Here is a 144,179-nt window from a genome sequence, read left to right as displayed (position 1 = left end):
TACATCTGTCCACACAATAGTGTCTCAATATGTCAGCTTGTCACCTCCCCCTTCACATTAGACTATTGTAAATAATAAAAAAAGAAATCGCTATAACATTTTGTGAAAAAATACTTATTTAGCCCCATGTCCCCCTTATTTAGCCCCATGTCCCCTGTAAAATAATTGCTAAAATCACTAAAACGAAAGAAAGCAGCATATGAAAAGAAATTAACACTTATATTTTACTTTCTCTAATAACAAGCTAAAATGAACCTTGGTTGAAAAAAAAAAAGTTTTTCTTTAAGTTTATTACTGTATCTATGACTATATGTCTTACTAAAGTATTACATAGGGCTACCTTTTTTATTATTAGGCATAGGGTGGTAGGCCTACACAGCGCACATGTTATTGAAGATTAAAATAGATGCTACTGTACCACAGAAAATAAATATAACCCTAATCAGTAGCCTACTAATTCAAAGTCTTTCATGTTAAGATGTATTGGGACCGGTGTGAGTCACATTCCCAGAAAACGAGTGTAGACAACCTAAGACAAGGTAGTGGTAGAAAGTGATGAAAGATTGCTCAATTTACATCGAAATAAACCTTTGAACATACATTTTTTAAATAAAGAAATCAGTAATCATTTGGTATCATAAGTAACAGGGGGAGGGGTTATGTGTATGTATTGCATGATTTGCATCACTTCTTACCCTTGAGTACATTCAGTTCAGTACAATGTATGTGAAATATGTGAAATATGCATATTGCAGGTATTTCATCACTGGGCTTGAAGTACAGTACAGTACCCATTTAGGCCTGAGGTCGATTCTAAAAACACCTCTAAATCCTGACCTAAGTTTGCTGAAAAACTTCAAATATTTATATAGCAGCATCAAAAATGTTACATTTTTGAATACTGTACATACTGTACAAGTGTACAGAACCCCAAAATGGGTTCCCGGCCTGAGGGGGTAAAACACCAAAAGGGGTTCAGTGTTTTTTTATGTTGATACTGTAAAAAGCAAGGCTTTTGCACACCTACAGGCGACAGGTGCGTAGGAGAGGGTACGGTGACCAAAAATGAAAAAGGAACAAACACCCGCACACTGTCTTCAAATGCAGTGGCCAACTTTTATTTAGGGAAACAGCAACGTTTCCGCCTATGCGGCCTTCATCAGGCTATCTTTATGAACACAAATGGGAAAGCATCCTTTTTGTAGGCTGTATGGCCCAAAGGTAAGCCTATCGGGACAAACCAAGAAATGACATCACTCACTTAAGGTGACAGGTATTCTCATGTGGTTAAATTAGAACAAACAGTCATATAAAAGCTCAATATACATACACCAGTGCAAAGCAAAAAGAAAAAAGCATAATAATCCATATTAATAATCATGACAGTATACAATTGGTAATATTATTAAATAATAGAGTATACAAAAATCAAGATCATGATGATAAATCAAAAATTTTGCAGGTTGAAGCTTCATGAAAAACTTTCCCTGTGAAAGAAAAAAGGGAATAGTTTACAAGAGGTAAAAACAGGTACAAAAGAAAATAACCAACATTACAAAAAGTTAAAAACTATATGGAGCAAGCTGAAGGATAAACAAAGGATCACAGCATGACATTTAATAGCAATTCGTCATTAAGGCCTCTAGGTGCCAATGTTTGTAGTGTGAAGATCCAGAATGCTTCACGTCTCTTTAACAGCAAATCATGATCACCACCTCTATGTGGCAGATCAACTTTTTCAATGCTGCAGAAACGCAATGAAGAAATGTCATGCTTGTGATCATTAAAATGTACCGCCACTGGGTAGTCTCTATCATTTCTCCGTATAGAGCTTTTATGCTCGCTTATCCTTAGTTTTAGTTTCCTAGTGGTTTTGCCCACATAAGCTAAACCACAAGGACAGCGCAGCATATAAACGACATGAGTGGAAGCGCACGTTAATGGGAAACACTTTGCTTGAATGCGGGTGGCAAAAATGATCAGTTTTATAAGTGTTACAATTTACAATTTAGGCATTTAGCAGACGCTCTTAATCCAGAGCGACTTACATTAAGCAAGAACAAAAAGCATGGGAATACATCACATATATAAACAGCATTTATCAAGAAACATGCGTAAGCTAAGAACGTAACTAGAACATATCTATATATAATGACACTATACATATAAGCTAAACATATATATTATACTATGCTGTACTGTTATTGTGCTGTCTACATGACATGCTATAAGTCTATTTCAAATGCTATCTAAGTCTAAAAAGTGCTGTCTAAGGGGATAGGGTAAGTGCTATGGGCCATGGTAGAGTCTGAAAAGGTGGGTTTTCAAACTACGGCGGAAGATCGGGAGTGATGCTGCAGTTCTGATTGCAACGGGAAGTGCGTTCCACAGTTTTGGGGCCAGAAGGGAGAAGAGTTTGGGACGTGTGGAGCGTTGTCCCGGCGTTTTTAGTGAGGGTACTTCCAGCTTCCCTGCATTGGCTGATCTGAGTGCTCGGGAGGGTTTGTAGGGTTCAATCATGCTTGCAAGATATGGGGGAGCCATACCTTTGGTTGCTTTAAATGCCAGCATCAGAGTTTTGTATTCTGTGCGGGCAGCGACCGGGAGCCAGTGCAGGGAGCGGAGCAGGGGGGAGACATGTGAGAATTTTGGCTGGTTGAAGACCAAGCGAGCTGCGGCATTTTGGATCAGTTGGAGAGGCTTAAGTGCACATGCCGGTAGGCCAGTGAGGAGGGAGTTACAATAGTCAAGTTTTGACAAGACTGTTGTCTGGATTAGGAGCTGGGCTGATTCCTGGGTGAGGAACGGTCTAATTCGTCGTATGTTATAGAGTGTGAACCTACAGGATCGAGTGACAGCTGTGATGTGAGTTTTGAACGAGAGCTGACTGTCCAGGACTACACCAAGGTTCCTGGCTGTTGGGACAGACGTTACCAGGGCGTTGTCTACGGAAATAGTTAGCTCCCGCATAGGGCAGGACTTAGCTGGGAAGAAGAGAAGCTCAGTCTTGTCTGGGTTCAGCTTGAGGTGGTTGGAGGACATCCACTGTGAGATGTCAGCCAGGCATGCAGTGATGCGCTCTGCCACAGAGCGCATCACTGTTGTTGCATTGAGCGCAACTGCCACAGCGGTAATTCCCGTAGGGTAGCGGAGCTAGCAGTGTCTGGCTGGCCTGTAGAGGTGCATGCCTTTGGTCTGCATGAACAAGCATATCTTTAATATTGCGCCATCGCTTATTTACAAAAAGGGGTTTGTGTTTAAAGATAGGCGCTAGAGCAGGGTCGGACGTCAGGACATGCCAATGTTTATTAAAAAACGGCTTTATGACGCCCGAGTGGGGAGAGAATGTGGTAATACATGTGACTGAAAACTTTTTCTCTTGTCTCTCACTCTTTTTGAGGAGGTCTGCCCGAGGTTGTTTCAGTGCCGTGTCACAAATTTTGTGCAAATGTGCATTTCGTTCTGAGTTCAAAACATAATTTTCTTCAAATAACCCAACATATAAATTAGCATAGTTAGGCGCACAAATGGAACCCATGCTAGTCCCAGACACCTGTAAATAAAAATCGCCATTGAACTTAAAGTAATAATTTTTCATTACCCATTTAGTAAGTTAAATTATGAAGTTATTAGGTGGATTAACAGTAGCGTCACGGTTATTAAGATAATAGCCTAACGCCTCAACACCACCGTCATGGGGTATGTTTGTGTAGAGCCTGGCAACATCAAAAGTAACCAAAATCACATCATCCGGCAAATCAGTGATACCAGAAATATTGTTTATAAAATCAGTAGAGTCTCGAATGTATGCTGGTAAAGAATGTACATAGGGTTTGATTAAGTAGTCAACAAATTCAGATAGAGCTGGAGCCAACAAAGAATTTGTTTGGGCAACAATAGGCCGACCCGGGGGATCAATTAGTGATTTATGTATTTTAGGCAGTGTAGGCATTCTTTTTGGCATCCTCTAAAAAAAGTTCTTGTTCATTTTCTTGTAGTCGTGTTTGACAATTGAGAAATAATCTCAGCTTCATATTTGTCTTTATCCTGAATGCAAATGCCACCTCCCTTATCTGCAGGTTTAATCACTATGTTTTTGTCATTAATGAGTTCATTCAATGCCGTCTTTTCATTGTCCGTTAGGTTTCTTTCAACATGAAAAGGCTGATTAATCTTTTTCATAATATCTTGTTCAACCAATCTACAAAACGTGTTAATAGAGGCATTGGGTGTGTTTGGACAAAACGTGCTTTTTTTGTCTGAAAGAGGTGGACCCTGCTCTAGCGCCTATCTTTAAACACAAACCCCTTTTTGTAAATAAGGGGCGCAATATTAAAGATATGCTTGTTCATGCAGACCAAAGGCATGCACCTCTACAGGCCAGCCAGACACTGCTAGCTCCGCTACCCTACGGGAATTACCGCTGTGGCAGTTGCGCTCAATGCAACAACACTTATAAAACTGATCATTTTTGCCACCCGCATTCAAGCAAAGTGTTTCCCATTAACTGTGTCATAACGTGCGCTTCCACTCATGTCGTTTATATGCTGCGCTGTCCTTGTGGTTTAGCTTATGTGGGCAAAACCACTAGGAAACTAAAACTAAGGATAAGCGAGCATAAAAGCTCTATACGGAGAAATGATAGAGACTACCTGCAGTGGCGGTACATTTTAATGATCACAAGCATTGAAGCATGACATTTCTTCATTGCGTTTCTGCGGCATTGAAAAAGTTGATCCGCCACATAGAGGTGGTGATCATGATTTGCTGTTAAAGAGACGTGAAGCATTCTGGATCTTCACACAACATTGGCACCAGAGGCCTTAATGACGAATTGCTATTACATGTCATGCTGTGATCCTTTGTTTATCCTTCAGCTTGCTCCATATAGTTTTTAACTTTTTGTAATGTTGGTTATTTTCTTTTGTACCTGTTTTTACCTCTTGTAAACTATTCCCTTTTTTCTTTCACAGGGAAAGTTTTGCATGAAGCTTCAACCTGCAAAATGTTTGATTTATCATCATGATCTTGATTTTTGTATACTCTATTATTTAATAATATTACCAATTGTATACTGTCATGATTATTAATATGGATTATTATGTTTTTTTCTTTTTGCTTTGCACTGGTGTATATTGAGCTTTTATATGACTGTTTGTTCTCATTTAACCACATGAGAGTACCTGTCACCTTAAGTGAGTGATGTCATTTCTTGGTTTGTCCCGATAGGCTTACCTTTAGGCCATACAGCCTACAAAAAGGATGCTTTCCCATTTGTTCATAAAGATAGCCTGATGGGCCACATAGGCCGAAACGTTGCTGTTTCCCTAAATAAAAGTTGGTCACTGCATTTGAAGAGAGTGTGCAGGTGTTTGTTCCTTTTTCATGTTGATACTGTAAAAAGAACAGGAAACTAGCTATTTGTTGTTAAAGAAAATAAATAATATATTTTTTGTTTTAATCAAAAAGATATCACTTACAGCACCTCTAAAAGTGATAGACTCATTGGGCCCTATTTTCGTCACTGGCCCTTATCTACTATGCCTACTAATTGCCTACTATTTTGAAAAACACTTTTGAATAGTTCAAATAGCCGATCCACAAGCTCACAGCGTGTTGATGTATAGATCGGCTATTTGAACAATTTTAATATATTTTTCAAAATAGTAAAAAAAAAAAAAAAAAGGCAAAGAAGTTTGGGGATAAGGGTTTAACACTGACGAAAATAGGGCCCATTGCCTTCAAAATGTACTGAACCTTTATATGGTGTCTCATCATTGAGATTTGTGTTTTTGTTAGACTCTGACTATCTAGCACAGTCAATTATTATATTAGCATATTTGCATTATATTAGATCCTAGCTTACTTGAATGAACCTTTGCTTCCACCCAGACATGGACAGACTGGTTCCCTATGTGATGTTTGTTGCATTTGCCTCAATGCTCATCGGCACCAACACTCAGAACACCACACCGTTAGTTATGAGTTCGTCCGACAGTGCCACAACAGCAGCAGAGTCTACTGTGCCCAGTGCCACAACAGCAGCAGAGTCTACTGTGCCCAGTGCCACAACAACAGCAGCAGGGACGAATGCACCCAGTAACACAACGGCAGCAGGGACGAATGCACCCAGTAACACAACGGCAGCAGGGACAAATGCACCCAGTAACACAACGGCAGCAGGGACGAATGCACCCAGTAACACAACGGCAGCAGGGACGAATGCACCCAGTAACACAACGGCAGCAGGGACGAATGCACCAGGGACACAACAGCAGCAGGGACGAATTTACCCAGTGACACAACGGCAGCAGCAGGGACGAATGCACCCAGTGACACAACGGCAGCAGCAGGGACGAATGCACCCAGTGACACAACGGCAGCAGCAGGGACGAATGCACCCAGTGACACAACAGCAGCAGGGACGAATTTACCCAGTGACACAACGGCAGCAGCAGGGACGAATGCACCCAGTGACACAACGGCAGCAGCAGGGACGAATGCACCCAGTGACACAACGGCAGCAGCAGGGACGAATGCACCCAGTGACACAACGGCAGCAGGGACGAATGCACCCAGTGACACAACGGCAGCAGCAGGGACGAATGCACCCAGTGACACAACGGCAGCAGCAGGGACGAATGCACCCAGTGACACAACGGCAGCAGGGACGAATGCACCCAGTGACACAACGGCAGCAGCAGGGACGAATGCACCCAGTGACACAACGGCAGCAGCAGGGACGAATGCACCCAGTGACACAACGGCAGCAGGGACGAATGCACCCAGTGACACAACGGCAGCAGCAGGGACGAATGCACCCAGTGACACAACGGCAGCAGCAGGGACGAATGCACCCAGTGACACAACGGCAGCAGGGACGAATGCACCCAGTAACACAACGGCAGCAGGGACGAATGCACCCAGTAACACAACGGCAGCAGGGACAAATGCACCCAGTAACACAACGGCAGCAGGGACGAATGCACCCAGTAACACAACGGCAGCAGGGACGAATGCACCCAGTAACACAACGGCAGCAGGGACGAATGCACCAGGGACAAATGCACCCAGTGACACAACAGCAGCACCAGGAACGAATACACCCAGTGCCACAACGGCAGCAGGGACAAATGCACCCAGTGACACAACAGCAGCAGGGACGAATGCACCCAGTGACACAACAGCAGCAGCAGGGACGAATGCACCCAGTGACACAACAGCAGCAGGGACGAATTTACCCAGTGACACAACGGCAGCAGCAGGGACGAATGCACCCAGTGACACAACGGCAGCAGCAGGGACGAATGCACCCAGTGACACAACGGCAGCAGCAGGGACGAATGCACCCAGTGACACAACGGCAGCAGGGACGAATGCACCCAGTGACACAACGGCAGCAGCAGGGACGAATGCACCCAGTGACACAACGGCAGCAGCAGGGACGAATGCACCCAGTGACACAACGGCAGCAGGGACGAATGCACCCAGTGACACAACGGCAGCAGCAGGGACGAATGCACCCAGTGACACAACGGCAGCAGCAGGGACGAATGCACCCAGTGACACAACGGCAGCAGGGACGAATGCACCCAGTGACACAACGGCAGCAGCAGGGACGAATGCACCCAGTGACACAACGGCAGCAGGGACGAATGCACCCAGTGACACAACGGCAGCAGCAGGGACGAATGCACCCAGTGACACAACGGCAGCAGCAGGGACGAATGCACCCAGTGACACAACAGCTGCAGGGACAAATGCACCCAGTGACACAACGGCAGCAGGGACAAATGCACCCAGTGACACAACGGCAGCAGCAGGGACAAATGCACCTATTGACACAACGGCAGCAGCAGGGACGAATGCACCCAGTGACACAACAGCATCAGGGACGAATGCACCCAGTGACACAACAGCAGCAGGGACAAATGCACCAGTGACAAATGCACCCAGTGACACAACAGCAGCAGAGACTACTGTGCCAAGTGCCACAACAGCAGCAGAGACCAGTGCAACGGTCGCTGCTACTGTAGCTGCGCTGGTACCCAACACCACAGTGGAGGCTCTCTCGGTAGGTGATTGTAGAATGTAGAATAGACTGACAAAGCTGGCAGTCATAGCAGCCATAGTTTGATTCACACACCTTGTACTTGCCACACCTCTAAATGATTATTCTCCCTCTCCTCCCCACACATACAGACAAACCTCAGTACCTCAGGTTGTGGTACCAGCCGGCTCCGCGTGGCATATCCATCCACCTGTGGCCCATCCGTGTCTACTTCCTGCCTCTTCATCTCCACGAAGCAATCCGCCGGACAGAACTTTGAGTTCCAGTTGGCTGGAGAGTCAACTGGATATATTGCTGCCAGTCTGTCCACAGACACCACCGTGGTATGGAAAACCTACTGAAAATGTAATAAAATAGCTATGTATGTATGTATGTATGTATGTATGTATGTATGTATGTATGTATGTATGTATGTATTTGGTTAAAATGGGTAAGGTTTAAAAAAATGTATGTATGTTGTATGTATACGTATGGATGTATGGATGGATGGATGGATGGATGTATTATTATCCACACACCTGTGTGTTTTATGATAAGGCCAAAGGAATCCATCTAGCTATCTGTCTGTCTGCTCTACCTTCAATGCATCATAGGCTTATACTGTATCTTGTGGGTGTTAATTGTTCAATTCTCCCCTACAGGGTGGTAATGATGTAACCTACATCTGTGCCAACAACAACAGTGTGATTCAGTTCTTCAGTGCCTTTCTCAACAACGGAGCTCTGACTTTGACATCTGTAAGTTTCCCCCATGTGTAGGCTATGTGTAAATGTACATACTGTATCATTTAGAATTTTGTATAGGCGTATACCTCAAGTCACTAACTGTAACAACTGTTGTCTTCTTTGAGCCATATTATGCGGAAACTTTGTTTTCTTTTTTCTTTTCAGTTGAATGTCAACTCTGTTAAGGGAAGATTGGTTGGAAGTCAGATCCAGTGTACCTTTGCAGCCACCATACCAGATTCAACTGCCGCCAGACGCAAGAGATGGGCCACCACCAAAGCCAGCAGCTTCTCCGTGATTGTGTCCAATGGCACTCTCAACGGCGGTAAGCAAACCTACTTATCACTTCATGGTCTAACTCTAATTAGAATCAGAAACTTTGTCAAAACACTTTGTTTCCCAAATAATGTTTGCGAAAAGACTTCTAATCTGCATGTGCAGTATTTTAGTTCACTATAGTCACTATAATGTTGAAATGTTGTGTTTTCAAGTTGTGCGACACGCACGCACGCACGCACGCACGCACGCACGCACACACGCACACACGCACACACGCACACACGCACACACGCACACACGCACACACGCACACACACACACACACACACACACACACACACACACACACACACACACACACACACACACACACACACACACACACACACACACACACACACACACACACACACACACACACACACACACACACACACAGGAATTCCTGAAGAAGATCCCAGTGATCGAAACGTTCAATTAATAAACCAGTGGAGCTGAGTTTTTCCTTACCAGTGTTGCAGACTCCATTTATTTCTGCCATTTGTCCAGCACCTGGGCTAGAGTGGATGTGCATGCTCTATTACCTTTCTTATTAGAATTAGAAACAGTTTGTTTCCCAAAGAAATAACTGAAAAGGGTAATTATTTGCAACCACTTAACTATGATGTTAAAGTAGTTTTAGTAGGCCCTATGAAACATTTTGTGACATGCCAGTGTGGTAGATTAATTCACTACCAAAGAGAAAACAAAGACTTTCAACAAGAGGCAAACGGCAGTTACGGCACTTATTGTAGGCTGTCACTCCCAGTGCTGTCTTAAAAACTAGTCAGTTCTGTGGTACTGGTGCTGCAGGCTTTATTTCTTGCCTTCTTTCAATAAGCCAACACACCAGTAGGCTACCACAGAACTGACTCAGAGTGACAGTCAAAATTCACTAGCTGCACGTAGTATCAAAGGGAATGAAGTTGTTGGAACCCACATGAACAGACGGAAGCTGCAATAACTTGTGTGCACTGTGCGCCTGAGCTTACTCAGCACCATATAAGGCAATTCTACCGGAAATGACGGCAACACACTTTGGGGAACATTTTACCTACATAAATAAATAGTAAAACAAAAATCATAACATTACGGCAGTCACATAGGCTATATATTTAATATATAAATCATGTTGAAAGACTGAGCACTTTGAAAAGTGTGCCACTCAGGTCAGAAACATGAATGTGATGTGATTTAATGTGGCATTGAAGTCAATGTGGTACAGTGATTCTAATTCTCCCCCCAGCCCTGTAATGTACTGAACAATTGTGTGCTAAGGTGCAAAGGCCAGACCGCACCAATGCAACTACTCGCAACTCCTCGCAACAAAACCGTATTAAGGACGGTCCACACCAATGCAACTCCTTGCAGCTGCCATTGGTGACGTGTGACTAGTTACATTGGTGCGGTCTGGGACGTGTACATCAATTACTCATCTATCTTTGCTCCTTCCCTATTTTTCTCCCTCCCTCCCTCCCTCCCTCTTTCTTTCTCTTTCTTTCTTTCTTTCTTTCTTTCTTTCTTTCTTTCTTTCTTTGTCTCGCTCCCATTCTGTGGCTTTTATGTGCACCTGTTTAAACACAGTTCCTCTGATAATTTTGGCTGTGGTTGGTGTGTCCATGCTTTGAGGAGGTCGGCTCAGAAGAACAGCACAGCTCCGTTGAGGAAGCTCCACTCTGGATGATCATGACTTTCCCATCACTTTTTTCTGATTTACAATGCACACACTTCTCATATATCCAGCTAACTACCTCTGGAACAAGTGGTCAGTTAATCAAACACAAACACACTTACACCTCCGTTTTTATAATTTATAAGCTTAAGAGATGCAATGGCTGACACCAGTAATGTTTACTGTACAACCAATACCTCTGCTTTGATTTACAATTGTGCCGGTATCCAAGTCACATTTTGTCTTCAGGTGCCAGAAGTTACAAAGAATGAGTGACAGAATGATGTATTAATTACGTGTTGTAACGTGCCATGTGTGCTCTCATAGCTCAGATTTTGTCTTATTAACTCATCTGAAAGCATCAACCTATTTATTAGGGACCAAGAAGTCACGCAGTGACTTTGGTCACTTATTGTTTTTGTGTTTATTTTTCTTCTTCTCCTTCTTCTTCTCCTTCTTCTCCTTCCGCCAAAAATAGCTGTTCTGACTGAATGGTGAAGTCGGTTTTCGCGAAACGCGGTAATCTGGTAGAGGGCCATGCCAAACGGTGAATATGCGAAGCCCAAGACGATTGGCCAAATGGTGGCGCTATAGCGCTCAATTGAAAATGCTAACTTTCAACGATCACCCGCCATTTTGAATTACATGATCAGTACTTCTTCTCCTTCTCCTTCCGCCAAAAATAGCTGTTCTGACTGAACCGTGCAGTCGGTTTTCGCAAAACTTGTCAACATGATAGAGGACCATGCCAAACGGTGCGAAGCCCATCATGATTGGCCAAATGGTGGCGCTATAGCACTCAATTGATGCAAAACTTGCAAACTTTGAACGTGCATATCTCATGAACCGTTTGACCGTTGGCAATGACACTTTGATACACATATGTGTCTCCTCATGCCGAACAACTTTCGTGTTCTGACTTTTGACCTCTGACCTTTAGATCACCCGCCATTTTGAATTATATGAAAAACAGTTCAAATGTAACTCCTCCCAGAATCTTTGCTCAAAATGCACGAAAACTTCTACACGTGAACTTTGGACCTATACGGACAAATAATCGTAGCACATTTTTGTTAAGTGAAAAAATTAAGTTTTTATGAGCCAATGAAAATTGCTGGTTTGTGAAAATTATTCTTCTGCCTCTAATACACACATATGCTTATGTCACTTTACTATGCAAAGCCCATCACGATTGACCAAATGGTGGCGCTATAGCACTCAATTGATGCAAAACCTTCAAACTTGCAAACTTTGAACGTGCATATCTCATGAACCGTTTGCCCGTTGGCAATGACACTTTGATACACATATGTGTCTCCTCATGCCGAACAACTTTCGTGTTCTGACTTTTGACCTCTGACCTTTAAATCACCCGCCATTTTGAATTATATGAAAAACAGTTTAAATGTAACTCCTCCCAGAATCTTTGCTCAAAATGCACGAAAACTTCTACACGTGAACTTTGGACCTATACGGACAAATAATCGTAGCACATTTTTTCTAAGTGAAAAAATGAAGTTTTTATGAGCCAATGAAAATTGCGCGCGCACACACACACACACACACACACACACACACACACACACACACACACACACACACACACACACACACACACACACACACACACACACACACACACACACACACACACACACACACACACACACACACACACACACACACACACACACACACACACACACACACACACACACACACACACACACTAAAGTTTGAGTACTTATGCTGAACTAACACTGAATGATTTTTCTGTTAACAATGGAGTAACTGATTGTCTCTGTGTAGCTCAGTCAGTTGAGCTCTTGCCCTTGGACCGCAAGGTTGTGTGTTCAAATCCAGCTACTGACAACTCAGCTTGTCAGTCTTATTTGTACATATTGTTGAACGCCCTGTGGGCTATATCAGTGAGATCAATAACTTTAAAGACTGGTGTGATAATAGCCACCTTATGTTAAACACCACAAAAACTAAAGAGATGATCTTCAATCCAAATCCATGGTTATGAACGATTGTCTGCCTAACACACACACGCATGCAGCCACGCACACACGCACGCACGCACGCACGCACACGCGCACGCGCGCGCACACACGCACACACACACACACACACATGCAGCCACGCATGCCACGCACACGCGCACACACACACACGCATGCAGCCACGCATGCCACACGCATGCCACGCACGCGCGCACACACACACACACACACACGCACGCAGGCAGGCAGGCAGGCAGGCAGGCAGGCAGGCAGGCAGGCAGGCAGGCAGGCGGCAGGCAGGCAGGCAGGCAGGCATGCACACGCACACGCACTTTAACTGTGCGTGAAAACACACTGTAGTAATGGATAAAGACATGCCCAAAATGAGGACACACCTTCTTGTTACCAAATCACTGAATGGTTTTACTGTTTACAATGTAGTCACTGATTGTTTCTGTGTAGGTCAGTCAGTAGAGCTCCCGCCTTTGGTCCACAACGTTGTGAGTTCAAATCCCGGTACCGACAACTCAGCTCGTCAGTCTCATTTGTGCGTGTTGTCCTTATTGCGCATTGTTCTTCTTCTATCTTGGTCCCGCTTTATCGCTGCTTGCAGCTATATTTGTTATTATTTTTTACATCATAGTGTCTGAGCAAACACTAAACAGGCATAGAGTCTATTTTACGTCATGATGATCATGGCTGAGGGAATAGGGGGCTGGAGCACCCCCTCCCCCCAGGCACAGCCCCTCCCCCCACCCCCTCCTCCTCGGACAGGAGGAGGAAAATAATAATAATTTTAATCAAAACTGATTTCTGTTACTAGTCCTAATAAATATGCTGTATCACAGTAGGCCCATCCTGGTTAATTGCCTGTGTCAGTTTGTTCATGTGAGATCGAGGGAAAGGCCCCCCTAGAGGTCCGCGGACCTGCATGCCGTCGGACTCACAGAGGTGTTATTTTCTCTCTCTCTCTCTCTCTCTCTCTGCGCACGCACGCACGCACATACACACACACAAACACACTCACACACACGCGCACGCACGCAAAACTGTGACCTGTTGAAAGTAGTTACTTCTTCCCAGCATGCATTGCACTGTTTTAGACAGACAAAGAGCGGCGGCCATTAGCTTAGCTATGTTACAGAATAGGACTGCGGCAAGACCACAACATGTCAGCGAGTAAAGTCACATCCCAGACGGTAAAAGCGGACCTCAAACGTGAACCATCAGAGTGGACCGAAGGAGACGAACTATTTGGGGCTTTTTAAGAGAGAGATGTCGGAGGAACAGATATACCAGGCAGCCATGCTGAAGCAGCCTGTGATAAAGTTACACAGAATAAGTATGTGCATGTTTTCATGTCACTGTACACTTTGATTTCATCTTCAACAGAAAGCACATGTACACAAATGTTGTCGCTACTCGGTTGAGTAACGGAGTAATGCTTCCTCCTAGGAGTCCTAGCACTAAACTCAAACTGCAGTTAATTGTCTCCACCAGGCCGAAGGCATGGGGAGAGTGTTTTGTACTCTGTCTGTCTGTGTGTGTCCGTCTGTGAACAGCTAATCTCTGGCTTGATCGCAGCCAAACTCTGCACACACACTCCCTGGATGCCAGAGCTGAACCTCTGCCCTGAAGTTTTCACATGGCCCTGTTATAGCGCCACCAGTGTTTCATTCTTGCCTCGTACTTCAAGAACGGACGGTTAAAGCATTACTCAAGCTGCTTACACTTTATTCACAACGTAGCACGTTTACAGTCTGGCTTTCTGTCACTCGAGCACGTTCAATCCGCTGCCCTGGTGTTGCACTCTAACATGTCCGTGCGGAAACCCGTAGCCAACTAACAATCATATTGTTACAACCAGGATGCAGAGTTTTGCAAAACACTTTTTTAAATGACTCCTTCATATTGTATCAAAATGTCACGCTAATCGGTACACATGATCTCTGTAGTCATGTGATCAACAAGGATCTGTTTGATTTCTCATACTCCATCCTGATTGGCTAAGATTGGCTTCCAACGTGCTCCGTTTTGAGCAAAATGCTGCAAATCATGAACATTGTGTGATTTCCATGACATTTTGCACGCACATTCCTGCTAGGCAGAGGAAGCAATGCAACTTGAAACTTCTCAAATGCAACTTGAAACTTCTCAAATCAGCCTCATGGTGGCGCTATAACTGGTCTATTTGTGTTTTTAACTATAACTGCACCGATCAGTGTAAAACTTTGTATGCACACTCCCTAGAGGCCAAGGAAAAACCTTTGCCCTGTATTTTTCACATCTGCTCTTTATAGCCCCACCAGAAGGCCAACTTATGTAAAACACATTACTCCTTTTAGATGTTGATTACATGATTTCTGTAGTCATGTAATCAACAAGGATCTGTTTGATTTCTCATATTCCATCCTCATTGGCTAAGATTGTCTTTCAAAGTTTTCAGGAGTGGCCGCCCATTTTGTACAAAATGCCACAAATCATTAACGCAGCGTCCGATTGTGGTGAAACTGCACGCCGCATATTCCCACTATAGGCTGAGGAAGAAATGCCACTTGACTGAAAAAACAAAAAATCCTAACCTGGTGGAGACCTGTGCCCGAGGGGCACTTTTTCTGGTTTAAATTAAAGTGTGTGTGTGTGTGTGTGTGTGTGTGTGTGTGTGTGTGTGTGTGTGTGTGTGTGTGTGTGTGTGTGTGTGTGTGTGTGTGTGTGTGTGTGTGTGTGTGTGTGTGTGGCTAATACAATTATTTCTATGGGTACGCGGTACTTAACATTTATTTTTTGCTTCCTACTTGGAACTAGGGATGGTTATCGTTAGGATTTGTATGAGTCCAATACCAGATCCGGTTCTGCGTATCGATTACTGTTCCTAACGGTTCCCTATTTCAGTTCCAAAATGGTAGAAAATAACGTAACACATTTGATCCCGTTGACAGGTGTACTCGTCCTGATTAATTAATTAAGTTTTTGTAATGCTTGGGTCGCTTTTGACGAGTAGGCTCATCTTGAGGCGTTTGATATCGCTATAACATTGCCTTGCTATTTTACATTTTTGCTTTACCGGAGTTTGCTGTTAAATAAATAGCACTTGACTGCGCATTTGTCAGGAACCGATAGGCAGAACCGAAATTGAATTATTTGTATGGGTACCCGGTACCAATCATGCGTTAATTCGGTTCCTACTTGGAACTGAATTGCGGTACCCAATAACATCCCTAAATACCAACACAGCTTGCATGTTATTTTAAAACATTTTATTTAGCCTATGTTTCTCTCCTCATTCTCCCTCCCAGATGTCTTTCCTGCCCAACTCAAACATGTCTACAGCAGAAAGAGACATCTCAACCAACACCAGAGAACTCATAAAGAAGAGAAGGCCTACCACTGTGACCAGTGTGGGACTAGCTTCAGCCAGAGCAGTCATCTCAAACGTCACCAGAGAATTCATACAGGAGAGAAGCCCTATGCCTGTGACCAGTGTGGGACTAGGTTCATCATGAAAAGTACTCTCAAACGTCACCAGAGAATTCATACAGGAGAGAAGCCCTATGCCTGTGACCAGTGTGAGACTAGGTTCAGCATGAAAAGTACTCTCAAAGATCACCAGAGAATTCATACAGGAGAGAAGCCCTATGCCTGTGACCAGTGTGGGACTAGGTTCATCATGAAAAGTACTCTCAAACGTCACCAGAGAATTCATACAGGAGAGAAGCCCTATGCCTGTGACCAGTGTGAGACTAGGTTCAGCATGAAAAGTACTCTCAAAGATCACCAGAGAATTCATACAGGAGAGAAGCCCTATGCCTGTGACCAGTGTGAGACTAGGTTCCGCCTGGAAAGTACTCTCAAAGATCACCAGAGAATTCATACAGGAGAGAAGCCCTATGCCTGTGACCAGTGTGGGACTAGGTTCAGCATGAAAAGTACTCTCAAACGTCACCAGATAATTCATACAGGACAGAAGCCCTACCACTGTGACGAGTGTGGGAAACGGTTTGGCAGACACAGTGTGCTCAAAAATCATGAGAGAATTCATAGTGGAGAGAAGCCCTACCACTGTCACCAGTGTGGTAAACGATTCAGCCAGGGCAATACTCTCAAACGTCATGAGAGAACTCATAGACAGAAGACCAGCTGCCACTGACACACAGCCATGCACATATGCACACGACACACACACTCTCTCCCCTCAATACATCTTCCCCCTGAAGAACGAAGATCTCTTGGAATTCCTTGTAAATTCTAGGCTACCACCCAAAGTACTTGATTACCTTTTTTCTTTATTACATCATCACTTCCAGCGACAGCAGTGGATTAAAGTTACCATGGAAACCATGATGTAATGATGATGAAACTTTGCTTGTTAAGGTCAGGTGTAGTTGTGGAAAAGCAGTGGTTGTAAAGTAATTAAGTACATGTACTCAAGGACTCTACTTGAATACAACTTTGAGGTTTTTATAATTTTTACTGGAATATTTTCACGTTTCAATATTTTTTTCTCCACTATATCTCAGAGACAATTATTGTACCTTTTATACCACTCCAATTATCTAGGGTCTAGGGTGCACTTGTTGATTTAGTGAGGAGTATGTCATTATTTGTAATTACCAATGGTAATTATACTGACACTTGTGGGTGCAATCTGCATAACCACTAGAGGGTGATGCAAGCCAATGCATCTCAGTGATGTCACAGACCAGCAGTTGTAACCATAAAGCTATAAAAGATAGAGACCGAACCGGAGCGATATCCCTTCAGAGAGCATTTAAATAAATCATTCCCTTTGGTTTATGCAGCAGTGCCAGTGATTTGTCGTCATTTATTGTTTATTTCGGTTATATGTTAATGCTTCTGTATATGTTTATTCTATAATCTGAATGTTTGTGTTTTTATGCTTTATTTTGTTATATAGTTTGACGTTGTGGGATTATCTGTGAGAGCCAATAAATCCACCAGTGAGAAAGAACAACCTTGCCTCGTTCTTAGCTGAAGGAGAGACAGTAAATACAGCTCTGGTTTTGTGTCTATAGAGCGTCACAGTCCCGACGACAAGCGGCCCAGAAGATAATCTCCCATTCATTTTCCCCCATTGACGTTCATTTTCCCCCATTGACGTTTCATAAAGTATTTATTTAAAGACCTGTAAGCCTCAGACAAAGACGACTCGGATGGTGACAAATCATGACAATAAACACACTTCTTTTGGGGCCGAACAAATAATTAGAAGAAAAACTATTTTTTCTTCTTTCTAATTATTTATTCGGACCCAACTTTTTTTTAATTGTCTTTATTTGTCAGAATTATCTTGTCTTTGTCCGAGGCTTACAGGTCTTTAACGTCAACGGGAAAAATGTATATGAAATTCTCTATTGGGTCAGTCACTCCCACAGTCGGCTTTCTTGTGTGTGTGTGTGTGTGTGTGTGTGTGTGTGTGTGTGTGAGTGACAGCTAACCTCTGGCCAGGACCTTAGTGTCATGATGCGTTCAGCAAAAACGCCAAAAGATTTGGCCATTTTAATGTCGATTTGGCCTTTTTTAACATCGATTTAGAGGAATACAGACATTCCAGACATTTGTGTTTTTAACTATAACTGCACCGATCAGTGTAAAACTTTGTATGCACACTCCCTAGTGGCCAAGGAAAAACCTTTGCCCTGTATTTTTCACATCTGCTCTTATAGCCCCACCAGGAGGCCAACTTATGTAAAACACATTACTCCTTTAGATGTTGATTACATGATTTCTGTAGTCATGTAATCAACAAGGATCTGTTTGATTTCTCATATTCCATCCTCATTGGCTAAGATTGTCTTTCAAAGTTTTGAGGAGTGGCCCATTTTGTACAAAATGCCGCAAATCATTAACGCAGCGTCCGATTGCAGTGAAACCACTATATGCTGAGGAAGAAATGCCACTTGACTGAAAAAACAAAAAATCCTAACCTGGTGGAGACCTGTGCCCGAGGGGCACTTTTTCTGGTTTAAATTAAACTGTGTGTGTGTGTGTGTGTGTGTGTGTGTGTGTGTGTGTGTGTGTGTGTGTGTGTGTGTGTGTGTGTGTGTGTGTGTGTGTGTGTGTGTGTGTGTGTGTGTGTGTGTGTGTGTGTGTGTGTGACAGCTGACCTCTGGCCAGGGCTGCCAGGTTTCAGCAAATGGCAAGAGTGAGACCTTAGTGTCATGATGCGTTCAGCAAAAACGGCAAAAGATTTGGCCATTTTAATGTCGATTTGGCCTTTTTTTAACATCGATTTAGAGGAATACAGACATTCCAACCTAGAAAATAAATCCTACAATATATGAACATGTATGTATGATTATATGAGCTTTATATGACAAATGCTTTTATAAATCCACATACTGTATATGCACATATTATTAACCTGGATATGGCATAGCCTATATGCAGGATATATTCTGCATAGGCTATATTCGTATATTGTCATGTATATGTTCATATATATTTCCTTTCCATGTGGGGAAACACCCCTGTTTTAAATGCATTAGACCAGTGGTTCTCAAACCTTTACCATAATTTGCTTTAAACTGCAAGAGAAATTCTGATGCTGAATGATAGACCTGCAATAGATTTGCACCATGCAGGTCAATAAGAGATGTGACTATACAGTTCACACAAAAGGCAAATTCATTCCTAATCATTATATTAATAACCCCTAATATTATAATACATATACAAATATAAAGAATATGTATGTATAGTTTGTATACAGCCAAAGGTATGCTGTACAAATTGGTAGGCCTCTTCTTCACGTTCTCACATGACAGAGTGCGGAGACAGACAGACAGACAGACAGACTGACAGAGGCACACACATGAGCTTGCTAGCGCAATTGTTATATGCGCGATTGAGCGGACGAGTTTGACTTTGCAATGCGCGATGCGATCCACAGCTGTAATTAATCACGGACTGAATCCGTTTGCATTTAGAAATCAACGCTTTGGTTGTATGTTGTTTGAAATGATCTTGATACCACGACCACACTGGTCAACTCAGAAGCCGTTGGGAGTTGATTTTACCCCGCTGCGTGTTAATTATATCCGTAGAGTTATGGTTATGGCCGCATCATATAGCGAGCAATGCATAGCCTACTGGTGTGCCATTTGAACGGTATCTATCGTATCATTCCACTCCCCGTCAGACTCTCACTACCCACGGCCACCCGTGTCCCCGCGTCTGAGCGCTCCACACCACCCCATTCGACCTGTATCTCTGTATTAAATCGGCAAAATCATCCGTTATCAGCACCTTCGGTTGGAAATTACACGTTCAGCAGGGGGAGTCCTTGACCAGGCTATGTTCAGCCAAGGGTGAGTATGCCAGTATGGCCATACTGGCCCTATTCAAAGGATGATTTCGCCGATTCAATGCAGAGAGAACGGTCGATAACTGTCAGGTAAGGCTGTCCCCAAACATTCAAGGTTCGAATGTTCGCTCGTTAGGGTTGGCACTCGAATCTTAATTAATGGGCTTGAACCATTCGTTTTTTTTTTTTACATGTAATCCGTTACTTCCGAACCCTGTCTATTACTTGACATGTTTTTTTTGCATGCAAAGGTATTGCTTTCCTGCATCATTGCATTCGACTTTAATCTAAACCTTGACTGAGTCTGTCATGTTAGTGTAAATATTGTCTTTTATTAAACTGCCATTTGAACGATATCTATCGTATCATTCCACTCCCCGTCAGACAGTGCACCACCCCAACTATGAATGTCCTCCCTAGTGAGAATATCTATATAAATTATATGCCTATCTATGAGATGAGAGTGAATGATCTTTTGCTAATTAAATAAATTAAATGGTGCTGCTGCTTAAAACTTAAAACTCACACAAAACTACCCCCCCCACACACACACACACACACACACCACAAATCAGACTGCACACAGACAGTCACAGACACTACAGCGAGCCATCATAAGAGAGAGATCAGATTATAGACTGCAGTAGCACCACGCACAACAACTGGACCAACAGTCACTGCAACAAGTCTACATGTTTATTTACCAGGTTGCAGTGTAGTTCACACTGACGCATTTTCTTTTTCTTGTATCCAGAAATAAACTCTTCATGACTGATTATTTGAAAACTTTCATTTAATAGTTATTATTACGGCTGTTTAGCTGTTTAGAAGCCCTACCACTGTGACCAGTGTGGAACCAGGTTCAGCCTGAAAAGTGCTCTCGAACGTCACCAGATAATTCATACAGGAGAGAAGCCCTACCACTGTGACCAGTGTGGAACTAGGTTCAGCCGCAGCAGTCATCTCAAAGATCACAAGAAAATTCATACTGGAACGAAGCCATACGCCTGTGACCAGTGTGAGACTAGGTTCAGCACGAGCAGTAATCTCAAAGTTCACCAGATAATTAATACAGGAGAGAAGCCCTACGCCTGTGACCAATGTGGGAAACGGTTCAGCCAGGACAGTAGTCTCAACAAACACCAGATAATTCATACAGGAGAGAAGCCCTACGCCTGTGACCAATGTGGGAAACGGTTCAGCCAGGACAGTAGTCTCACCAAACACCAGAGAATGCATTCAGGAGAGAAGCCCTACACCTGTGACCAATGTGGGACTAGGTTCAGCCAGAGCAGTCATCTCAAACGTCACCAGAGAATTCATACAGGAGAGAAGCCCTACCACTGTGAATAGTGTGGGAAACGGTTCAGCACCAACAGTAATCTCAAACGTCATGAGAGAACTCAGAGAGAAGACCAGCTACCACTGACAGTTGGAGACTTTGAGTAAAACTCTTCTCTGTAAAGTCTCACCTCAAACAACATCCCATCCTCTGTAAAGTCTCACCTCAAACAACATCCCATCCTCTGTAAAGTCTCACCTCAAACAACATCCCATCCTCTGTAAAGTCTCACCTCAAACAACATCCCATCGTAAGATACAGTATATATAATTATAACTGTGTATTTTTGCCTCCCTAAAATCTCATAGCCCTGTCACTGACCAACAGGTTACCATATATGGGCATAGCCCTTTATTTCGGTTATATGTTAATGCTTCTGTATATGTTTATTCTACAATATGAATGTTTGTGTTTTTATGCTTTATTTTGTTATATAGTTTGACGTTGTGGGATTAGTTGTGAGAGCCAATAAATCCACCAGTGAGAAAGAGCTCTGGTTTCATTCTTAGCTGAATAGAGACAGTAAATACAGCTCTGGTTTAATTCTTAGCTGAATAGAGACAGTAAATACAGCTCTGGTTTCATTCTTAGCTGAATAGAGACAGTAAATACAGCTCTGGTTTCATTCTTAGCTGAAGAGAGACAGTAAATACAGCTCTGGTTTTATTCTTAGCTGAATAGAGACAGTAAATACAGCTCTGGTTTCATTCTTAGCTGAAGAGAGACAGTAAATACAGCTCCTTGGGTAGCTTCAGGATGCTCAGTGACATCATAGAAGGTAGTTTTGTTGCCCCGCCCACATCCATGTTGTTTCTACAGGCAGGTGTTCAGGTGAATTTCACCAGGCTTTAGTGATAGAGTGATAGTGATAAATCCCACACTCCCACAATGGGCTTTCTGGTTTTATTGTTATTATTTTTTATATCATAGTGTCTGAGCAAACAGGCATAGAGTCTATTTTACGTCATGATGATCATGGCTGAGGGAATAGGGGGCTGGAGCACCCCCTCCCCCCAGGCACAGCCCCCCCCCCCCCCCCCCTCCTCGGACAGGAGGGGAAAAATAATAATAATTTTAATCAAAAAAGATTTCTGTTACTAGTCCTAATAAATATGCTGTATCACAGTATCGGTGCCTTATCCTGGCTAGTAGCATGTGTCAGTTTGCTCATGTGTGTGAAAGTAAAAGCCACTTTTCCACGTGAAAATGTGCAGAAGTGCGTGTGCTGTACAGTGGCGTGCACAGACATTTAGAGGGGCAGGTGCTCAAGTGAAAAAAAAGGGCACCTTGTGCAGCGTGTGGAACCGGCCGGTTGCCTTAATAGTGTGAGATTTATAGATTTTTGGGCCTAAATAATATATTAGAAGCTTTTTTATCAAGAATTGATTTTTATTTATTTTTTCAAAAGGGCACATTGCCAAAAGGGTCACTAGGGGGTGCTCTAGCACCCCCTAGTGTCTATCTGTGCACTCCACTGGTGCTGAAAACTCCTACTGTAAATATCGTCCCGTGGCCATGATGATGATGTATGATGATAAGAGCGCCGCTCACTTCACACGGGTGTGATTTAAAAAATAATAATAATACCCACATTTTCCAGTTCGGTCTCTATCCTTTATAGCTCTGGATATACGCCTTGCACACGTTAAACAGGAAGTAGTAGTATTCAGATCAGATCAGTGCAGTACAGACTGAATGAGACACTGAATGTAAACTGATGTGTGACCTAAATCTGTTTCACAGGTAAGAGCTGCTATAATGACCAAAGAGTACATTTCCAAGTGGTATGTGCATGAATGGGGATCTGAATGGGCAGATGGGGCAGAGATGAGTTCAGTATGAGATGAGTGTTTTATGATGAGTGGGTTGTGATTATCTTGGTGTTTAGCATTGCAGTGGCACTAACTGGCAGGCTAACACTGCAACACAACAGTTGATTAAGTTTGGACTGTGATATTTCTAGTCAGTCAACCAAAGTAAGAAGTGCAATTTACTAAGATTGCTGCTGAAGCTGTGTTAAGTAGCCTACTGTATGTTAAACTGAAGGTTTTGGCACTTAAGGTAATTAGGGACCAAGAAGTCACGCAGTGACTTTGGTCACTTATTGTTTTTGTGTTTATTTTTCTTCTTCTCCTTCTTATTCTCCTTCTTCTCCTTCCGCCAAAAATAGCTGTTCTGACTGAATGGTGCAGTCGGTTTTCGCGAAACGCGGTAATCTGGTAGAGGGCCATGCCAAAGGTGAATATGCAAAGCCAAAGACGATTGGCCAAATGGTGGCGCTATAGCGCTCAATTGAAAATGCTAACTTTGAACGTGCATAGCTCATGAACCGTTTGACCGTTGGCAATGAAACTTTGATAACCATATGCGTCTCCTCATGCTGAACAACTTTCGTGTTCTGACTTTTGACCTCTGACCTTGAGATCACCCGCCATTTTGAATTATATGATCAGTACTTCTTCTCCTTCTCCTTCCGCCAAAAATAGCTGTTCTGACTGAACCGTGCAGTCGGTTTTCGCAAAACTTGTCAACATGATAGAGGACCATGCCAAACGGTGACTATGCGAAGCCCATCACGATTGGCCAAATGGTGGCGCTATAGCACTCAATTGATGCAAAACTTGCAAACTTGCAAACTTTTAACGTGCATATCTCATGAACCGTTTGACCGTTGGCAATGACACTTTGATACACATATGTGTCTCCTCATGCCGAACAACTTTCGTGTTCTGACTTTTGACCTCTGACCTTTAGATCACCCGCCATTTTGAATTATATGAAAAACAGTTCAAATGTAACTCCTCCCAGAATCTTTGCTCAAAATGCAAGAAAACTTCTACACGTGAACTTTGGACCTATACGGACAAATAATCGTAGCACATTTTTTCTAAGTGAAAAAATGAAGTTTTTATGAGCCAATGAAAATTGCGCGCGCACGCACACACACACACACACACACACACACACACACACACACACACACACACACACACACACACACACACACACTAAAGTTTGAGTACTTATGCTGAACTAACACTGAATGATTTTCCTGTTAACAATGGAGTAACTGATTGTCTCCGTGTAGCTCAGTCAGTCGAGCTCTTGCCCTTGGACCGCAAGGTTGTGTGTTCAAATCCAGCTACTGACAACTCAGCTTGTCAGTCTTATTTGTACATATTGTTGAACGCCCTGTGGGCTATATCAGTCAGATGAATAACTTTAAAGACTGGTGTGATAATAGCCACCTTATGTTAAACACCACAAAAACTAAAGAGATGATCTTCAATCCAAATCCATGGTTATGAACGATTGTCTGCCTAACACACACACGCATGCAGCCACGCACACACGCACGCACGCACACACACACACACACACACACACACACACACACACACACACACACGCACACACACACACACACATGCAGCCACGCATGCCACGCACACGCGCACACACACACATGCATGCAGCCACGCATGCCACACGCATGCCACGCACGCGCACACACACACACACACACACGCACGCACGCACGCAGGCAGGCAGGCAGGCAGGCAGGCAGGCAGGCAGGCAGGCAGGCAGGCAGGCAGGCAGGCATGCACACGCACACGCACACGCACTTTAACTGTGCGTGAAAACACACTGTAGTAATGGATAAAGACATGCCCAAAATGAGGACACACCTTCTTGTTACCAAATCACTGAATGGTTTTACTGTTTACAATGTAGTCACTGATTGTCTCTGTGTAGGTCAGTCAGTAGAGCTCCTGCCTTCGGTCCACAAGGTTGTGAGTTCAAATCCCGGTACCGACAACTCAGCTCGTCAGTCTCATTTGTGCGTGTTGTTCTTATTGCGCATTGTTCTTCTTCTATCTTGGTCCCGCTTTATCGCTGCTTGCAGCTATATTTACTATTGTTATTTTGTCTTTTGTAAAATAGATGCTCTCAGATGGACTGTTCATGTTGTGTCTGTTTTTTGTCGGGGGTCATCCCTGTGTTCATAGAGAAATGACAGAGTTACCATTTGGGGGTCCCCGGGGGGTCCCCGGAACTTCCAAACCCCCAGGAACGTGGCCAGGGGGCCGGGCCGGTTCCAGCGTGCCGCCCCGCGTCCGAAACGGTTGAGAAATGATAGAGTTAACGTGTGGGGGTCCTTCTACTGTACTGTACTGTACTGTACTGTACTGTACTGTACTGTACTGTACTGTACTGTACTGTACTGTACTGTACTGTACTGTACTGTACTGTACTGGCACACCCGAAATCATCATATATACAGTTAATATGTGCATGTGTGTTTGTGTGTGTGTTAGGTTGCGCACAGGTGGTGAAAAAAAAACATGCTGTTTTCGTGCTCAGACCCAGCCAGCTACCCACCTGCAGCCAGCCACCCACCCACACACATAGCTCCTTACAGAGAGAATTTGAAGGTTTTCAGAAACCTTAGGTCAGGCCCTATGAAGGCGTTCCCAGATTCAGCCTCAGGCATCAATGAACATGAACCCTGAACATGAACATGAACCCTGTATACAAGGCAAGATTTTAACATTTTCATTATGCTTTATGTAGCATGTGACATGTCAAACTAAGTTGTTTTCATGATTCTGAATCCATTCCAAGCATTAGTTTTGCACAAAAAACACTCCTTGGGCTAAAAACGGCCATAGCTTGCCCAAAATGTGTCTTTTATAAAACAAATTGCTCAATGCTGACAGCCAGTCAGCAAGTGGATTCATGATGATAATTCTTATAAATCTATCGGTTAAACTATGGTTGAATATTTATGTAGAATATATTGTGTTATGTGAAATGGATGACCAAGATTTAACTAACCTTGGTCATCCATGGGTTAGTTAGACCATAAAGCTCTTAATGGTCTCGCACCTTCTTACCTACATGACTGCCTGCCTAAATATGTCCCAAACTGCCCCCTAAGGTCTTCCACTGCGGGCCTGCTCGCTTTGTCTAAAAAAATGGCAACTAAAAAATACGGGGAAGCAGCGTTTTGCTTCTACGGGCCGACGGCGTGGAACAAACTCCCACTGTACCTTCGACAGGCAGCCTCTGTAGACATTTTTAAAGCTCAGCTCAAGACTCACTTCTACACTCTTGCTTTTAATTGATCTTTTAATTTTTTTGTTATTCATGTCCTCACTGTATTTCATTACTGCTCTTGTTTTTTTTTTTAATGTTTATGCCTTGCTTATATTTTCTTTTTCTCCATTGCTCTGTAAAGCACTTTGAGCTGCATTTCATGTCATGAAAGGTGCTATACAAATAAAGTTGTATTATTATGTATTATTATCCATTTTCTGTTGACAAAATGACAAGGTTTGATGGAGGTGCTGTGGGGAAAAAGCATGTGAGCAATAGTTCCAGGAATAGTTCCAATTCCAGGAAGTGAGGTGCCAGGAAGCTATAAAGGTACAGGAAGTAAAAGTGAGGCATGTTTGGGTGTGTGGTTGTTTGGCAAACAAACTCTTTAAAAGCCAATACTAAGCAATAAATCAGAACTTAAACCAATAATAAACCTTTGACAAAAGTTTATGAAGGAGAAGAAAGAAAGTTTGGTCAGACATTTCTGATGCTTTGAGCTCTGAACAAACTAATCAGAGCTTTCGAACAATTAGGGAACCAGCCGGGGACTCCTGACATGAAGGTTGGGTGAGGAGGATACTTATTTTTCCTTTTTTTGTCAAGCAAGCAATGCATTGACTTTTCGTTTTATAACTTTGGGGACTACTTTATTCGAGAAAAGAGAAGATCTACAACGTTTGGTACGGATTACTTTTTTGTATTACTTTTTGAATACCTGACTCCTGGGACACATTTAAATTGACATTGCGGAGAAAAACTGAAGTGAATTGAACATTTTCATTTACATTTATAATTGTATCGTTTGTTTGATCTACTTACTGATATTGCAATTTAATTTCAAAATAAAGTTTTGTGTTTTCCTTTTGCTCTGCAAGACAGTTCTTTTCCAGTACAAAGATTTACTGTCGCAGGTACAGGACCTTTATTTCTTTATTATAACTCGGACATGTAATTTTATGGTTCTGATTGTTATAAAATACCAACACAAATTTCAGCAGAATCTGATACCATGGTGATACATTCAATTTAATCAGGTGTAAGAAGGTCCTATAGGCTATTCCAAAAATATATAAATGCCTTCTTACCTAACTCATTCTGAAGTAGTTTTGGATAATCATAAGCAGTGACCTGAGATCCTAATACATAAGTACTCCCTATGAATGTAGACAAATTGTACAGCTCAATTCACCCAAAAGGGTCGACAATTTATGTATGTTGTCTTTCAACAATGTATTTGGAGAAGTTGAAAGGGTCAGTAGTAGTAGTAGTAGTAGTACTACAGTATGTCTATAAGATGCGATGAGCAAAGGCAGCATTTCCCCAATTTCTTCAGAGGTAGTTGAAGAGATAGTTGAGGAGATATGAGAACAGTATTAACAAAGGACCTGTTTCAGATGCACATCAACATATCAACACTTATATTCATGTCCACAGAGGCACCTCTCTGAACAACATTATTATATTTATAATTATTGTTATAAATTGATATAAATTGTTATAAATTGAGTTGATTATTGTTCAACTCTTTGCACTGCAAAGAGTTGAACAATAATCATGAAAAAATACAAGGTATAAAAAATCAATTAAATACTTTTTTCTGTCATTTCTAATGATTGAGTAATTTTCTATTTCAATCTCTGGGTGCTTGGTAGACTCATCAAGTTTTGTTTCAGAGAAACTCAGGACGTTTGCCTTACCGCTTTGAAACATTCAGCCAGTTTGGGTCCAAGGCTGTTGATGTTCAGGTGAAAAACATGAAGTCTGTTGGCGCTGACTATAGTGTTTATCCATTTAGATAATTAATTCATTATTGTTAATGTTATATAAATGATATAAATGTTAATACAAATACACAGCAAACAAAATGGTAGGAGCGCACACCAAGAGTAGGGAGGTGCTGACCACGGGAGGTAAACTTTAAAACAGAAAGGAGAGGTTGCACTACTCGTACTCCCGATGCCAATAATACTTTTTATTTACCAACGTTTTGACAAACAAGTTGCCTTCTTCAATACAAATACACAGAAACATAATTTGTGTTGTATATTTTCGTTTAAAGGCTTAAATTATTGTTTTAATGTGCAATTAATCGTTTTTTTTACTCTAAAGGGTAGGTCTACTATTATTCTGAAGAGATCGGCCGGTTAGCCCAGAGTGCTGGCCGAGGGGAGACATGGTGCGCAAGAAGAAGGCGAGTACGACACTTCCGCATGAGGAGTCCGATATGGAGTCGGAGACGGAGCGCGAGATACAAATGGGAATGGAAGAAGACAAGAGAGGAGTTGACAAGAACAAAAGGAGGAGAAGAGATACATCTAGCTCGGGAAGTGAAAAGCAACAGAAAGAGAATGTTGTCGGCATGGTAGCGGTAGCTAAGAGAGAAGTGGGGAAGTGGGGAAGAAGATTGTGGCAACAGTTGGGGAATTCGAGTCACTGAGGGTGACACGGAGTGGAATGGTCATAATTGAGTGCAAAACGAAGAGCCAAATGAGCAAACTACTGAGAATGGAGGAGTGGGGTGACGAAGCAAGGGTGAAGTGTTTCCAACTGGGAACCAAACCAAGGAAGAAGGGGGTAATCAGCGGTGTGCCACTGACAGTCTTCCCAGGAGACTTTGAGAAGAGTGAAGGAGTATGTGAGGCCTGGAGGATGACGCGGCGGGGAGAACTCAGCGAGTCATTTTGTTTGATTTGTGAAGGCGAATTACCAGACAGGGTCTTCCTCGAACATGTGTGTTACAGAGTCAGGCCGTATGTAGTAGCACCACTCAGGTGCTACCGCTGTCAAGGATATGGGCACGCTGCTGCTGTGTGCAGAGCAGAACGCAGATGTGGGAGATGTGGAGAGGAAGACTGTGTGGAGAGGAAGTGCGAAGAAGAGGGAACTAAACCAAAGTGTGTACACTGTGAAGGAGAACACCATGCAGGCTCGGCAAAATGTGAAAAAGGAATGAAGGAAGTGAAGGTGATGCAGATGAGGAGGCAGGGAGGATCAATGTCTTATGCGGACGCAGTCAAGAGTCTGGAGATGGAGAAGAAAGAAAGCGTGACAAGGCAAGAGGAGGTGATAGAGAAAAGGGGGCACAATATTATCTGTCTGGACAAGAAACGATTTTTGGCATTCGTAGCGATGGTCATAAACTGTGGAGTGGAAATACAGCGAAAGTCGGAGCGTATCAAAATGATTCTGGACGCTGCCAGGAGGTTCTTCGACGTTGAAGAAGTGCGAGGTCCCTTTTCGTTCGGTTTCGTTCCCGCGTCTTTGGCACTACGATTTCAATGCATATTTCCATAGACAATACCCTTCTGGACTCTGGGTTAAAAGTTCTCCGCATAATATCCTGCAGTATTTTGTCACAAGCCAGAAATGTATACAAGTGTATAACCAAAAAACGAAAATCTTGTGCTGCTGTTTTTGCTTGTAAAATGTGTTATATTTATTTTGGCAACACCAAATCTTTCTCAAATGTCATACATACATATACCTAACATCTGAAACAAGTATTGGTGCCTTAGTTTACTCATATGTGAATCTAGATCATGAAATGTAGCAAATTTGTTAAAGAAAACGCTAGCACAATGAAACATACACATAGAAAATGTAGCCAAAAGCTTATGTTTCATACATAAAAAATGTCACAACCTACTGGGTAATGAAAGGTAGAAAAGAAAAGCAGCCCACCTTGGCCCAAAATGGCGGAAAATCTATCAAAATGTTACCACGCCCCCTAAATTGGAATAATGAAATAAATGGACAAGACAAAAATAAATGCACTAAAGGTCAGAATTATTACAACATATGGTATGAAACATTTATACAAGTACCACAAAGTGTCACAACATCTGACATTTGCACATCACCCCCCCCCCCCCCCCCCCCCCAGCTCAAGTGCAGTTAGTCAGTCTATTTGCGTACACCAAAGTTTTATAGTACAAATGTTGAGTATGTATGGGTCCCTAGCATGTAGAAACCGCCGGATGCTAACTTGCATATGTTGAACAATTATAATTAGCTTTAATGACCATAATCACCTACTGTATATGGACAAGATTTCAGCAATAGTCACAGGCCTTATGGATTTTTCTGCGCCAATCAATATTATTAAAAGGACTAAATTTGGGCCAGATGTAGTCCTGCTCTAATGATTTATCTAGGGAACCCGAGCCAGTTACCTTCGGGGTCGCCATGGCGGCCAAATCCAATATGGCCGCCACATAAAACGCCTTCCTCACCAGCCATTTGCAGCATCCTGTTGCACACACTAAAAGATCTGAGCCTTTTTGAGAAGAACAGAAGACCAGAGTAGTCAGACCAGTCCAACGACCTGTTCAGGTGCACTCCTAGAAACTTGTAGTTGTCTACATTCTCCACTACCTTAATATGTTGCTGGGAACCGGAGGTACACTCTTGGTCGTGCCATAGTCCACCACCATCTTCTTGGTCTTGCTAGCATTGAGCCAGAGGATATTTGCCTTGCTCCAGTGCACAACCTCCGTAACCATGCGTGCTCAACAGTGTTGTTACCTGAGATGCAGGTGACAACTGACATGTCTTGTAGTTGAAGTGGAAGTCAGATGTTTATAGGGTGCCCTGGGGAGCGCCCGTGATGTTCACCAGCACCTCCGAACAGACAACCCTGCAGTCTCACATACTGCGGTCTGCCCGAGAGATAGTCTGAGATCCATGCCACCAAACCATGGTCCACCCCCAACAACGCAAGCTTCTGTAAGCAGTTGTGACTGGATAGTTCTGAAGACTCTGGAGAAGTCAAAAAGCATGATTCTAACTGCGTTGCCCATGGTGCCAAGGTGTGTGAATGCCCTGTTTAGCATGTAGATGATGACATCATCAAACCCAATGTCCACCTGGTATGTAAAAACTGAAGGGGGCCGACGAAGTCACTCACCATCGGTCACAATGCAGCAAGATTTCCACAGTTCCTCCCTGTCATCAGGGAGGGGCATATCGTTTGGATCAGCAGTTCTGGACAACCTGATCTCCATATATGCCTATACTATATTATTGCGACCACAGGTCGCATTTACTATGAAATTGCGCATTTTCCGTCAGTCAGTCAGTGTATCACTCAAAATCCCCATACATGGGGAAAGCCCCCATATATGGTGCCCAGGTCTTGTGAGTGACATCACGTGACATCATCAGGGATGGAGATCCCTGATGTCATCAATATTGGCCAGCAACTCTACAACTGACCCCAACCCTTAGATCTCCATATGGATATACTGTATGTCAGAACCTGTTCTGACATTCCATATGTTGATCCTTCCCCATCCATCCTTCCTCTTCGATGTCTCCCTTTTGACTGATACCTGTCCGTGTAAACTCTAGATGGGCCTGCCCCAAAGTTATTAATGCAGCCCGTTAGGGTGAGGTCGCTTCTCGCCCTCAGACTTACTGGTACTATGCTATAGCCTATATGCTATACTATATACACTATACTATACTATACTATACTATACTATACTATACTAATATGCCAATATCTATGTATGGGTGTACATACTGTAGGTAGTTTGAATCAGCGGTTCTGGACAACCGGATCTCCATATATGACTACACTAACACTACACTACACTACACTACACACTACACTACACAATACTGATACGCCCATACCCATGCATGGGCATATATACTGTAAGTAGTTCTGGACAACCACCTATCCAATCAACTCGACACCGGACATATAAATGTCCCTGTGCTGGGGTCAGCAGCAACGTGCATGCCGAGTGTGAAGTTAGTTGGTCATGCTCCTACTCATACTCTATCAATAGGAATGTACTGAACTCCATTACTTTCATTTTGTATTGTTTTAAATAAATTAAATGTGTAACATACAAAGGTTGCTTTTTTTAGGCTGTTCCTAAAGGTGTTCTGGGTGAAAATGTTGAATACGTTTTTTGGGTATAGTGGCCATATATATAAAAATCACACCCGTGTGAACTGAGTGGTGTAAGGTTTTATATAGCATGATCAGCTGTGGTCTGACGTAATGTCTGACGTAATGAAATCACAAGGTAAGGTATTATATAGCCTGATCAGCTCTGATCTGACGTAATGAAATCACACCCGGATGTGATTTCACAACTGGCTTTTTTTGTGCAGAAAAAATGAGCATGGTTGCTACGGTCATCCAGTTCACCCGGGTGTGATTTAATTACGTCAGAAATTATTTTGAACATAGCAACCATGCTCATTTTTTCTGCACACAAAAGCCAGTTGTAGGAGTGGTTTACACCACTCAAAAACATACTGTATATATTAGAGTTTTCTGGATAGATGTACTCATAAATCGGAGCATTTCAATGTGTTCTAATGCTTTTTAAGTTTGTCAAAAATGTCAAAAGTTCACTCGTTTTCACTTAGTGCCATCTTGTAAATATGCAAATTAAGGTTCCAGACACACTCAATCATAATTATAAGCATTCCAATGTGTTTGTAATGGTCAAAAAACATGACATAGACACAATGTTTTCATTTGTAGCTCATCTGGTTCAAATATTACAGCCAAAACCATTTTAGGTATAGCAGCCATGGATTTGGCCGCTATGGCGACCCCAAAGGTTGCCAGCTTGGGCGCCCTAGCTAAATCCAGATTCTGTGACACTTTGTGATACTTGAATAAATGTTTCATACCATATGTTGTAATAATTCTGACCTTTAGTGCATTTATTTTTAGTCTTGTCCATTTTTTGCATTATTCCAATTTAGGGGGCGTGGTAACATTTTGATAGATTTTCAGCCATTTTGGGCCAAGGTGGGCTGCTTTTCTTTTCTACCTTTCATTACACAGTAGATTGTGAAATTCTTTATGTATGAAACATAAGCTTTTGGCTAAATTAACTATTGTGTATGTTTCATTGAGCTAGGTGCCATCACTTAAGTTGAAGAGTTTTCTTTAACAAATTTGCTACATTTCATGATCTAAATTCACATGATTAAACTAAGGCACCAATACTTGTTTCAGAAGTTAGGTATATGTAATTATGACATTTGAGAAATAGTTTGTGTTGCCACAACACATTTTACAAGCAAAAACAGCAGCACAAGATTTTCGTTTTTTGGTTATACACTTGTATATACATTTCTGGCTTGTGACAAAATACTGCAGGATATTATGCGGAGAACTTTTAACCCAAAGTCCAGAAGGGTATTGTCTATGGAAATATGCATTGAAATCGTAGTGCCAAAGACGCGGGAACGAAAATCATTTTCTAGGCACTTTTTCTTGGGTCGCAGCACGGCCTAAAGAACTGGATATCATGTTGAGAGAGGGCGGTGCAGTGGCTGCACCGACTCAGACCTAGAACGGACAGTCAAAGAAAAGCTGAGCACGGGTGGAGTCTATTTTAAACTCGTATTGTGGTGTAAGAAAGAGAGATATACTCTCGAACTGTGGAGGGCAGTAATACGCCTCGCGGCGTCCACACTGCCGGAAATCAACAAGAAGAAGAAGAAGAAGAGATCGGCCACCGGAAGTCTTATCTGTGCTCCTTATCCGTGTTCACTAGACGGGGCCATAGATGGACGGGGCTACCAAACGAACAGAGCAGAGAGAGAAAGTGATACACAGCATGTCTGTGAGATGAATCATGATGATATACATTTTGCAGTGTACAACCCTTTGTGCAACTTGTGTCTGAAATTATCGTTGCACGACAGTCTGTAAAAAGTGACAGTAGGCTATAGCTAGCCTAGTTGTGAAAACGGGAGGAATTTGCACACAAAGTTCAAAGACTGTTTGTTTTGTATGCTAATGCTAATTCTAAGATATAGCTTCAAGTGGCCTACAGCTGAGAGATTCTGGCCTAGAATAGAACTTTCCCCACTTTCGATTTGTTAAAGTGTGTTTCTACCAGAACAAGTCATCCGAGAAGGTATGTTTTCTTGATTTATTTTATACAATAATAATGTAAATTAGAGTCTCAACCTGAAAGAAAAGAGCTTTTCAGTGTTTTGGTAGTGAACCTGAACAGTGACAATAGAAAATGTTAGACCCTATTTTAACCCCTTTATGGCCACTGACGTAATTTACTTAGTAATGAAATCAATAAATCCCTTATGGCCAGTGACGTAATGGACGTAATCGATTGATTCCCAATAATCGGGAGCTTATTGTCGCAAAATTTAGCATTTTTTAGCTAATTTGGCTAACGGCCGATGTAATCTTCCTAAAACTGGCCGAAAATCCGCGCGTGCACGGTCGCTCACACACGCGCGTGATCGCGCATGCATCGCTGCGTAAAATGCTTTGTTTTGGGCTTGATTAGAGCTTAATTTGACTTAGTTATGAAAAATACGATGATAGCTTAGCATTCCGGACATCTGAGAGTGTAACACAGTAGCAAAGCTACTGCCGGATATTTTGATCCAAACCGGAAGTGGTCATCGTTCACTCGCTCTCTTTGGTCAGAATCGGCAAAATGGTGACGTTACCGCCACCATCAGGACTGATTGTCCCAATACTATAGTCTTGCCCCGTCAAAATGAGATATAGTGTGTATATCGCGGATTTTTCTATTGGCATTAAAATGACAAATTAAACATTTGAAAAATGCTGGCTGAAGGCACATTAATTAGTTAATTAGGTATAGCAATAAGAGGGTTTTAAGCAAGTGTAATGCTTTATGGTGTCGTCCACAGTTAACAGTTGTTGTATTGAGTTGTGCTTGAAATTACTGTAATTCTGCAAACAGTAATCAATCAATCAAAACACTTTATTGAGGGGCCAAGCCCGAAGCCAAGGGCCTATGGTCCCTCATTCTATTTGTATGTTTTCTTCTTCTTTAAGGGACCAAGCCCGGAATTATTACTTGCGCAAGCAGAGCGTGGTTTATCCTGCGCTTTGATTTGAATGCCGTGGTAGATATACTGATTGCGAGAGTGACGTAATGAAGATATGTATCAATGCCGGGGTATAACTGGCTCTCGATGGTGACGTAATAAAGATATGTTTCAGTGTCGGGTGGATTAAAGGTAATGCCTCTATGTACGTAATCTGAAACCTACCTTTATTACGTCCCCATCGAAAGCCAGTTATATCCCGTCATTGATACATATCTTCATTATGTCACACTCAAAATCGGTATATATACCACGGCATACGCATAAAACAACCCAAATTACCACAATATACTACTTTTCAACTTACAACATATATACAACTTACATATACTATATAATAATAATAACTAGAACTGCACTCTGTCGAGTGCCTACTTGCTTGTTGCAAGTGCGCAAGCAGAGAGCGCAAGTACTGTCGACCGCTACAAACTGTCAAATCTCAGCTTCTCTGAAAGAACGTTTGAAATATTGAATTATTAGGTTTAGCTATTTGCTACGTACCTAGTTTTTGGAGGTAAAAAAGTAGTATTGTGAAGTATGGTAAAAGCGACGGCTTTCGATGGTGACATATATGTCGATCAGTGTCGGGTGGATTAAAGGAAATGCCTTATATGTATATGTAATTTGTAAGTTGATTAGCGGTATATATTTGGTTACTTTGTCCCGTTTGATGCGTATAGGCACTCAACAGTGTGCAGTTCTAGTTACTTGCACAAGCAGAGCGCGCAAGTAAAGTTGTTTGTCCGGTGCTCCGATGCGTATGCCGTAGCTGCATGATTTGCTTTACAGAGCAATGGAGAAAACTCCAATTTGAGAGTGATGTAACGTAATTTGAGAGTGACGTAATGAAGATATGTACCAATGCCAGGGTATAACTGGCTCTCGATGGTGACGTAATAATGGTAGGTTTCAGATTACATACATGTAAGGCATTACCTAGGTATAGTTTTACTGAGGTTAGGTTAGGGTCAGCTATATAAAATAAGTAACCACAGTATGCCACTAATCAACTTACAAATTACATATACATATATACATAGAGGCATTTCCTTTAATCGACCCGACACCGAAACATATCTTTTATTACGTCGTTTTATTACTTTCACAGAGAGGCTGAGATTTGAAAGTTTGTAGCGGTCGACAGTACTTGCGCTCTCTGCTTGCGCACTAGTAGGCCATTTATGGCCTACTTGGGTGCAACAATCAAGTAGGCACTCGACAGAGTGCAGTTCTAGTTATTATTATTATTAGTAGTAGTAGTAGTAGTAGTATTTCATTTGCATAAATCATGTCTAAATAATGGATTTCTTTAAGAAAAGTAAGAAAAAAACTACTTGACTTAAAGAGGGTACATCTAATAGAGAATTGCATTACGAAATGTAGCTGCAAGCAGCGATAAGATGGGACAAAGCAATAAGCCCTTTTAGGTTGCTTAACAGTGCCACTTTAGGTCAACCAGTGGTATTGCATTGCCACTGTTCGTACCCCAAACATACAGACCGACAAGCCGACAAGGCATGAGTTATGCCTGTTCAAAGTGCCTGTTATCGCTGCTTGCAGCTATATTTTTTGTACAAATGTTCATGTACAAACTGTACAGATTTCAGATAATGGTCCATTGTGTGTAGAACATTTCACGCAAATTGCTCAAGAATCTCGGCAGAAAATCGGGTTTAAGCGTTTTTCAAACTGCTCAAAATGGTGGAAGATCTGAGGGCAGAGCTTACTGGTCAAAGTGACAGATGTGTTCTTTATCTTGAACTTTTATTTTTACGTTTATTTTTATTTTTTCATTCCAGAGGAGAGGAGTCCAGACAGCAGGTGCAGATGAACTCTCCATACCCAGCCAGACCCGTTTCAATGAAACAGGAGGAACCTGAAGACCAGCCAGACCTCAGTAAGTCTCTCTCTTTTCCAGCTTCAAGGTGTTCATTGAGTATACAACACTTACCCTTAAAACTAAGATAGTCGCCAAAAATCATAATCTTTTAATGACATATGAAGCCACTACGACCATAGATATATATAAACACTAGATAGCTCACCCGCGCTGTTGGCCAATGGAGAGCGACGTCGTTACGTGGCGGCCATCTTACCTCGGGACACATAACATTGGGTCTATGGGGCATGTACTCTTAAATGACCATAACTTGCTCAATTTTCAACCGATTTTCAAACGGTTTGGTTTGTTATAAACGTCAGAGACGTCCGCATACTTATATGCTTTTATACGACGTTCATATAAAATAAATAAATTAAGCAGATAAGTCCTGAATCATAGCCACGTTGACAACGTTTGTAATAAACCAACCCGTTTGTAAATCCGTCAAGATTTGAGCGAGTTATGACTGTTTCTGTTTGAGCTGCCATTGAACATACTGTACTGTATCCCCGATGTAAGATGGCTGCCGGGTGAACGACGTCAGAAACTCCGCCTTGAGCCATCTAGTGTTTATATATATCTATGACTACGACCACAAATGTCCCAAGAAACCAGCTAGCCTATCCACCGAGTCTGCTGCACTCTGGGAGAACAACACGACTGAATTATATATTTTAATTAGGTAGGCCTATTCCATGATGCTGGTTTGAAGCACGGCTAGAAGGCTGTTTCAACTAATCAGGTTGCTTCCTCAAAACGACCTGTTGTGTAATTGTACTTCAACAGTGTGGAACAAGTTAAGTGTGTGTGTGTGTGTGTGTGTGTGTGTGTGTGTGTGTGTGTGTGTGTGTGTGTGTGTGTGTGTGTGTGTGTGTGTGTGTGTGTGTGTGTGTGTGTCACGCTGCGCACACCTGTGTGCGCGCGAGCGTGTCGCTGCGCGCACCTGTGAATGCACGTGCAACGACGCAGCGTTCTGCTCTCGTGCTGCATGATAAAACCAAACCCACAATAAGTCAAGAACATTTTCTGCACTGTCCAAAAAAACTTCTCGTCTGCCCAGCCTGTGTAGTGTGCATTTAAGATTGACCAAACGGATCATTCGATTTTTACACAATCAGAGTTTTAGCAGATGTATGTGCCTGTTTTAGCTGAATAGAACATATAACAGCTGAGCTCCTACTTTGCTCTCTTCTTCATCCACGATTTGCACGAAGTGGGGCCATGCACGAGACTTGCCATGGTTGCTTTATTATTTTAGTTTGCTTTGAGCTTTGGTTTGACCTCGTTGAAGTCAACACTGCTGACTGTTGTCAGGATCCATGATATATAGTAAAATTGCACGCCGGTGTTTTCAAATCAGCCTGTCGAAAACCTGAACTTTTAACATTCAGTAGATTTTCTGTGGTCTGGGGTTTTCTGGCTCAAACAAGTGCTCTGATTTTCATGCTTAATGTGATGTCAGTCAGCAAATCCCATATATGACATAGGAATCTGCCAGCAGATGTCACTGTTTTGCCTGTTTTCATTGCAGCTGAAAAGGTGCATTTTCTTGGGTGTAATTGAGGTCATAAAACCTAAAATGAATGTCATGAAACCTTTAACACAATCTTTGCCAAACCCGGGATTTCTCGGGGTTTATTGCTATAATATTAGGAGCTTAATCAAACTTTAATCCGACCTCGAGATAGATCGGCAGATCAACGTCCCGCGTGAAACTATGACATGGACAATTAGTACTTCTGTTTCAAGCAGCTAGTTCACGGCTCTCTTCTTCTCTGCATTTTCGTGCGATTAACGATTTAATTGTGTTTTTGGCATTGATAATTGGAACATTATGAATTGAAATTACATTTTTGTTTGGCTTTTTTTTAAATAGCAGAAATAACTGATCTACAAGCTGACAGTAAACTTCAATGTCAACGTCCTTATTCTTTTCCTTCTTTCCAGAGACTCCAGACCGGTCTATGGAGTCCAGCCTGCAGGTGAAGATGAGTTCTCCAGAAGCAGCCAGAACCATTTCTCCAGAGCTCCCAGCAGCAGGACGGGGGAAGAGACGGAGACGATTACCCCAGCACTTCCACAACTTTGACTTGGGTGTGTGGGCTTTTACTGGGGACGCTGGATCCCCTCATGGGGGTCAGAGTGGCATTCTGATGCACCGCCATTCCAACTACATAGCTTCTGCGTGCGGTTAGGGATACGGTTAAAGTGGCGAGTCGGAATGGCAATGCTTCGGAATAGCGGGTTTTGGAACCGGTGTGTAACCGCCTCATGGTTGGGCTGTATAGCGTCATATTCAGTCAATTGGCAATAAAATAAAATAGTGTTTGGTTTCATTCATCCAGTTGACTCAGAAATATGAGCGGATCCCAGCATGAATTGAGCCGTCTGTTTTTGTAACCCCAGGGTTAGCGGGGTAGCCTACAAAAAACGTCATGCAGCTCAGGAGGGACGAGGCGAATTTCCTTATTTTATTATCACCACCTTACATCTGCTATAAAGATGGCAAAACCAACCATCGTCCCTGTATAGTGCAGCATAGCCTACATTTTATATCTATTGAGCAATGTGCTTGGTGGACTGTCACTTGGTGGACTCACTTGCAACCTCTTAACTTATATGCAAGGTGCATAATGGTTTAAATAACTACTGAAGGCTACATGTGTATAAGTGTCTTCAACTTGAACGGACTGCTGCTATGCACCATGTTGCTGTAAAGTCGAGCCCTATACAGTAATCATTTTAAGATGAATATTTGGATTGGCCAAACTATAATTAAATTCTATAAAATGAAGCATGAATTGCAAACACGCTCACAGTGAAGGCAGTTAGAACTTAGGGGAACACCATTTGGCCATCCCAATTATTTTGCGTTTATTATCCCTGTCTAGGACATGACCAATGCAACGTTGGGGGGTTCCCTATCACAACATTTCACAAATCACATATTGGGATTTTCTTTTTTCTTTAATCCCTGAGTACAGCAATACCTGTACATGGTAACTTGAGGTACAAATAAAATAAAAATAACAGAGCTGGGAACTTCTCCTTTGGTCCACTTATTCCTGGGACATGTGAGAATGGTCCAATGCATAATAATAATAATACAGTTCCCATTGTCCTCACTCTTATCACTAAACATGGATTTCACCAAAAGAAAACTGTAACTGAGCATCATGAAGGTACTGAAAGAATTCAAGTATTATTATTATTTCAAATAGCTGACATTGTCCTCTGCTAGATACTAGAGGGCAGTGCCATTCTGTTGAATCTGAATAAAGTTGAATGGTTGCACACCGGATCGTTGGTAATAAGAGAGCCGTCCGTTGTGCTTTCGTGAAAGAAATTAGCTTGAAAAAAAGTGGAACAATACAATTCCCCCCTTTCAACAGACTTACCGTCTGTTGAATACAAATGTATATAGTCCATATATTCATCTGTTGCATACCCCCCTTTGACCCCATCATGGCCTATTCACACATTAGGAAAAACATCAGAATAGCCTATCTACAAAAAGTTCCCAAAATAGTACAACTGGTATCAGATCAAAGGTTTCATGACATTAATATTGATTTATTTTTTGTTTTATGTTTTATGACCTCAATTACACCCACACAACCTGAACTTTGAACATTAAGTGGATTTTCTGTCTTCTGGGGTTTTCTCTGTGTTCTGAAGCCTTTTGAGCTGCAATGAAAACAGGCAAAATCCCTCAACAGTGACATCTTCTGGCAAGTTATTATGTCCTATATGGCATTTGTGGACTCTTACATCACAGTCCACAGGAAAATCAGAGCACTTGTTTGAGCCAGAAAACCCCAGACCACAGAAAAGGTTTTTTCTCAGAAAACCTAAAAAAATAAATTACAAAAACGTTTTATGTCACGATCCCTTTCAACTATTTATTAATATGTACAAAACTGAAACATGGCCATGACTTGCGGCACATTCTATTACAGGTAGAAAGCACTTGCTTGGCCTACAGGCAGCAAGTGAATGTTGCGATGATCGATAGTGGTTTCTGAAATTTGCACCAGTCACGCAGATTCACAGAATTATTTCTAGACATATAGAGCCACATCATCATAAACATCAGTTTACATAGATTTTAAACTATGTCAAGCTTTCATGCCTGGAGGTGTCTTGCATAACGTCATGCACTTGAAGGCATGAGCTATGAATGGTCTACTTTGGATGTCGACCTAGCCTCGGTCCCAGGCTTATCTGCGAAAAGAAAAGCCTGGTCACAACATAAGGCAGAGAAGCTATCGGCGGATGTATCCTACGGAACATCCATCAGATGTGTTTCCCCCGGATACAATATTTTCCCGACCAATCACAACGCGGAGAATGAAAAACTAATTTGTAAAGCATCAACGTCATTTCCTTGGGCGATACTTCTGCTAAAACCCTGCAACTTCCGCCCAAAAAAATTATAGTCTTTACAGCGTAGGTCTTGCCCAGGGTGAGGTCGACCTACCTACAGAAAGAGTCCTGTTTGATTGGCCTACAGCCTAATTTACTCCCAAATCAGAGCTCACATATGAACTATTGTTTTAATACTTTTTTTTAATGTCATTCAAATTAAACATTTGCTCTAAAAAAATGTAGTACTAAATACATCAATTCAAATTACCCTATAAATATAAGACATTTTTAAGTTTTATTTTTCTCCAATGGAAATATCCTAAAAAAATGTATTATAATCGTGGACTAGACTATTTGACATTCAATGTTCTTTTTCCACAGATGAGTCTTGAAAAATGGGGGTCGTCTTATAATCAGAGTTGTCTTAATATATTCGGCACAATACGGTACTTTAGAAAATATGTATTTAGCTTTAATCGTACTAATTAACTTGTTTTTTCAGAAGTTAAGTTTCCAGAACCACCTTTTTTAATGTCTGCTTCATAACTCGTATTAGCTAATTTTGTACATGGAAAAGACAGAAAACGGAATCCAGTGTTGACTATCATGTTGTTTTTCTGCCCCTAGACATCCAAGAGGAGTTTTCTCCTAAACGGGAGAGGGGCCCCAGTCTGCTTCAGGAGGAACCAGAGCCTCCAGAGATTAACCAGAAACAGCCTGATGGGTCAATGTTGACATTACTAGCAGTGAAAAGTGAAGATGAGGATGAAGACATCTCTTCGCACGTTGAAGTTAAACTTGAAGCTGACACTAAAGACAGTGATTATCGGGAGAAGTCCAGTGAATCTGACACTGAAGACAGTGATTATCGGGAGGAGTCCAGTGAATCTGACACTGAAGACAGTGATTATCGGGAGGAGTCCAGTGGAGGTCAGTCAGTCAGTGTTAAACACAGGGATATTTGTGGGGAAAACTGAGAGTTATCACGGTTACTAAATTAGGAGAACAAAAGTGAAATATGAAAAAAACAAGCAAGTTTTAAGGGACCAGTCGAAATTTATGAAAAGGGGGCCTGGAGCAAAATAGGGGAGGGTGATGCCTTTCTAATTTTAGTCAGAGGGAGGATGAGTTAATTTTACTTTGAGTCCAAGGGAGGGTGATCCAATTTTGATAATACAATATTATTTTCTTTCCTACAGCTTTTCTGAATCCAAGTAGAACTTTGGTCAATGATACCCCTCGTTGCTTTGAATGACGTGTCATGGTGATTCTCAGTCACGCACTCACATTGCGGAGAGCACACATACAGTGCTATGGGCTCGCTCAGTTCACTTTGTAGTTTGAGATCCGGTTTAGACTGGATACGGAAACAGCCTTTCTCCGTGCCTATGGTGTGTGCAAAATATTACCGGATATAGTAGGCGGGCTACGACGGGAATTACATTTAAAACATGTTTCTGGTTGGTTGTCAGACTGTCAGTTATCATAATTAGTTCTGATGGATTCAAATCACAGGCACGTGTCTTTTCTGGCAGAGAAAAAGAAAACGTGCAAGGTGAAATTAATACTATTCAGTGGGCAACTTTTGTTGGAGAATGAAACTTAAAAAATAAATGAAGCACTTATTACTTATAAATGAAGCAACAATTACTCTGATGTTTAAGAGAAAAGAGAGTTGAAGGAGCTGATAATGTGGTTAAAGACGTTTTGAGAGACACATGGGGGCTATGAGAGAAGTGACAGCAGGACAACAGCAAACACAGGTAATTAATAATAATAACTGTGCCAAAGGTGCTGAGGTAAATGTCATGTTATTGTTCAGGGGAAAGTGATTTTATATCAGGGCGCATACATTTCCTCCAGGGGTACCCCTACTTAAATTTCGACAAGTCCCTAAAGGAGAATTCCGGACAAGCCGTTTTTTATGGAAATAATAATTAAAAGAAGAAGAATAATCCATGCCAAGCATTCCATAACAATTACCAGATTTACCCTCTGTGCGTGTCAAACGCCAGATCTCTTCTGAAATTGTGCAACTTGTTTTGTTGTTCACATCTAGATGATGTGGAAAATTCGCATGCTGCAAGCCGCTGTGGAAAATTCGCATGCTGCAAGCGGCTTGCAGCATGCGGCATATAAGCCGCATGCTGCGGTTAGCAGCCTCCTCCTGAAAACCTTCGTCATCGTCAAAATACATTTTTTATATGATCGTTTTATCGTGCATGCTACATAATCCAAATCATTTATTTCTAGCGATCATCTTATGATTTTGCCTATAAGCCACGGTACAATACATTATTTTGATTATCATGCAAGCGCAATACTATATAGATTTAGTAGTATAATGAATTAGCTTAGCTTTGCGGCCTGCATTACACCACCCTTCCCCCAGCGGCGCGGAAAAGTAAAAAAAACAATGACGGGCATTTTGTTGTGATAATAAAATGATCAACATTTCTCATAATATATAGCATATAAACCACGGTACAATACGTTCATTTGATCATCATGCAAGCTCAATACAGATCTATTTGAAAGCCCCATTGGTTCGCTTAGGACTCCACCGCTGTAGCAGTGGGGGGGGGATACAACGATGGACACTTTGCTTTGCTTTGATGTGTGTTGGCTACAATGTGTTGGCTGAAATGGATCAAAACTGAATAGATGGATGTGTTGGCCACAATTCGTATGTGATTGGCTACATTTTTGTATGAAGGAATGTAATTGTAGCGTGCACTCCAGCTAAATGATTATTTATTTGTACATATTTAGAACCGGGTGATGAGGAGTGGTTAGTAACTAGAGAGCTAAATAACTTGTGGATGTGGCTAAAGTCTGTCTGCATTTGGCACTATGGAGAACGCTACACCATGCCTCTAATTGATTGAAATTGTTGTTGTTGTTTTACAGATGATGAACAGCCCGTCATCTCGACAGCTGCAGATGCTGCCCCTGTGCCCATGGAAGCAGGTATAAATACAATGCACAGAACAAAATCATGTATATCATTTTATAGTCTCATCACATGTTACAGCTCCACCAGATGTATTCTACATGAATAACAAAAATGTTTTTTATGCTAATAATTGTGTATTCCTGTAATTTAGGTGATGCCAACTCAACGGCTTCGCCAGGGTGGTCTGCTGGTGGGTGGGAGCCACAGGACATCCCGTTTACTGGAGAGCCGGGTGTTCACTGTAACCTCAGTGCAGAGAGTGATCCAGTGGACTTTTTTGAGCTGTTGCTGACAGATGAGCTGCTCCAGTACATCTGCGATGAGACCAACAGATATGCAGCGCAGTCCATCGCAATGGTGTGTATTGTGTATATTCCACATTGATGTTTTCCCAAATTGATGACTTTGTTGTAATTTCTGCAAATAAATCTAACTTATATATCTATCTAGATCCAGGACCCACTCCCACACTCCAGAGTGAAGAAATGGACGGATGTCTCTGTGATAGAGCTGAAGAACTTCTTCGGGCTCTATTTCCTGACGGGCCTTGTGAGGAAGCCAACCATCGTGTCATACTGGTCCCGGCGTAAGGCTAATGAGACACAGCAGTTCAGGCGCACCATGAGACTGGCCCGGTTTCTGCTGCTCAAGCGGTTCCTTCACTTCAGTGACCAGGAGACTCCAGACACAGCGGACCGCATGTACAAAGTCAGATATCTTCTGAGCTACCTTCTGGCCCGGTTTCAGTCTCTGTACACCCCAGAGAAGAACATATCGATCGATGAAGGTTTTATGCTATGGAAGGGAAGATTGGCTTGGAGGTGCTATAATCCGCTGAAGCCGGTTAAATGGGGTAAAAAATCCTACTGTCTAGCAGATTCAGCGACGGGCTACCTCTGGAACATGAAGCCATATACAGGAGTAGGCTGTACTAGGCTTGACACGACCGTGATGGAGCTTCTCGGACCGTTGTCCAACAAAGGCTACCATTTATACATGGACAATCTGTACAACTCAGTGAACAGGTGTAGTATGCTACTGTCTTTGGGAACCCATGTATGTGGGACGATGAGGAAAAACAGGGGGGAACCACCGGAGATGAAGCGGCTTAGGAAACCTGGCGACATGAAGCTGGGCGAGACTCTGATGCGCCACAACAACGACGGGGTGATGCTGTTGGCTTGGCGGGACAAGAAGGTTGTCAAAATGTGCAGCACCATCCACCCACACACGATGGTCACAGTCACTGAGAGGCGTAAGAAAGGCAAAGTGACGCCGGGCCAGCCAGTCAGTGATAAAAAAATTAAGCCACATTGTGTTAACGAGTACAACAAGTACATGAATGGTGTGGACAAACTAGATCAACATATCTCCTATTACCCGTTTGCCCGTAAGTCCTACAAGTGGCCTGTGAAGTTTGTCTTCTACATGTTTCAGATGGCGATGTACAATGCGTTCGTGTTGCACAGACTCAAACAGGGCAGGACAAAAACTCTCCTGGACTATCTAATGTTGGTGGTGGAGAGGTGGACATCACTGAGACCAGGGAGGCCGGAGGAGGAGGAGGAGGAGGAGGAGGAGAAGGAGAAGGAGAAGGAGAAGGAGAAGGAGAGGGCAGTGGGCGGTGATCGTCCACTCAGGGCAAGAGCAGGTGACGACAATAGGAGACTTGAGGTGCATTGGCGTGGCCATGTGCCAGTGAGAATTGATAAGAGAACCTGCAGGCTCCACCTGCTCAGTAACGGTCCCAATGGTAGACCAATCCGGCATATGACCCTGTATTACTGCCCTGATTGTGAGGTGCCCTTGTGTTTGTTCCCATGCTTCTTCATTTACCACAAGGACAAGAATATCAAGCACCACTTTGAATAACTGTTCTTTTTTTTTTCTTTTTCTGTCTTATTTTGAAAGTCTAATCTCCGGTGGTTCAGGGGGGAGGGGGGGGGGGGGGGGGTGGGTGTCCTACACACACACACTGTCAACGTCAAATATAACTGTACCCTGTATAGCCTACACATACAATGTCAACGTCAAAATAGTGTAACAGTGCGGCTAAGCTGCTTCATCTCCGGTGGTTCAGGGGGGGAGGAGGGGGGGCGGTGGGTGGGTGTCCTACACACACACAATGTCAACGTCAATAGGAAGTGTACTATAATGTTTATGTTATGAAGAAATAAAAGTGCACTTTTCCAATTTGAGATACCTGTCTGGCTATTTTTACACTATTCTGAGGTTTATGGTTTGACTAAGCGAGTTTCAACTGTGATTTACTCTGTAATTGTAGATGGTAAGAACCCAATTTTTTTTAATAATACAGTATACATTCAGGTCTATATTTTGATACATATCATGGGCACCAAGTCATATCAAAACAATGTCCTTGGATGTGTTTTTTATCAAAACTGTGTTTCTTCATAACAGGTTTTTGAGATTCATGCATGAATAGACAAGGTACTGGTAAGACTAAGTAAACATGGTATATATCAAAATGTGCGTTAGAATGTCTAAATTTACCCAAAAAAGAACTTGAGTTTCTATCACGTTCCAAATAGAGCTATGGGAACTTTTAGCTGGATAGGTCAGATTGGTCATGACTGACCATGCTATTTATAGATGGCAAAATATCTACAGTGGTACATGTGAGAAACCTTTTTCTTTTTTTAACTATCTACAAACTCAAAAAAACTACATTCCCGGGTTGCGCCTGCGCTCATCCAGTTGGATGCATTTTATTTCATGACACAAAAAACAGCTGACACGAAGAATATCGTGTCCAGCATAAGGGCTATGCACTCAGCACTCCAGTGAACAGCATTTATCCATTTAGCTGATTTGTTAATGTTATTAACTGTTATAAATGTTAATAAAAATACAAACATAATTTGTGTTCTATATTTTCGTTTACATACTTAATTTATTGTTTTAATGTGCAAATTAATCGTTTGTTTACCTATACTCTAGAGGGTACTTTTATTCTTAAGAGCTCGGCCACCGGAAGTCTTATCCGTGCTCCCTTATCAGTGTTCACTAGACACTGGTGATGAACAGCAGAGCAGAGATTGAAGGTGATACAAATGTCTGTGTGATGATATAGCCTACGGTTTGCAGCGTACAACGGTTTGTGCAACTTGTGTCTGACTGATATTCTCTTTGCACGACAGTCTGTAAAGAGAGACATACTGGCTAGTTGTGAAAACGGTAGGAATTTGCACACGAAGTTCAAAGACGTTTGTTTTGTATGCCAACGCTGCTAATGCTAAGATAGCTTCAAGTACAGTCAAGAAAGAGACTCGAGACTAGAATTGTTCCGCACTTTGGATGTGTTCAAGTGTGTTTTCTACCATACGTCATCCGGGAAGGTATGTTTTTATTTTATTTATATACAATAATGTAAATTCGAGTGTTGACCTGAAAGAAAAGGGCATTTCAGTGTTTTGATAGTGAACCTGAACAGTGTTTAACCTGAAAATAGAAAACATTTTATTGAGGGGCCAAGCCAAGGGCCTATGGTCCCTCATTGTATTTGTATGTGTTCTTCTTTATGGGACCAAGCCGGAAGGGACTTTGGTACCTTTATAGCTCTGGTCCATAGCTCTAATGCCGTTTAGGCATTTGAACATATACAAAACTGCTCGCCCCAATTCCAAACCGCGAAGAACGGTCGCCCCGACCGCGAAGGACGGTCGCCCCAAAGCCCTGCGAAGTCGCCCTAAAATCTCTGGCGAAGTCGCCCCCAAAGGTCCGGACAAGTCACCCTGTAAAACCGTTGTATTTTCGAGGTAACCGCAGAGAGAGATTTGTACCTGTGCTTTTAAACAGAGAGAGAGAGAGATTTGTACATGTACTTTTATACAAAGAGAGAGAGAGATTTTTACCTGTACTTTGAGATTTGTCCCTGTACTTTGAGATTTGTCCTGTACTTTTAAACAGAGAGAGAGAGAGAGATTTTTACCTGTATTTTTGGGGGCTAGACAGAGAGGAGGAGGTAAAGTGTCTAGCTATAGTGAGAGTGGAGGGGGCCCAAGGGGGGGGGTCATCAGCCCCTTTTGTTTGAGTGTGCTGGGTCGTTACTACAACAACAACAGATCAACTGTAGGAATGTAACCATTTATTTGAGTGAAAAAATGAACAGGTCAAGTTAATATATACAGACACCACTTTAAAAAAAAGTTGAACAAAAAATATATATACAACGCTAATTCAATAGCCTACTAGAATAATTTTTTTTTAACAAAAAATATATTTATATATATTATATTATACGCTATTTCAATACTAGCAGAAAAAAAGTTCAGTGTCCCATAGGGTTAGTTTCAAAGTCCAGCAAAATGGAAATGGTCTTCAGTGTCACGTAGTACAGTGACAGTGGTCACTGGGACATGCACTTTAGTTGCCTTCCTCAGCAACTGTGGAACGGTTAAGTTGCAAGTTGGATTCGGTACAGTACAGTATGGTACAGTATATGGTGCAGTACAGTATATTACAGTACAGTACAGTATGGTACAGTATAGTCTGACTGAACACCTGGACAAGTGGTCACCTGGACAACTGGCCACATGGACCAGTGGCCACCAACTGGCCACCTGGATGAGTGGGCACCCGGACAACTGGCCACCTGGATGCAGGGACGGCTCCGGGGGGGGGCAAGGGACGGCTTTAGCTCCCTCTGGTGGAGGCTTAGTCCCCCCTAAGCCCCCCTCAAAACAAGCTCATTTGACTGACTTCTATGTAAACCAAGATTCATTAGCCCCCCTCTAAATAGCCAACCCCCCCCCCCCCCCCATAGCACCCCCAGTCACAAATTTCTGGAGCCATCGCCGCCTGGATGGCGTGGCGCTAGAGCTCGACCGGCCAAAGGCTGGTCGAGTTCTAGTTATTATTAGTAGCAGTAGTATTTCATTTGCATAAATCATGTCTAAATTGATTTCTTTAAGAAAATAACTTCTTCTAATAGATTTACATTAAGAAATATAGCTGCAAGCAGCGATAAGACGGGACCAAGCAATAAGCTTTAGGCTGCTTAACAGTGCCAGCAGTAATGTTCATACCCCAAACATACAGACAGACAAACCGATGAGGCATGAGTTATGCCTGTTCAAAGTGCCTGTTGTCGCTGCTTGCAGCTATATTTGTTGTACAAAGGTTCATGTACAAATTTCTCTTCAACTGGGATTTCAGATAATGGTCCATATATTGTGTGTAGAACATTTCACGCAAATTGCTAAAAAATCCCGGCAGAAAATCTGGTTTAAGCATTTTTAAACTGCTCAAAATGGCGGAAAATCTGAGGGCAGATCTTACTTGTCAAAGTGACAGATGTGTTCTTCATGAATCTTTATTTTTTTATTATATTTTTTATTTGAGTTGTTTCATTCCAGACTCTGAGGAGTCCAGACAGCAGGTGCAGATGAACTCTCCATACCCAGCCAGACCCGTTTCAATAAAACAGGAGGAACCTAAAGACCAGCCAGACCTCGGTACGTATATCTTTTCCAGCTTCAAGGCGTTCATTGTCACATACAACAGTTGCTAGCTGCAGTGAAACAATTGTACTTCAACAGTGTGGAACAACACAAACTACTACTATGGCTATTTATGAGCAGTGGTGTAATGGTGACGCATGTGGTAACGCTTATGTGCACTTGCATGTGCACTCACACGCATGCGCCTACATGTGTGCATGCACACAGAACAGCTGATAACCTAAGCCTATATTGTTTATAGTGTATGGCCCTCATTTATCAACGCGGCGTACGCCAAAATATTGGTGCACACCGGAATTACAGCAATTGTCAGCATTTATCATTTCCGCAAAACCTTGAACTTGAACGTGCGCCAGGACAAAAATCCCGTCAGGTCGGGAGCTGTCGTAGGCTTTGTCCTCAGCTGTGTTTCTGTCTAGAAAAGCGGAGCAGCATTGACTGACCAGCATGCATGCATCTAAACATATGTATTCACTCCTAAAATGTTTATATAAAACTGTATGTATATGGGCTACATGTAAAAAGAAAAAAGTAAAGGAATACATCAACGATGTGTCTTTGTGTCATATGAAATTGGTAGGAGATTTCCAACTCTACAAGCAATTAAAATCGCGCAATTAAAAACAATGTTGCAAGTTAGATGTTTAAGCCATTTAAACAGTGTTTTGCGCATATACATGTGAAGATTTGGGCTGCTTGTGCTGGAATATTTCCATGATGGGACGTTGGAGAGAGTATAGTGCAGAGTGAACTGCTGCAGCTGCAGAGAGTCCCAACATGGGTAGCCTACTGTAGCCTAATCTAAAGCAGGCCGATGTCTTTCTGGAGTTACGGTATGTGCAATCTCCTCCTCGTTTAATAAACCCGACGCGTCGCTCGAATGCCAAATGTGCCGTGCCAGCGCAAGTGGGGACTGTCACCAGGTTGGTCTTAGGAACCTCTAGCAGGGCTATATTAGAATACCTTAATTGGCGAACAGGCACATGGGGTTCAAGTAGTTCAGCTAGGTACTGCTGTGCCAGGCCATTTCGAGCTTTAAAAGTCAGTATTAAAATCTTAAAATCAATTCTAAAATAATGTACAGGCAGCTAGTGCAGTTAGGCCAGTACCGGGGTGAGATGTTCAAATATTCTAGTTCCAGTGATGAGTCTTGCAGCTGCTTTCTGTACTAACTGTATGTGGTGTATGGATCCTTTGCTGAGTGTTGAATACAGGGCATTACAGTTGTCCAAACGGGATGAAATGAGTGCATTAACAACTTTATGAAGGTTAGGGGTGGAAAGGACTGGTCGGATCCTGTAAATGTTGTGTTATAACGGTTGCAACAATGACAATTAAAGAACCAATTATAGCAAAAATGAGGGAGGTGGTGGGTCAGTTCAGAATAAGAATTAAATAAATCAGTAAATAAGTTTAACGGTAATTTATTAAATCAAAACAAAATAATGTTTTCAATAACAAAATGTTCACTTAATCAAATGAAAATAAAACAAAACTGCCTCAAAAGGTATGGGTGCAAAGTCCAAGGGTCCTGGCACTGTCCAAAACTAAACTAAATGTCCAAAAAAGAAATCAAAATGGCACCCAGTCAATGTTGTGTAGTGGTAAGTCTCCTCTTACCACCCTGTACACTGTTCGGCAAAGTCCGTCCTTAATCAAATCCGCACTCCAGGGAAATAATCCAAAATGGAGAGAAAGTTCTCCTTCTCCTTGGTATGAAATCCAACACGATCCGAATACACTATAGCAAGCCTTGGGAAATATTCCTCTTGCTTCTCTCCCTGTTCCCCTCCACTCTCGACTGACAGAGTCCCCTCTCCAGGTGGCCCAAACATTGTGATTGCTCCATCAGCCAGGTGAGCTGTGGGCGGGGCCTCTCAATCATTGTCTGTTGCCATAGCAACACCTATATCTCACTGGCTTCTTGTGGCATATAGTCCAGCAGATAACCAGGAAAATCTCACAGAGTAGCAGATAGTAGAAAATAATAAAGTACATGAAAATTAAGCATAGTAAACAAAAAATACACAGAAACAATGTGACTCTGGGCACAGAGGTTACAGTGTAAATGAAAAAAGCAAGTGCGAACCACCGATTTTACCTTGGCCTCAAGACAGAGAATATAGTCCAGTAGTGGACTATACAAAAAACACTTTTGGCATGGAGTCGAGACAGTTTTGTAGGTGGGTTCTAGAGGTGAGAGGGCCAGACAGGAGAATTTCGGACTTATTAGTGTTAATTTGCAGGAAATTTGTAGACATCCAGCTTGGCTAGGCAGGCATTAAGGGACGATAGACAGTTGGGGGGGGGGGGGGGGGGGGGGGGGGGGGTTGGAGGGTTTGAGTGGCAGGTAAATTTGAGTATGATCTGCGTTTGGTTGCGGTTTTAAAACCAGTTGTGGTGAGTAAATGTCTGGAGATCTTGTGCCTCCTCATAGTTAATTGAGTGGGAATAAGTATGGGACCGGCTCGTCGTGTGTCATACACATGGATCCAATCTTTGTGATTAGCGGTAGCATAGCACTGTGGTTTCACGTGCAGGTTTCAAACGCGTCATCGCTTTGAACTAATGGGCGATATCAAAATCTCGGCTCTCTCCGCTTCATTCTTTCTCACCCAAATGTATCATACTGTACTAAAACATAATAATAATAATTTGGCGACCCCCCCCCCCCCCCCCCGAGGGGTCGCGACCCACGGGTTGAGAACCCCTGTTCTATAAAGTCTACTTCATAACTAGTAATAGCTAATTTTGTATATCGAAAAGACAGAAAACGGACTCCAGTGTTGATGACTATCATGTTGTTTTTTTGCTCCTAGACATCCAAGATGAGTTTTCTCCTAAACGGGAGAGGAGCCCCAGTCTGCTTCAGGAGGAACCAGAGCCTCCAGAGATTAACCAGGAACAGGAGGAGCTACTTCAAAGACCAGAGGAGCCTAATGGGTCAATGTTGACATTACTAGCAGTGAAAAGTGAAGATGAGGATGAAGACATCTCTTCGCACATTAAAGTTGAATCTGAATCTGAATCTGAAACTGAATCTGAAACTGACACTGAAGACAGTGATTATTGGGAGGAGTCCAGTCGAGGTCAGTCAATGTTAAACACAGGGACAGGAACTACATTTGTGGGGAAAACAGAGTTGGCACAGTTACTAAACTAGAACTGCACTCGGTCGAGTGCCTACTTGCTTGTTGCACACAAGTAGGCCATAAATGGCCTACTAGTGTGCAAGCAGAGCGTGCAATTACTGTAGACCGCTACAAACTTTTGAAGTATGGTAATGATTACTTATGCCTGTTATGGCAGTGGTGTCAGATTACATACATGTATACATAGGGGCATTACCTTTAGTCCACCCGACACTGAAACATGTCATCGTTACGTCACCATCGATAACCAATTATACCCTGGCATTGGTACATATATTCATCACGTCATATGCTCATATGTCTATATACATGTATATGTAATTTCTGAGTTGATTAGTGGTATAATGTGGTTACTCAGGTGGTTTGATGCGTATGTCCCTTTAATCCACCGACACTGAAACATATCATCATTACGTCACCATCGTAAACCAATTATACCCTGGCATTGGTACATATCTTCATCACGTCATGGGACATACGCTTCGTAGCATGACGGAAAACATACCTGCACGGTCTGCTTCCATATGTCCCGTGCCAGCATATGACGTCATATCATATGCTGCTAAGGGACATACGCATCGTAGCTCCTGACTGATAACATTACTTGCACGCTCTGCTTGCGCAAGTAATTAGAAGAACAAAAGTGAAATGTGAAGAAAGGAAAGTGTTAACAGGGAAGCCTTAAGGCTCATTCATAGTCTGGATTTTCGGTGGTGAGGTGACCACCGAACTACAACATGACGTCACGAGCCTCGGTGAAGAGCAAACCACCACCACCGCCCCAGCCCTTCTCTCTGTTTTTACTCACCATCGCTCAACGTTATTTCAGCTCCGGTGGTCAACTCACCACCGGAGCGGTTGTCACCTCACCACCGAAAATCCAGACTATGAATGAGCCTTTAGTGCTCCCAAACAAGAAACTTGTTCGATGATGGAAGCTTTTCAAGCTGTACCTGTATTTTTAACCTCCCTATTCTTTCTCTCTCTCTCTCTCTCTCTCTCTCTCTCTCACTCAGGAGTGAGATTCCAGTCTTCAGAGAGACACATCTGTACACATTGTAACAGGAGATTCACCCGGGCACATTCCCTGAAGACACACCTGAGTATCCACACTGGAGAAAAACCTTTCCAGTGTGAACATTGTGGCAAGAGTTTCCGTGCGTTACACCTACTGCAGTCACACCAGGTTACCCACACAGGAGAAAAACCTTTCCAGTGTAAACAATGTGACAAGAGTTTTAGTCGATTAAATTACCTGAAGTTCCACCAACGTTACCACACTAAAGAAAGACCTTTCCACTGTACATATTGTGACAAATGTTTCATTCAGAAAAGGGAGCTGAAGATACACCAGCGTATCCACACTGGAGAAAAACCCTTCCAGTGTAAACTTTGTGACAAGAATTTCTGTCAGTTAACTTCTCTAAAGTACCACCAGCGTTCCCACACTGGAGATAATCCTTCGCCACTGTAAACGGTGTGATTAGAGTTTCAGTGAGTCATCTAGTCTGAAGGCTCACCAACATATCCACACACTGGAGAAAAACCTTTTCCGCTGTAAAAGTCATGTCAGCTGAAGGGACTCCAGCAACGAAACTTTAACCCATTTAGACCTGATGCCGATTTTAAGTTTTCTGTTAGATTGTCTGAAAAACTTTCTATATCAGTGGTGCTCAACCTTTTTCATGTCAAGGACCCCCAGAATTATCTGTATGTGGCCGCGGACCCCAATATGAAAATATCTTGTTCCGGGGACCTCCCGGAAGCAAAGCTATGAGTTAAAAACTTTCACTGTGAAATGATATATATTCAAAAATAGCAGATCTACTTCCTTGTAGTGTGGCACTTGGTGCCGCACTATGAGTTTGTAGATCTGCTATTTTCAACAGATGATGGTTAAAATCAACACTCAATGCAAGGCCCGTGTCGTGTCTTTCAACATATTTTAGACCAACATGTCTGCCTGGGTGACAGCAGACTGCTGGACGAGCGCTGGCGCTTTGGCATAAGATCTTAATTTCCAGGCCTGTTAACAACTAGTTTTCGCCGGCTGCCGGGCACGGCTGCACTAATAACTTTTGGGGCAAGCCCGTCTAGAGTTTAAATGGACAGGTATCAGTCAAAAGGGAGACATCGAAGAGGAAGGATGGATGGGGAAGGATCAATGGAATGGAATGTCAGAACAGGTCAGCTCCATATATGGAGATCTAAGGGTATGAGGTCAGACGTAGAGTTGCTGGCCAGTATTGATGACATCAGGGATCTCCATATATGGGCTTAATAATGATGTCATCAGGGATCTCCATCCCTGATGATGTCACATGCTCCATCCCTGATGATGTCATGTGCTCCATCGCTGTGACCAACCAACACACACACTCACTGATGGGAAATCGTGACGGGAACTTGTGGGTCACGTGGTGGGGTTGGAGCCAATGGAAGAGGGCATGTTAGTGTTGCCAGCGTATTGTAAGCGAGTGGTAGTGTGTGTAAGTAGGCTGTAGGAAGTAGGCTTGTTTTCTTAGATGCGAGTTGTAAGCGAGTTGTAGTGTGTGTAAGTAGCGTGTTGAATGGCATTTTTTCTGGGCTTGTTTTCATAGACCTGGCGACAGTGTTCCGTGGCCTGTGTGTGTGAGTGTGTGCGTGCAGGGGTGTGGGTGCTTGTGGCGATAGTGTTTGTAGTAAAGAAATGCATTGCCGGCGTGAGTGTGGAAGGGAGGCGACTTTGGTGGCAGTGCAATGAGCATTGTTCCGCGGGTGGTGTTGAGGCTCGGCGTTCGGCGCGACATGAGGAGATAGATTTGGAACGACGCGGAGGGTAAGTCTGTGACGTCACTGCCGTGTGAGTGTAGTGTGTAGGACGACGTTGCAGTAGTGAGTAGGGCGGTCTCTGCATGACGTAGCTGTTGACTTTGGGTCCCTTGTCCGTGTTTTGCGCACAACATTACCTATAGATAGGAAATATATAGCTTATGCCATTTTTCTTCCATGTAGGGGGGTGCGTCAGCTAGGTCAGGAGGTAACAGGGGGTGCATGGTCAAAAAGGTTTGGAGACCGCTGCTCTAGATGTTACTTTTATAATGAAGAACTCGGCCACCAGAAGTCTCATCCGTGCTTCTTTATCAGTGTTCACTAGACACTGGTGAACAACAGAGCAGAGAGTGAACGTGATACAATGTCTGATATACAGTTTGCCGTGTACAACCCTTTGTGCAACTTGTGTCTGAGATTATCTCATTGCACGACAGTCTTTAAAGAGTTTTAATAGTACAAGTAAACTGAAGGTACATCAGCGTAGCCACATTGGAGAAAAGCCTTTCCATTGTAAACATTGTGACAAGAGTTTCCATCATTCATCTGACGTGAAGACACATGCACACAGGAGGCATACTTTGGTTAGACATAGCATTGGTTAACATTGCAACAAGGGATTCACCCAGGAAAGTTCTCTGAAGACACACCAGCTTACCCACACAGGAGAAAAAGCTTTCCAGTGTAAACAATGTGACAAGAGTTTTACTACATCAAGTTACCTGAAGGTACAGCAGCATTACCACGCTGAAGAAAGACCGTTCCACTGTACAGATTGTGACAAGAGCTTCATTCAGTCAAGAGACCTGAAGACACACCAGTGTATCCACACTGGAGAAAAACCTTTCCCACTGTAAACGGTGGGATTAGAGTTTCAGTGAGTCATCTAGTCTGAAACCGATTTCTGTGAAATTATACACGCACATTCCCACTAGCCCAAGGACGAAATACCACTTAACATTTTTCAAATCGTCCTCACTGTGGAGCTATAACAGGCCAATTCATGTTACTGCACTGATCCGTGTACAACTTTGAATGCACACTCCCTAGAGGCCTTTGCCCTGCATTTTTCACATCTACCTGCTATTTGTTATTTTTAACGTTTCAGTTAAAGGACCACTTCACCGCTTTTTAACTTATCTTCATATAATTGGGCCTCACTAATGTTCATGATAAAATACCACCATTCTTTTCACACGTAAGGCCACCTTACACTAGCCGATAATCGGGCATTTTTGACGCTCGGGGGGTGCCCGACCGCTCAAAGCGCGTTCGGGATCGGCCCGATCAACATCAAGAATGTTTGATATTTGCTTTGCCCCGCTCCGATTATCCTGTAGTGTGTGGTGCTATCAGATTTCAGATTGAAAAAAATCGGCTAGTGTAAGGCCACCTTCAGTCTGTGTCTCATAGGAGGGCTGTGGGCAGTTCAGCAATCCGTTCACCAGTGACGTCATCGTTAGGCAGATTTAAAAAAAAATATATAGATTTAGATTTTTATTAAAACGATGGCTTTCATTATCGTATTGCAACTTTTCAGGAATAGAAAGCCTGCTGTTTCTATTAGCCTCGATTCCCCATCGATCATGTCACTGGTGGACGGGTGTCTGAACTGCCCACAGCCCTCCCATGAGACACAGACCGAGTAGCAAAGAATTGTGGCATTTTCTCATGAACATTATAGGGGACCAATTATATGAAGGGAGGTTGAAAAGTGGCTAAGTGGTCCTTTAAACATTAATGCAAGCAATTACATTTAACATGCTGTATGAACAATACTATGCAAAGGCTCAACTTATGTAACTTAGACAGTTTATGTAGACTAATATAATTTTATATATATATATTTCATTTTATAGATATTCCACTGTTACGTTCTTAGCTTACGTATTATTCATGATAACTAAAGGCTCATTCTTAGTCTGGATTTTCGGTGGTGAGGTGAAAATCCAGACTATGAATGAGCCTTAACTACTTTGTATGTATATGATGTATTGCCATGCTTTTGTTCTTGCTTGGTCCACAGACAACGTTTCGAGACTGATTAACTCATTTACCGCCAACACCACCATCTCATGGCTGAATTGTGTACTCCAGGACTGCCACTCGTTCATTTCAATGTAAAAAACATTTAAAGGCGTTTCACCCGGAAACTAAGCTATGTAACATGTCCCACGAATGTTATTTAATTCACCCAAAACATACATTTCGGAACCGGGATCATTATGTTTAAAGAAATGAGCCGCAAATCAAGCTTGTTTTGATCCAAAAAGAAGAATATGAGATATCACGATTATAAAAAACTGCGTTACCATATAGACGGCATTTCACTTTCAATCAGAACAGGTGACACCAAATTGTAAGGGCTATGCACTCCAGTGAACAGCTTATCAAAATAAACTGTTAATTGTATTTACTGTAAATGTAAATAAAAATACACAAACATAATTTGTGTCATTTTCGTTTAAATAGCCTACTTAATTTATTGTTTTAACGTGCAAATTGTTTTTGTTTACTCTGAAGAGACTATTATTCTGAAGAGCTCGACCAGCGGACGTCTTATCCGTACTCCCTTATCCGTGTTCACTAGACACTGGTGAACAAAGAACAGGGCTGCCAAAGCTGTGTCCAGTCAGCTAGGATAAGACTTCCGGGTTACTTCCGCGTTGGAGCTAGCTAGGCTAAGGCCTTCAGAATAAGAGGTTGAGACCTCGTAATTATTGTGTTCTTTTAAAAGTCATACATTTATTTGAAAAATGCATTTATGATATGTCTTTTTAAATGGCGTATACGGTATACTAGAGTACTTATATGTGCCCTAAAAGTTTTATTTAAAATGGCTATAGTATTAGTATCCCATTAATGGACACATTTGAGCTTGTAGATCAGCTATTATTTGGTACATTTGAATTGAAATCCTGATTTTTTTTTTAATTGGAATGCTGAAAAGTAACATTTGTAATTTCAAATGCTTATTCAAATTATAGTTGTGGTATTTTTTATTAACATTTTTAACGGTCAATAGCCTTAACACATTATCTAATTGGATAAATGCTGTTCACTGGAGTGCATGTCCCTTGCAAATTGGACACTGGACAAAAATCCCTACAATATTTGTTTTTAAACGTCATCATTTGTCTTAATAACAGCAAACATTATTCAAACGAAATCTCACCTATTGGAATAGTTGGGAGCATCTTGAACAGCTTTCTTAAAATACTGTCTCCATGGCATTTATTTTCACCTGTGTCATTAAGTGGTTTTAATTGCTTCATTGGCTTTAATAGTACTTTGGTTTTCAAAATGTACTTTGAAGGGAGATTTACTTTCACTAACATCATCAGAGTCAGCAAATAAGTTATCATCTGGATAACTGGAAACGGCACTTTTTTTTACCTTTGACACCAGTAGAAGGCCTGGCGCTCGGAATTTTACACCTCCCGCTTAGCGGAGAGTTGGGTGTTGTAGAGGGGTCACCCCGGCCCGAACGCGTGCGTATGTCACAACAGCTGCCCCGAAGACCCGTTTGTTGTCCAGTATCCTATTTGTAATGGAATAAGCACTCCAATTAATAATTTGTTAATGTTAATAACTGTAAATGTTAATACAAATACACTGAAACATAATTTGTGTTGTATATTTTCGTTTAAATACTTAATTGTTTTAATGTGCAAATTAATCGTTTTTGTTTACTTTAGCGGGTACTTTTATTTTGAAGAGCTCGGCCACTGAAGTCTTATCCTAGCTGACTGGACACTGGTGGCTGCCAAACAACCGGAGCAGAATCTGAACGTGATACACAGAATAGCCTATCTGTGTGATGATATTATACGTTTGCAGTGTACAACCCTTTGTGCAACTTGTGTCTGAGATTCTCGTTGCACGACAGCCTGTAAAGAGTGACAGTTGTGAAAACGGGAGTAATTTGCACACGAAGTTCAAAGACGGTTTGTTTTGTATGCTAAACCGTAACGCTAATGCTAAGATAGCTTCAAGTGCAGTCGATATACTATAATAGTTCCCCACTTTGGATGTGTTAAAATTGTGTTTTCTACCAGAATAAGTCATCCGGGAACGGGAAAGGTATGTTTGTTACCAATAATAATGTAAATGTGAGTGTTGACCTGAAATGATATAGGAGCATTTCACTGTTTTAGTGAACCAATAGAAAACACTTTATCGAGGGGCCAAGCCCGAAGCCAAGGGCCTATTGTCCCTCATTGTATAATTTGTATTTGTATATTGTTTCGTTCTGCCAAATATTGCAATTCTGTCATAACCATTGCAGTGCAGTCAGTTTTTGCGAAACCCTGCCAATTGCAATATGGTAGAGGGCTATGCCAACTCGGGACGAGTGGCACCCACCTTTTGGGGGGCTTTTTGGGTTAAGGTTAGATAGTTTTATACAGTCCTTCCTTATAAATAGGCCTACAATTTGAGTTGAATTGAGTTTTACTGAGGTTAGGTTAGGGTCAGCTATTTATTGTCTCCACCAGGCCGAAGGCATGGGGAGAGAGTATGTTTTGCACTCCGTCCGTGTGTCCGTCCGTCCGTCTGTGAACAGCTAATCTCTGGCACCGTTGGCTTGATCGCAGCCATACGCACACAAACACACTCCCTGAATGCCAGAGCTGAACCTCTGCTCCAAAGTTTTCACATTGGCCTGTTATAGCGCCACCAGGAGGCCGCTTTGTGCAAAACAAATGTTTTGACAGTACACCTACAGATTTTGTCCAAACATCACGCAAATTGGTACACAGTCTTTCTAGAGCCATTCAACGAAACGGGTCTTTCAAATTTTTCAGACTCCATCCTGATTGGCTACGATTGGCTTCCAAAGTTCGCAGGAGTGCTCCGTTTCAAACAAAATGCTGCAAATCATGAACACATCGTGTGATTTCCGTGAAATTTTGCACGCACATTCCCACTAGGCAGAGGAAGAAATGCCACTTGAATATTTTCAACTCAGCCTCATGGTGGCGCTATAACTGGCCGATTTGTGTTTTTACCTATAACTGCACCGATCTGTGTAAAACCATGTATGTACACTCCCTAGAGGCCAAGGAAAAACCTTTGCCTGGAATTTTTCACATCTGCTCTTTATAGCGCCACCAGGAGGCCGACATATGTAAAACACATTTTCTAATATTACTCCTTCAGATTTTATCCAAATTTCACGCAAATCGGTACACATTGCTCTCCATAGTCATGTGATTTGTTTGATTTCTCATAATTATCCATCCTGATCGGCTACGATTGGCTTCTAAAGTTTTCAGGAGTAGCCCGTTTTGTACCCGTTTTGTACAAATCACCACAACTCCTCAACGCAGAGTCCGATTGCGGTGAAACTGCTACAGGCCAAGTCGTGACACACACACACACACGCACACACACACAAACCCCAAATAAACATGTTTATATTACTCCTAAACATTTTTCCAAACATCACACACACTCCTATCCACCTGGTGGAGACCTGTGCCCAGAAGGGCACTTTTTCTAGTTTAAAATGTTATGGTCTTCTTTCTCTCAAGTGTTCTATGTTTTTATGGCTTATTGTGCTTATTGCATTTTTTTCAGCCGTGCCTGACCTAATCTATAATGACTGGCCAAGTGTGTACCGGTATGTATGTGCATGCCAAAAATGGTGGTAGATCTAAATGTCAGAGTCACGAAAGTTGTTTGGCATGAGGAAACGGATATGTGTATCGAAGTTTTATTACCGACAGTCAAATGGTTAATGAGCTATGCCTGTTCAAAGTTTGCATTTTCAATTGAGTATTATAGTGCCACCCTTTGGTCAATAGTCGTGGGCAGCCCTCTACCATATTGCCAAGTTTTGCGAAAACCGACTGCACCGTTAAGCCGAACTGCTATTTTTGGCAGAAGAAGAAAAATAACAAACACCCCGCACACTGTCTTCAAATGCAGCCTTCATCAGGCTATGTTTATATAAAGATAGCCTGATGATCGAAGGCCGCATAGGCCGAAACGTTGCTGTCTCCTTATTCAAGTGTTTTCACTGCATTTGAAGACAGTGTGTGGGTGTTTTCTTTTTCATTGTTGGGCACCTTAAGACTCATCACCCCTCGTGTGTTTCTCCAAAACAGTCTGGATTTTCGGTGGTGAGGTGACCCTGATCCGGTGGTGATCTGACCACCGGAGCTGAAATAACATTGAGCGGTGGTGAGTAAAAACAGAGAAGGGCTGGGGCGGTGGTTTGCTCTTCACCGCGGCTCGTGACGTCATGTTGTAGTTCGGTGGTCACCTCACCACCGAAAATCCAGACTATGAATGAGCCTTTACCCTCTCCTACGCACCTGTCGCCTGTAGGTGTGCAAAAGCCTTGCTTTTTATTGGCGGAAGAACAAAATAAATCTGGCCAAATACAATAAGGGACCAAGAAGTCCCTTCATGCTTGGTCCCTTAATTAAGAATTATATTTTCGACGACATATTATAGACTACAGAAAATATTGCAGGCAGGCGCGCAGGAAGGTATTTATACCAGGGGGGCTGAAGGGTGGGAGGGCCTATTTAGGACCTAGCACCGCAGAATCATGTACACACGTGCACACGCACAACCACACTCACACACAAAGCAAAGCAAAGTTCTTTGTTTACCCAGGGTGAATGGACTAAGCTCGAGATGCTTGTTTACAGCCAGACCCTGCTCATAGAACATTTCATGGTAGGGGTTCAATGCCTTGCTCAAGGGCACTTCAGTGGTGGTAATTTTAACGTGCCGGTCCGGGGATTCGAACTGGCAACCTTCCGATAACAAGACCGCTCCGCAAACCGTTCGGCCACCGCTGCCACTGCTCCTTGCACCGTGACAGGCAGCCTGCACAGCGCAAGAAAAAATATTTAACACACCTCTCCATTAGGCAGTGTGTATGCATCAGCAAGCATTACAATCTGTTAGCCTTAGCCCACTTAAACTACTAGAGAGAGAGAGAGATGTGTGCACACAGACATCTCTGAACTGTGCGCTGATACGCTCCAACACAAACACTCTGCCTCGACAAACATCACCCCTCATGTGAGTCCTGCACAGCGGCATCTTTACAAGAAAAGAAAAACACATTTCTCTAACAAACACACACCTGTTTACTTATTAGTTGTCGCTGTGTTGTTATTTCCACCTCCTCATTCGAGTAACCGAGTTAATCATAACAGTATGTGACTCTTATTGTGTTGTTGTTTGGGTCAAGCAAGTGTCAAAATACAATAAAAACAGTTGAGAATGGGATGTATACAGTTGGAGGGGGTACAGCATACAAAGCCAGTAAGCCATTAAATCATAAAATATATATTTTTTTTGGACCGTCTCGACAGGGGGGGCTGCATCGGCCACCAGGGGAGGGTGCCGCCCCAAAAGCCCCATACTTGCCAAGCCCATGATTGCATGACCCTGAAATGCTCTGTGCAAAAGTAACTTGTCCAATTCAAAAGTGATTACCCTTCCTTCTTTATTGGCTGTTATTGTCAAGAAAGACACAGGAGTGCAACGTAGGCTACCAACAAGCTGGCCAGATGTATGGAGAACCGGGATAACTGGAAGCGACAATGATCTAGAGAGAGAGAGTTGAAGTTAAGTGTCTCTCAAAGTCTTTGCAATTAATCCTGAACTTTGGGATTTTATTGTTTTCATTCCAGACTGTGAGGAGTCCAGACAGCAGGTGCAGATGAACTCTCCATACCCAGCCAGACCCGTTTCAATGAAACAGGAGGAACCTGAAGACCAGCCAGAACTCAGTAAGGCCCAATTCCAATCCGCTCCCTTGCTGACTCAATGAGCCCTCACTGACTTAGGTGCGCGAAGTCTGCGAGGGCTTGAGGGCTGTCTCATTTGAAATCGGTAAGTCAGTGAGGGCTCAGCCCCGCCCCTTTATGCACCCTTTGCCAAAGTCAGCATTGATGCTAAGGACAGTTTTTTGAGTGGTGCAACCACTCCTATAGACAGCTATGTGCGTGGCTGTGTCCCTGGGTCTGTCCCTGTGTCCGAGCACGAAAATAGTGTTATAGCGTTTGTTCACCACCAATTGTCACTGTTGCACAGCCTAACACACAGACACAGACAGGCCAGGGAGGAGGGCTTGGACAGGACAGATCGGCACCACTCGCTTCAGACAGGTCTGATTTATTTTTACTGAAGTATCATGAATGGTGGACTCATCTTCAAAGTGCTGTCCCATATTCCTTTCACAACATTTTGGAGCCCTTGCAGCCTCTCACCCTCAAGCACGTCACTAAAGTCAATGAGGGCTCAGGGCTTGAGGGAGTCGATTGGAATTGGGCCTTTGTCTCTCTCTTTTCCAGCATCAAGGCGTTCATTGTCACATACAACAGTTGCTAGCTGCACTTTAACTGAATGCAGCTTCTTCCAATAGTTGCAGTGATTAGTTCTTTAATGCACCCAGCAAAGATGCATCTCGCAGATTCTGGTACCCAAATAGCCTACCTCTAACTAGCTCCACCTTTAGTCCACTTGCACATACAATGTCTCAAAATCTAATGAACAGATTGCCATGGAGCTTGCTCTGAGCATGCATGCTCCCTGGAAGATGAACCCATGTGACCCAATGACCTATCTTTCACCATCAGCCCAAATGTTTTACACAAGTTTGGGGCGGCTTGATTATGGAAAATAATAATTAGGCCTATATATATTAAAGGGCCACTTCACCCCGTTTGCAACCAGATCTTATTGTAATGATAATATTAAAGGACACAAACACTTTCCTGGAGGGTTGCATATGTGTGTAATGTGTGTTTTTAGATAGTCACGACACCATGTTCATGACCAAAATTTGTCATGAAAATGTGGTCTCACTTCCTTCCTGGACTACAAGTACAATTTACAATTGTGGCATTTAGCAGACTCTTAATCCAGAGCGATTTACCGTAAGCAAGAACAAAACATGGCAATGCATCAAATACATAAAAATAGTCAATAGTCAAGAATTATACGTAAGCTAAGAACCAGTGGAATATCTATACTGTATAATGAAACTATGAGTATACACTATAGAGTGCTATGTCTACAAAAATGCTATCTAAACTAGAAAGGTCGCAATTTAAAAAAATTGCAAAGTGTGGTTGCCGCAGTCGCTTACATAGGCCCCTCCCACTAACGTTGCTAGCCAATTACAATTTCAAGTCACACCTGTGATCATGTGTAAGTAATTCGGAGGGTATTTATGCCCCCAAAAAAAATATTCTGCAACAAACGGTTATTTCTTTTGCATTTGCGGCGCCCCCTATGGATGAAAATGGAATTGCTTTTGGCTTTTGGTTGATTAAACCACCCGCGATATCTGATTCAAATTTGGGGTGGGTTGGACATTTGGTTTGTGATTTGTGGCTTTTTTTGTAAAATAGGCCCCTCCCACTAACTTCGGAAGCCGATTACGGCCGAACGATACGAACTATCACAATTATTTTGTGAGATTTGGACAAAGTTTGTAGGAAGAGGAGCAAAAAGTGTGTTTTGGAGAAAATTCTAAATGGCGGACAATCTATCATGACGCACTAATAATAATAATAATAAAGTGTTACAATTACAATAGTCTGGTTGCCCCAATAACTAGCTTTGGAGATGCGTCAGAGCTGGATTCCTGAATGGGAAATTCTGGGCACAAGCCCTGCAGGGCCCAAAGAGCAGGGTGGCACTGTAGAAAATTAGGCCAATTAAGTCAGAGGCATTCACCCTGGAAATCTTAATTATAGCGGCTCTCATATAATGTTATGTATTGTTACATATACAAATAATAAAGTGGTGAAAGAACATAACCAGCTGATCAGTCAGTCTATCATATGATTCTAAAGTAAAGGGCCCCAGCACGAAAAGCTACTATAGTGTACCCGCATACGGCCTGTTTTGAAACCGAAAATAGCTAAAGTATAACATAATTCTTAAAACACCAAAAGGGGTTCCCGCCCGTCACTACACCATTGGTTCTCAAAGTTGGGGTCTCAGCTGGTCCTTAGAAGGGTAGAAACTAAAATCAGCCAGAGAATGTATCATTCATATACTGTACAGTACTATGCTGCGTGAATAAACATACAATTTGATAGCATACAGTAGATCACCCAGGTTTTATGTTTTTTCAATCCCCACACGTGTATGTATAAGTGTTGCAACACTTAAAATGTAGAATATGAAATTTTAACGGCAATATTGTATATCGTATCGATATCGCAATATTTGGCATAAATACAGAGATATGAAATCTTGTCCATATCGTGAAGCCCTACTTGTAATCCAGAGCCCATAGAGTATAGACAGAGTTACGACAACTCCGTTCACTTCATGGGGCCAGTCCTCTTCTACATAGACTTCTATTGGCGAATAGGGACACCGGAAGTTTACAGAATCTATTGTAGTCGATAGGGCTCGCCACGTGACCGGGCTGTTTTCTGCCCCCTCAATGTCGCAACTCTGTCTATACTCTATGGCTCTACCACGGCCTGAATGATTCAGCCCTGCAGTCCTGGTGTGAGATATGCTCTGGACAACAGATGTCAATATGAAGTTGAGGATAACATTGACCACTTCTGTGTCTTAGTCAGACTTCTCTCTCCTTTCTTTCGTAATCTTTTTTGTCATCAGACGGACAGCTTGGTCATATACTTCTCTCTTTGTTGACGTTTTTGTTAACTCATCCTCCTGCCGTTAACCCAGTGGTGGAAAGTAACTAAGTACATTTACTCAAATAATGTACTTAAGTACAATTTTGAGGTATTTGTACTTTACTTGACTGTATTCCAATTTCCAATACATTTACATCTACTCCACTACATCTCAGAGCCAACATTTGTACTTTTACTCCACTAGAATTATTTGAAAACTTGAGTTACTAGTTACTTTGGAGATTTACATTTTGATTAGAAAAACATACATTACTGTAACCACTTCAACCCTATATACATTTCGACCATTTGAAAATAGCTGATCTACAAGCTCACAATGCGTCGCGATGCGATGCATTGTGTGCGACCTCTCTTTTCTATTCGAATATGAATATAAACTGGAAAGGTTGCAATTTTGAAAAAGTGCAAAGTGTGGTTGCCGCAGTCGCTTACATAGGCCCCTCCCACTAATGTTTCTAGCCAATTACAATGTCGCGTCAACCTTGTGATCATGCGTAAGTAATTCGGAGGGGATTTATCCCCCCCAAAATCATGTTTTTGAAACAATCGGTTACATTTTTCGCATTTGCGGCGCCCCCTATGGATGAAAATGGAATTGCTTTTGGAACTTGGTTGATTGAACCACCCGGGACATGTGATTCAAATTTGGGATGGTTTGGACATTCCGTTCGTGATTTGTGGCATTTTTTGTAAAATAGGCCCCTCCTACTAACTTCGGACGACGATTACGGCCGAAGTATACGCACTACCAAAATTCTGCAGTTGGTCTTTTAATCGGATAGGTCCGGAGATCATGTGTGCCGATTTTTGTGAGATTTGGACAAAATCTGTAGGAGGAGGAGCCAAAAGTGTTTTGGAGAAAATTCAAATTTGCAGGATTTTTTTCCCTGACGAAAATGGGCGTGGCCTATATGTGGAAATGCATCATGACCCAAGGAATCCATGGAAAAATAAATTTAGATTTGACGACTTACGGTTCAAGAGTTATAGGGAAAAACGCAAAGTGGGCTGTAATAGCGCCACCATGAGGCTGACAGATGTAATTCCCTTTCAAAACTGTGGGAGGAGTAGTGCGGCAAAGTATCCAAATGTACAATAACAATAGTCTGGTTGCCCTGTTAGGGCAACCACACTAATTACATAAGTTGAGCCTTTGAGGCGGTTCAATTCTAATCATCAATTTTAATGCACGCGTTAATGTCACGCAACGCGGGCAGTGGAGCCACCCTTCATTGATTAAAAAGGGAACATTCCCTGGTGACGGACGCGGCGCTGACGCGCCCGGTGGAGCCCCGGTGTTAGGCTTAAAATAAATAAAACAACGATATAGCAGAGAGAAACGCATGCTTGGATTTGTCTCAATTCTTTTATTTAACAATAAGCAACAATTGTTGCTTTGACCCAATCCGCCCATAGCCTTCATGAAAGCAGTGACGCACAAATAATTAGGCTTACAATAAAACATCCGACCGTAACAAATCAACATTAAATAAAACAAATAAAAAAGATATAATCCAAACACACACGACGAACAGCATTTTGCATTTATAACTGAAATAAACTCAGAGGCTTCGTGGAAACAGCACACGCAAGTGTAAAGGAAAGGCATTTTCCTTATCTTGCCGTAAAATTAACTGATATAAAGCGTCATTTAATCGAGGCTTTATGACAGCAGCGAGACGAGTGCTTGCTGCGAGGCGCACGCAATCAGAGCTGCCTGGGAGAAATGCGAGGCCCTGTGCTTTAATAATTAATTAATTAATATCCAAAACTATACAAAAATGTTCACATTTCTAAGGACAAACCTTATTAGAAAAATATTAATAGCATATGAAAGCCTTTTGAAATGTGTAGGCCTGTAGGTTACTGAATTGCAGGTGCTGCCAAATAAGTATAATTACTAGGCTACCAAATGCCAGTCAGTTGCGCAAATATAGGTCAGATCAATTAGCAGAGCGGAGCAGCTTCTCACTGACCAGCTCTTCTTAAAGTTTACTTAGCCTACTTGAATAATATGACATAGTGTTGGATCTCCATCCTCCAGACAAACAAACCTTGAATTTTAATTGGATTATGCCTATAATTCTTCTTTCTTCAAACCAGCACGAGCCACAAGGTAAGAAACTATATAATGATTCACTGTTCGCACAGCACCCAGGCATGGGGTAATCACGTCGCATTCCCATCAAAGTAGCACACTAACTTTGTGATCAACCTTCTTAATTTGCTTATTTTATTTGTAAAAAGCAACACTGAATTAAGACATGAGAGAGAGAGAGAGAGAGAGAGAGAGAGAGAGAGAGAGAGAGAGAGAGAGAGAGAGAGAGAGAGAGAGAGAGAGAGAGAGAGAGAGAGAGAGAGAGAGAGAGAGAGAGAGAGAGAGAGAGAGAGAGAGAGAGAGAGAGAGAGAGAGAGAGAGAGAGAGAGAGAGAGAGAGAGAGAGAGAGAGAGAGAGAGAGAGAGAGAGAGAGAGAGAGAGGCCGTCTCCCTCCGTGAGGCCCTGTGCGGCCGCACCGTTCGCACAACCTAAAAAGGGTCTCTGTCTCTGAGAGTGCAATATTATAGTTAGTTACCGTACTTACATTAGTGCAGAAAAGAGACAATAAATCCCGCTTTGGAGAAGATGCGTTCCGAATCCGAAGGGGTTGTAGTGGCAAAGATGCGTTCCGAATCCGAAGGGGTTGTAGTGGCAGGGAATCGGGGATGGATAGAATCCCTGATTCTATCCAGAATCAGGGATTCTACACTTTTGATTTCTTTTGGGCGGCATGACTGCAGGCTGCAGCTGTTCTTGTTGACTTCCTTGTTGTTACCACGAGTGAGGGGGGAGAGGGGGCGGTGCGAGATCTGCGAGGCGCCAGCATGCAGCATGGCTCGCGGACCAAATGGGGCCGGCTCGCAGACCAAAAGCGGCCGCTTCTTTTTTTTTAAAATGACTATTCGATTCCCGTGCATATCGATCGATCGTCGATTAATCGTTTTTTTTGGGTCAGCCCTAGTTCGCTCCTGTCCCATTCTGCTACCCAAGGTGTCCACTTCCTCGCCACCAGGGGGTGTAGTTTCATCTACTCGTATTCGGGTGAGCTGTCTCACTACTACTTCCCAGCCCCGCACCAGTGTCGCCAGATTCCCTGTCACTCTCGCCTGGCAGGGACAGACACTCACCGTTCCAGCTCTTATCGACTCCGGTGCCGATGAGAGCTTCATTGACCTCCAGTATGCTCAGAAGGTGGGCCTCCCTGTGTCTCCTCTCAAGGCTTCTGTCTGCCTTCGCTCTGAATGGTCATTCCTTGGGAGCACTCCACAGCACCTGTTTCCCATTTACAACCTCCCCACCCGAGCGTCATCTGCAATCAGCTGATGAGGCTACAAGAGCCAGGCCTGTCTGCAGCTCGGCGCCAGTTCTTCTCCAGTCTACGGTGGATAAAGCTAGACAGCCAGACATAGGTCCTCAGTGCTTAGAGTTAGACAGTTAAACGTCACGCCGTTACTGTGCTGCTTTTCTCTCCTCTGTGAACCTGCCATTGACTCAATGACCTTCTCTTCTCCTCTCCAGTGTTTCCGGGACCCGAGCTCTGTGGAGCAGCCTATAGATCCCTGCAGTCTTTTCACCCCCCGTGTTTGTGAATAAAAACCCGTCCGGGTGGGCTTAACTCTGCTTTGCCCCTCCTTGCTGTGCTTTTGGGTCACACCACACTCAAGTCATAACAGGAATATCTATAAACTATACATATACTTTAAAGTGCTATGTCTACATAAAATGCTATTCTAGTGCTGTCTACATAAAATGCTATAAGCCTGCATAAAATGCTATCTAAGTCTACATAAAGTACTATCTAAGTTACATAAGTTGAGCCTTTGCATATGCCTGTAAGTTTGTCGGGGGTAGGGCAAGTGCTACAGGCCAAGATGGAGTCTGAAGAAGAACTATGGCGGAAGTTTGGGAGTGAGGCTGCAGTTCTGATTGTAATGGGAAGTGCATTCCATAGTTTTGGAGCTAGAAGGGAGAAGAGTTTGGGACGTATGGAGCGTTGTCCCAGCGTTTTTAGTGAAGGTACTTCCAGCTTGTGTAACTTCCTGTCACGTGTAAAGTAAACGTCAATGTCAACATCCTTTTTCTGTTCCTTCATTCCAGAGACCCCAGGCCGGTCTATGGCATCCAGTCTGCAGGTGAAGATGAGTTTTCCAGAAGCAGCCAGAACCATTTCTCCAGGGCTCCCAGCAGCAGGACGGAGGAAGAGACAGAGACGATTACCCCAACACTTCCACGACTTTGACTTGGGTGAGTGGGTTTTTACTGGGGACGCTGTATCCCATCATGGGGGGACAGAGTGACATTCCGACTCACCGCCATTCCAACTACTTGGCTTTCAATGGCCACCATTAACAGCCTATATAAGGCAAAAACACATTTTCATTATGCTTTAAGCAGCATGTGACGTGTCAAACAATGGGGTTTTCATGATTTGCAAAAAAACACTCCTTGCTTAGATTGTGCAAATACATTCACCCATTCAACACCGATGGCAGCGGAGACCATGCAAGGCACCAACTGCACATCGGGAGCAATTAGGGGTTCAGAGTCTTGCTCAAGGACACTTCGACACTAACTTTGGGGGAGCCCGGGTTCGAACCAGGGACTGTGCGGTCCCATCCGGCCACTCTACCCCTGAGCCTCCTTGGGCTAAATTCGCCCATAGCCACTTGCCCAAATGTGCCCAAATGTAGTGACCTCATCACATTTGGGCACATTTGTGATGCCTGTTTGATTCCCATTGCTGCACGTTCCTCCAGACACAGCTGATGTTGATCACATAACTATTCTGTTTTTAATCTCATTCAAGATGACATCCAGACAGTGTGTTACTAATTTTAAACTGAATCAGCACACTCAAATATGTATCTGAAAATATTTTTGGTTAGAAATACGTAGTAGCTGAATGTCCCATAGCTTTAGTTTAGTTTATTTAGGATCCCCATTAGCTGTTACACCTGGCAAGAGCTATTCTTCCTGGGGTCCTGGTAGAGTTCCAGAAAGGCATTGCCCTGTACATGACTGTATTCTTCATAGCCTGAAGGTATGCGACACTCTGATTGGTTCAGAAGCATACAGCATTCCATTTTAGACTGAAACTTCAAAATAGAATTCCCAAAAAGCCACTGCACCCCGTATTTAACAGCATTCAAATAAGTACATATTCTTCAACTATTTCAGTGCACGTCACCTCATGTCTGGAGGTGTCTTGCATAACGTCATGCACTTGTAGGCATGAGCTATGATTGGTCTACTTACTGACCTACCTACTGAAAATTAAATGTTGTATAATTATGATTGGCCAACAGCCTAACTTACTCCCAAATCAGAGCTCACATATGAAGTTTTTCTTTTCCAGAACCACCTTTTATAATGTCTACTTCGTAACTGGTAATAGCTATTTTTATAAACGGAAAACGGAATACAGTGTGGATGACTATCATGTTGATTTTCTGCTCCTAGACATCAAAGAGGAGTTTTCTCCTAAACGGGAGAGGAGCCCCAGTCTGCTTCAGGAGGAACCAGAGCCTCCAGAGATTAAGCAGGAACAGGAGGAGCTACTTCAAAGACCAGAGGAGCCTGATGGGTCAATGTCGACATTACTAGCAGTGAAAAGTGAAGATGAGGATGAAGACATCTCTTCGCACGTTAAAGTTGAACATGGGTCTGACACTGAAGACCGTGATTATTGGGAGAAGTCCAGTGAATCTGACACTGAAGACGGTGATTATCGGGAGGAGTCCAGTGGAGGTCAGTCAGTGTTAAACACAGGGACAGGATCTACATTTGTGGGGAAAACAGAGTTGGCACAGCAATTAGGAGAACAAAAGCGAAATATGGGAAGAAAACAAAGTATTAAGGTTCCGCGCCATTGACGTTCATCAATGCCAATTGAAGCCCCTGTGGGGGGGACCCCCACAGGGGCGGGTGGAGGTGCATGCGCTCAAATACGGAGCATGTCAAACAAAGCACTGCGCACACAGTGTCCTCTCCAATATGGCACAGTGCATTTATCATCTATATGGCAAAGCGCTGATTATCAAAACATAAAACTGTAATAGTAAATACTAAACAGTGCAGGCACACACTCGCACACTTGTACAGAGACCAGAAAAGAGAACAACAGGAGAGGGGGCATAATTGGCAGACAGCACAGCAGCAGCACAGCGGCCCGAGAACACAATAAAAAATATAACTAACACTATAACACAATATAGAAGACATAGGTCTATATATTAACATTACAGCAGCCAGCAGCAGTTTGGCACATCATCAGAATACAATCTGCCTTCCACATTCACAACGTGAACCTCCTCCTCCGCCTCCAACAACTCGATAACGTTCTCATGTTAGTTTGTTACTTATTTTCTGAGCCATGCAAATAAACAACAACCCGCACTGACCGGAGACAGAGAGATGAATGCGTCCTGCCGCTCCCGCACGTAAAGCTAAACCAGAAACAGGACAGTCATTGCGCCAGCACGGATGTAGCCTCGGAAACCCAGACGTTTTATTTCCAGCACGGAGGTGGGGGGGGGATATCGTTTGGGGATAAAGTTTGCACGCTTCTATCTGTTACTTCTCTGACACCGCTCAGTTCAAATTCAGCCAGTCAATAGTGGGACACCGCTGAGAGCCACATGAGTGGAACAGGTCCTGGACAGGCCTTGTTTACAAGATGGGTCTATACCGGGGCACTGGAGGGCTCCACATCGTCGGCTCTGTGCCATCAAAGAAACGTTGTTTTGACCAAAAATGAAATCTGGGACAAGGAATAGGAGATACAGGCGATAGAAAGAAACTGATAGAATGGATTATTATTGCGAGAACAATCTAAGATGGGCGATCCAACAACAGGTAGCTACCCGATGCTAACGCAAGTAGCATTATGGCTTGATCGATCGAAAGTGCTATAGAAGCGCAATTGCCATTGATCTACGCCAATGGTGGTAAGAGTTGTATTAAATAATAGGCTTCAATTGACCTAGATCTACGCCAATGGCGCGGAGGGTGTTTTAATGTAGTTTGCAGGTCATTCCATGTATTAGGGCCACAGAAGCTAAAAGCAGATCTACTAAGTTCAGAATTAACTTTTGGTACCTTGAATTTGGGGAAATTACTTGATCGGGTGTGGTAGGGTTCAGAGTCCCAATTCAGAAATGATGAGATTTATTTAGGACAATCTCCAAGCATGCTTTATACAAGAACAGGTGCCAATGCAGTTCTCGTCTCTTTGTCAGGGAGGACCATCCAACCTTGTTATATAAGATACAATGTTGAGTACCATAGCTATCACCCTTAATACCATAAATCTAATCAGGTGATAAACGGAGTCTAGGGATTTAATAGTGGATGCTGCTGCATGTCTATAGATTATGTCCCCATAATCCAAGACAGACAGGAACACTGCCTCTCTTTCTGCTAATGACAGGAAAGCTGGCTTTATGTCTATAAAAAAAAATCTGTTGCAATTTACTAGCAAGGACCTCTACATGGTGTTTAAAAGTAAGTCATCAATCCATATACCAAGATATTTATACTATGTGACTCTTTCAATATCAACTCCATTCATAGAAGATATGTGAATGTCATTGCGAACGCAGTGAGCACTAACTATAGAAGCTGGCCTAAACTGTCTGTCTGTGTGTCTGTGTGTCACGCTGTAACACCTACCGGTTGTAGGTTTTCCATTGCGACTTGTATAGAGTCTGCAGTACAATACATTAATGTCATCTGCATAGAGATGACAGCTACAGTTATTTAAAAATGAGGTGATATTATTTATATAAATACTAAATAGGATCAGGCCCAGTATTCATCCTTGTGGGACACCTTTTGAAATGGTTAAAAACTCAGACTGGGTATTACCCATTTTCACACATTGACATCTTTCAGACAGGCAGCTTTGGAACCAACTGCAGACATTTGTGTCAAAACCAATACTGTGTAATCTCTGCAACAGAAGGGAATGATGGACAGTATCAAAAGCTTTAGATAAATCTACAAATAGAGCATCACAGTGCATGTTTTATCTAGGGCTGATGCTAAATCATTTACTACTAAGGTGGTGGCTGAGATTGTGCTGTTTCTCTCTAAAGCCGGATTGATGCGGGTTTAGGACTGAGTGTTCTGAGATAAATGTTTTAACCTGGTTGTTTACCAGGGATTACATAATTTAACAGAGCTCTAGATGGAAGTTGTACCTGTACTCACTATTTTTAACCTGCCTGTTCACATCTCTCTCTCTCTCTCTCTCTCTCTCTCTCTCTCAGGAGTGAGGACCCGGTCTTCAGATACACACATCTGTACACATTGTGAAAAGGTTTTCATGACTGCATGTGACCTGAGGCGACACCGGCATATACATACTGGTGAAAAACCTTTCCAATGTAAAGATTGTGACAAGAGTTTCAGCTGTGCAGGTTCTCTGAAGACACACCAGCTTATCCACACTGGAGCAAAATCTTTCCACTGTAAATATTGTGACAAGAGTTTCTATCACAAAACTCACCTGAAGACACACCAGCTTATCCACACAGGAGAAAAGCCTTTCCAATGTAAAGATTGTGACAAGTGTTTCAATCAGTCAACTCACTTGAAGAGACACCAGCGTATCCACCATGGAGGGAAACCTTTTCAATGTAAAGATTGTGACGAGAGATTCAGCTATGGAGCTTCTCTGAAGTCACACCAGCGTATCCACACTGGAGAAAAATCTTTCCACTGTAAATATTGTGACAAGCGTTTCTATCGCGCAGCTCACTTGAAGTCACACCAGCTTATCCACACAGGAGAAAAACCTTTCGAATGTAAAGATTGTGGCAAGCGTTTCAATCAGTCAACACACGTGAAGACACACCAGTGTATCCACACAGGAGGAAAACCTTTCCACTGTAAAGATTGTGACAAGAGTTTCTATTATTCAAATGACCTGGAGAGACACCAGCGTATCCACACAGGAGAAAAACCTTTCCACTGTAAACATTGTGACAAGAGTTACCATTATTCTACTGACCTGAAGATACACCAGCATATCCACACTGGAGAAAAACCTTTCCAATGTAAACATTGCAACAAGGGATTCACCCGGGCAACTTCTCTGAAGAAACACCAGAGTATCCACACTGGAGAAAAACCTTTCCAGTGTGAACATTGTGGCAAGAGTTTCCGTACGTTAATCCTACTGAACATACACCAGCGTAGCCACACAGGAGAAAAACCTTTCCAGTGTAAACAATGTGACAAGAGTTTTAGTACATCAAGTTATCTGAGGGTACATCAGCGTTACCACGCTGGAGAAAGACCTTTCCACTGTACATATTGTGACAAACGTTTCAAACAGAAAAGGGAGCTGAAGATACACCAGCGTATCCACACTGGAGAAAAACCTTTCCAGTGTAAACTTTGTGACAAGAGTTTCTGTCAGTTAACTTCTCTGAAGTATCACCAGCGTTCTCACACTGGAGATAATCCTTTTCCACTGTAAACGGTGTGATTAGAGTTTCAGTGAGCCACTGGAGAAAAACCTTTCCACTGTAAATATCACGTCAGCTGAAGGGACGCCAGCATGTTCACACTGGAGAAAACGCTTGTCACGATTTTGACAATGTGAAAAGAAACTCACCTGGAAACCCCACATAGACTACTTAAAAACTAAAATATCAAAAACAATATATATAAATATATAAAATGAAAGACCTCATTAAAGGGATATTTCACTTAAAAATGTCATCATCTAGTCAGGCTTATGTGAACACCCCACACAGTTACTTCAGTCAGTATTTAGATATGTGATATTCATTTTAGCTGTCCCGCCCCTTCCTATACAAACTAACTAATAACTTAAAACTCCATTTAACATAGATTCATCGAAAACATCCAACCTATTTTCTGTTGACTGATAATGTCCTAATATGTGAGTGGGCCGTGGTTTGTCATTTACTATTTTAATTTATTTTTAATAATTATTTTTGATTTTGTGAGGAGGAGGGGGGGCTGGAGCTGGAGGAGGTTTGTTTCCAAAATAATTATTATAAATAAATAAAAAACAGTTAATGATTTTTTGATGAATTTTAACCATGATAGCATGGTTAAAATGGAGTTAAGTTATAATGGATTTGTATAGGAAGGGAGTGGGGCACCTAAAATGAATATAAAATATCTAATTACTGAATCAAGCAACTTAAGAACTGCCCGGGGTGTTCACATAAGCCTTTAAAAAAATGTTTTAATATAAAATCACTCCAGAAACTATACAATTCTCTAATACTACCATATCAGTAAGTTACACTGTGTCGAAGTCTGGGGAAACACATCTAAAACTACATTACACCCTATCGCTATCCTACAAAAGAAAGCAATAAGAATTGTCAAACGGGCCGATTATCATGCACCAACAAATTCACTATGCATTAAAAACGGCACATTGAAATATCAAGATTTAGTCACCCTCTCAACACAGCTATAATAAGGTATATAATATGTTGCTTCCAATCAGCATGCATGAGCTAAGCCTAGGGAAAGCTCCTATGAACTCAGGGGAATTGGAATTTGTAAAAAGACTAACATTTCACGGACCAACATCAAAGAGAGATGTCTTTCTGCCATTGGGGTGAACCTATATGGAATAATCTGGACACTGAACAAATATTAAGCAACTCAATCATAAAATTCAAGAGAACGTATAAAGCAAAGGTAATTGATGGCTATATGGAATCACTCTAATTATATGGTAATTATATAGTAATAGTAACCATACAGTATATGTGTGTATCCCTGTACGTGTGCATGCGAGCATATGTGCGTGGCCATATGGGTAGTTATTTGTATACCGGTATGTATATATGAGTGTATGTGTGAGGAAATACACATGTCTAAAATCAAAATACAAACAGTATATGTATGTATATGAGGCAACCACTTCATATGTAAACATGTATATGAATACATATGTATTTACATATGTATTATATACAAATAAATAAAAAGTGATTTATATAATTATCAATATTATTATTATTATTATTATATGGTCATAAGGGAAAATAAATGTTTGTTTGTTTTGATTTGGTAAGAAATCAAAAGACGCAATGTTGAAACATGTTTTCTTTATTTTGCTTTTGTAAGAAATGCAGCAATGTTGAAACTTGTTTCTTTATTTTGCTTTTTTTTCCTTCTATGAAATAATTTACTTAAATATGAAAAAAGGTGGGCACAATAAGCTTTGGCTTCAGCCCTTTTCCTTTTCGGTCAATTGTATCATGTTAATCCTTTTGTTTGTATGTAAAACTGCTGTTATGTCATGACCGAGACAAATAAACTAACTAACTAAAACTAACTAACTAAAAGAGTTTCAGTCAGTTAAGTTCTCTGAAAACCAAAGGGGAAAAAAGTAAGTAAGTAGGCCTACATAAATAAATCAATTACGTAACTTTAAATTACCTCACTGGGTGGATCAAACTAAACAGCTGTATGGTAGTTGGTAGACCAGCAACATTTTCATGGATACAAATACTGCTTCTGTGAACTAGTGTTATGTTGGTGTAATTACTATAAATGACCATGTAAACAATATCAAGTGTGTGTGTTTTGGTTTTTTTTTACATTCCCAATGGGGCACTGTTTCATGTACTTATATAGCAGTTAACCGAGGGGAAATTACATGAATTTGTATGAATTTTGAATTAATTATGATTATGTTTTTGTCTACACCAGGCCGAAAGCATGTGGAGAGAGTATGTTTTGCATTCTGTCCACCCGTGTGTGTTAGAGCCTGTGCCCGCCCGGCCCATTATGGTTCCGCAGAAGCCCAGAGTCTGTCAGCAGCCCCTCGTGCTATTTAATACAAACTCCTTTAGTAGATGGTATTTCTCCTGCAGTATTTGTGTGTGTGTGTGTGTGTGTGTGTGTGTGTGTGTGTGTGTGTGTGTGTGTGTGTGTGTGTGTGTGTGTGTGTGTGTGTGTGTGTGTGTGTGTGTGTGTGTGTGTGTGTGTGTGTGTGTGTGTGTGTGTGTGTGTGTGCGAGGAATTGTTTGATGAAGAGAATGTAACGTGTGTGTGTTGCCGTGCTGCAGAAGCAAATCCAGTCTGGGTGAAATGAATTGCGCAAAATTAATATAACGGCACATGAGCCCAAGTCCGGCCCTGGCCTGTTCCAGGTTGTCCCCAGCTAAATGATGGAGAGTTGGTAATCAAATTGACCCTTATAGAATTGAGCATGGAGCATAAGCTAGACAAATGTTTATTTCTGACGGCTGAACATAACCTCTTTCAGAAAAAAATTATAATAATCCTGTAGGGCCTAAAGTGTAAAAATAGTTGGCACCGAATAGTAGGAATGAGAATGACCCAGTAAAAATGTATACATCCTAATAAGATAAAGAAAATAATTACGGTCACTTTTGTAAATGAGCAGCAAATAAAGCTTGTTTTGATCTACGATTCTTTTTTTTCTTTTTCTTTTTTCTTAAATTTTTATCCCACCATTTAGCAACCCATTTTTTCACCCAGTATCAATTAACAAATGTAATCCTGGGCGCTACACTTCCTCTGCCAACCTGGGGAGGGCAGCAGACTGACCTCAATCTCATGCTTCAATGCATGTGGAGTCCAAGCTGCTTAAGGAACATGCAAACTCCACACAGAAAGGCCCTTTCGCCAACCCCGCCTCGGGTATGGGCACTGATGACGCGGAGGAGAGAATCGAACCCAGGACCTTCTAGAGCAAGATGACAGCACTAGCGACTGCCACCGTGCCCCCTAGATAGTTCTTGTCCATAGCATCATGCACTTTACTGCCGTTGCATATGGGCTATGCAACGTTCTCTTTCCTGGCTCGCATGAAATGCGGACCAACCTCTCTGTTACGAAAATAAAAAGAACGTTTCACCTACTCACCTCGCCCTCTACCGATATTGCCAACTTTGCCAAGAGAAAACCTTCATAGAGAAGATTTTTCCTTGTGAAAAATCACGAAAAATGTCCTTCCTTTGTGAAAACAAATCGCTTTCTGGTACATTTGTAAGGACTATGCAATCCATTGAACAGAATTTATCCATTTATCCAGTGTTTTAAATGTTAACAAAATACACAAACATACATTTTTTTAAATACTTAATTTATTGTTTTAATGTGCAAATTAATCACTTGTTTACTCGAGACTAGAGTATACTTTTATTCTGAAGAGCTCGGCCACCGGAATTCTTATCCGTGCTCCCTTATGCGTGTTCATCAGACACTGCATGAACTGCCAGTGCCAAAGAAAGAGCAGAGACAGAGGAGAGTGAACGTGATACTAGAATGTCTGTGTGATGATAGGCTACACCGCTACAGTTTGCAGTACAACCCTTTGTGCAACTTGTACCTGAGATTATCTCGTTGCACGACAGTCTGTAAAGAGTGACAGACTGGCTAGTTGTGAAAACGGGAGGAAATTGCACACGAATAGAACAAAGACGGTTTGTTTTGTATGCTAATGCTAGGATAGCTTCAATTACAGTCGAGAGACTCTGGACTAAAATATAGTTCCCCACTTTGGATGTGTTAAAGTGTGTTTTCTACCAGAATAAGTCATCCGGGAAGGTATGTTTTTGTTTTATTTTATATACAATAATGTAAATTAGAGTGTTGACCTGAAAGAAAAGTGTTTCCAGTATTTGGTAGTGAACCTGAACAGTGTTTAACCAGAAAATAGAAAACACGTTGGGGCCAAGCCCGGAGCTTATGCCTTTGCATCAGAGGCAGTCTTCCTGCTCAGACCAGCCAAAGCAAAAATGTAAAGGAACGTTTTCGCTACATACAAAGGGGGCTTGTGTTATTAGAAAGCCTACTTTCCACGGTGGACACACTCTGAGCCTCCCACCACATGTATAAAATTCACTTTTTGGCTACTACACCACGTGGTGGTGGCTCAGAGCATAGGGTTCTCAACCCGTGGGTCGCGACCCCTCGGGGGGGGTCGCCAAATTATTTTGGGGGGTCCCCAAATTATTTAAAAAAAAAAGATTATTATTAATAATGATTATATCTGGTTTCAGTATTTATTTATGGTGTATTGTCTCTATTATTAAGGTTATTGTAGCAGTCAATTTATATTGGGGGTCAGGAGGGGGCGGGGGTCCTGAGACATTGTCAAAGTATTTCTGGGGGTCCCCGGCCAAAAACGTTGAGAAGCCCTGATCTATGGCTCAGAGTGCGTCCACCGTGGAATGTAGGCTTTCTAATAACACAATCCGCCTTTGTATTGGTGAGTTTTGATTGAAGTATTTAACAGTTTGCTGCAGAACTACAATACATTTCAAGCACAACTCAATAATACAAAAACTGTTAACTGTGAGTGGATGACACCATATAAAGCATTACACTTGTTTACAAGAGGGTCCACCGTTTTCAATTCATAACATTGAGACGTGTACAAATATACACTTCTATATAGCCAAAAACAGGAAATCATCATAAAGGAGGTAAAAAGGGGGGGGAAACATAGTGAGTGAGGGGGAAAAGGTGTGGGTGGGGGATTCAGATTTTACGGGGCCAGTTTCGAATTGCAGCTGTCCGTAGGTGCCCTTTGAGAGCGGTTTTGAAGGAGTCAAGGGATTCACATGTCTTAATGACAGTTGGTAGGGCGTTCCACGAAAACGTTATTTTTGTTTTCGCTACAGTCGAGAGGCTGGTCTGCATTCATGCGAGCGAAGGAAGACTAGAGTAGCATAAGCTCTAATGCAAAGGCATTAGAGCTATGGACCAGAGCTAATGGTCCCTCAGTGTATTTGTATATTTTCTTCTTCTGCCAAATATTGCAGTTCTGGCTTAACCGTGTCTGTTTTTGCGAAACATGGTAGAGGACTATGCCAAATGGTGAGGACGCGAAGCCCACAACCATTGGCCAAAGTGTGGTGCTATAGCACAAACTCAAAACTTTGAACAGTCAGCTCATCGACCGTTTGACTGTCAGCAATATGCCGAACGTCTTTCGTGTTATGACTTTTGACCTCTGACCTTTAGATCATCCACTTTTTTTTTTTTTTTTTTTTACAAAATGTGGCAATATATATAGAGGGCTATGTCACCCTGCTTAGACACGAAGCCACCAGTCCCCTGTACTATGTTTACTTTTTCTATTGTATATATTTTTGTATGGATAGTTGTATTACCACGTTTAAGAGCCTGCTCAGGGACTAGCTTAGCCCCTTTCGGTACCCTCGGTTACCTTTTCTGAATGTGGACGTACCCTAGGGTCCCTTGTTGGTTATTCCACCCTCCATAGGACGCAGATTTACCTACTGTCTGTTCACGGAGACCTGCGCTGTCGCTTGAGTGTTGGTGAGATGTTTGAAGATGCATAAAACAGCTTTAGGAGACAACCGAAACGTGTGCGAAACAGCGCTAATCGGAGTTGCCGTTAAGTATTTACTTTTTTTTTAAAGTTTTGCTTCGCTGAAATTCTCTCTTCCTTACTTCCCATGTCCCGCCTCCCACGACACAACAGCATTATAAACATCCTGCATGTACGCGGTCGGCCAATCAGAGGCAGTAACTAGGACGCGCAGCTAGCCAGTCTCGGTGCGGGAGGCGGTACAATGGGAAGTCAACAAGGAAGTCAAGGAAGAGAGGGGAGAGAAGTTCAGCGAAGCAAAATAAAAACTAACTGACTAACTGGCCCATTTACATGGATTTGAAAAATGACATGTTGATTAATGTGTAGGTATTGTCCTTGTCAAATACAAAATAAAATAAACATTGGCCAAAGGGTGGCGCTACAGTGATCAATTGCTTTGAACGGCATAGCTCATGAACCGTTTGAAATCAATTTGCATATGCGCCTCCTAGCGATAAAAGGGACCAAGGAAGACTATATACAAAACGCACAATAAGTGAGCACCCTTCCTGGGTACCAGATGGGAGGAGTGACACGCACGTTTTTGGGGGATTTTTGGTTTAAGTTTAGATAGTTTTACTGAGCTTAGGGTTAAGGTTAGGTTTAGGTGTAGTTTTACTAAGCTTAGGGTTAGCTATTTAAATGCTCATTTGTTAATTGTATGGTCTTCTTTCTTTCAACTTCAGTGTTCTATGTTTTGTGGCTTATTGTGTGTATTGCTTATTTATTTTTGAGCGGTGCCTAACTGCTACAATGACTGGGCGATGTCTGTATTTCGGCTATTTCGGCTGCAATTTGAAACTGGCCCCCGTAAAATTTGAATCCCCCTCACTGTATATGTTTCTTTTCCATTTTACCTCCTATGATGATTTCCTGTTTTGACTATATAGTTGTGTATATTCGTGCGTCTCTAAATGTTTTGATGAATTGAAAATGGTGGGCCCTATTGTAAACAAGTGTAATACTTTATGGTGTCGTCCACTCACAGTTAACAGTTTTTGTATTGAGTTGTACTTGAAATGTACTGTAATTCTGCAAACTGTTAATAAATCAATCGATGTATATGACTGCCTGCCCACCATCTTATCGCTGCTTGCCACTATATAATTATTATTAGTAGTAGTATTTATTTAGCATAAATCATGTATAAATTATTGATTTTTTAAGAAAAAAAATCTACTCACCTTAAATAGGAAACATCTTATAATAGAGAATTACATTAAGAAATATAGCTGCAAGCAATAAGCCCTTTTAGGCTTCTCAACAGTGCCACTTTAGGCCACCCAGCGGCATTGCAGCTGTTCGTACTCCATACAGACAGACAAACCGACTAGTGAGTTATGCCTGTTATCGGCAAACGACTCAGTTTTCATATTGAAACGATTGCTATAGCACCCATAGGCCAATTGGAGTAAAAACGGTTTTAGTGCTATTTGGCATGACCCTCTCACACAGGTTACATTTGACGTTTTAATGTTAAATGCTGTGAATGCGGCTCTCTCCGCTTCTTTCGTCTGTGACCCATTCCAGTGCTGCTTTCAAATCACTGCTGTATTTTTGTGCGTTCCTGCCTGGTCAGTAGTAGTGCCCACCACTGCCTGTGTTTGTACAACGGCAGTCTATGGTACAACGCAGGGAGGGAACACAACATGCGTTGTACACTTAAATGTCAACGTACTTATTCTGTTTCTTCATTCCAGAGACTCCAGACTGGTCTATGGAGTCCAGCCTGCAGGTGAAGATGAGTTCTCCAGAAGCAGCCAGAACCATTTCTCCAGGGCTCCCAGCAGCAGGACGGGGGAAGAGACCGAGACGATTACCCCAGCACTTCCACGACTTTGACTTGGGTGAGCGGGTTTTTACTGAGGGCGCTGGATCCCCTCATGGGGGGACAGAGTGGCATTCCGACACTCTGCCATTCCGACTACGTAGCTTCCACGTGCAGTTAGGGACACGGTTAGTAATGCAGCGAGTCGGAATGCGGGTGCGTCAGAATAGCGGGCTTCGGAATACCGGTGTGTAACCGCCTCATGGTTGGGCTGTGTAGCGTTATATTCAGTATAGTCAGTTGGCAAAAAAATGCAATACACGCATGGGAGCTCTGCCTCATGAAGGCTTGTTAGCCACGGCAACATGTAGCACAAACAAACAAATAATCAAATGGACGGACAGGGGTGACAACATAGCGTTCGGCCTTCTGGCCTGACAGAGACTGTGTATTATACACAATTGTATTGATACTTACAGTGGTGTTGCTTGAACTTAACCGTTGGTGTATCCAACTTTAGCTGCCAATCCAATGGGTCTTAATTAACTTGTCACTTGTAATTGATTTTGGTGAATTGGTGCCTGTAGGTACTGAAAGACCCACCTGCCTCAGACATCCGCAACATTATGAAAATTACAAAAATATAATTGTGTATTGTTCTAGGGTTAAGCACTTATCAAGTATTATTTCAAACTGCTATGTTTCATTGTCCTATGCTAAATACTAGAGGGCAGTGCCACTCTGTTGAATCTGAATAAAGGGGATGGTCGCACACCAGCTCGTTGGTAATAAGAGAGCCATCCGTTGCGCTTTCGTGAAAAAAATCAGTTTGTTCAGTAGTTTGCCCATTGAAGATTGAATGGTCACTTGTCATGCCAAAAGTGGAACGATACAGGGAGTCGTTTTTTGCAACCACGTGGTGTCTCGCTGTACAGGACGGGTGGACGGTGGAGTTAACTTTCAAATAAGTACATATTCTTCAACTATTTCAGTGCACGTCGCATCACTTGAAAGCTTGCAGTCTGCTTTATTAATATACACAAAACTGAAACATGGCCATGACTTGCGGCACATTCTATTAGATGTAGAAAGTACTTGCTTGGTCTACAAGCAGCATGCACAATAAATGTTGCGATTGATAGTGTTTTGACTGGTTTCTGAAATTTGCCCCAGTCACAGGCATTCACAGACTTATTTCTAGACATATAGAGCCACATCATCATAAACATAAGTTTATAGATTTTAAACTACGACCGATTTATATATATAGATTTTAAACTACGACCGATTAACTTTCACCAGACATGTCAAGCTTTCATGTCTGGACTCTGTATTGGCCTACAGCCAACTTACTACTCCCAAATCAGAGCTCACATATATTGTTTTTATATTTCATTCAAATTAAATTAAATTTGCAACTTTTCTTTTATTTCTTTTTTTAACACTCATGACACCAAATCGCTTCGGAACAGTGTCGGATGACGGGTTAAGATGTAACCCCGAAGGTTGCCATACCCGTCAGATGGCGGGTTGTAAGGTTTATCAATTCCAAGCAGCCGAAGCTCAACACTAACCTTTCGTGCTGCCCAGGCTGCTAGACAGCGCCTACGTTCTTCCCATCATGTGGATCAATGCGTGCGCCTCCCATAACCCACTGAGCATTTTTCAGTCTAATAGACTTCTAATAGCCTATTCGTCTAAAGGGACGTCTCAAAATGAGTTAAATGTCTTTTTTTAGACGTCTATCCTTAGATTAGACGTTGATTTGCGGTTGTTTAAACGTCTATATATAGACGTCTATATATAGACATTTAAACAACCGCTAATCAACGTCTCTAAAAAAACGTTCACTTTTAGCCTTTTTTTTATCGCATTTTTAGGCGCACGTCTAATAGCCGTCTATTGCTCAGTGGGAAGGATCCACTCATTGTCGTTTCTTTGCTGCTTGTTTTCTCAGAAAAGTTGTTTTTAGTCCAATCCGCCGAACGTTCAGATGTAAATAGTGATTTCTGATCGCATCGCACCCCCTATATTACCGCTTGTGGTAGCTCTGGTACATAGCTCTAATGCGTTGCATTTAGAGCTATGTTACTCTCGACTTCCGCCGCTCGCATGAATGCAGACAAGCCTCTCGTCTTTTGCTACTCACCAAAACAAAGGCGGGTTGTGTCATTAGAAAGCCTACTTTCCTTAGTGGGAGCACTCTGAACCCCCCACCATACGTATAAACGGTACTTTTGGCCAAAAGGGGATTTTGTTTCCACCGAAAAAAATACTTTGTTACTCCACTGCGCCTTCTACCGATATTGCCCAGAGAATTGCCTCATAGAGAATATTTTTCCTCTGGTGAAAACAAATCTCATTCTGGCCAAAAAGTGCTTCCACTAAGGAAAGTAGGCTTTCTAATGACACAATCCGCCTTTTGGTGAGTAGCAAAAACGTTATTTTTATTTACACTAAAGACGAGAGGCTGGTCTGCATTCATGTGATCGGCGGAAGTCGAGAGTAACATAGCTCTAAATGCAACACATTGGAGCTATTTTATGGACCAGAGCTACGCTTGTGGTGTAAACTAAGACGGCTGCTGCTCGTACAACCTTTTGCTCCTCCTCTCGCTGTATTGGGCTGTGTGCCCCGGAAGTAGTTGGCGCAAATTCACAGATATTGCCTGGCTGCCTGCGGTAATGAACATCAGGGGGCGCTGAAAGTCTTACATACTAAAAAGATAAATTCTAATTATTTTGGAAAATATGTATTTTGCTTAAGTTTCCAGAACCACCTTTGATATTAAATGTCTACTTAATAATAGCTAATTTTGTACATACAGAAAACGGACAGAAAACAGAATCCAGTGTTGATGACTATCATGTTGTTTTTCTGCTCCTAGACATCCAAGAGGAGTTTTCTCCTAAACAGGAGAGGAACCCCAATCTGCTTCAGGAGGAACCAGAGCCTCCAGATATTAACCAGGAACAGGAGAAGCTACTTCAAAGACCAGAGGAGCCTGATGGGTCAATGTTGACATTACCATCAGTGAAAAGTGAAGATGAGGATTCCTCATCCTCATGCATCCTCATTGAGGATGAAGACATCTCTTTGCACGTTGAAGTTGAACTTGGATCTGACACTGAAGACCGTGATTATTGGGAGGAGTCCAGTGAATCTGACACTGAAGACCGTCATTATCGGGAGGAATCCAGTGAATCTGCCACTGAAGACAGTGATTATCGGGAGGAGTCCAGTGGAGGTCAGTCAGTGTTAAAGGGACAGGAATAGGGATGGGTATAATTAGGATTTCTGTGAGTCCGGTACCGATTACGGTTCCCTATTTCGGTTACGAAATGGTGTAAAATAACTTAAATTAGAGCCGGTCAAACTATTATTTTACAAAAATCTTTACTTTATTTATTTTGTAAGACGGGTAATGGAGATGTGAGATAAGGCTGTCAAAGTTAACGCAAATATATGCATCTCCTTACCAGGGCCGCTTTAAGGGTAGTGCGAATGGTGCGGCCGCACAGGGCCTCGCACATGCGAGGCCTCGCGCTAGGCAGTGTTTTTTTTTTTTTTTTTTAAGAAACAATAATCGCATCGCAGCCCGTTCCTTCACAGTTGCTGCGGTCGGCTTGGAGCCGCCCACCCCCACCCCCCCCCCCCCCCCAGGGGGGCCTCCGACGGCCGCGCGTCGCCTCCTCCTCCCAAACGGCGTCACTTATTCGTCCTCCCGTTAAGCAACGCCCGGCCGTCCGGTCGTGGGGCCCCCTGTTGTCCCCCTCTGCGCTGCGCAGTGCCGTGCTAGCTTGCGCTGCAGAATTAGAGCAGATCTACAAGCTCACAATGCGTTGCAGCGCGGCGCGTTGTGAGCTTGTAGATCGGCCGCGCCAGCGCGCAACGCAGTCGAATTATACACACAATGGAAACGAAACAAAAACAAGTTGAACACATGTAGCCAGGCTAGTTGAGTGCACAACCGCTACCGCTCACAAACAAAACGACTCGTCACTCGAGTGAAGTGAAAAGGTATGCTGTCATGTATGTGTGGACAAAAAAGGTTTTATTTCAAATAATTAGTCGCGCATGGACCGACGGCCTCTCTCTCTCTCTCTCTCTCTCTCTCTCTTTCAGTCTCTCTGTCAGTCCAGTCAGTCAGTGTCATGATTTCACAATTTTCTAATTGAATTTTGATCGATCACAAACTGTCTGCAGGCAATCAAGCAAATGTGATACTTAATATTTAAGTATCAAAAGTAAGTATTCATTAATTAATTAATTCAAAAAATTAGCGCGCTCGCTAACGCGCGCGCACATTGTTCCCCCCGACATATCGCACAGGGCCTCGCATTTCTCCCAGACGCCTCTGCTCCTTACAACAGAGGTTTTCTAGATTTTGCCGTTACTGTTAAATAAATAGCGCTTGACTGTGCACATCTGTAGGAACCGATAGGGAGTACCCGGTACCCAAGCTTGCTTGGTTTGGTACCTGCTTGGGCCCGAGGTTCAGGACCCAGACCTAAACAGGAACTATATTTGTGGGGGAAACTGATATTTGGCACAGTTACTAAATTAGGAGAACAAAGGCGAGATATGAAAAAACAAAGTATTAACAGGGAAGCCTTTGTGCTCCCAAACAAGGAACTTGTTTGATGATGACTTTTCAAGTTGTTCCTGTACACACTATTTTTAACCTGCCTATTCACTCTCTCTCTCTCAGGTGTAAGGTCCCGGTCTTCAGAGACCCACATCTGTACACAATGTGAAAAGGATTACAAATCTGCATCTAACCTGAGGCGACACCAGCGTATCCACACTGGAGAAAAACCTTTCCAATGTAAACATTGTGATAAGAGATTCAGTGATGCAGACAATCTGAAGAAACACCTGCGTATCCACACAGGAGAAAAACCTTTCCACTGTAAAGATTGTGACAAGAGTTTCCATCTTTCAACTGACCTGGAGAGACACCAGCGTATCCACACGGGAGAAAAACCTTTCCAATGTAAAGATTGTGACAAAAGTTTCAGCTGTGAAAATTCTCTGAAGACACACCAACGTATCCACACTGGAGAAAAATCTTTCCACTGTAAATATTGTGACAAGCGTTTCTATCACTCCGGTCACCTGAAGTCACACCAGCTTATCCACACAGGAGAAAAACCTTTCGAATGTAAAGATTGTGGCAAGTGTTTCAATCAGTCAACACACGTGAAGAGACACCAGTGTATCCACACAAGAGGAAAACCATTCCACTGTAAAGATTGTGACAAGAGTTTCTATTATTCAGCTGAGCTGGTCAGACACCAGCGTATCCACACAGGAGAAAAACCTTTCCACTGTAAACATTGTGACAAGAGTTTCCGTACGTTAATCCTACTGAACCAACACCAGCGTAGCCACACAGGAGAAAAACCTTTCCAGTGTAAACAATGTGACAAGAGTTTTAGTACATCAGGTTATCTGAAGGCACACCAGAGTATCCACACTGGAGAAAAACCTTTCCAGTGTGAACATTGTGGCAAGAGTTTCCGTACGTTAATCCTACTGAACCAACACCAGCGTAGCCACACAGGAGAAAAACCTTTCCAGTGTAAACAATGTGACAAGAGTTTTAGTACATCAGGTTATCTGAAGGTACATCAGAGTTACCACGCTGGAGAAAGACCTTTCCACTGTACATATTGTGACAAACGTTTCAAACAGAAAAAGGAGCTGAAGATACACCAGCGTATCCACACTGGAGAAAAACCTTTCCAGTGTAAACTTTGTGACAAGAGATTCTGTCAGTTAACTTCTCTGAAGTATCACCAGCGTTCCCACACGGTGTGATTAGAGTTTCAGTGAGTCACTGGAGAAAAACTTCAGTCAGTATTTAGATATTTGATATTCATTTTAGCTGCTCGCCCCTTCCTATACAAACCCATTGTAACTTAAAACTCCATTTTAACATGATATATTCATCGAAAACATCCAACCTATTTTCTGTTGACTGATAATGCCCTAATACGTGAGGGGGCCGTGGTTTGTCATTTACTGTTTTAATTTATTTGTAATAATTATTTTTGATTTTGTGAGGAGGAGGGGGGCTGGAGCTGGAGGTTTGTTTCCAAAATAATTATTAAACATAAATAAAAAACCACGGCCCCTCACGTATTAGAAGGACAATATCAAGTCAACAGAAAAAACGTTTAGGGGTTTTTGATGAATCTCATGGTTAAAATACAGTTTTAAGAACTGCCCAGGGTGTTCACATAAGCCTGAGTAGACTTTAAAATGACAGTTTTTTAAAAAATATATAAAATCACTCCAGAAACTATACAATTCTCTAATACTACCATATCAGTTATACTGTTATAAGTTCTACTGTGTCGAAGTTTGGGGAAACGCATACAACTATATTACACCCTATCGCTATCCTACAAAAGAAAGCAATAAGAATTGTCAAACGGGCCGATTATCATGCACCGACAAATTCACTATGCATTAAAAACCGCACATTGAAATATTAAGATTTAGTCACCCTCTCAACACAGCTATAATAAGGTATATAATAAATTGCTTCCAATCAGCATACATGAGCTATTTAAGCCTAGGGAAAGCACCTATAAACTCAGGGGAATTGGAATTTTTAAAAAGACTAACATTTCACGGACCAACATCAAAGAGAGATGTCTTTCTGCCATTGGGGTGAACCTATGGAATAATCTGGACACTGAACTAAAATTAAGCAACTCAATCATATAAAGCAAAGGTAATTGATGGCTATATGGAATCACTCAAATGATATGGTAATTATATAGTAATAGTAACCATACAGTATATGTGTGTATCCCCGTACGTGTGCATGCGAGCATACGTGCGTGACCATATGGGTAGTTATTTGTATAAATTACAGATCTAAAACTAGACTAACACTAAAACATTCCAGGTGACTAAAATGTGACTAAAATTATTCAAAAGACTATGACTAAAACGAAATAAATAAATAATATCTGTCAAAAACAACACTGCTGTAAGGTGAAACTTTAACGGTAACTTTCCTCTTCGCTTTTTGTCTCTTTCTTTTTCTCTAGAGGGAATGCAAAATATGTTGGTGTAATTACTATACATGACCATGTAAACAATATCAAGTGTGTGTGTTTTGGGTGCTTATATTAACCGAGGGGAAATTACATGTATGTTTTATGAATTTTGAATGAATTATGATTTTGTTTTTGTCTACACCAGGCCGAAAGCAATGGGAGAGAGTATGTTTTGCATTCCGTCCGCCCGTGTGTGTTAGAGCCTGGGCCCTGGCCTGGCCTGGGCCCGTGGATTTCAGCCCGGTCCCCGCCCGGCCCATTATGGTACCGCAGAAGCCCGGTCTGTCAGCAGCCCCTCGCGCTGATTAAAACAAAGATGGTATTTCTCCTGTAGTATTTGTGACTGTTTGAGCTCTCCGATCTCAGAGAGAGAGAGAATTGTGGTGTGCACATGCTGCGGGGCATGATGAGTAATTAAGCGAGAGAAAATTAGCAGCAGCGAGTGATGGAATGAGAATTGTTTGAAGAGAATGTAGTGTGTGTGTGTGAGTGATGTGTTATTTTGATCAACATTTGCCTGTTGTCTCTATCACATCATAACAGCATGGAATTGTGGACCAAATCTCATCCAATATTCTCAGTGGGTTAAATCTCATCAAATGGTGGTCCATGGCTCAAATACCGAATGGACCTTTGATAACCACTGACTCTTCGTGTCAGCTGTTGGACACACACACGCGTTCAGGGAGACCTACAACACCACAATATCGGCCGAGTGGGAGAGGTGTAAAAAAAGGGTGGCCGGGCCGCCCAGTGCGGCCAGAAGTCAGCAAAGTGCACCTGAGAACAGTGGACACCTTAGAACAAATCTACATAAGGACTTATATAGTACATAATACATTAAGGTCTTGGTGTACGATTCACGTCTGAGCAATTTTGTGTCTTATCAGATTTGATTTATTGCAGTATATTGTGTATACTGTACCAGCTCTGTTGGCATTCATTCCTCCATAGGAATACCAGGTTCCTACTTGCCTCCATACTACTGCCAAATCGGAATACAATAGCTCGCTCTTAAGCTAGACAAATGTTTGGCTGAACATACCCTCTTTCAGAAAAAAAACAATAATAATCCTGTAAAAATTGTTAGGAATAAATAGGAGGAATGAGAATGACCCAGTAAAAATGTATAGCCTCGTAAAATAAAGAAAATAATTACGGTCACTATTGTAAATGAGCAGCAAATAAAGCTTGTTTTGATCTACGATTCTTTTTTTTCTTTTTTTAAATTTTTATCCCACCATTTTGTAACCCATTTTTTCACCCAGTATCAATTAACGAATGTAATCCTGGGCGCTACACTTCGCTACACTACACTGCCAACCTGGGGAGGGCAGCATACCTCAACCTCATGCTTCTATGCATGAGCAGTCCAAGCTGCTTAAGGATCATATGCAAACTCCACACAGAAAGGCCCTTTCGCCAACCCCGCCTCGGGTATGGGCACTGATGACGGAGGAGAGAACACGCCCACAGCGTCCCCAGCAGGAATCGAACCCAGGACCTTCTAGCTGTGCCCCCTAGATGGCTCTTGTCCATAGCATCATGTACTTTACTGCCGTTGCATTGAGGCTATGCGACGTTCTCTTTCCTGGCTCGCATGAAACGCGGACCAACCTCTCCGTTACGAAAATAAAAAGAACGTTTCACCTACTCACCTCGCCCTCTACCGATATTGCCAACTTTGCCAAGAGAAAACCTTCATAGATTTTTTTTCTCTTGTGAAAACAAATCGCTTTCTGGCCAAAAAGTACATTTGTAAGGGCTATGCACTCCAGTGAACAGAATTTACCCATTTGGATAAGTGTTTTAAATGTTAATAAAATACACAAACATAAATTATTTAAATACTTAATTTATTGTTTTAATGTGCAAATGAATTACCTTTGTTTACTCTAGATGGTACTTTTATTCTGAAGAGCTCGGCCACCGGAAGTCTTATCCGTGCTCCCGTATGCGTTACGGGGCTTTCACATAGAGTATATATATAATAGAGACTGAACTGGCGCGAAGCTCCGCCCCCCCCCCCCCAGCTATTCATGTCAGTGGAAGTTGCTCAGTGGCGTTTTGAAGCACCCGGAAGACTGCCGGAAGTACCGTCTCAGAACGTCTACTTCCGCATTTGACCACCAAATTTTGGTGGTCAAATGCGGAAGTGCAACCGAGCGCTCAATGTTAAAGCCCAGCTGCACGGGGTTTCCCCATAGAGTATATATATAAGGTTTCCCGGTCATGAATCCACGGGCCCGCCTGTAGTCCCTCCTCCTACCACTAGGGCCCAGAGCTTCAACGTTGGAAAGCCTGCCTGCCCCCTTGGGCTTTCACCAGACACTGGTGATGATGATGAACTGCCAAACAAACAGAGCAGAGAATTGATACAGAGAATGTCTGTTTGATGATGATATACAGTTTGCAGTACAACCCTTTGTGCAACTTGTAGCCTACCTGAGATTATCTCGTTGCACGACAGCCTGTAAAGAGTGACAGACTGGCTAGTTGTAATGAAAACGGGAGGAAATTGCACACGAATAGAACAAATACGGTTTGCTAAACGCTAATGCTAGGATAGCTTCAATTACAGTCGAGAGACTCTGGACTAAAATAGTTCCCCACTTTGGATGTGTTAAAGTGTGTTTTCTACCAGAATAAGTCATCCGGGAAGTAAAGGTATGTTTTTGTTTTATTTTATATACAATAATAATGTAAATTAGAGTGTTGACCTGAAAGAAAAGTGTTTTGGTAGTGAACTAGCTCCTTTCGGAACCCTACGTTAAAGTTTCTGACATTTTGTTGACTTTATGTAGGGTTCCTTCTCACCGGATTCAAGCGACATGGGATGCCATCTGATTTCCCCTGACTTAGCCCTGTGCTGCAAAGTGGGTGTCACGCTGACATATTCAAAAAGAAGCATATGAACGCTATAGGAGACAACGAACCTTCTGACCCCCCCCGCGAACGGCTCAGAAGCCGTTAAGTATTTTTAATGTTTGTACGACCGTTTTGGCAGCTCTGAAATTCTCTCTTGTTGACATTGTTCTATGAGCAGGGCCTGGCTGGAAACAAGTTCTTGAGCTTAGCCCAGATACCCTGGGTAAATATAGATTTCATTTCATTTCATTTCATCCCATTGTACCGCCTCCAGCCTCTCGGTTGGCTAGCTGCGCCTCCCTACGCGCCTCGTAGGCGCAGCTAGCCTACAGCTAGCCTACCTCTAGCCAACCGAGATGTCAACAAGGAGGGACCGAAGAGAGAATTTCAGAGCTGCCAAACGGTCGTACAAACATTAAAAATACTTAACGGCTTCTGTGCCGTTCGGGGGGGGGTGAGAGGGTTCGTTGTATCCTATAGCGTCCATATGCTTCTTTTGGAATATGTCAGCGTGACACCGACACCGCAGCACAGGGCTAAGTCAGGGTAAGTCAGATTGCGTCCCACGTCGCGTGATGCCGGTGAGACCGGACCCTACGTGGTAGGTCCAAAGGAGCTCAACCCGGGGGTCCGGAGACGGGCTAGTAGTGAACCTGAACAGTGTTTAACCAGAAAATAGAAAACACGTAGGGGCCAAGCCCGAAGCTTATGCCTTTGCATTAGAACTATAGGCCTACTGATTGATTGATTGAAATATTTATTAACAGTTTGCAGAATTACAGCACATTTCAAGAACAACTCAATACAAATAGAGTAGGCATGTGTCAGTGGAGTGGGATGTTCTGAAGCCAGATTGGAACTCGTACATTCATTTATTACTTTTCAACCTGTTCATAGACTATTTTTTCACTTTCGAGATGGAGATTTATAGAAATAGGGTGGTAGGCAATACAGAGGCGGCTTGTGTTATTAGAAAGCCTACTTTCCGCGGTGGACACACTCTGAGCCCCCCACCACATGTATAAAATTCACTTTTTGGCCAGAGAGAGAGTTTTATTTTTCACCTGAAGATTTTTGTTTTGTTTTGTTACTCCTACTACTACTCCTACTACATTTTATACGTGTGGTGGTGGCTCAGAGTGCGTCCACTGTGGAGTGTAGTCTTTCTAATAACACAATAACACTCAGTGGCAGCGGTGGCCGAACGGATTGCGCAGCGGTCTTGATACTGGAAGGTCGCCAGTTCGAATCAGCGGTCCGACACGTTAAAATTACCACCGCTGAAGTGCCCTTGAACAAGGCATTGAACCACTACGATGAAATGTTCTATGAGCAGGGCCTGGCTGGAAACAAGTTCTTGAGCTTAGCCCAGATACCCTGGGTAAATATAGTAATCATTTCATTTCATTTCACAATCCGCCTTTGTATTGGTGAGTTTTGATTGATTGAAGTATTAAAGTTTGCAGAATTAAAGTACATTTCAAGCACAATTCAATAATACAAAAACTGTTAACTTTGAGTGGCTATGACACTACAGCATTACACTTGTTTACAAAAGGGTCCACCGTTTTCAATTCAACATAACATTGAGACGTGTACAAACATACACTTCTATATAGCCAAAAACAGGAAATCATCATAAAGGAGGTAAAAAGGGGACAAAAACATACAGTGAGTGAGGGGGAAAAGGGGTGGGTGGGAGATTCAGATTTTACGGGGGCCAGTTTCGAATTGCAGCTGTCCATAGGTGCCCTTTGAGAGCGGTTTTGAAGGAGTCAAGGGATTCACATGTCTTAATGACAGTTGGTAGGGCGTTCCACAAACGTTATTTTTTATTTTCGCTACAGTCGAGAGGCTGGTCTGCATTCATGCTAGCGCAGGAAGACGAGAGTAGCATTAGCTCTAATGCAAAGGCATTGGAGCCATGGGCCAGAGCTAATGGTCCCTCATTGTATTTGTATGTTTTCTTCTTCTGCCAAATATTGCAGTTCTGGCTTAACCGTGCAGTCTGTTTTTGTGAAACATGGTAGAGGACTATGCCAAATGGTGAGGACGCGAAGCCCACAGCCATTGGCCAAAGGGTGGTGCTATATCACAAACTCAAAACTTTGAACAGTCAGCTCATGAACCGTTTGACCGTCAGCAATATAATAAGTCTCTTCATGCTGAACGACTTAAGTGTTTTCTCGTTTTTTTACAAAATGTGGCAATATGATAGAGGGCTATGTCACTCTGCTTAGACTCGAAGCCACCAGTCCCCTGTAGGCCTACTATGTTTACTTTTTCTGTTGTATATGTTTTTGTATGGATAGTTTTATTACCATGTTTAAGAGGCGGCTCAGGGACTAGCTTAGCCCCTTTCGGAACCCTCGGTTACCTTTTCTGAATTTGGACGGCGGTACCCTAGGGTCCCTCGTTTGTTATTCCACCCTCCATAGGACACAGATTTATCTACTGTCTGTTCACGGAGACCTGCACTGTCGCTTGAGTGTTGGTGAGATGTTTCAAAGATGCATAAAACAGCTTTAGGAGACAGCGGAAACGTGTGCGAAACAGCGCTAATCGTAGTTGCCGTTAAGTATTTTTAATCTTTTTTCAAAGTTTTGCTTCGCTGAAATTCTCTCTTCCTCACTTCCCATGTCCCGCCTCCCACGACACAACAGCATTATAAACATCCTGCATGTATGCGGTCGGCCAATCAGAGGCAGTAACTAGGAAGCGCAGCTAGCCAGTCTCGGTGAGGGAGGCGGTACAATGGGAAGTCAACAAGGAAGTCAAGGAAGAGAGAGAAGTTCAGCAAAGCAAAATTAAAAAAAAAAAAAGATTAAAAATACTTAAAGATGGTTTGCCACGATTTCCTTCCACCCTAAAACATGATCATCAGACCTATTATTATAATATAAGGAGGAAGAACTTTTTCCAAAAAGTGTACAGTATTTGTTAAAATCATGCTTTTATGTGGACTCGCCCACCAGTTCATTAAGTATGCCTGTTTTGCCTGGTGGGTGGTGATGGGTGGTGATCCACCTGAACTGAAGCCGCACCCACAGCTGTAGTTGTATGATAAAGGGGGAGGGGTTAGGGGAGGGGCTGATAGTGTGACGTCACTATATTACTGTTTATTTCATTGGCCCGTTTGACTGTCAAGGGTTCAGCCTCCAGGAAGAAACCCTAAATACAAAGTTAATTCACCATTGCACATAAAAACTACTCCAGGCCCAGGGTGTCTAATGAAGTACTGTCACCTCATAGACACCTGGAAAAACTGGAAAAATGCAAAAATCACGGCAATCATCTTTAACGGCAACTCCGATTAGCGCTGTTTCGCACACGTTCCCGCTGTCTCCTATAGCTGTTTTATGCATCTTTGAAAAATCTCACCAACACTCAAGCGGCAGGTCTCCGTGAACAGACAGTAGGTAAATATGCGTCCTATGGAGGGTGGCATAACCAACGAGGGACCCTAGGGTACCGCCGTCCAAATTCAGAAAAGGTAACCGAGGGAGCCGAAAGGGGCTAGGACTAGCTCTACTCATGGACTACAGATGAAAATTAGCTTCTAACTGACTAACTGGCGCATGTACATGGATTTGAAAAATGACATGTTGATTAATGTGTAGGTATTGTCCCTGTCAAATAAATAAACAATAAAATAAACATTTGGCCAAAGGGTGGCGCTACAGTGATCAATTGCTTTGAACAGGCATAGCTCATGAACCGTTTGAAAACTTCAATTCGGGGGCACGGTGGCACAGTTGGTAGTGCTGTCGCCTCACAGCTAGAAGGTCCTGGGTTCGATTCCCGCTCGGGACGCTGTGGGTGCTGGCGGCGTGTTTCCTCCTCCGCGTCATCAGTGCCCATACCCTAGGCGGGGTTGGCGAAAGGGCCTTTCTGTGTGGAGTTTGCATGTTCTCCCCGTGTCCCCTAGGGTAGGTACCCTCACAAAAGAGCACCCCCCTTTAGCCATTTGGAGTAAAACGGTTTCAGTGCTATGTGGCATGACCCTCTCACACAGGTTACATTTGACGTTTTAATGTTAAATGCTGTGAATGCGGCTCTCTCCGTTTCTTTCGTCTGTGACCCATTCCAGTGCTGCTTTCAAATCACTGCTGTATTTTTGTGCGTTCCTGCCTGGTCAGTAGTAGTGCCCACCACTGCCTGTGTTTGTACAACGGCAGTCTATGGTACAATACAGGGAGGGAACACAACATGCGTTGTACACTTAAATGTCAACGTACTTATTCTGTTTCTTCATTCCAGAGACTCCAGACTGGTCTATGGAGTCCAGCCTGCAGCAGGTGAAGATGAGTTCTCCAGAAGCAGCCAGAAACATTTCTCCAGGGCTCCCAGCAGCAGGACGGGGGAAGAGACAGAGACGATTACCCCAGCACTTCCGCGACTTTGACTTGGGTGAGTGGGTTTTTACTGGGGGCGCTGGATCCCCTCATGGGGGGACAGAGTGGCATTCCGACACTCTGCCATTCCGACTACGTAGCTTCCACATGCAGTTAGGGACACGGTTAGTAATGCCGGTGTGTAACCGCGTCATGGTTGGCTATATTCAGTCAGTTGGAAAAGATATGCAATAAACGCATGGGAGCTCTGCCTCATGAAGGCTTGTTACCCACGGCAAAATGTAGCACAAACAAACAAACAAATGGACGGACAGGGGTGACAACATAGCGTCCGGCCTTCTGGCCTGACAGAGACTATGTATCATACACAATTGTATTGATACTTACAGTGGTGTTGCTTGAACTTAACCGTTGGTCAATTTTAGTTGCCAATCCAATGGGTCCTAATTAACCGTTGCCGATAAGCATATTGGATATTTCCGGTCAGCTTGGAGGTGACCTACTTACAGAAACAAATCATGTTGTATATTATTTAAAATTATTTTTGAAAATATGTATTTTTCTTCAATCATACTAATTAACTAATTAACTCGTACTAATTCAATTAACATACTAATTAACTGGTTCTGGAAACTTGACTTAAGAAGTCAAGTTTCCAGAACCACCTTTTATAACATCTTCTTCGTAACTAGCTCATTTTGTACATGGAAAAGACAGAAAACGGAATCCAGTGTTGACTATCATGTTGTTTTTCTGTTCCTAGACGTCCAAGAGGAGTTTTCTCCTAAACGAGAGAGGAGCCCCAGTCTGCTTCAAGAGGAACCAGAGCCTCCAGAGATTAACCAGAAACAGGAGGAGCTACTTCAAAGACCAGAGGAGCCTGATGGGTCAATGTTGACATTACTAGTAGTGAAAAGTGAAGATGAGGATGAAGACATCTCTTCGCACGTTGAAGTTGAACTTGGATCTGACAATGAAGACCGTGATTTCCGGGAGGAGTCCAGTGAATCTGACACTGAAGACAGTGATTATTGTGAGGAGTCCAGTGGAGGTCAGTCAGTGTTAAACACAGAGACAGGAACTACATTTGTGGGGAAAACAGAGTTGGCACAGTTAACTAAATTAGGAGAACAAAAGAGAAATATATATATTTTTTAAAGTATTAACAGGGAAGCCTTTCAAGTTGTACCTGTAACCTGCCTATTCACATCTGTCTGTCTGTCTGTGTCTCTGTCTCTGTCTCTCTCAGGAGTGAGGTCCCGGTCTTCAGAGACCCACATCTGTACACATTGTGAAAAGGGTTTCATTACTGCACGTAACCTGAGGCGACACCAGCTTATCCACACTGGAGAAAAACCTTTCCAATGTAAACATTGTAACAGGAGATTCAATGATGCAGGTAATCTGAAGCAACACCACCAGCGTATCCACACAGGAGAAAAACCTTTCCACTGTAAAGATTGTGACAAAAGTTTCCCTTATTCAACTGAGCTGGAGAGACATCAGCGTATCCACACAGGAGAAAAACCTTTCCAATGTAAAGATTGTGACAAGCGTTTCTATCACTCATCTAACCTGAATTCACACCAGCTTATCCACACTGGAGAAAAATCTTTCCACTGTAAATATTGTGACAAGCGTTTCTATCACTCAGCCAACCTGAAGTCACACCAGCTTATCCACACAGGAGAAAGACCTTTCGAATGTAAAGATTGTGGCAAGCGTTTCAATCATTCAACACACCTGAAGACACACCAGTGTATTCACACAGGAGGAAAACCATTCCACTGTAAAGATTGTGACAAGAGTTTCCATTATTCAGCTGACCTGGAGAGACACCAGCGTATCCACAGAGGAGAAAGACCTTTCCAATGTAAACATTGTGACAAGAGTTACCTTTATCCAACTGACCTGAAGAGACACCAGCATGTCCACACTGGAGAAAAACCTTTCCAATGTAAACATTGCAACAAGGGATTCACCCGTGCACATGCTCTGAAGGCACACCAGAGTATCCACACTGGAGACAAACCTTTTCAGTGTGAACATTGTGGCAAGAGTTTCCGTATGTTAATCCTACTGAACATACACCAGCGTAGCCACACAGGAGAAAAACCATACCAGTGTAAACTATGTGACAAGAGTTTTAGTACATCAAGTTCTCTGGGGGTACATCAGAGTTGCCACTCTGGAGAAAGACCTTTTCACTGTACATATTGTGACAAACGTTTCAAACAGAAAAGGGAGCTGAAGACACACCAGCGTATACACACTGGCGAAAAACCTTTCCAGTGTAAACTTTGTGACAAGAGTTTCTGTCAGCTAACTTCTCTAAAGTATCACCAGCGTTCCCACACTGGAGGAAAACTTTTCCCACTGTAAACGGTGTGATTAGAGTTTCAGTGAGTCATCTAGTCCAGAGGTTCCCAACCACTGGTCCACGGACTGGTGCCAGTCCGCGGGACATGTGCCGCCGTTACTTGAGTCACTTCAGTTTAATTAGCCGTTCACTAAGTCCCACCCAAGCCCGTTCTTGGCCAATACCACGTTAGCGACGGTTACTAGGTAAGGATCCTGGTCAAGCTTTCAATGCTGGTCAAAATGGTTAAGCAGTGTCAATAAATATATTTGCTGTACAGCATGTGTGGACCTCAGAAAGAGGGTTTGTTTTCTTACCTTGTTGTGAGCAAACTAGTCCATTCCATGAATTATTTAGTTTAATAGTAAATATTAGAAATAAAAATAGGCTCTCATAGACTTCCATTGTAACGGGGAAACAGCTCTCAAAGTCACTCTTTTATCATCATCATCATTTATTTAACTCACGACCATGATCACATGGTTTGGAGCACAGATTCATAAAAGTATACAATCAACAGTATACATTTCATTACATGATATACATCGACATATCGAAAGGCTTTCCCTATTTGTACAGTTTAGCACATAAGTGAACACAACAAAAGCTGATGTCTGACATCAGGAAAACTCATGCGGTCCATCAACCCTCTTTTTCTCTAGAGGTAATGCAACATATTTACGATTTCATTTGTGTGAGTTTTAAAAAAAATACTTATATAGCAGATAACCGAGGGGAAATTACATTGTGTGTGTGTGTGTGTGTGTGTGTGTGTGTGTGTGTGTGTGTGTGTGTGTGTGTGTGTGTGTGTGTGTGTGTGTGTGTGTGTGTGTGTGTGTGTGTGTGTGTGTGTGTGTGTGTGTGTGTGTGTGTGTGCGCGCGCGCACGGCTAATCTCCAGCATCGTTGGCCCGGCCATTGCCAAACTGTAAACACGCTCCCTGGATGCAAATGACTAACCTCTGCCCCAAATTCTTCAGAACGCCCTATTATAGTGCCACCATGAGGCCTATTTTTGCTAAACACATTTAATTACATTACTCGTACACATTTTATCCATACATCACGCAAACGCTATACCCAATCTCTAAGTCATGTGATCAACACGGATCTGTCTGGACAGAACCGGGATCTGTCCTCAACCAAGTTTGCTGCTCCACTTTTTTGTGTTTGGAGACATATCTTCTTGACTATCTTCTTCTTGAGGAGGGAAGAAATATCATTGTGACAGACTCTCTCATACCCCCTGAAGACGGGAACACCTCTTGACTGAGCATGAAAAGACTGAGCATGAATTACGAAAAGGACGTGAAACTTAAGTGGGAGATTGTGTCTCTTTCCGACTATTGGAGGGATTGACACATTCCCAGGGCATTAAAAAGTTCCCTAAACACCCCCGATGCCACTTTTAACGCAAAATGGGAAGATATTCTCAAATGTCCCATGGACGTAATGCTTTTGACGATGCATTGGGGTGCGTTGTTGAAAGCCTATGGTGATAAAAGCAGCTCGTTTTATTAAACAACGCGAAATGCCGTGCATTTTGCGTTGTTTAATAAAACACATTTGTATGCGTTTCATTGCGTTTAACCGCTAATAACCATACCAGGAGTACTTTATATTTGAAATCTGAATATTTATGTACACATTTGCTCTGTAAATGTATAGCTGTCCCTAGACCTAGAATGCCTGTGATCATTTAATTAACTTCGTAAATGTTCATGTATCATAGGCATAGAACGGTCGCTACTGTCCCTGGTAGATTTCAATTGTGTGCGGCCTGAATGTGATAAATGCTCCGTTTGTACTCACCCATTAAATAATTCCAAAAACGTGGAGGGAAATATGGTCCTCTAGTTTTATATCCATGTGAAAGTTCTGGCACAAAACGTGTATTTAGTAAATTATCTCCACTTTTTCAAGAGATGCACACGGACTTCTTTCTCTCCGGCGAGGGGGGACTGGAATGATCGATGAACTGATTTTAGACGTCATCACCAATTGACAAGGGAAACACAAAAGTTTGGGTCACACAATTGGCAGGTGGTGTGATTAATTACCCAGCACCTATCGCAAGGCACCTGCCAATTGTGTGACCCAAACATTTGTGTTTCCCTTGTCAATTGGTGATGACGTCTAAAACCAGTTCATCGATCATTCCAGTCCCCCCTCGCCGGAGAGAAAGAAGTCCGTGTGCATCTCTTGAAAAAGTGGAGGTAATTTACTAAATACACGTTTTGTGCCAGAACTTTCACATGGATATAAAACTAGAGGACCATATTTCCCTCCACGTTTTTGGAATTATTTAATGGGTGAGTACAAACGGAGCATTTATCACATTCAGGCCACACACAATTGAAATCTACCAGGGACAGTAGCGACCGTTCTATGCCTATGATACATGAAAATGTACGAAGTTAATTAAATGATCACAGGAATTCTAGGTCTAAGCTGTCCCCAAAAAAAGGCTGAAGTTTCGCCATGACGCTTGTGAAGTACGAGCGTCATCTGAACCATCGCTAGGGGCGGGGCAGTCCTCCTAGTTGAGGGGCTATATTCAGCTATAGTGTAGATTGTTGTCCTAACACAAACATTAAATGCCATTGACAATGAATGGAGAATTTACATCGTGTCTGAGCAATACGGTATTTTTGTCCTACACAAAGATTAAATTCCCATTGACAATGAATGGATGATGTAGGATGATGAGCGCGCCCCTCATTTCACACGGGTGTGATTCTCTTTTTAATATAACTCTGAATACAGGAGGCAACAGGATGTTGCTTTACTGACACTTTACTGAATTTGTTTTATTTATTTTTTATCCCACGATTTTGCAACCCATTTTTTCACCCTGTGTCAATTATCTAACACTACACTACACTTCCTCTGCCAACCTGGGGGGGCAGCGGACTGACCTCGTGCTTTATGGTGGATGTTTATGAAACGAACACTTTGCACTGCAGATAGAGGATATTTCAAGTTTGACGTTGTTTAATACAAACATTTAGGACTTTTCTGTTTGGATGTATGGGCTGTCAAATGCAAACTTTGTCAAAGTGGCTACTTTGCCACTTGCCCCCTGCTATTAATGGCAAGATGGCCACCGTGTGCATATGGTCTATTAGTGGTCTGAGTCCACAAACAAAGTTTTGAGACTGATATTAAGTAGATTTGTATTGTGCTTGTGTTGTTAAATAGGTGAGATTAACTATAAACCCCACACCACACTTGTCTGGCTACACGATAATAGAACTTGCATTGTTCCAATAAGTAGGCGCCAGTGCCCAACCGGCACCGCTCTAGTTTGGATAATTTACTGTTATAAATGTTAACAATACACAAAAATGAATCGTTTTTTGTTTAGGGTACTTTTATTCTGAAGAGCTCGGCCACCGTCCGGAAGACTTATCCGTGCTCCCTTATCGGTGTTCACTGGACACTGGTACGTTCCAGTGTTGCCATGTCCGCTTGTTATAAGCGTCATTGGGCTTGTTTTGCTTGTAGATAATATTGGTAGAACGCAGGTTGCGTTTTTTGGGGGGCTTTGTTTCCTAATGTTGTTCAGGGTGACATTTTCAAGTAAGTAAAGGACCCCCAAATTAATTAATTCATATATGTATCTACGGACCCCATCTGAAAACATTTTATGCCAGGAGTTTTGTTGCTAAAAATATATTCCACATTTTTCAAAATGTCTTCAAGATTTTTATTGCGACACATTATGAGCTTGTAAATGGGCTTTTTTCAGCTTTTTTCTATGTAGTACTGAAGTTTGGACGTCGGTACCCTAGGGTCCCTGATCACTTATTCCACTCTCCATAGGACGCAGATTTACCCACTCTGTTCACGGAGAGCCGCGCCGCCGCTTGAGTGTTTGTGAGATGTTTCAAGGATGCATAACACAGCTATAGGAGACAACGGAAACGTGTGCGAAAAGGCATTAACCGCTGTTCAAATGTTGCTTCGCTGAAATTCTCTCTTCCTCACTTCCCATGTCCCGCCTCCCACTACACAACAGCATTATAAACATCCTGCATGTACGCGGTCGGCCAATCAGAGGCAGTAACTAGGACGTGCAGCTAGCCAGTCGCCGCTCGGGAGGCGGTACAATGGGAAGTCAACCAGGAAGAGAGGAGTTCAACGAAGCAAAATAAAAAAATATATATTAAAAATACTTCGGCATCGGCGGTCAATACCGTTTCGCACACGTTTCCGTTGTCTCCTATAGCTGTGTTATGCATCTTTGAAACATCTCACCAATACTCCAGCGGCGGCGTGGCTCTCCGTGAACAGAGAGTGGGTAAATCTGCGTCCTATGGAGAGTGGAATAAGCGATCAGGGACCCTATGGTACCGACGTCCAAACTTCAGAAAAGGTAACCGAGTGTCCTGAAAGGGGGATTCACGAATGTATGAATATAGAATTAGACAATATTTTAGGCCAATAAATAATACTAAATAATAAATAGGGCCTACCGAATTTCCCACCCGTCCACCTCGGCTGCTGGACTAATGTACCTGGTTGCTTGTTTCTCTCACAATCTGGCAACACTGCTTGTGTTACGTTCATCATGGAGTAGCAGTGACCCTGTGTGTCTGGTCACACTAGTAGTTAACTCTTCATTAACTAACTTGGTGTATTTGTAGTGTTGTACTTTGAACCGTTTCACATTTAAATGGCTGCCGTTGTTTCCAACTGGTCTGCGGCGTGGAGAGCCATCAGGTTTGCAAGGTGAGAAAACAAACAAACAAAAAAAGACATTGAGCTGCTTGTTATCTGTAGGTCAAATGTTAGAAATAACTCCCTAACTATAATGTAGGCAATAATGGACGTTAGTTATCAGGTTAGCATAACGAGCAGCTCCTGTACCTGTCTAGACTCTAGAACTAATCTGATCACTTCGAGAACGACTCAGTTGATATCTTTATTGTGTTCATTTTAGATAGCCATGCATGCTATCTAAGCTAAACAACAGGAATATAGGCTACACGAAGGAATCTACACGAAGCTCCATAACTCCGTGGATAACCTCAGATAATACTTAATGCTTATGCTCTCTCGTAAGACGCTCGCCGAAAATCAGTTCTACAAGCTGTCTTGTTGTGTTCTTTTTCATCTTCTTTATTGCAAGCGAGACCGTCCTACGGCGGAGTATATAGGTTATAGGTCGTGTCAGTGTGTGAACTTTGCTCTGGATTCCTTTATGGGAGGGATCCACAGTCAGAGTGACGATGATCGAGATGAATAACCTAAGAGGGGAGCAGTTATAGGGGTTATAGGTACCGCTGTCCAAAATACAGAAGAGGTAACCGAGGGTCCAGAAAGGGGCTAGGGTTGAGCAAGTGTAAAGCGTCTTTGGGTACTCAGAAAAGAGCTATATAAGTTTGAGATATTATTATTAAGGCTCAGTGACAGGGACACTTAAGTCATGTAGTACTAGTGCTACACGATTCTTGCTCAAATGTTAATCTCGATTTTCCTCCACAAGAATTGAGATCACTATTCTCACACGATTCTCACTTTTTTTTCTCCATGCAAATATTGATTGTCTTACATTCAAAATGTGCCACCTGGAGCCAACTGCTGTGGCTTTAAACGGACAACATCAACGTTAAACCAACACTTAAACCTCTCTTAAAGTCTTTCTCTTGTAACTAAAAGGAATTGGACAGCCAAACAGTCTTGCATGACAATTCTTCACAAAATGAGATTGCAAAGGTGTCTGAATCGTGATCTTTTTTTCTGATTAATTTTACAGCAATATCATGCAGCGTAGAGTAGACCACAGGCCCCGGAGGTGAACCGACGACCTTCTTATCACCAGACATTGCTTCTAACTTACGACCGCCTACCATCTCAATTAAAAAAAATCACACCCGTGTGAAGTGAGGGGCGCTCTAATCATCGTACATCATCATCAAGAATGGTGGTCCCTTCCTGTGGATGGCGGATTTAGCCGCGGGTAACCAGTTTGTGGATGGTGCCGTTAATATAGATATGATGATGGATTGGATAATGGGCGGATAATGAATTTGTGGTTGCAGGTGACAAAAAACTCCTTCCGCAGGTCTCTAGTGGCCACCGGCACCCAGACGATTTGCTCAGACACATGATGTAAATTCTCCATTCATTGTCAAGGGCATTTAACTTTTGTTTGTTAAGACAAAATCTACACTATAGCTGTTTATAGGAGGGGCTAGCGCCCCTCAAAAATATTATTATAAAGGGGCAAGGTCTGACCACTCTCCCTCCTTAAAAACACATCAGGCTTAACAGACCGAGAAATGGAGAACTCTGTGGTAAATAGTTGTATCAGTATGTGTAGTAATAGAAGTGTTATTGTAATAACAGTGGGCAACTATAGAATGATGATGTAGTGTCATTTTGGTTGCTTTGCTATATATATTTTTGAGTGGTGTAAACCACTCCTACAACTGGCTTTGTTAGTTTATGTGTCTGTCTGTCTGTCTGTCTGTTCGTACCAAAAAATTAGCATGGTTGCTATGGTCACCCAGTTCACACAGGTGTGATTTCATTACGTCAGACCACAGTTGATCAGTCTATATAAGACCTTACACCACTCAGTTCACACGGGTGTGATTTTTTATATATAAGTGATTGCATGTGTCTGGTTATCTTTCAACCACTCTTTTAATTGATCTTTGAAGGCTGAGAATGTGGGGTTCTCCCTAGGCCTAGGCTAGGGTATAACTTGGGAGAATGGAGCAGCACAGAGTAACAAATTGTACAAAAATGAACAATACGGCACTGTACTGACTTTCAGATACACACACACACACACACACACAAATCAGCATATATTATGTACAGAGGATACAAAATAAATTACACAAAAAACGCAATACTAGAACAAAAACCCTCAATGTAAAATGGGACAAATAACGTATAAAAACCTGTGTCTATTCTCACCCCCACCACCCCTCAGATCACTCCAACCATCACTCATTCCGTGTCTGAAGTTCCACGCCAGTGCCTCTCCTATGATGGGTTTGTAGGCGGTTTTATAGTAAAGCTCAGTGTTGATAACAGTTTGCATTTGTTCCTTTCATTTATTTGACTACAACTCTTTATCACCCAAAGTTCCTGAACACAACAAATTGTGCTTATATACCTCTGTGTTGCTGTAGCCACGGTGGATGAGTTCAACCATGCCAAGAGCCAAATGGGCACCCTGAAGGAAGACCCTGGAAATGAGGCTAAGCTTCAGATTTACGGCCTCTTCAAACAGGTACCTGTCAGCTAGAAAATAGCCTAGGAGGCAATGTCTGTTGATTTTGACAGCAAAGTTAGATTTTTGTTTCAGTCGTAGTCTTTTGAATGAAATGCAATTTAGCTCTGGTCATATTTGAATTAACTGGCATGTTTTAGTGTTAGGCCTTTGTCAGGCCTTGATGGCGTCGTAATGCCTGATTTTACACTTGGTTGCATGCTGAAAATGGCCGATCTCCAAGCTCACAACGTGTCGCAGCGCTCACAACGTGTCGCAGCGCTCATCCGAGCGCAACCAAACATAAAATGATAATAGGCTAATACATTGTAATACATAAAATACATACAAAATAGTCATCAAGAATCATACGTAAGCTAAGAACCTAACAGTGGAATGTGTATACACTACAGAGTGCCATGTCTACATAAAATGCTATCTAAGTTACATAAGTTGAGCCTTTGCATACGCCTGTAAGGTCGTCGAGGCTAGGGCAAGTGCTACGGGCTAAGATGGAGACTGAAGAGGTGGGTTTTCAGACTACGGTAGAGAAAGAGAGAAAGCATTTGTGAGCAAGTCGAGGGTAAGGGTCAGGTGGAAGTTGTAACGAGCATTGGTTCTAGACAGTGAGAGAGCAAGCGTGTCTGTGTTGAATGGGTTAACCATCTACCATCTGTGTGTACTCCACCAGGCTACGGTAGGACCCTGTAACACTAAGAAACCAGGGATGTTGGACTTCATCAACAAGGTTAAATGGGACGCATGGAAATCCCTGGGCTCCATATCACAGGTAGGAAATGTGTAATTTAATAATAATATTACATCTTGAATATTGTGATGCTTTATTTATTATGATTTAGGTAGTTGGAACCATTAACTAGTAGTTAATGGTTCTAATGCATGCGGGACTCCCAAATTTGCACCTACCCCCCGCCACGAAGAAATTGCCGCACATGGTGGTACTCATTTGAAATGTTGTTCATAATGAAGTGATGAACAACATGTTTAGAAAAGGAGGAAATGACAGCTAAAATAAAGCAAATCCCACTCAGATTCCACAGCAACCAGAAGTACTGAATTACTGGATGGTGATTTGTCCAAAGTCTCCAAACAGCTTTGTGGGAATACAAAATGCTGCATTTTTTAGTTGCAGATATATATCGTTGATGAAATTTCATACAATATATCGATATATCGCAAATATCACAATATATCGAATATCGTGATATTATCGTTATCGAGGGCCTAATATCGTATCGTGAGGAACCCATATCGTCCCACCCCTAGTACTCATGTCAATATCCCAAGGTTGGCAGGTCTGAACTACTTTCAACCTGCCTCCACCTATTGTGGGCATGTCATTATTATATAGGCAAAAACAACGCCACGGTCCACCCAGTGCTGTAGTGTCCCTGCGCAAGACTCTTAAAATCTCGCAAGACAGATTCAGATTTAGTTTTTTGCCAATGGTTGCCAGATTGCTTAAACCCTAACTTATCCCCGGGTGCTGTATTAAAAGCACCCACCAGGGGTCAATTTTAGATTATTGTAGGGGTGAGCAGCACAGTTAAATTTAATCGCAGCACCCCGTAAAAGGGTGGGTGTGGAGGCATATGAGCCCAGAGACTGGAATGTTATATTAGCTGGTCATAATGATTGAGTCTTTGCCTCAGGTTTTTCATTAACTTGAAGGTCACTCTATTAAAAACTTTGATTCTTCCTTCTGATTGTACCAGTATTGACTAATATACTCTCTCTACATATAAGCCACTAATGTGCAATTTAAACTGGTTTCTTAAATGTATATATTATCTACTAATGAATTATGTAATTAACCTTTTTTCTTATTGATTATTAAATGAAAAACAACACAGCCTATGGATAAAGTGCCATGGTGCAATTTTAAAAGATTGCACCATGACGCTTTATCCATAGGCTATGTGTTGTGTTGGTAACCCTTTATATGAATTGCACGTCATACATACATATAGTGGGGTCCTTTTTATGTATGCAAGTACATGGGAAAAATTACAAATTAAGTGATTCTGATTCTGAACAATGGCATCTGCTATTTCACCTCTCCTTTTGGCCTATCAGGAAGACGCCCGGCAGAAGTACTGTGACCTGATTGGCTCCCTGCTGGCTGCAGAGGGAGGTGCCGCCGAGGTGGCCGCACAGCCTGCCGGGAGCGCAGCAGCGTACGAGACGCTATTGGTCACCACCGAGGATAACATCACCACCATCAAACTCAACCGTCCGGCCAAGAAAAATGCCATCACCACAGAGGTGTGTGCGTACTCTACCCGGTCTCACCCAAACACAGTGAAATAGCATGGTATTACAAAATCCGGATTTTACAATGAAATCCTCCCCATGCCCAAATAGACCGTGACGGAGGGGCGCCGTCTCTACCGAACTTGAGCCACGAGAGAAACCACCGAGCATTGCCGTGTCTAACAGCAATAACAGTTTTTTTCCCCCCAGGCAGTCAGGCTGCAGAACAGCTGACCTTGCACTGTAATGCACTTTGTCACTTTACCTTGCACCTTCTTCTGTTTGTGTTCTTTCTTTTGCACTATAGTTGTTGTGATTTTTTGTCTTGTACACACTAGTGTATATTGTATTTAAGACTGAGAGTGCTCGGAGCACAATGAATTTAATTCATACATTTGTATTTATACGACAAATAAACCTGAACCTAACGTTGCGAAGTTCGTTAGAGCCGACTCAGCCCTGTCCGAGTTGTAACCCAATAGCACAGAATCGTAAATAATGTCAAACCGGATCTCACCCAAACACAGTGAATTAGCACGGATTGGCAATTCCGTACATGCAATACTAGTGAAAGACGTCGCAGTCAAAACAGTAGTCGTGTTATATGTACAGATTTGGGGGTTTTCTAAAGGCATGCATGTACGGAATTGCAATTCCGTGCTATTTCGCCATGTTTGGGTGAGATCAGGTTGGTGTACCTGTATTAAGATACTTGTGTGAGGATATTCGAATTTCAGAATCGACCATTATCCTGGACCCCACAGGAGAAATAAAAATATTTTTAGAGTTAAGTTTACAATTAGGAAACTATTCATGGTTGCGTTAGGATTAGGTTTGACATTTAGGGGTTGGAGTTGGAAGTTATGCCTGATTCATACTTAGTTGTGTGCTGATGTCATGCACCGAACATATACTTGTATATTGCCTAATTTTGACCGTAGTGTTATAAATTGCAAAAAACAAATATGCCTTTCATAAAATCACTGACCTAACAAAAATGTGTGTTGCGGCTGTGCGCACACTTATCTCAGTCTGCAATTGTTCTCTGTATTATTTACATGTGTCTGTGTTTGATTTTGTGTATGAGGTCCACAATGGAAATTGATTGTGTTTATTGTTTTAAATCCTTGATAAAGTATGACAGTCGCTAGCAATGACATCTAATGGAACTCATCATGTTGCTCTCCTCATCCCCAGATGTACCATGAGATCATCAGAGCTCTGGAGCAGGCAGCGAAAGATGAGTCTGTCATCACAGTCTTCACCGGTACAGTACACACACACACACACACACACTCACTAACTCTTACATGACACTTACTCAGCTGGAGTGATTTAAATTCCTTTCTTTTTATTCCTAATTTTCTTCTCCCACGATTTATGTAACCGATTTTGTTGTAGGTGCCGGAGACTTCTACTGCAGTGGCAACGACTTGACCAACTTCACCAAGATCCCCGAAGGAGGAATGCAACAGATGGCCAAAGACGGAGGGGAACTGCTCAGGTGACTATTTATCCTGTAGCACAGCGGCCCCCAAATGTTTTTGGCCGTGCACCCCCTGTTACCTCCTGACCTAGCTGACGCACCCCCCAATGCTCAGTCTTGTTTTTGACCGTGCACCCCCTGTTACCTCCTGACCTAGCTGACGCACCCCCCAATGCTCAGTCTCGTTGTATGATGTACCACATCAATACAGCATGGAAATGTGAAAAATCGTATCCAACGATGACAAAATATTCGACGTTTTGGGTCTGAGAGGGTAAATGTCATCAAGTGGTGGCCCGTGGCTCAAATGCCGAATAGATAACGGGCCTTGGTATGAAAAGGGTTGAAAACCACTGTTTTAAATTGATCCATTTGATCGTTTCCATTGGAGTTGTATATCATGCAGTAACTCTTGTCAACCAGTAGGTGTCCTACCTGACCACAGTCGGGAAGTAAAATGTCTCAGTAGGAGATAGACCAGCTCAGTAGTCTATCTATAACAGTGGTGTAAAGTAACTAAGTACATTTATTTAAGTTGTACTTAAGTACAATTTTGAGGTACTTTTACTTTACTTGAAAGGCAAAATTTGTACTTTTACTCCACTACATTTATTTGAACACTTGTACTAGTTACTTTGTAAATTTTGATTATTTAAAAACATAGTAACCACTCCAGCCTAATACATTTCGGACATTTTAAAATGGCAGATCTACAAGCTCAAAGTGTCGCTTGCGACACTTTGAGCTTGTAGATCTGCTTTATTTGGGATGCACATTTCTGTAAACAGCCAGTGGCATTTAGATTTGGCACGTTGGTGTCCGGGCACCGTTAACTCAGCATATGAGTAGCACGGCTTGGAAATGCGGCAAGTCGTTTGGGAAGTACTGGGAGCTGATGGCAGGTGTGGCGCTCCACCTCAGCAATCCATCTCCCAGAGGCCTAGGCTAGCGCATTGTAACGGGCCTCGGCTGATACTGACAATAACCGACTGTGTGTGTGTGTGTGTGTGTGGTGTGTGTCTGTGTCTGTGTGTAGGGAGTATGTGAAGGCCTACATAGACTTTCCTAAGCCGTTGATAGCTGTGGTGAATGGACCTGCTGTAGGAGTGTCTGTCACTATACTGGGTCTGTTTGACATCGTCTACGCTACTGAGGGGGTACGTGCACACACACACACACGCACTGGGAGGATTATGTTAATGTAAGACTAATAATTACACAAACACCCATGCATCCCACACTAGCCATGACAAAACACAAAGATTAAAGTTCATAGAGTTTTGTTTTTTGTATCATGAGTTTTTGCATAGCTCCATTACGGAGCTATGTGTGTCCGTATGTCTGTATCCGTATGTCCGAGCACGGAAAGCTGCAACACCTAAAGTGAAAGTAAAGTGGCACAGAGTACACTACAGTACGAGCCTGGGCTGATGTTTTTCTTTTTTGTTTCTGAAAAGTGAAAACACAAGGCGCTCTTTCAAAATGCAGACATGTAGCTCAGTGCAGATAAAGATGTGACTGGTCGCGCTACTGACATTTGTAACATAGTTGTGTACAGTACGTGGCACCGCCAATATTGAAACCAAATCAAAATGAATTATAATCGGTGAAAAATACTTTGCCTCTAATAACTCCTTACTGTTGTAACATCTGCTTCTCTCTCTCTCTTGCTCTGTCTGTCTGTCTGTCTGTCTGTCTGTCTGTCTGTCTCTCTATCTCTCTCTCTAGGCTACATTTCACACTCCGTTCAGTCAGTTGGGTCAGAGTCCTGAAGGCTGTTCATCCTACACCTTCCCTAAGATGATGGGCACCGCTAAGGTACATGCACATGCACACATAAACACACACACACACTCTTTATCCAAAATGCTTTACACAGAATGTGCATTACATTCACCCATTCATGCACCGATGGCAGAGGAAACCATGCAAGTCACTAACCTGCACATCGGGAGCAATTAGGGGTTCAGATTCTTGCTCAAGGACACTTCCACACCAACTCTAGGGGAGCCTGCAGGGATCGAACTGGGAACCTCACAGTTGCCATCCAGCCACTCGATCGGTCACTCTACCCGCTCTACCCCCCAAAACATTCTAAAACTTGTATTTAATAAAGCGTTAGCCTACCTAATACACAAAGAAGAGAATAAGAGAAAATAGTAATCAATCCACAGGTTGAGAACCGCTGGATTATTGTAGCAGCAATGGGCTATATGCACACGTGCCATTTTGGAAAGAACTTGGGCCCCTTTCCTACTTCCTTCACAGGTGTTACCGATGATACTAATGAAGGCTCTGTTCCATTCTGGTCAAACAGTCAGGGTGCTGCTATTGTGCATGTTGGCTCACTGGAAACACTGCTACACCAGTGGGCCTCAAAGTGTCCTTGAGTGGGTTCCAAATGGCCCCGTACTAGCCTCAATTTAGACTTGTAGATGTATTTATCGATTCTGACATCTTCACTCTACGAGAGTCTAAGCGACGTTGCCCCATGGCTTGTCGTGTGAACACCCCTGCCTCAAAGTAACTTAACTTGTACAAATGCAAAATCTAAGGTGCTTACCCTGCTGCCCCACTTGTCCGGTTTGTCTGTGGAAAGCAATTACAACCCGTAGGTCCGTAGTTTTCAATAAAAAATCCACTATCCACTCTGTCTCGGAATCTGGCATCCATCTTGGATCTCTCTTCGATTGTAAATGTGCAACAGCTCCCCTAGCGGTCAGGGTTGCGCAGCCAGTTGCACTCATTAGGGGAGACGAGGAGAGATCCAAGATGGATGCCAGATTCCGAGACAGTGGATCAAAACACCTTTTTTATTGAAAACTACGGAACTACGGGTTATAAATGTTTTCCACAGACAAACCGGACACATGGGGCAAGTAAGCACCTTAGATTTTGCATTTGTACAAGTTAAGAGTTACTTTGAGGCAGGGGTTTCACACGACCATGGGGCAAGGTCGCTTAGACTCTGGTAGAGTGAAGATGTCAGAATCGATAAATACATCTACGAGAGTCTAAATCTTAGGCTAGCCCCGTACGGGTGTGTAACTCTGAGAGTGTATTTGTACACTCAGAGTTGTGGAGGTCCTTGGAAAGAAAACGTTTGAGAACCACAGCACACTAAATGGAACAGAGCCTTAAACTAGAAATGCACTCTGTCGAGGTGCCAACACAAGTAGGCCATACATGGCCTACTTGTGTGCAAGCAGAGCGTGCAATGCATGCATGTATGCATGCATGCATGCATGCATGCATGCATGCATGCATGCATGAATGATACTTAAGATCATTCTGTGTGTTCTTACATTATGATGACACTTTTATTACCACAATCAGCGCCAGGATTTCTTTCAAAATAGAAGCTTGGGGTGCCGGGAAGATATGGCCACTTTTTATTAAGTTCAGTCATATCAAACTAAAGGGTTTATACTTATAGCAAAACATTTACTGCCCTGTGTGCAGTCATACAGGACTTTCATCAGATTGTCTGTCTGTCTGTCTGTCTCTCTCTCTCTCCCTCAACCCCCAGGCCAGTGAGATGTTATTGTTCAATAAGAAGTTAACGGCGGTGCAGGCCTGTGAACAAGGTCTGGTCACTGAGGTGTTTCCAGAGAATTCCTTCCAAACGGAGGTGTGGCCCAGACTGCGGGCCTACGCCAAACTGCCACGCAATGTATGCACACACACACACACACACACACACACACACACACACACACACATACACACAGTATACTTCCTTTGTATTTGTCTGACACTTTCTATGATGCACATTTGCACCGCTCCAATGACCGTGTGTGTCCCTATGTATGTATGTATGTATGTCTGTCTGTATGTATGTCTGTCTGTCTGTCTGTTTGGGGTATGAACAGAACTGCAATACCACTGGGTGACCTAAAGTGGCACTGTTGGGCAGCCTAAAGAGTCATTCACACTGAGCACTATAACTATAAAAGTATAACTAACAATAAAAGCCCTAGAGGCTTATTGAGAACTTCCCCATATTTGACAAATCAGACATAAAAATGTATACATAATTAAAAAATCCCACCCGTGTGAAGTGAGGGGCGCCCTTATCATGCCATATACAACATTCTCAACCAATGGCACATATCCCACCCAATCACAATTTGCGTCCTCACTTACATGCATATAATCTTTTTTCATCACAAACATAACCGCCTACCCACCTGCCTGTACACACAACGTTGAGTGTGCGGCTGAAAATGTATGTTCCTCTCTCCCTCTTACCTTCCTATATCCCTCTCTCTCTCTCTCTCGTCCATCAGTCTCTGGCTCTGTCCAAACAGTTGATTCGCGGCGTGGAAAAGGAGCGTCTCCATGCTGTGAACGACGCCGAGGTGGAGCGTCTGGTGGAGAGGTGGTTGTCAGACGAGTGCATGGCAGCCGTCATGAGCTTCTTCCAGACCAAGGCCAAACTCTGAAAGCCTCCGGTTCTTTAATTTATTGAACCTAACGATAACACTTGTACTGTAAATTCACAATGAACTACTAGATTTTCTTTCTCTTTTTTTTTTCTTTTTTTTTTTAATGATAAGTGTCTAATATTTGGTACTGATGGAATTTGATGTCGTATTCCGTCCCATACTCAGAACCTGAGTGGTGTGTAAAAGAGTTTGTTTGGGTGCCTTCATGACACATGGTACTGCTGGTTTGTAACACTAACCAAGCACCAGTTGAACCTTGAATGTAAACGCCTGGTTGCGTCGACTGACCAACCCGCTGTCAATGGAGTCGCCGATGACACCGCAAAGGAAATTGTGTCGTAATTAGTGGAGTTGACTCAATGAACTTTACGGACATTGCAACTATTAACCTGTTAGGAGAGAAGGCCCGTACAAACCAGCAGTACCAGTGGTCCCTCTGTACCAGGGCTTAATAGCAAACAACCCTGGTCCAGATTCTAATAAAACATGAGCTATCAATGTCAGTATCTATGTACAAGTGTTATTTAAGCAACAGCCATGGAGCTGTTATAATTATTTGGTACAGAAGATGAAGGAAAAATTGTCTTTGTGGCTTGTCAAGTTTATAAATGAATTCTGTCTGAACCTGATTGTTGGATGGGTCTACCCTTTCAGAATGGAATGGGTTTTGATCCGTTTTGAACAACAGTTCTCAAATTCTGCCGGAACCCGACCCAAACCAATGTTTTCCTCTGTGATAGATCTCAAATTCTGCCCAAACCCGACAACGACATTTTAGGGCCGGGTCGGGCCTAAAATGAATTGCTAATTAGTCGGGCCGGCCCTTAAATTACCTGTTGAGAACTCTAGTTTAAATATGACAGCTGACCACTTTGACAACTTGCCTTTCCTTTGGTTTAGGGTGTTTTTAAACGGCTGCTACTCTATGTGCCTATGTGTGTAAAAGAGTAACAAAAATAACTGTGTAGTTAAAAGCTGACACACACACACAACCCTCTGTGGAGATGTATTACTGTGCGTACGCAGCAACACTGTTTGCTGTGGAGTGGCATTTGAAGGGCACGATTCCATGTACTGTAAATGTTGTGAATAGAATACAGACATATAGTCTTTAAACATGGCATGTGATTCTGGTCTCTTTGTGCAGCCATTGGTCTCATGTATCTATGGGCAGATTCACACTGAGTCCATTTGATTCAAACGGTTCCTGAATACAATTGCCTGATGATCCCCGCTGGCCATGATTCACATTGGCCTTGATTCTTCCGCACCCGAGTACACATCAACTGTATTCAACGTTTTCACATTGCAGATGGCAGAGATCCGTATCCGAGTACACTTCAATCGGTCCTGAGACTACCTCCATGTGGTCCCGGGAACGGCTGGGCGAGCGCTGGCGCTTTGGCATGGGATCAACTTTGTCCCAATAAATGCACAATGAAAAATACTACCGTTTTGAAGATAGAATCCTGAAGAGGTATTCATCCTTCTGTCTGGTGTCTTTGTTGGAGATCTAACGGATGAATCATTCTGTTGAGCTGGTCGAGTCAACATTGTGATGTCAGAACAGGCCAGCTCCATATGAGGTCAGATCAACATATGGAATGAATTCTGTATTGGCCATATACTGTATGGAGCGTTTCATGACTGACTGACCCTCTACCATACCGTAAAGTGCGTACATGTGACTGAGCGAGCGAGAGAGACAGACAGACAGATACTAAAAGTGTGTGTGTGTTAATCAAACTTGGAGATCCATTGTCAGTGGAGTTAGGAGGTTTCTGTCATTGATAAGGAGAAACTAGACCTGTGCCCCTCAGGGCACTGATTAGCTACACCTGGCCTACGGAGCACCTGCTCCATGGATTACCCCTCAGTAATGGCCGCGCCCAGGGCACCCCTCTGTGAATTTGTCTATACTCTCTCCCCATGCCTTCGGCCTGGTGGAGACAATTATGTCAAATGTCCGCCAAATATGCCGTACATTTGTGGCAACACAAACATTAAATGCCATTGACGATGAAGGGAAACTTTACGTCATGTAGACGAGCAAATCGGCTAACTAATCACATCAATTCACTTCATGAGATGATGTATAATGATAAGAGGGCCCCTCACTTCACACAGGTGTGATTTTTAAACATAAAAACAAATGCCGAACAATTTCATTAGATATTGGTCCAAAGTTTGTGTGTAGAAAAATCCATCTACTCCCATAGATACTGTAGATTTGAACTGTTTTTCATAATTCAAAAGTCAGAACACGAAAGTTGTTCGGCATGAGGATATGCATATGTGTATCGAAGTTGTATTGCTGATCGTCAAACTGTTCGTGAGCTATGCCTGTTCAAAGTTCGCATTTTCAATTGTGTGCTATGGTGCCAATTTGGCCAATGGTTATGGGCGTTGCGTCCTCACCATATTGCTAAGTTTCGTGAAAACCGTCTGCACGGTTAAGCCAGATTTGCAATTTTTGGCGCAAGGAGAACAAAACACACCCATGTGAAATGAGGGGCGCTCTTGTCATCGTACATCAATTTATGTTAGCGGACATTTGACATTGCTACATGAGGTACATAAGGTGGTCCCTTATTGGCCAAGTGCTCCCACCAACATTTGATTGGTTAGCCAATTTGCTCGTTTACATATGACGTAAGCTTTCCCTTCAATGTCAATGGCGTTTAATGTTTTGATGTTTAATTTACGTCATATTTAGCGGAATTCTGACATAATTTCTCCCTTCATTGTCAATGGCAAATATTGAGACGGGTGGAGACAATCTGTTTATAGAAGGGGCTAGTGCCCCTTAAAAAACAGACAAATACAATTAGGCTTCGCTTGGCCCCTTAATAATAATATACTAGTCCATACCCGCTCAGGGATATGACATACCCAAAGTATGTGCAGAGTTTGGGTTGTGTAGTGTGTAGATGCATTGCATTTGTATTGCTGAACATCCCAAAGTAGTAGTTGCAACTATTAGTACGGTGGTACCTAACCCAGTGTTAACCACCCTTTTTTGTCCCAGGGCACACTTTTCATAGCCTAAAAATCTTGGGGCACACCTAGATATACACACATATATATATATATATATATATATATATATATATATATATATATATATATATATATATAGTAAAACGTCTTTGATACCAAACACATTATACTTTTGACAGAGTAAAACTTCTTTGAACCCAATATACTTTTAAAAACACACATGACAGCACTCATCAAATAACTTTAAAGAGAAAGAAAGGGACAGAGACCGTGCCTCGTTTCATCAATTTATTTTTGAAAACTCAATATACAAAATATAGCACAAACATGTTCAATTTGTCAATGCATTTGCCACAATACAATGGTCTTAAACTTGAGCACTTTGTATCCAGCGTTGCTGCACTAACCAACTATTAGGTGAATGATCTTTTTTACTTTTAGAATTTATAACATCACACAATGTCTGATGAAATCTCTCCCACTTATATTGGCTCATGTGGCACACCCATTATGCGATGCTTAGCCAATCACAACTCGCAATGATACAGCTTCAAGGACGCATACTAGAATGATTAGTTAGATTAAGATATGTAAGTTTTGCTTGTTTAATTCTTGCCTGCGACACGGGATGCCTGGGTTAGTTGTTTCCCGGCCAATATAATACCTCTGAACTGAATACACAGGACCACAATGGAAAGAGGCCCTAAAAGTTTTATACCTTTAAGCACCATTGTATAATCGTACCACTGTACTATTTGCGTAATAAAGTAGCCTATTCAATCAAGTATACATCACAAACGTATGGTGCAAAAAAACTCACACTGTGCAGGAGGATGCTAAACGCACACCAGTCTTAGTAGTGGTGCCAGCTCACGGTAGAAACATCTAAAGAGTTAAGTCTTAAAAAGACAAAAGAGTGGCTGCACACACTGATAGCCAAAGAGCCGATTATTTATTAGGATGCAGAGTAAAAACCAACGTTTCGGCAGTACAACTGCCTTCTTCAGGGTATATGGAAAAACAATTAAAATCACATATATATATATAGAGCCAGGGCTCAAAAAAACTCACAAACATGACATTTCTGTTTAAACCCATGACATATTTGGAGTCACATTTATTACATCACGTGTTAGTCACATACGTAACAATTAACATGCCCATATTTGGAGACCAGTTGAAACTGGACTGTTGGGCTACAAAGCGGCCTGAAAATGTACGTGTATGAATCGACTCTCCGAGATCGAGTCTATTATAAAAATAATAAAAGTACACTTTTGTAAAGTGAGGCTCTTATCGTCATACATCACATTCCGTGCTCATGTAGCAGAGTGGCTCAGAGCCTCTGCCTGATGGCCTCAAAAGTCTAATATATCCCCTGGTCCAGAGGGATATCCCTTTGGTCTAGTGGTTAATAAGATGTTGGACTTTCACTCAGCCAATCTAAAATGTTGTAGGCACAGCAGACACACAAAGCTGGGCATAGGAGGGGCTAGTGCCCCTGAAAAAGTGATTGTAGGATATCGGATCTCAGGAGGTCAGCCTGTGATTGTATTAGCCGTCTTTGACAGCTAGACCTGTGCCTGTCGGGCAACGGCCTACTTGGGAACGATGCAAGTTGGCAACAATGAAAATCGGGAATGCATACTCCACCCTTGTATAAAATAACCATTATATTCGTTGTCATAACACCTGCTTGTGTCCCTTTTGTGGCCATGCAGGAGCTCTCTATATGTGTGTCCTTTTTTTCCCCCTTTTATGCCCATATATGGAGATCCCTGATATCAGTATATGGGCCTGGCCATATAGAGGATGTGTTGGGAATGTCTGAAGAGTGCAAACTGACTGGAAGTAATCAAAAGGCAGGTGTGAGGTTGCCAGCAATCAATTGGCCGAGGCAGAGAATTCTAGTGGGACTTGGGCTTGTTAGGTCCACTGGCAAGGCCTGACCAGAGCCTTTTGTGGGGGGAATGATTATTGAGCTACGTGGATTACAGACACACACACACATACACACACACACGTACCTACAGAGAAGTGGTACATTTATTGTAAGATAAGATGACTGTAGACAGTATGAGAAAAGGTTTCAGCCCAATCCTCCAAGCCCCACTCACCCATCATGAAATTAAAATAGATATTTATGTACCTCTTTGGCCTACTGACAGAGTGGCAGGTCGTTCTTACATGGCTCGGTTGGCGCAAACCCTCTTTGGCCTACTGACATTACATGGCCATTTGGAAATGATACCGCAGAAAATTATACAGCAGCAACAGACAAGTACTTACTTGCCTGATCACAAACTACAATTTGTGATTATCTTAATTGACTGGGAATACAGGCTCAAAGTTTGCTGGAGCTGGTAGCAGGTGCCTTCTATCTGATGAGATTTTTGGCGGTGTCTTCTATCTGATGAGATGTTTGGAGCAGGTGTCTTCTATCTGATGAGATGTTTGGCTTTCAGGTGTACTTGGGCGAGGTGGACCACCCTCGTGTCCACCCTGCTTGTGATGTGGTCGATCTGCTCATTCTGCTTGTCGATCTCACTGCCCATGTCAATGGCCATGTTCCTCAGGTTGCCCAAGATGCTGCTCACCGCCGCCAAGTTCTCCTCCATCTGGTCCTCCCGCGTGTCATTGGTTATCCTCTCGATGTAGGGCCCTGCGAGTGACGGGAGGTCGGCGCGTGTGGATTGCTTGTTTGGGGCCCCCGAGGGCAGCTTGGAGGACATAGTCCCCCCTCGTCCTCCTTCGACGGCACTCGCAGTGTTGCCGCTCTCGCCTTCTCTTCTCCCCCGGACACGTTTGAGCCACTGCTTAAACCTCCACATCAGCTTCCACTTGGTGAGTTCCTTCAGGTTCTTCTCGGCCTGGGTCGTGTCCTTGGCGATCTTCTCGGTGACGCCCTCCACGTGTCTCAACTGTTCTCCTTGGTGGTCCAACATGACCATGGTGTTTGTGGCCGTCTGTTTGCTCTCCTCGGCCATCTGCAGCATTCGCCGGGTGCTTTCCAGTGACTCGCCGGTCACTTGGTTAGCCCTCTGTTCCATTGTCATATAAGAGGCCATGTTACTGTCGTCCTGTTTGAAATGCACGCCTCCGGTGGAGCTCAATACCTTTTGTCAGGCTTCCGTGTTTAGAAATAGCGTTTAAGGCATGTGAACGTGGCTGAGGTTATTTCAAGATTCATTCATTTAACTACACCACTTCAGAAACATAGTATTTAGATCCAGGGGTGAGGGGTAACTATATAAAGATCATTTGTGATGTGTTGTGACATCACCAGCTATACCCATATGCGTTTCCACAGCGCATTGCCACCATATAGCCGTAACACAGTGATTATTTCATCCAAATTTTGGCAGTTTTGACAAAAGGTGCTAGATGCTCCAGAATAGCCATACACATACGGACGCCACTGGTGTGCCTGTCCACATCGTCTCTCTAGATTGGAGCACATAAAATTAACATTAAGAAATATCCCAAAATGACAATGAGAGGTGGATTTTCATTGATGGCTGAAATGTTGATTTACCTGACAGGTCTGAACAATTGGATCCCTTTCCTTGAGAAAGAACTGCAGTCCTTTGAGTGCCACCACCCTCCTGTGCTTGATGATGATGATATATGTGGTCTACATACAAAGAAAAGAACATGAGTTAGAATTTGATTCAAACAACTGCACAACATTGCATGCTTTATTCATTGATAATCTACTCCAGACAGGACAGTGCTGATGATAACCATGTGGGAATTCCAATCAAGAAATAGATCTGTAATTAGTTTGTTAAAAAAGCAAGGAATATAAAAACCAGCTGTCTAATAATCAAAGATACTTTCTAACCACATGATCTCTACTATCAGTTGTACAAAATATCTTCACAGAAAATAGCCAAATTACAAGCTCACATGTCGCAAAGGTGCATGTGTGAGATTGTAGATGTGCTATTTTTGTGTGTTCCACCAGAATAGGGACAATATAGTGGCATGCGGTTAAAGGCATAGATATAAAAATCACACCCGTGTGAACTGAGTGGTGTAAGGTCTTATATAGACTGATCAGCTGTGGTCTGACGTAATGAAATCACACCCATGTGAACTGGGTGACCATAGCAACCATGCTAATTTTTTGAGTGGTGTAAACCACTCCTACAACTGGCTTTGTTAGTTTACGTGTCTGTTCGTACCAAAAAATGAGCATGGTTGCTATGGTCACCCAGTTCACACGGGTGTGATTTCCACTCCTACAACTGGCTTTGTTAGTTTACGTGTCTGTTCGTACCAAAAAATTAGCATGGTTGCTATGGTCACCCAGTTCACACGGGTGTGATTTCATTACGTCAGACATTACGTCAGACCACAGTTGATCAGTCTATATAAGACCTTACACCACTCAGTTCACACGGGTGTGATTTTTTTGGTACGAACAGACACGGGTACATTTTTGAGTGGTGTAAACCACTCCTACAGCTGGCTTTTTTGTGCAGAAAAAATGAGCATGGTTGCTATATTCACCCTGTTATATTGACGTAATGAAATCACACCCGGGTGAACAGGGTGAACATAGCAACCATGCTAATTTTTTCTGCACAAACAAAGCCAGGTAATGAAATCACACCCGGGTGTGATTTCATTACGTCAGACATGATTTCATTACGTCAGACAGACCTTACACCACTCAGTTCACACGGGTGTGATTTTTTTTGGTACGAACAGACACGGGTACAAAGCCAGTTGTTGGAGTGGTTTACACCACCCTAAAACCTAGTTAATTGGAGCGACTTGTAAAAAAACAACAAACACTCAAAGTGACTACTGGCCAATCAGTGTGTCTTTTCATGAGTTGTCAGAATCTAGGGTGCGTTTGTGGTATCTGGAACCACAGTTCACATTAATATAGCTTCAATAACTGTGTATAGTAGCCTATAGTGTGACATTACATTGTCTCTCAGCTGGGCAAACAACGTCATGACACAGAGCAGGCTAGGAATGTCAGAATAGCCAGTGGCCACTGGCCACTAACTTGATGACCACAAACAAATGGGGGTTGTTTGCCGTACATGTTAGGACAATACTGCGCTTCCTAGCTCTGTGACTTGAGCATTACCTAATATGGACAATGTTGACCACTTTAGACTTCAGGGGGGTGGGAAACCTGAGACCACCTTTGCATCTGTTGTCTTTGTGGTCTTGCTGTATGAAGACCCTACTGAAATGTCTTTCTGTGTTAGTGAGTGTATTATCAAGGTAATAGCTCGCACGACTCCAGTTGCTTTTAAACACTTTGAGCATCTTTACCGGGTGCGCGGTTGGGTACGTAACATAACAGGAACATTTCTCAAAGAGAAAACCAGCACTCACGGAACTCTCGTTTTAAGGCACTTTTCATTTATTATTTTATCAGTTGACATAGTATGCAGCAGTGCAACGAACGCGTTTCGGCGTTCAAGCCTTCATCAGCGTTGTCTATCTGCTGGAGACACCGGAAGTGCCACATTATATGTACCTCTGACCCATGCAGACAATGAGTTCTCAGCCAACTTATACCAAAAGTGCAAATCTAACAATTCAAACAACAACTTTATACATTATAATAGACATGAGTCCTTAAATACCTATATACACATCTAAATTATGTTGACATATCAGTCCTTTTATCCCATATTAAAGTACCAGAAATAAGGTTCACATATTGACACACATACAATTTGCACCAAGGCACATCTGACTGAGTCCTTAAAGAGAAGGATTATTTTTAGGGGACTCAGCTAGATAATAAGCACAATATGTTGAGTTGACTGCACAATGTGTTAGTGAGTGGCCCACACGCCGAGGCGGGTGGCCTAGGCCCATGGCTGTGATGCTGTTTTGTACTCTCTGAAAATAAATGGAACTCCGGACCTACCTTCATCTGCCTGTCTCTGCTGTTGACTTCATTCTGAGTATTTTTGCCTAAGTATTTTAGTAAGTTTGTTCATGAGCTTTATAGAGAGGAAAAGAAAGCAGTTCTCTCTCTGTTTAGTCCATTTACATCACGTTCGAATAAACAAACGACCAGAGGGCACAGCAGTGGCCTTAGTTCTATATCTGAACGCACCCTGGGTTAACGAAAAGACCCGTCCCCAACTGCCTCTGATTCTACATCATGCTGGGCCTACCGAACTTCCGTTTCTGTGACGCAAGCGGAAGCTTGCCTTCCGGGCCAGAGGAGGCGTCTACCTTTCTATGTCTAGGTCTCATATTTGTATATAATACATAATACAATACAAGTATACAATGTTTGGAACTAGAGAACTCTAGTAGTATATACAGTAGTACTGTACAGTACACAAAGGGTGTGATACAGTACAAGGGGTACTCCAGATAACGAGTATTGCATGTATTCCAGACTTGCACAGCACTCCAATTATAAATACAATTTTCTGATATTTTAAGACCCTTTTGGGCATTATTTATCTCACCTGGTCATCAAGGCTCTCCAACAGGACCTTTAACTTCTCTTGACTGGGGTGGTGTGCCCTGGAGCGCTCATCCAGCGTCGAGAGGAATGTTGAGATCAAGTCAACTCCTGTGATTCTTTTGAATTCAGCATACACCTGCAAAACAAAATTAGATAATGGAAGACAGAATATGTGATTTTACATCCTAAGACAGGTCATCTAGCAATCATAACTTCACATATCTAGCATCACAGCAGTTGCTCAGGAGATGGAGTGGATTTGGAAGGAATCTGATACCAGGCTCTGCTTACATCTCTAAGTGTGTGTGTGTGTGTGTGTGTGTGTGTGTGTGTGTGTGTGTGTGTGTGTGTGTGTGTGTGTGTGTGTGTGTGTGTGTGTGTGTGTGTGTGTGTGTGTGTGTGTGTGTGTGTGTGTGTGTGTGTGTGTGTGAATATATAGCACTTTAGAGAAGGAGGCAAGGAGCAATTTAAATGCAAAATGTAGACTATTCACAAACTTACCTGGTCAACTAAGAACAGCACCGGTCATCTCTGCCTGATAGTGGAGACATGTGGCTAAATACAAATATATAGAATTATCCCTTCACTAAGTCCCTCCCCAACCCATCCTTGTCCAATAGGCACATTAGCAGCGAAGAAAGCTTGACCTGCATAGCAACCGTTGCTAAACTATTTGGATTTTTGGGGTGGGATTTAGTGAAGGGCTAATTAGATTCTGTGGTTGTGTCAACGACAACGTTACAGTCAACTTCAGCCTGACCCTCACTCAGCACCTCTTCTGCACTGTCCCCTGTAGGCTGATTGCCGTTTGATAACAAAACTGAAGGTTTCAAATCTTTCAGACTTTTGATTCTTATGACTGCGACTTCTGTGAGATCTGAAAGTGCCTGGTATATTTGCCTTAAAGGTACAGTTTATAAAAGGGCAGGCAACAGTGATTTTGTCAGTTAGATGTCCTGTAAGGTGTTTGAAATATGTCTTTTCATCACAGACCTCATTAAATTCACAAATGTCACACTTGACTGTAGCACACTCTTCTGTTCTTTTAGGCTGGGATTGAGGATGATATCGTGAAAGATGGGTTTTCAGTGCGCTTTGAGTTTTGAAAGTACATACACAGTCTATGAAGACGCACTGCAGAATTATATCCACGTGTTGCCAGTGATGGAGTCTGTAGTGCTTGAGGGGTTATTTTAGGTCCGAATGGGAAAAGTTGCCGTGACGACACAACATCTAAGAATATAGCCCTAGGAGAGGAGACAACAGAACAAACAATTAAGTTAAGATGAGGGTCCCCCAGGGGTTTGTATCCCCCCCCCCCCCCCCCCCCCCCACACACACTATTTTGGTGAATGGTCACGTAGTAAAACAGAATAGCCAGGGATGCTAGTGTTTGTGTGGTTTTAAACAGTGCTGGAAAGTAAGTGCATATACACTCAAGGAAATATTGTACATTTTCCAATACATTTGTGAGATGGCTTTAATTATTTGACAATGGATAAGTTACAGCTACGACAGTTAACATGCTGCTTCAGTATTGACTTCACAATGTCATAATAATATATAGATATTAACTTAGATACATACAGTAGGAGTCCTCCCAGAGAACCTGGCAAGTAGGCCGGGAAACTGGCGTGACCTGGAACATAATGAAAACAGAACTACTAAGTTAACCCATTCAGGACGGGAACACCTTTTTTGTTTTAAGCATCATGTTATACTTTAGCCATTAAAAAATAGCAGATCTACAAGCTCATAGCGTGCCACCGAGCCACGCTACGAGCTTGTAGATCTGCTATTTTAGAAAAGAAAATGTGGTGCAAATCTTTGAATGTATGTTCTTTCACAGCGAACGTTTTTAACTCAAATCTTTGCTTCTGGGGGGTCCCTGGAACAACATATTTTCAGATGGGGGTCAGCGGCCATTTCCATATAATGTCTGGGGTCCTTGACATGCAATGTTTGAGAACCACTGACATAGAAACAGGTTTTTCAGAAACTTTAGGATTTAGAAGACTTTTTTTTTTAGAAACGTCCCCAGGTCTAAATCATGCTGCTTCAGTATTGACCTCACAATGTCATAATAATATATAGATATGTATTATTACATACAGTATAGTTGTCCTCGCAGTGACCAGAGAGAAACCGGTGTGGCCGGTTAGAGAACACAAGTGGGCCAGGAACCTGGCATGACGGTACCTAGTACAGAATGACAATAGAACAAGCACAACCAAGTTAAGATGGAGGCTAGGTCTGCCTTGTAGGTCTGCTATTTTTGAAAAATCAGGAAAATGTAGTGCAAATCATTGAATATATATTCTTTAAGAGCGAACATTTTTAATTTAACTCAAATCTTTGCTTCTGGGGGAGGTCCCTGGAACGGACGTAGAACACGCACATCAACAAGCTGGGTGCTGGGCTAAAGAAACTTCAGTAGGTATTGGATGGAGCCCGCACACCATGGGTATAAGAAAGACGTTCTTTATTGAAAATTCTGACAACGTTTCGATCTATTTGATCTTCATCAGGTCATGTGAACATACACAAAAGTTTGTACTTTTATATTCAGGGAGTGCCCCCATTAACCAATCAACATATTTTCAGATGGGGGGCTGAGGCCAATTACATATATTTTTTGGGGTCCATGATAGCCCCCCCCCCATGATAGCCCCCACCCCCACCCATGAAATCTATTCTTTGTTTTTTTGTGAAAAGTCATGATGAAATATTAAAGTCGAGTAGGCCTACCTCAAGAATATTTTATATTGGTAAAATATACCCGTGTTTAGTGTTGGTGTAACAAGACTATGTTTAGTGTTCTAGGGTTAAAAAGTGAAGATACAATTAAAAATCACACCTGTGTGAAGTGAGGGGCGCTCTTATCATCTTATACAACATTATTACAACATACTGTTTGTTTAAGCAACGGGTGCTAATGTTGGTTTTAGTCCTCAAAACAAACAAGCATCGTTGAAAGACAAACATTAAAGGAATGTGATGATGTCTGATGATGATAAGAGCGCCCCTCACTTCACACAAGTGTGATTTTGATACATATTAAATCCCAGTTTATAGGCATTTTTGCTCCCGGCGGCCACCGTGGACGCCATGTTGAAATCAATGCCTTTCTAGTTCAAGTATTATTCAAAACGTGGCTGCCCCCCCTCCCCTCTACCCCAATCTATAACCCTCAAGGCTGAGTGCCATTTTATGATCTCCACCACGCACAAATAAAAATCACACTCATGTGAAGCAAGGGGCACTCTTATCGTCATGCATCATCATTCATCACAAACCTATGCACCAGTGCATAGGATGCACTGGTGCCCCTCAAAAACAATATGTAGGGCATTGGAGGCTTGGAATTCTATTGTTGGACTGCTATGACTGGTAAGGGTTTGCACATTCTATTGTTATTTGTACACAGTCCGTAAAAAAAATAGGGTCTGGATTCCAGGTTAGAGTAATTGACCTTTAATATAGTAAATTAAACTCCATCTAGAATCGAAGGTTTCTGCAATGGTGAGTGAGTTTTATATCCCCCCCAAGTGCCCCAAATTCTAAAGATTATCCGATTTCATGAACGTGGTGCTGCACTCACTTTGTACCGCACTGTTGTGACGGGAACATACATCATCACATTCCGTGGTACAAACACGCAAAGCTGTGCATAGGAGCTGGGGACAAAAAAAAGTGTCTCTCTATAGGTCTTCGTCCAACTTCGACACACACCCCCACAGGGACCGCTGCCCGGCCACAGCTGACATCACAAGGCATCTGCCCAGGCCAGACCCCATATTTAGGCATGCCTAAATACGGGTACGTTCCACCGACTTCTGACATCTGCAAAGACTCCATATTTGGGCATGCCTGACAAAGAACTCCATATATGGGCATAAAAGGGGATACCGCTGAATCAATTCTGACATCTGTCTAGAACCGCCACAAAAGTCCTGGGCGCCTGCCCAGGCTCCCACGGGCACCTGCACACCGGGCACCGCTCTAGTAGTTGGAATTAAAGATACAGACCCTCATGCTATCTATTCCTTTCAGTAGATCTCTGGAAGGAAACAGGCAACCAAACAAAAGCTAAATAAATAAATAAAAATAAAAGGAGACAAGTATAACACAAATCAACTATAGGCAGCCAGAGATATACTGCTTCTATATTATGTTGGGTAACATTTGCATTTTCCCCTCACGTTAGCCAGCTTTGGAAATGTTTTGTTTGTTCAGTTTTACTATGTAAATTTCTAGATCGTCATTGATCAGGTCCATTTCCTGTGAGGTGGATGGATGGCCATTGGTACCACTCACTCACTGTCTGTTTGATGGACATACAATAGCAAACAATAGGAACTTCTCACCGGGAACTTCTCACCGAGACCTTTCTCGTCTTTCCTTTTATAGAGGGTATGCGCGTGACATCATCATCAAACCAGGAAGTTATGTAGGAACGCCTACTGAGTGGCAAAAAACTACTTTCTGGCCTTCACAGCCCATACATCCACACAGAGAAGTCATATCTGATTGCATTAAACGACATTAAACAATGTTAAACTCACTTTGCATGTTGCTTTGCCACTCAATTTGTCACTCGATGTGCCATTCACTTTAAGCATGCCCATACCCTCTATAGTGGCTTGTTCTCTACAGTTCATTGGTGCATGAGGGACCGCTCCAGAGCCTCCTGCATCATTCGTTCCTCATCTGCCGAGTAATCGACGAAGGTGTCATAGGCAAAAGTGTGCCTCGTCTTCAGATGCCGGAGGAAGTTTCCGCTCCTGTAGTTAGGGTCTCCCCAAGGCATAGAGGCACAGATCGGACACACCACGGGGTGCACGTCCCGAGCATGCTGGGTGGTGCAGTGCTCGGCCAGGCCGTCCTGATCCAGGTTCCGGAAGTCGCAGTAGGGGCAGGTGAAGGTGTGGCGATTTGGCACGGGCTTGATGACAGCTTGCCGGCTCTGTGCGGTGGCCCTCACTTCCTCCTCCATATACTCTTGATATTTAGCGCAGGCGGCCGTGTGGCTTCTCATGTGAGTCAGGCCCACCTTGGCGGCACAGCCCTTGCACGGTTCCACAGACGAGTGGATGAGGGCCTCGAGCTCGGTGGCTTTGGCCCAGTCGCCCTGTAGGTCTGTCCTGCACATGGCACACGTGGGGTCAGGGCGACACAGGCACTCCTGAAGACAACTCTGACAGTACGTGTGTCCGCATCGTGTTGTTACTGGTCTATCGAAGATCTCCAGACAAATTGGACAGGTCAACTCCGACTCCGAAAAGTCCTTGCTTCCTGCAAAGACGTTTCCATTTCGTATGGAACTAAAACCACCAAAGCTCGCCATTTCTTTTCTTCACCATCTACAAGTTGGGAGGACTGCAGGATGCTATATACAGGTAATTTGTGTTGTGTCACCAGTGCGGTCATGCCTTTTATGGACTGGAGTTATGCGTTTCCGTAGCGATACCTATACCAGCAAAGGCAAAGCCATGGCCACACCCCTTCCCACGACATGATATGATTCAATGATTTAAAATCACAGGCTTTCAAAATGGCGGAAAATCTGAGGGGGGAGCTTACTGGTCCAAGTGACAGGTAAGACACAATGATGAGTAAACAAGATCCATGGCTTTTAGCCGAACGAGGTATGACTTATGCCTGTTCAAAGGTTTCATTTTCAAACGATTGCTATAGCGCCCCTCTTTGGCCAATTGGAGTAAGACTGGTTTTCATGCTACTTGGCATGATCCTCTACCATATACTGTACATTTTCATAAACATGTGTAGGCCTATCTGCATGCATGTATTGGGGGCAGAAGAAGAATTTTCATAAAATTGTAATATTCATTTTCTCATAAAGCTTCATTTTGAGGGGCGCTAGCTAGCGCAATCCTACATCCAGCTTTTAGTTACCGTCCACAAACTTCGTCTGTGTGTGTACGTCTGTAATCCACGTTACTCGAGTATGGTTCGTCCCACCTACATCAAATTCGACACACGCGTTCCACACCCCCACAGGGGGTGCAGTGCCCGGTGTCAAGTCGGTCGGACCCACGGTTGTCCAGAACCGCCACAAAAGGCCTCTGCCCAGGCCACAGCTGACCGGCCAGACTCCATATTAGGGCATGCCTATAAATACGGGTTCATCCCACCGACTTCTGACATCATTCTGACATCTGCATACAGAGGCGTATCTACAATAAGGCGAGGACAGGTGTTCGCCTGTCCAAATCCATATTTGGGCATGCCTGACAAAGAACTCCATATGGGCATAAAAGGGCATACCGCTGACATCACGATATAAGTGCAGTGCCCGGTGTCGAGTCGGTCAGAGCCACGGTTGTCCAGAACCGCCACAAAAGTCCTCTGCCCGGGCTCCCATGGGCACTGGCCCCAGAGCACCGCTCTAGTAGTGCAAGCGCCCCTCACTTCACACAGGTGTTATTTTTGAGTGGCGCTAGCCCCTCCTATATCACCACTTTTCAACCTATCTTCATATAATAGGTCCTCACTAATAATCATGATCACTCGGTCTGTGTCTCATAGGAGGGCTGTGGGCAGTTCAGAAACCGTCCTCCAGTGACATCATCGCTGGCGAACACAAGCTAATAGAAACTGCAGGCTTTCTTGTCCTGAAAAGTTGCAATGCGAAAATGGAAGCCATCATTCTCATGATAATGAAAATCTAAACATTTCTGTAAAAAAATCTTGTTTAAAAAAGAATCTGCCTAATGATGATGTCATTGGAGGACGGTTTCTAAACTGCCCACAGCCCTCCTATGAGACACAGGCTGAGTAGAAAAAAATCGTGCAATTTTATCATGATTATTAGTGAGGACCTATTATATGAAGATAGGTTGAAAAGTGGTGAAGTGGTCCTTTAATATATTAGCGCCCCTCACTTCACACGGGTGTGACTTTTCTACTTACAAACTTCTCTAGTGTAACTGGTGTCGTCTTTATCTCTGCGTTGTGTTGTGACCACTAGGCCTACTGCACTGCATGTATTCTTATACACATGGAGTAGATCGGTTTTATCGTTTTTTTCATAATTCAAAATGGTGGGAGATCTAAAGGTCACGGGTCATAGGTCCCCATACCACATTTATTCCTCGTGAGGAGACACATTGAAGTTTTATTGCTGGTGGTCAAACGGTTCATGCATGTTCAAAGTTTGCATTTTCAATTGATCGCTGCGACTGGCAGGCATCAATGTTCAAATGCCCTATTAACCCCTATAGGCTTTCTGTTGTAGGCTACAGTACATGTCAGCCATACCACCCATGACCAAAATTAGCATTTTAAAACAAAATGTGAGGCACCATGGGGTTTAACAACAAAATGATAGGCAATATTAGGCCCATGGTTGAATATGACACCAAGGCATTTAATTGCAACTTAAGTTGTCTGGGATATAATTAAACTGGGAAGCGAGCCAACATTTTGATAACATTCACCTTACCCCACAGGGACATGTCATTTCAGAGTAGGCTACACCACTTTTTTTTTTAAATGGATTTGAATTAATCACTTTATTAATTGTTTTATTTTTCGTCTACACCAAGCCTCTTTACTAAAGAGTGGTGCAACTATGCTAGCTCTCAATGAGCTGCTAACCATGGTTGCTAACCATAGCAACCATGGTGGTTTGCACCACTCAAAAATAGAAGAAAAAAAACAGCAAGCCCAATCACACCAGTATACCATAAAATCATCTGCATCAGAATGTCTTGGTTTCAGTCTTGGGGCTAATATTTCAAACATTATAACCCAATAAAACCAATATTATATGCCAGTAGTTAAAAGGTCATGAATGCCATAACACAGCAGTCTTCCTCCTGCTAGAAAATGATTGCATCTGACTGCATCAGAATGGCTTGGTTTCATTCTTAAGAGTTATTTTTCAAACGTTATAGCCCAACCAGACCAATACACTAGCTTTTAGCTTACACTGGCTTATTGTTAACCACATTTGTTTGATTGAATACTTTAGAAACAGTTTGCATTAGTACAGACATGAGGTACAATTTATGAGTTAAAAGCATACCACAAAATGCCCTATAGGGGGTTGTTTCCTTTCCATTGTGTACAATATAAACATTGTTAAATAAATAGACATCCTTATGCTTTATATGTCACAATAACACAAATACAGTACATTCTCACCTAAAAATAACAAGCAAAACTGCTGAACCAGAGTGATTGCTGGGGAGCGCCAAACTAAATATATAGCTTTACACTTGGGAAAACATTCAGATATAACAATTAACATTTAATTATAAGATTTAACATTTAGATAGAAATATAGACATACTGTCACCTTACTACTTAGGCCCACTTACTAATGGGGGCGAGACATCATAGGGTGTGTGTGAGATGCTTTTTTATAGGTTTTTTGTTTTTGTTTTTAAGAATACCTTGCTTTATAGTAAATTGAGCATTTTTGGAAAGCAATCAAATGGATTAGGAAGAATCTGAATGATACCTTAGTGAAAAAGGTTTCAGGAAACCTTGCTCTATACCAGGACCAGTGGTTCCCAAACTGGAGGTCCTCAAATGATTTTGGGGGGTCTACAGATGATTATGTACAACATTGTTTTCTAACTCAACATACAATATAACAATATACAATGTATGCAGGAAATCTGCACATAAAGTGACAATAAAGGGACTTTTAAGACCTTTATAATACCTCTAAAATGATTTAAAATGATGCGATCCACAAGTCTGTACAACAAATTGTTGAAAAGTTAAACAATAGGAACTATCAAATATCGACCAATCCGATAGAGGGGGTGTGACTAAGTTACACCAATGAAGGACGAGGACTCTGAGCCAAGTCCAATGACAGCATCCACAAGTCTGTACAACAAACCGTTGAAGTTATAGCAAGAAATAGGAACTATCAAATTTCAACCAATCAGAAGATGTGGTGGGACTAAGTTACACCAATGAAGGATAAGGACTCTGAACCAAGTCAAATGATGTCACCCACAAGTCTGTATACAGTTTAATGCTTACATAGAAAAAAGAAAAACTTGATCTTGTAGAACTGCTATTTTCACTTCCTTCCTTCCAGTTTGATGCTTCGCCACGGTCACGCAAGGTCACGCAAGGTCTGTTCTTTTTTCACGCAAGGTCACGGTCACGCTAGGAGGAGTTTGTCAAAATTAACCAGCAAACTGTATTGGCCAAATTTTCAAATACTACCTAAGACTAAAGGTGCGTTCAGACTTGGTTAGAGCGGCGCGATTATACAAAGTCAATGCAAAGACGAGAAGTTGCACGAGCACCGTTTGTGGTCTTCCCGCGTGGGGCGAGGTCGCGTCGGGGCTCCTGGCCCGTCATAAAGCTCCCCGTCGTCTCTTCGGGTGGTGCAGCTGGGTATCCCCGAGGAGGGATAACGACGATTGTTGCGTGGTGTACCGTCAGGACTGGGGCTCCGGCGACGAGACCTGCGATTTAATGACCTGCTGCATTCCTCTAGTATCTGCATGCGCTGGACCTGGCGTTCTAGTCGATCCATACGTGAAAGATCTTCTGTCGTCCTAGTCGGACCAATTAACAAAGATCTTAATTGGTCCGGGGTACCGACGTAATGGGCAGACATTACGGGCACAGTAGGGGTCAGAGGAGAGGCCGCGGGGAAGCCCCGTGTCTGTGGGAAATCCTCCTCCTGCTGAGTGTGAGGTGGAGAAAACACGGAATTGGCACAATGAGATTTCTCAATCTCTAGTGCGAACCATGAAGCATTTTCTATTGTATTCATGCCTTGCTCGTGACAATGCAGCTGAAGACTTGGCTGGATTCCGTACGTGAACCTCTCAAACTTTTCCTTGGCCTTGGCATTGTGTCCATGTGAGGGAAAAGCTTCCTCCACGATGTTGCTGATTTCTGCAGCAAACACCTTAATTGTTTCACCAGGCTGGCGGGTGCGTCTGAAAATAACTGTGAGTTTGTCTTTGGCCACTGCGTAATCTTCCTTTGTTTTGCTGCTTAGACTGTCCCAGAAAGCGAAAGCAGAAGCACCCAGGCACGTAGGCAGCGACTGAGACAGACTGTGCTCATTATAATCAGGATCAGCACCCACAGCTCTCTCAAAGCCTCTGCACCAATATGAGAAGTCCTCTTTTCCGTCCCCCATGAAAGCGTTAGGCAATTGTCGGACAGGAGCAGTGTCCGAGTGACTCGGCGGCACATTACAAAAGCGAGTATTGTGATCCATGCTGTAACTGATGCACGTAGACTCTGCCAAAGATACAGTACAGTAAATTTCTGTTTTGGCTTTGTTGCTTAGGTATCAAGTCACAGCAAACACTGTACAACAAAACCCAGTGTGCTCTGTAGTTTCTTCACTGTAGCTTACTTGCAGTTCAGTTCCACACACAAGTCCATGGGTATTATTTTCACAATCTTCAATACATTAAGTCAGACTCGTTCAAATAGCATAGCCAAAATGATCAGAATGATAAAATCCAATAACTGTGGACGAAGACTCCTAAATGTGTGTGCCTAGTCTTAAGGAACCTAGCAACTGCAAAACAGGTGGTCCTTATTTCGTCAAAAACATCTGTTCCTTTATTTATTTGTTTATTTATTTTGTTATTTTGTTAGTTATACCCCTTTCTTTGTTGCTAAGGAACTGACGGCATTCCGACTGAATTGATTGAAGTATTTATTAACAGTTTGCAGAATGGGTATATTTCACATGAAAGCGCAACTCAATACAAAGTTTGAAGAATGGGTACATTTACGATGAAAGCACAACTCTACAAAGTTTGAAGAATGGGTACATTTACGATGAAAGCACAACTCTACAAAGTTTGAAGAATGGATACATTTTCCCATGAAAGCACAACTCAATACGATTGTAAGAGTTGTAAAGTTGTCGGCGAGTCATCCGATCGTTAGTATTTCACACTACAGTAGTCTTTTGTTTTAAATCGACTGTCATTATATCTGTGTGGCTTTCAACATTAAACGATTTTTTCGCCAACTAGGCATCACACACTGCAAGAGTGATTTTTAAGGTTCCTCAGGCTCAGACAGAGTTGGGCAAGACAGCTTTTTCTGTCAATGGCCCAACCTCGTGGAATGAACTTCAAAACTCCTTAAAACTGAGCTTCGGTCAGTTCAAAGGAATGCTCCAGAACATTTTTCACCGTGATTGCTCCTGCTTCAATTGATTTATTTTACTGATTGTTCTGCATTTAAGTTCCTTTGTAATTTGTAATTTATCCTGATATATAATGTTGTGTTGATGTATTGTTTTGACTGTATTTGTGAATTGTAACCTCGGCTACATTGAAAATGAGGGCTTGCCCTCAACTGTATTTCTGAGTATAAATAAAGGTGATGATGATGATGATGATGAAGAGTTCACCAAGATGCGAGCCAGACCCGATGCCCCTCTCTCACCCTCTCTCTCTCTCTCTCTCTCTCTCTCTCTCTCTCTCTCTCAATTCAATTCAATTCAATTCAATTCAATTCAATTCAATTCAATTCAATTCAATTCAATTCAATTCAATTCAATTCAATTCAATTCAATTGAGCTTTATTGGCATGAGAAAACATACGTTTACATTGCCAAAGCAAAAGTGGAACAAAACAATCAAGATAAAACAATACAATAAACATGTAAACAGAGCTGTGTTATATTAACACTTTGAGTAATACTATCTTGTGAGACTATAAAAGATTGTGCATTTTCTGTCAGAGATAGTTATACATCCATATAGGAGACGTTTTATACTTTTGAAAGTTGACAGCAGTATTTCAATTTTTTAAACATGTTATAAACATTTGGTGTTTTTCAAACTCTCCTTGGGTGATTGTAATCCGTGGGAAGTACATGTCTCTGATGTCCTGGTACAGTGCAAGGACTGTCTAAAGAGGACGAGACGCGAAGACGGTACGGGCGACGCCATGTTGCTTATGGTGCTCCATGGAAGGAAAGAAACATGCGCAATGGGATATATATAGCCAACACTTCCGCGTTCAACTTCCTTGGTCTCAACTGCGCATGTTTCTTTCCTTCCATGGAGCACCATAAGCAACATGGCGTCGCCCGTACGGTCTTCGCATCTCGTCCTCTTTAGACAGTCCTTGGTACAGTGGACAGACGGTTAGGAAGTGTAGCTCAGTCTCTACCTCATTTTGTGTGCAGTGGGTGCATAGTCTTTCTTCTCTTGGGAGCCTGCAGGTCTGCCTATGGGGGAATTTCTCAATCGTAAGACTGTGTTCACTGAGTCTATAAGGTTTGTCATCCATTTTGGACTGGAACCAGTTGGTGTAAAGCTCACTGAGCATGTTGATGAACTCATTATGCATGTTGTGCTCATAGGGTGTGATTCTTCCATGTGTGGGGCTGGGAGTGGTTGTTTTCAGAGCTTGGGCATAAGTGTATTGGCGTGTGGTTGGTGGTGCTTGCATGTGCGTGGATGGTGGTGGGTATGTGTAGTATGTGGTGGGCATGAGGGGGGTGGGCCTGCCTGTGGTGCGCTGGCATGACCTCTGGGTGGGGGAGGGGGGGCCTTGGCTGTAGGGTGGTGTCCTCTGGATGCAGGCGGGGTCCTGGTTGTAGAGTGGTGTCCTCTGGGTGCTGCTTGGTGTCTTCTGGGTGTAGAGTAGTTTATAGGCGAGTTGTTCATCGCCCTGTTGCTTCTGTAGGATATGCGCAGGGTGGGGTCGAATGCGGTGTCTTTCAGGCTCTTTGCAAAGGTTGAGATTTCTGCTTTGCAGATGTGTACTTTGTCCCCACAGCTGCCGTCCAGGTCTGGGTGTTTTGCAAAGTAGACTTTGTGCTTCATGTCACAGATTCTGGAGATCTGTGCATTGATGGTGTTGATGTCCTTGTCATCTCAGATGACAAGGACATCTATAGACAGCGACGGAAGCTGTATGCCCAAGCAAACATGCTGTGTCGCAAATTTAGCATGTGCTCGGTTCCTGTGAAGATATCGCTCTTTAGATCCTTCTGTACACCGCTGTATACTGCACACCTATGGTGCCGCTATAGACAAAGCAGCATCAGAAGACTCACAGTGGCCTATAATGACTGTATGAGGCTGCTGTTGAGAGTGCCAAGAAGCTCCAGTGCTAGCCAGATGTTTGTTAGTGTCGGAGTACCTACCTGCTCTGCTGTACTACGTAACCTTATGTACAGATTCATGTGTAGGGCATCTGAGTCAATAAACGACATCATTGCTGTAATAACGGACCCTAAACGCAGTTCACTCAGGTTCTCGTCGAGACTGTGGAACCACTGGCGCACATGTCTGTATGTCAGAAACTGAACAGTGTGGGATATGTGCATATATGTACCCTTTTATTTATTTTTATTTTTGTATTTACTGTTATATTGTATTGTTTGTGATATGGATCCTCCTGGGTCTGAAATAAAGAGCTGGCTTGTTCTATCACTTCTTTGATAGACTCAACCAGTTTGTGTTCTCTTCTGTGCGGTTTCAGACTGTGTGTGCCTGTGTGAATTATTATGTGGCTGGGGAACCCCAGTTCATCTTCAGTCAGTAGCTCCATGGCACGTTTGGTGTCCTGGCACTTGATGTGTTGAACTCTGTGATTTGGGAAGAGTTTTTTCCAATCCACGTATTTCCCATTTGAGTCCATGAGGATAGCAATGTGTCTGTTTTGTGGCTGTCCCATGCTGGGGGGAGCAATTTGTGTGTTTTGTGGCTGTCCTGTGCTGGGGGGATCTGGCGCCGGGGTTGTTTGGGGTGGAGATTCTAAACTTGATGTAGCTTGAGATTGTGGCTGTCCTGTGCTGCAGGGGGGATCTGGCACGTCAAAGTGTTACAATCTTTCACTTGTCACTTGGCTTGCATTACCATGGCGCTCTCTCTCTCTCTCTCTCTCTCTCTCTCTCTCTCTCTCTCTCTCTCTCAAATGGAGAGTACAAACCTGCTGCTGTATCAGCGAGCTGCTGTATACAAACCTGCTGCTTACCCACCTCCACCCCAGCTACCACCTGTCGTTTTAGATCTACTGTTTAGGTACGGGGGATTCAGAGTCCCTATGGTCGGGACTGATGCGCTTGATCTGAGTACCTAAAAAGCAGATCCAATACATCGCCAAACAATAATAAATATATTGCTCATCTTATTTTTTTTATTTTTATTTATTTTTAAAGATGTTTTTTTTGCGGCTTAGGCCTTTTATTGGTTTTTGAAGGGACAGACAGTAGGCTGACAGGAAACGGGAGAGAGATGGGGGAAGACATGCAGTAAAGGCCGTGTCGGGCTCGGGAGTCGAACCCGCGGCACACTGCGACTGGATTACCAGTCGGGTGCCCAGACGGTTACGCCACCGCCTGGGCGCTCATCTTATATTCAATATATATTCCATCCGAGTTGTCCTGACTGAACTATGGTAACATCATTCTACAGGCCACTTTTTTATTTTCTTCTTTTTTTCATTGTCACTAGGGCGAGACCGGCCACAGGCCGGATGAGCTTCTACTTATTATTTTAAATGTTGAATATTGCTAATTTCTTGAAGAAAGGGTTTGAGCTGCGTAATCTCCTTATGCTTTGCCTTTGAGTGCAATGTTTTTGAAGAAGATGGATACAGTTTGTGCTGACCCACTTACACTAATGTAAGGGAAAACCATAGAACCATACAATTTCTTTGACGTTTACTAGGAATGCCAGTATTTGTTTGGAAATTTGAGGTTTAGTCTTACTAGATGTACTAAAAGTTTCTCCATCTTATATTTAGATTTAGTCTGGCTTAATCTAGTTACTTCGAGGTAGGTTTCTGGAGGTCAATGATTAAAGTGTGATAACCTTTGAGGGGATTAAGTCCACCCATCAAGCCCATTAGTGTCAACCTCAGGCCATCAGATCATGGTCTGATTTTGAATCTAAATGGCTTTGTGTTTCTGCTATTGTCCTGACCATTCTCATTGTGGTTCTATTTTTCACCTGTTGTTTAGGTCTGAAGTAATCCGGTTTTTCTGGGAGAAACCAATAATCAGATTACTCACACACGCACGCGCGCGCGCACGCACACACACACACACACACACACACACACACACACACACACACACCTCTCTCCCCTGAGTCCCCTCGATCCCTCCCTCTCCGTCTCTCTTGTGCAGCGTGAGGTTTGTTTGTTTCAGTAAGACTCGGCAGGCAGGCAGGCAGGCAGCAGCAGCGTGAAGAGGAGTGTGTGTTTGTAGAGAGTTGTGATTGTTGACATGGAATAAATAATACCATACATACATGATACAACAACAACAACAACACCAGCAGCAGGAGGAGTGTTGGAGACTAGGAATTGGTGAAATGAATGAACTCTCAGTGGGCTCACTGTGGGAAAATCGCCTCCCCAAACTGTCTGGATAATAAGGTGGGATTTATTCATTTATTTGTTCCTACTGAATCAGAATGATCATGATTACACTTTTTTTTATTTGTACAACTGGATGTGTTATTGTGTCATTTGGGCAGTGGTGGGGAAAGTATCAAAACTGCAATGTAGAGTATACTAAAAAAAGTACAAAAGTATTGGTATCAAAATGTACTTAAAGTGCCAAAAGTAGAACGTACTCAATCATTATGCATGCAGAATGTCCCATTTTGCAAGTTCAAAATGTATACAAATCATTTGAAAATAGCAGATCTACAAGTTTTGTGATTGTTTTCCATTGTGAGCTTGTAGATCTGCTATTTTCAAATGGCCGAAAAGTAGAGGTGACGCGGTTACTGTATGTTTTGTAATAATAATCAAAGATCTACAAAGTAACTATAGTAACTTATAGTTTGCCAAATAATTGTAGTGGAGTAAATGTAGGCTACAATATTTGGATCCGAGATGTAGTGGAGCAGAAGTAAAGATATTGGAAATTGGAAATGCTCAAATAAAATACAAATACCTCAAAATTGTACTTAAGTACAATTGTACTGTAAGTAAATGTACTGTCCACCATATTTGTGTCATTTGGGAGAGATCAAACTCCAAATGGGACCCTTCCCTTTGTCGGCTATACTATACTCTCAGTTACAATTGGGTTCTCTATAGGCCTATATATAGGGTCCACGTCGTGGGCCCCTATAGTGGTCCATTTGGTTCTATCTTTAATTCTATTTGATTGCTTCAAACGTAATCTCAAAAGTAGCCTATACCGGTGTTGAAAACATGGACAAATATGACCATAAAAATGTCTGGCATCACATTACTGTACAGTATGTCACGGTGCGATCACAGGCAGACCAAGCAAAACAAAGAAATTACCTGGCTTGGCTATAGCTAGTTTCTTGGGACATTTGTGCCTGGTCGTAGTCTGGCTACTGGCTACATCTGTCATTAAAAAAATAGAATATCTTACAGTAGTTTTAATGGCAACTGTTGTATAATTGCAATATTACACTCGAGGGCGTTCTTTATTGTGATTAATGCACAATAAAGGGAACTTCCCTGCAGCATGTAATATTGCTACACACCCTCTTGTGTAATATTGCTTAGATAGCACATACAGCAAGTGCAATCCAATGTGCTTCACAAATAAATAAAAATAGAAGAAACATTAAACACCAGTCACCAGGACAAGCTAATCGGCACGTTGCAACGCATCGATCAGCTTGTCTTATATTAGAGTCCTCATTTGACCGCTTAATTGGATTATGTTCTACTACAGCATTGTCTTCTCTCGTGATGTCTATCTGTTGAGTGATGGTCGGTAACACTGCACAGCCACAGGGATCTTATTGCATAACGATGCTAAATTATTAACTTTTTTTTTCTCGAGCCGTGTCAAACGCTTCTTTAATACGTCTGCTTTAATGGGCATCAGATGACAACCGCTGTAAAGATCCTAAAACTGAATTGAACACCACACCGAAGTCATCAGCAAGTGAGAAGGGGGAGAGAGGGGGGGGGGGGGGGGGGCAGGTGGAGCGAGAGAGAGATGGAGAGAGAGATAATACATTAATAAACTTTATTCATATAGCACATTTGCCACAGACTAAAAACAGTCTAAGTCCACACTATTTATCCATAATGTATAAATGATAGATAAGGGGTCAGGACAACGAGGCCTTTTCGTGGAGGGGTCAGAATGAAATTTGGACTTAGACTGTTTTTCGTCTGTGGTACTCATTTCATGACATAAAAATGCAGTGCAAAGTGCTTTACAGGGCAGAGAAGAGAAAAACAAAAACATGAAAAGGCATTAAAACAACAGGAAAGTAGGCCTACATAAAAACGGCAGCAAATCAGGCAGAACATTGAGTACATGAATAAAAACGGAGCGGCCTCAACTGGAGGGAGCGAAACGGAGAATGTAATCATTGCATGAAATTAAATTAATCATTCATACAGAAGAGAATTGGAGCCTTGGGTGTCACTATCTAAACATTCACAAGCTTTTGTTGGACCACATCACGCTCCACCATTAATGAATAAATGATTGCTGGACAGCAGAAGGAGGATGTTGGTGGCTGAAATAGTAATATAACATCGCTATTAGGGCAGAAACATCATATGTATTTATTTTTTTGTAAATGAATGCACTACTTCTTCATACTACTAACAGTATAATGTAAAAGCAGCATAAATAGAGGGTGTAACTGTCGCTGACACTTGCTGGTTTTAACTTCTATTATTTCTTGGTTTGAAGTTAATTTACGTTGCTTTTTGGGATACCTTTATTTTGACACTTTCTGTATGTTTGTCTTACCTTATTTTGAAACGTCCTGTTACCGCACCGGCACACACATAATCCTGCTCGCTTCACTCACCCGGCTCCATTCACACACAGACAGAGTGACGCAGGGGAGAGAGGCAGTCACACAGCACAGCGTGTTTGAAAGTAGCAGCGCCAGACGGTATGAGATGGTTTCTTGTTTGCAGTGTTTATGTTCTTACCCAGTTGATGCAATGTTACACTGCAAGACGTTGCGTAGCATGGTACACTTTTTAAGTGAAGCTGCTCATATTGTCCACACAGTGCCTGCTTTGCTGTGACTGTGCCAAGTGCCTGCATGTTATCCAATGGTGTTTGAAGACCAAGGCGGCTTTCTACCTAACCCTTAGCCCCTCGATTATGGCGGAGTGAGGTACATATTGTTTCTTTGTTTTGTTTTGGTTCTCTTTCATGATTTACGTTGGGCTTAATTGTATTTTGGTTTGATTGTTTTGGTTTGGCATGATGCATTTTTTCTTGTTTATTGAAATGTTCTACTGAATCACTGAATTATAATCAACTATAAATTAACTATTTTATTGTTGAATTGTAGCCTACTAGGTGATTGATTTAAATGCACTACTTTTATTGTTGTATGAACTATGAAATGTTTGTAAGAGTATTTATTTTCTATTTTCATAGTTTTCACGGTGTTCGATCCATGCTGCAAAAGGAAAAATAAAAACACCCGTTGAGACCATCCACTTTCATTCTTTATCATCGAGGGCGCTTACAGTGAAAACTCATCGCTGGAGACAACTCAACGTCTACCCATCTCATCTACAGTCACCCAGTTCCTCTCCAAGTCACCAGTTCATTACCAAGTTTGTCACACGTCGTCATCATCACAGTAATCCATACACTGAGAGAACTACTTATTATAGGTAGCCTATATATTTTGGACTGATGAGCTTGAAAGCTGCAACGGGACAATACACACACCAATACAAAAGAAATAAAAAACAACAAAATTTTTAAAAAGAACAAAAAAAATGTGAGAGA

The 144,179-nt window shown here is 42.5% G+C and overlaps 9 protein-coding genes and 1 long non-coding RNA gene across 19 annotated transcripts in view; 8 read left to right on the top strand and 2 right to left on the bottom strand.

The window, feature by feature from the left end:
- Positions 1 to 8,306: 8,306 nt before the first annotated feature.
- On the top strand, positions 8,307 to 9,116 carry LOC306912992. The gene is made up of 3 exons (XR_013788463.1): positions 8,307 to 8,394; positions 8,713 to 8,808; positions 8,962 to 9,116. It is a non-coding gene; the product is annotated as an uncharacterized lncRNA (long non-coding RNA).
- A 4,799-nt stretch (positions 9,117 to 13,915) lies between these two features.
- Positions 13,916 to 17,758, top strand: LOC306912692 (uncharacterized protein). Its single transcript, XM_079489100.1, has 2 exons — positions 13,916 to 14,134; positions 16,089 to 17,758. Exons 1-2 carry the CDS (start codon positions 14,068 to 14,070, stop codon positions 16,937 to 16,939), a joined length of 918 nt encoding a protein of 305 aa, XP_079345226.1. The 5' UTR covers positions 13,916 to 14,067; the 3' UTR covers positions 16,940 to 17,758.
- Positions 17,759 to 34,100: 16,342 nt separating this feature from the next.
- Positions 34,101 to 100,840, top strand: LOC306913168 (uncharacterized protein). Of its 2 annotated transcripts, XM_079489745.1 has the most exons (7): positions 34,101 to 34,459; positions 37,226 to 37,323; positions 39,256 to 39,402; positions 83,844 to 83,990; positions 98,116 to 98,265; positions 98,974 to 99,261; positions 99,460 to 100,840. In XM_079489745.1, exons 2-7 carry the CDS (start codon positions 37,254 to 37,256, stop codon positions 100,590 to 100,592), a joined length of 1,935 nt encoding a protein of 644 aa, XP_079345871.1. In that variant the 5' UTR covers positions 34,101 to 34,459; positions 37,226 to 37,253; the 3' UTR covers positions 100,593 to 100,840. The 2 variants fall into 2 exon arrangements, with proteins under 2 accessions (XP_079345871.1, XP_079345872.1); XM_079489746.1 differs by lacking the exons at positions 34,101 to 34,459; positions 37,226 to 37,323; positions 39,256 to 39,402; positions 83,844 to 83,990 and adding an exon at positions 93,258 to 93,654.
- LOC306912801 (piggyBac transposable element-derived protein 4-like) lies at positions 44,918 to 46,504 on the top strand (the record flags this gene model as incomplete). Its single annotated transcript, XM_079489257.1, has 3 exons — positions 44,918 to 44,989; positions 45,083 to 45,419; positions 46,332 to 46,504. Exons 1-3 carry the CDS (start codon positions 44,987 to 44,989, stop codon positions 46,502 to 46,504), a joined length of 513 nt encoding a protein of 170 aa, XP_079345383.1. The 5' UTR covers positions 44,918 to 44,986.
- Positions 47,577 to 59,460, top strand: LOC306913546 (uncharacterized protein). 2 transcript variants are annotated; one of them, XM_079490275.1, is made up of 4 exons: positions 47,577 to 47,697; positions 50,011 to 50,109; positions 52,935 to 53,204; positions 54,284 to 59,460. In XM_079490275.1, the coding sequence occupies exons 1-4, from the start codon at positions 47,673 to 47,675 to the stop codon at positions 54,739 to 54,741; spliced, it is 852 nt and encodes a 283-aa protein (XP_079346401.1). In that variant the 5' UTR covers positions 47,577 to 47,672; the 3' UTR covers positions 54,742 to 59,460. The 2 variants fall into 2 exon arrangements, 1 of the variants encoding a protein (XP_079346401.1); XR_013788558.1 differs by lacking the exon at positions 47,577 to 47,697 and adding an exon at positions 47,715 to 47,991 and having other exon boundaries at positions 54,284 to 59,456.
- LOC306913169 (uncharacterized protein) lies at positions 59,910 to 77,677 on the top strand. 2 transcript variants are annotated; one of them, XM_079489748.1, is made up of 6 exons: positions 59,910 to 60,161; positions 62,189 to 62,264; positions 63,737 to 63,835; positions 70,869 to 71,015; positions 72,231 to 72,518; positions 75,041 to 77,677. In XM_079489748.1, exons 3-6 carry the CDS (start codon positions 63,766 to 63,768, stop codon positions 76,252 to 76,254), a joined length of 1,719 nt encoding a protein of 572 aa, XP_079345874.1. In that variant the 5' UTR covers positions 59,910 to 60,161; positions 62,189 to 62,264; positions 63,737 to 63,765; the 3' UTR covers positions 76,255 to 77,677. The 2 variants fall into 2 exon arrangements, with proteins under 2 accessions (XP_079345874.1, XP_079345873.1); XM_079489747.1 differs by lacking the exon at positions 62,189 to 62,264.
- A 4,261-nt stretch (positions 100,841 to 105,101) lies between the features above and the next one.
- LOC306912956 (enoyl-CoA delta isomerase 2-like) lies at positions 105,102 to 116,513 on the top strand. The gene is made up of 11 exons (XM_079489438.1): positions 105,102 to 105,302; positions 107,518 to 107,579; positions 107,720 to 107,820; positions 108,491 to 108,589; positions 109,897 to 110,085; positions 111,271 to 111,340; positions 111,475 to 111,577; positions 112,596 to 112,716; positions 113,288 to 113,377; positions 115,089 to 115,232; positions 115,849 to 116,513. Exons 1-11 carry the CDS (start codon positions 105,247 to 105,249, stop codon positions 116,002 to 116,004), a joined length of 1,191 nt encoding a protein of 396 aa, XP_079345564.1. The 5' UTR covers positions 105,102 to 105,246; the 3' UTR covers positions 116,005 to 116,513.
- A 4,932-nt stretch (positions 116,514 to 121,445) lies between these two features.
- On the bottom strand, positions 121,446 to 122,057 carry LOC306913303 (synaptosomal-associated protein 23-like; the record flags this gene model as incomplete). Its single annotated transcript, XM_079489893.1, has 1 exon — positions 121,446 to 122,057. The coding sequence occupies one exon, from the start codon at positions 122,055 to 122,057 to the stop codon at positions 121,446 to 121,448; it is 612 nt and encodes a 203-aa protein (XP_079346019.1).
- An 8,067-nt stretch (positions 122,058 to 130,124) lies between these two features.
- Positions 130,125 to 130,814, bottom strand: LOC306913302 (E3 ubiquitin-protein ligase RNF114-like; the record flags this gene model as incomplete). Its single annotated transcript, XM_079489892.1, has 1 exon — positions 130,125 to 130,814. One exon carries the CDS (start codon positions 130,812 to 130,814, stop codon positions 130,125 to 130,127), a length of 690 nt encoding a protein of 229 aa, XP_079346018.1.
- A 9,749-nt stretch (positions 130,815 to 140,563) lies between these two features.
- LOC306913090 (uncharacterized protein) overlaps positions 140,564 to 144,179 on the top strand; it is an 18,483-nt gene continuing 14,867 nt past the window's right edge. For 5 of the 7 annotated variants that reach the window (XM_079489615.1, XM_079489614.1, XM_079489617.1 and 2 more), the window contains exons 1-4: positions 140,564 to 140,842; positions 143,253 to 143,319; positions 143,442 to 143,550; positions 143,820 to 144,001. The gene's annotated coding sequence lies outside the window, so the exon portion shown is untranslated. Of the gene's footprint in view, positions 140,843 to 143,252; positions 143,320 to 143,441; positions 143,551 to 143,819; positions 144,002 to 144,052 lie in introns of those variants that run through there. The other 2 variants (XM_079489616.1, XM_079489612.1) reach the window with 2 other exon arrangements.

Source organism: Electrona antarctica (assembly GCF_951216825.1).
Source record: "Electrona antarctica genome assembly, chromosome: 20".
Taxonomy (NCBI): domain Eukaryota; kingdom Metazoa; phylum Chordata; class Actinopteri; order Myctophiformes; family Myctophidae; genus Electrona; species Electrona antarctica.
This window is presented reverse-complemented; position numbering and strand designations above follow the sequence as displayed.

What these genes read in the sequence shown, in the direction of transcription:
- LOC306912692 (XM_079489100.1), top strand. Translation starts at nt 14,068, where the DNA reads ATGTCGGAGGAACAGATATACCAGGCAGCCATGCTGAAGCAGCCTGTG. An exon ending in GATAAAGTTACACAGAATAA is followed by an intron (nt 14,135 to 16,088) that starts GTATGTGCATGT and finishes TCTCCCTCCCAG; the next exon opens with ATGTCTTTCCTGCCCAACTC.
- LOC306913168 (XM_079489745.1), top strand. Translation starts at nt 37,254, where the DNA reads ATGAACTCTCCATACCCAGCCAGACCCGTTTCAATGAAACAGGAGGAA. An exon ending in CTTCCACGACTTTGACTTGG is followed by an intron (nt 83,991 to 98,115) that starts GTGAGCGGGTTT and finishes TCTTCATTCCAG; the next exon opens with AGACTCCAGACTGGTCTATG. An exon ending in TTGTGAGGAGTCCAGTGGAG is followed by an intron (nt 99,262 to 99,459) that starts GTCAGTCAGTGT and finishes TGTCTCTCTCAG; the next exon opens with GAGTGAGGTCCCGGTCTTCA.
- LOC306913546 (XM_079490275.1), top strand. Translation starts at nt 47,673, where the DNA reads ATGAACAGCAGAGCAGAGATTGAAG. An exon ending in CAGCAGAGCAGAGATTGAAG is followed by an intron (nt 47,698 to 50,010) that starts GTGATACAAATG and finishes GTTTCATTCCAG; the next exon opens with ACTCTGAGGAGTCCAGACAG. An exon ending in TTGGGAGGAGTCCAGTCGAG is followed by an intron (nt 53,205 to 54,283) that starts GTCAGTCAATGT and finishes TCTCTCACTCAG; the next exon opens with GAGTGAGATTCCAGTCTTCA.
- LOC306913169 (XM_079489747.1), top strand. Translation starts at nt 63,766, where the DNA reads ATGAACTCTCCATACCCAGCCAGACCCGTTTCAATGAAACAGGAGGAA. An exon ending in TGAAGACCAGCCAGAACTCA is followed by an intron (nt 63,836 to 70,868) that starts GTAAGGCCCAAT and finishes CCTTCATTCCAG; the next exon opens with AGACCCCAGGCCGGTCTATG. An exon ending in CTTCCACGACTTTGACTTGG is followed by an intron (nt 71,016 to 72,230) that starts GTGAGTGGGTTT and finishes TTCTGCTCCTAG; the next exon opens with ACATCAAAGAGGAGTTTTCT.
- LOC306912956 (XM_079489438.1), top strand. Translation starts at nt 105,247, where the DNA reads ATGGCTGCCGTTGTTTCCAACTGGTCTGCGGCGTGGAGAGCCATCAGG. An exon ending in CAGTGCCTCTCCTATGATGG is followed by an intron (nt 107,580 to 107,719) that starts GTTTGTAGGCGG and finishes GTGTTGCTGTAG; the next exon opens with CCACGGTGGATGAGTTCAAC. An exon ending in TCGTCTACGCTACTGAGGGG is followed by an intron (nt 112,717 to 113,287) that starts GTACGTGCACAC and finishes CTCTCTCTCTAG; the next exon opens with GCTACATTTCACACTCCGTT.